This window comes from Sturnus vulgaris, unplaced genomic scaffold, assembly GCF_052056855.1.
Source record: "Sturnus vulgaris isolate bStuVul1 unplaced genomic scaffold, bStuVul1.hap1 Scaffold_141, whole genome shotgun sequence".
Taxonomy (NCBI): Eukaryota; Metazoa; Chordata; class Aves; order Passeriformes; family Sturnidae; genus Sturnus; species Sturnus vulgaris.
In genome coordinates, this window is record NW_028276063.1 from 1,784,362 (window position 1) to 1,926,090 (window position 141,729).

The 141,729-nt window shown below is 53.0% G+C and overlaps 3 protein-coding genes across 3 annotated transcripts; all 3 read left to right on the forward strand.

Moving 5' to 3' along the window:
- The first annotated feature begins 5,455 nt into the window (after positions 1 to 5,455).
- LOC148219423 (olfactory receptor 14J1-like) lies at positions 5,456 to 6,388 on the forward strand. The gene has a single exon (XM_088157641.1). The coding sequence runs from the start codon at positions 5,456 to 5,458 to the stop codon at positions 6,386 to 6,388; it is 933 nt and encodes a 310-aa protein (XP_088013767.1).
- A 5,956-nt stretch (positions 6,389 to 12,344) lies between these two features.
- LOC148219424 (uncharacterized) lies at positions 12,345 to 85,941 on the forward strand. Its single transcript, XM_088157602.1, is given in 7 exon segments — positions 12,345 to 13,551; positions 14,417 to 14,495; positions 14,682 to 15,795; positions 34,374 to 34,397; positions 50,079 to 50,574; positions 82,949 to 82,981; positions 85,064 to 85,941. Coding segments are annotated over 7 exon segments (2,694 nt in total). The 5' UTR covers positions 12,345 to 13,374; the 3' UTR covers positions 85,835 to 85,941.
- Positions 85,942 to 93,565: 7,624 nt separating this feature from the next.
- Positions 93,566 to 94,498, forward strand: LOC148219425 (olfactory receptor 14J1-like). The gene has a single exon (XM_088157643.1). The coding sequence runs from the start codon at positions 93,566 to 93,568 to the stop codon at positions 94,496 to 94,498; it is 933 nt and encodes a 310-aa protein (XP_088013769.1).
- Positions 94,499 to 141,729: the final 47,231 nt, after the last annotated feature.

The window sequence follows — 141,729 nt, forward strand, 5'->3', positions numbered from 1 at the left end:
CGCATGCTCAGAACACTCGGAGGTGCCTTCCGGGCGCCGCCATCTTTGCTCCCTGTCTGCCTGCCCGGCTTCAGCATGTCCGAGAGCTACGGTGGGGCTGGGGGGGATCTATAGGGGATCTATTGGGGACTGAGGGGGGGTCTGAGGATTTCTATAGAGGATTTGGGCTTGGTAATAGAGGATTTGGGGTCTCTGGGGGGTCCCTTATGGGTGATTGATAGGTCTATCCGGCATCTATAGACTGCTGGTGGAGGTTTTACAGCCCTGGGGGATTCTGGGGGACTTGATAGGGGATTTGGGATGCTCTGGGGCTCCCTAAATGGGGTCTGGGAGGTCTATAGGGGATCTGTAGGGGACTGGGGTGTGCCCTCGGGTCCCAAACCCCAGTTTTTTATCTAGGTAGGAAAGGCTTGGCTCCTGCCTCTGGTTGGGGCATCTCCCAATGGGATGATGTAATCTTATCAGTCACACAATAGGACTTAATGGCCCATTAACAGAAGATATCTTCTGGAGCAAGGATGGGTTGTGAAAAGATAACGATGATCATCCCTCGATCTTATCAGATGTCACATCAGCAGAGGATATCTCCCACAGAGATAAGGATCACCACCCCTCCCACATTTTAACAGATGGTGATAGAATACACATTTTTGTACTGTACCCCAGGACATCCTCACACAACATCTTCTTACCTTATCTGTCTCTTGTACGACTGCATGTCCCTTACCTCCTCACAGCACAGCCAGCAGACTCTGGGTCAGCCAGCTAACCCACTCATTTAGAACACCCCAACTCCTTGGGCAGGCACAGATGTTTCCACTCCTCAGACATCAGTACAGCTGTAATTCATTGGGAGAGATTGCCTTCTGTACTAGCCTTTCAATCTGTCTTCCCACACTGGGGCTCTGTGCTTTCCTTCCTATGGAAAAGAACTGTCATTCTGCTCCAGGTGCCCATGGCCAAAATTGGGATTCCTGCTCCAAATTTCCTTAGATGCAAGGATTACTCCCAGGTGAAATCTGCCAGGATAGACAGATCTGGCTGCCTTGGCCACCCAGGGGCCACCTCTCATCTGCCTTTGAAACACTGGGACTGTGTGGTTTTCTTTCCTGTGGGAAAAAAAGCACCTTTCATGTCCAGGCGCCCATAGCCAAAATTGGGAATCCACATCCAGAATTCTCTATATCCAAGGACAGCTTGCAGACAAAAGCTGCCATCGTTGTCAAGTCTGGCTGGCCTTGGCTTCCTAAAGGCTGCCTTTCATTTGCCTTTGAAACACTGGGGCTCTGTGCTTTCCTTCCTAATGAGAACAACTCTTCTTCCAATCCTGGCATCCAAAACCAAAATTGAGATTCCACCTTTAAAAATCCCTATGTCCAAGGATAGATCCCAGATGAAAGGTACCAGGAGAGACAAGTCAGGCTGGCTTGGCCTAAGGGTGGCCACCTCTCATCTTCTTCCAAAACACTTGGGCTTCTCACTTTCCTTTGCAATGGTGAAACCATCCACCTCGACCATGCAGCCGTGGCTGAAATTGGGATTCCACCTCCAAAACTCTGTGCATCCAAGGATTTCTCCCAAGTGAAAGCTGCCAGGACAGACAGGTCTGGCTGCCCTTTGTCTCTTGGGGACTGCCTCATACCTGCTTTTGGAACACTGGAGCTCAGTGCTTTTTTTTCCAATGGCAAAAACCATCCCTCTAATCAATGCAGAAATAGCCAAAATTAGGATTCCATCTCTGAAATTCCCTATATCCAAGGATTGCTTTCAGACTAAAGCTGCCAGAACAGAGAGGTCTGCCTGGACTGGGTCTGTGCTGGTCGCCATTCATCTGTCCCTTAAACACTGGTGGTCCATGATTTCCTTCCTATGGAAAAGAGCCATCCTTTTCCTCCAGATGTCCATGTCAATACTGAAATTGGTATTGTACCTCTAAAATTCTGCATATCCAGGTATTACTCCCAGACAAATCTGCAAATACCATCAAGTCTGGCTGTCCTTGGCCTCTGGTGACTGCCCCACATCTGCCTCTGCAACACTGGGGCTCGGTTGTTTCCTTCCTGTGGAGACCATTGTGACACCTTGGGGACCCCGTGGATCCAAGGGGCCATGGTGACACTGTGGGGCCTCGTGGCACCAAGGACATCACTGTGGCCCTGCTGGGCTGCATGGTCCAAAGGGGCCGGTGTGAAGCAGCAGGGCTTTGTGGAACCAAGAGGCCATTGTTGCATTCCAGGGCCTGGTGCAGCCCAAGGGCACCGTGGATCCATGGAGATCATTGTGGCATTGCAAGGCCCCATGGAATCATGGAGACCATTGTGACACTGTGGGGCCCACGGAACCAAAGGGCCATTGTGACCCTGCAGGGCCTCATGGAAGCCAGGGGCCATTGTGACACCTCAGGAGCAAGGAGAACATTGTGACATTACAGGGCCTTGTGGAACCAAGGGGACATGGAATGGGTCTGGATGGTTTGGCTGCCTGGGGGCTACAAGGCAGATCTGGCTGACCCTGGCATGTTGAGGGCTGCCTCTCATCAGCCTCTGGAGCACTGGGGCTCTGTGCTTTCCTTGCTAGGGAAATAAACCATCCCTCTTTCCTGCTGCCCAAGGCTGAAATTGCTACTCCCCCTAAAAAGTTCTCCATCTGCAAGAGTTCTCCAAACAAAATCTGCCAGGAGAGACAGCTCTGGCTGGCCTTGACCTCCTGCAGGCAGTCTCTCATCTACCACCAAACATGGGGCTCTGCGTTTTCCTTCCTGTGGAAAAGAACTGCCCTTCTCACTGAGGTGTCAATGGCCAAAATTGGGATTTTACAGCTAAAATTCCATCTATCCGAGGACTGCACCCAGAAAAATGTAGCCAGGACAGACAGGTCCTGCCTTGTTGTCTGGTGATTTTCTTACACTATAAGCAGAATATTCTCATTTGCCAAGACCTTGGAGAGGGCCCAGAGATCTCCCCAGGTGGGGTTTGGAGGCTGCAAGCATATGAACACTGTGTAGGGGCAAAGGAACTCAGTGCTCAGTGGAGTGGAGACTGAGGAGAGCAAAGGAGAGCCCTGGGAGGGGCTGAAGGTCAGTTTCAGAGATGGTGGATCCTTTTGATATAGCAGAAAACAGCCTGAGAATGAATTAATTAATGCCAAGGGAAATTGATGAGGGCCAGACTGGACACAAGGACAAAGGAATTTCTCACCCAGGGAAGGGCTGTGTTGCAACCTGTCCCCCAGAAGGAGTCTGGGGCAGCCCAAGGCTTTGTGTGTCCAGGCAGAGGCAGGCAGGAGGCAGAGCTGTCAGCAAAGGAAGGGGCCAGCGAGGTGGGGCAGCTGGGGGATGACGACAGCCTGCAGGGACAGAGGCGCAGGGCATGGACACCGTAGGACAGCCTGGGCTGCAGAGGGCACAGGGATGGGCAGCAGCTGAAAGGCCCTGACACAGCCAACTCCTGCAGCACTTGGGCCATGCACGCTGGCCCTGGGCCTGAGGCCAGCAGGGGACAAGTGAGCCTTGCTGTGCTGGGGCCTCATTGCCTCCTTGTCCCTGCTCAGCAGCCTGGCAGGGGCCGCCCCATGGTGCTGCCCTTGGCATTGCACATGCCCAGAGCCCAGTGGGCCGGGAAGAGCCCTGAGCAATGAGGGAGGGACAGGATCTGCCTTGCCAGGGGCTGGGGCTCAGCCCTTGGCCCTTTGCATTCCTGAAACACATCCAGGTTTGCTCAGCATCACAGACACCTTTCCCTTGTTTGTCCCCCCTGTCATCACTGCCTCCAGTGTTCTGCTCTAACTGGAACCTGGGGACACAATCTCAGTCGTGTCCCTCAGTGGGACCTATTAAAATTTCAAGAAACTTCAGTGCTTCAATTTAAATTTGAGTTATTAAGAAGACTTTTTGAACACTCTCTCAGGGACTGAGTCTGATGTAAACTTCACCAAATACCTGAGAATTTCATTCAAGTCCTTGTGCTGCTGAGCTGGGCCAGGCTCCTGGCACAGAGGAAGCTCCCATGCTCAACCAAGAAAATCTTCGAAAAGACATTTGTGCTGAGGAGCAGCTCCTCTGCCAGCCCAGCAGGGCTGAGGGCACTGCCTGCAGGCACTGAGGGCACAGGAGCCAGGCACAGACAGGCTCAAGGCAATCAGGACTGGGAAGACATTGAGCTGAGACTGCACTTGGGGAAACATCTTCACAGCCCTGGACATGGTGAGTGTGTGGGTGCAGGGCAATGTCCCCTGTGCTCCTGGAGGGATCTCCTGGAGCCAGCACAGCCCACAGCCTGGGGGATGTGTCAGGAGGACTCTCCCCGTTTCTCTGAGATAGAGGCAGAGGAGGAAGAGGAGGATGTGCTGCAGAGCGGAGCTGCCCTGGGCACCGTCAGAGGGACAGGCCAGGACGGCTCCTGCTGCCAGGGACGGCTGCAGGGGCTGAAGCTGGGGCTGCAGCCAGGGCTGCCCAGGGCTGTCCTGCAGAGCAGCTCCTGCAGCTCTCAGGGCTCTTGGCCAGCCCAGGCCATGTGCCACCTGCCAGGGACAGCTCTCAGCCTGCCTGGGAGCTCTCCAAGGACTGTGGGGAGAAGTTGGAGGTGGAAGTAGCCATCCCCATCAGGGCAGAGTCCTCCTGCTGTGGAGATGGTGCTGCATGGCCAGGGCTGCTCTCAGCTTTCTCCTCAAGGGAAGGGAAAGGGGCTGTCAGCTGTGTATGTGTCACTGACACTCCTGCACTGTCCCACTGGGCATCAGCAGATCTACCTCAGATTTCCCTCACAAAGTGCCTCCTCACCCTCCTCTGCCTACAGACAGCAGCAGCAGCTCCTTGTCTTGCAGCATCTCTGTTTGTGTGAGCTGCCCTTAAGGCCCTGCTGCCAGGGAGATGCCCCTGGGCAGTGCCCTGTGCTGGGAGGGCTCTGCAGGGCAGAGCTGAGCCCCCAGGGCTGGGCTGGGCTCTGGGAGCAGTGACAGGGACAAGCCTTGGATACACAGAAACAGCTCTCAGTAGGTAGCAGAGAGCCAGACCAACTCTTGGTATCCCTTCCTGTTCAGCTACACAGGGCAAGAGAGAAGAGTTTACAGAGACTGACTTTGAAACTGGACCGTCCAAAAACGCCACTTTATTTTTCCAGCACATTTTAAGTCTGATCACCCTGAATTAGAGGGAGGTTTAATAAGCAAAGGGCAACTGTGTGGGACCAGTAGGTGGGACTGCACTGGGGCACAGAGAGCCCTGTTTTCCCTCTGGGTTCCCCAGTGTTCAGGCTGAGAGCAATGCTGAAGATGAGGCACAAACTCAGCAGCAAAAACATGAACTCAAAAATAGAACAGTTTAGCAAATGACTGCCCAAAGTAAGAGAATTAAGTTTGAAGGGATTCCAATGAACATTTTATAGGATTGGCTAAAACAAGTTGGTCCCAGTTTTATAAATACCTTCTTTCAACAGTCCCTGATGCCTAGAGTGAAGAAATGTCCAACAGCAGCTCCATCAGCCACTTCCTCCTGCTGGCATTGGCAGACACGTGGAAGCTGCAGCTCCTGCACTTCTGCCTCTTCCTGGCCATCTCCCTGGCTGCCCTCCTGGCCAACGGCCTCATCATCAGCGCCGTAGCCTGCGGCCACCACCTGCACACCCCCATGTTCTTCTTCCTGCTCAACCTGGCCCTCACTGACCTGGGCTCCATCTGCACCACTGTCCCCAAAGCCATGCACAATTCCCTCTGGGACACCAGACACATCTCCTATGCAGGATGTGCTTTACAAGTGTTTTTCTTTATGTTCTTCATGTCAGCAGAGTTTTCCTTTCTGACCATCATGTGCTACGACCGCTACGTGTCCATCTGCAAACCCCTGCACTACGGGACCCTCCTGGGCAGCAGAGCTTGTGCCCACATGGCAGCAGCTGCCTGGGCCAGTGCCTTTCTCCATTCACTGCTGCACACGGACAATACATTTTCCCTGCCCCTGTGCCAGGGCAATGCCCTGGGCCAGTTCTTCTGTGAAATCCCTGAGATCCTCAAACTCTGCTGCTCCAAATCCTATCTCAGGGAACTTGGGCTTCTTGCTGTTAGTGTCTGTTTAGCTTCTGGATGCTTTGTGTTCATTGTTTTCTCCTATGTGCAGATCTTCAGGGCTGTGCTGAGGATCCCCTCTGAGCAGGGACGCCTCAAAGCCTTTTCCACCTGCCTCCCTCACCTGGCCATGGTCTCTCTGTTTTTCAGCACTGCTTCATTTGCCTACGTGAAGCTCCCCTCAATCTCCTCTCCATCCCTGGACCTGGCACTGTCAGTTCTGTACTCAGTGGTGCCTCCAGCCCTGAACATCTTCATCTACAGCCTGAGGAATCAGGAGCTCAAGGCTGCAGTGTGGACACTGATGACTGGATGCTTTCAGAAGCACTGAACTGTTGGCAAATTTATGCAAATCACTTCTAATAAAAGTAATTTTTGATACTTCTTGTTGGTTTGCTTGTGTGTTTTGTTGCCTTTGTTTTACTGGTGAAATATTGTCCACAAAGAAACGTCATTGTGCCATTTCTCATTTTGGTTCTCTCCATATTCCCTGTAGCCACAGACTGTTAATGAGGAGCTGTGGCCTCGGTGGCTTTAATGAATTAAGGATCTCCCAGCAAAGTTTTCTCCAGAGATGCCCCTTCTGTTCCCTTCTCTGGAGCTGCAGCAGCAATGTCTGTGTGCAGAGCTGGGGGCAGATCAGTGCTGGCACAGCAGCTGTGCCCAGCAGCAGCAGCACTTGGTGCTGCCAGTGCTGCTCCCGTGCCACTGCCCCGCTGCCCTCCTGGCCCTCGTGTTGCTGCAGGGCCTGAGTGCTCTGGGGGCCGGGCACAGCCCTGGGGGTGGCAGTGCCGGGACTGCAGCAGGGACAGGCCATGGGCACTGCTGGGGCAGCACTGACGCCTCAGGCCAGGGCCTGGGGGCTCCAGGCTCCTTGGCCAGGCTCTCTCCACAGCACTTGGCCAGCCCAATGCTGAGCACAGAAAAGCCCCGGGAGCAGCCCCAGGCTGGCCGTGGGCAGGCTGGGGGCAAACAGCATGGCTGGTGCTCTGCAAGCTCCCTGCAAGGGGGACACCCTGGCAAGGAGCAGCAGAGCAGGGGCTGATCCATCCCCACTGTGCTGGACACCCCAGGGCAGCGTCCCAGAGCGTCCTCATGCACCTGCCAACAACATCCCCCCTCTGCAGCCCTGGCCTCTCCCACAGCTCACACAGGAGCCACATCCTTGCAGGCACACACACGGCAGCACTGGCTCAGGAGCCCCTGTTTGCATTGCACACAGCAGGGTCTGCACCCCCATGGGGCTGCTGTGGGGACATGGAGCTGAGTGAGCACAAATGCCATCAGCCCCTGGGGCCAACAAGGGCTGGGGGACGGGAGAGAAACCACTCAGATTTGTCATGGCCTCTGGAGTCAGCCAGAAAGTTTGTTCCCATGAGCTGTGAGTTTCCTGTCCCACTGCAGACGTTGTTGCTCAGAGCCAGGGCTGCCTGGCAGCCACCTCCAAACAGCCCTGAGCATTTACTTTGATTCACTTTTGCTTTCTTTATTCTTTCCTGCTCCAGATTTCTTCCTCTTGCCCACACCTGTTCACTCCCCTTCAAACAGTCACTCACTGTTTGCCCTTTCCTCTCTGACCCCACTCCCCATTTCAGTTCCTGAGCTGGCACCATGGGAACATCTCTTGGGGAGCAGGATCATCCTACAAGTGCTGCAGGAATTGTCTCCAGGGTCTTGCAGTGCCTCTTGCTGCTCCCTTGCCAGAGGCACCACAGGCCAGGGGGGCACATCTGGGCTGCTGTGTCTGGGTGTGGGGCTCCCTGTTGTGGGCAATGAGGAGGGGCTGGGGAGGCTCTGCAGGACTGACAGGATGGGCCTTGGGGTTGTGAGGAGAAGCTGAGGGACCTGAGCTGCTGGACCTTGTGAAGAGGAGGCCCAGGGCTCATCCTGCAAGTGCTCCAGGGTTGGTTTCAGAGAATCAGCAAGGTTGGAAAAGACCTTGGAGATCATCAAGCCCAACCTGTGCCCTGACACCACTTTGTCTCTCTGAGCCTCCTCCAGGATAAACAACCCCAGCTCCCTCAGCCACTCCTCACAGGACTTGTTTTCCAGACCCCTGGTTGCCCTTCTCATGTCCTTCCGAAACTGGGTCCCCAGAACTGGACACAGCACTCGAGGTGCTGCCCAACCAGGGCTGAGCACAGAGGAAGAATCACTGCCCTGGTTCTGCTGGACACACCATTCCTGATCCAGGCCAGGAGCCACTGGCCTTCTTGGCCACCTGGGCACACTGCTGGCTCATGTCCAGCCTGCTGTCCATCAGTGCCCCCAGGTCCCTTTCTGCCTGGCTGCTGTCCAGCCACTCTGTCCCCAGCCTAGAGCACTGCTGGGCTTGTTGTGGCCAAAGTGCAGGACCCAGCACTTGGTCTTGTTAAACCTCACCTTGCTGGATTTGGGCCCTGGATCCAGCCTGTCCAGGCCCCTCTGCAGAGCCCTCCTGCCCTCCAGCACATCCACACTCACACCCAGCTTGGTGCCATCTGCACATTTGCTGATGCTGCACTCAATGCCCTCATCCAGATCATCAATGCAGATATTGAAATCCACGCTGGCTGGCTCTGATCCCTCAGCCAGCCTGGAGGTGCCCTGTGATGGCACTCAAGGTGATCTGTTCCATCACCTCACCAGGCACCCAGGTCAGGCTGACAGGCCTGCAGTTCCCCACATCCTCCTTCCAGCCCTTCTTGGGGATGGGCTCACATTGGCACCTCCAGTCCTCTGGCACCTCCCTGCTGAGCCAGCACTGATGAGAAATGATGGAGAGCAGCTTGGGGAGCTCATCCAGCAGCTCCCTCATCCCCCTGGGATGGGTCCCATCTGCTCCCACAGACACCTGTGAGCATCTGAGTGGCTCAGCAGGTCCCCAGCTGCTTCCTCCAGGATTACAGGGGGTCTCTTCTGCTCCCTGTCCCCATCTGTCACCAAAGGATTACACTTGTAAGGACAAGCTGTCTTCTTGTTCAAAACTGAGGGAAAGAAGGGCTTGAGTATCTCAGCCTTTTCCTCATCTCTGGTAACCATATCCACCCAAGTAGAAATTGAGGTTTTCCTTGTATCTGCTTTTGCCATTCATGTATTTATAAAAGCATCTTTATTGTCCTTCACAGAAGTGGCCAGTTAGGTCCTAATTAATCTTTCACCTCTCTGATTTTCTTCCTGCATGACCTAGCGACATACTTGAACACTTCCTCAGTTTCCTGGCCCTCTGTCCAAAGTTGATGTAGCCCCATTTCCCCCCTGAGTTCCTGCAAAAGCTCCATGTGCAACCAGGCCAGTTATTGTCCTTGCTGGATTCTTTTTGGCACATAGAGTCAGCCTGCTCCTTTGTCTTCAAGAAATTTTCTTGAAGTATGTCCATCCTTTATGGATTATTTTCTTTTAAAGGGATTCTTCACTTAAAAATTCAGGACGTGGTTTAGAATTTCCCATATCTACACCCTGAATAGGCCCAAGTCTGCAATGGGTTCTCAGGGAACCAGGGCCCCATTGTGACAAAGCATGGCCTGATGGAAACCCGGTGCCTCTGGGACATCTCCAGCCTCGGAGGAAGCAAGTGTCCATTGTGACACAGCACAGCCTCGTGAATCACAGGAGAGCACAGTGACACCATGGGATCCTGGGGAGCCAAGTGTCCATTGTAAACACAGCGGGGCCTCATGGAAGCCAGGAGATCATTGTTACGACACACTGTCAAAATTGGACCTTGCTTCTGTGAGATTTCATTGCCCCACAATGTTCTCCTGGGTTCCAAGAGGCCTCGCTGTGTCTCAATGGCCCCTTGCTTCCACGAGCCATGGCAGGGTCCCCCTTGCCCCTGGGTTCCATCAGGCTGTGCTGTGTTGACAACTGACACTTGCTGCCATGAGATTCCATTGTGTCACAATGGTGCCCATGTTTCCATGAGGCTGTGCTGTGTCACAATGAGCACTGGATTCCACAAGAGCTGGCAATGTCCCAATGGCAAAAGGGTCCCATGAGGCCATGCCATGTCACAACTGCCTGTGGCTTCCATGAGATTCCTTTGTGACACAGAGATCTCCTAGACCCCATGAGGCCTTTGTCTGCCACAGTGGTGTCTTGTTTCTAGAATGCCTGGCAATATTTCTGTGGCCCTTGAGTTCCATGTGGCCTCTGTCTGTCAGAATTGACCGCCCTTTGCTTGGCCCCGCCCCTTTTCCCTCACAGTTCCCGCCCTTTCCTTGACCCCGCCCCTTTCCCCTCACAGTTCCCGCCCTTTCCTTGACCCCGCCCCTTTCCCCTCACAGTTCCCGCCCTTTCCTTGACCCCGCCCCTTTCCCTCACAGTTCCCGCCCTTTCCTTGACCCCGCCCCTTTCCCCTCACAGTTCCCGCCCTTTCCCTGACCCCGCCCCTTTCCCCTCACAGTTCCCGCCCTTTCCTTGCCCCATCCCCTCCTAGTTCGGGGCTCGGAACGGGAGAGGAGGAGGAGGGAGGGAAGAAGAGGTGGAGCGGCAGCAGGAAGCAGAAGCAGAGAAGGAGCGAATCAAGCGCGCGGCCCCGGAGCTCCCTGAACTCGCAGCTCCCCGGGACCATCGCCCCCCATCCCGCAGGTGCCCGGAAAGGGGGAGCTCGCCCCAAATACCCCGGGGTTATCCCTGGGTTTGGGGTTTTTTTTGGGGCGATGTTTGGATGTTGCAGGGCTGCAGAGGCGCAGATGGCCCTCGGGGGGACATCGGGGGGTCCCCGGGAGGTGTTTTTGGGGGTCCCGGTGGGTGCCGGCAGAGCCCCGGCAGGGCCCGGGGGGATGCGGGTCCCCCCGCGGTGGGGGTTGGGCTTCCCGGGCCGGGCCCTGCGAGCTGTGCCGGGGCCAGGTGGGGAGCGCGCGGGAGCGGCGGGATCGGCGGGGGGACACCGGTTTGGGGGAGCCCCGGGAGAGCCGCGGCTTCCCTGAGCGGGAGCCCAGAGACAGGAGAGCCCCAGAAGGGCAAAGCGGGGAGCCCGAGAGGGGGGGACCCCTGGGATTGCCGGGACCCCGGCGGGGGGTGCTGGGGCTGGAGGGGCGGCATGGCCGGGAAAGGGGTTCGGGGGTGCGGGAGCCGGGAGTGGCTGCTCCCAGTATGAGCCCAGTTGCTCCCCCCGTGTGGTTCCAGTTTCCTCGGAACTCCCAGTATGAGCCCAGTCACTCCCAGTCATTTCCTATTATGATGCAATTGCCCCCAGCTCGGTCCCAATTGCTCCCACTTTGCTCCAGTGTGTTCCCAATTCTCCCAGTTTCCCCTAGCACAGTCCCAGTCACTCCCAGTACAATCCCAGTATGAGTCCATTATGATGCCAGTCTCTGCCAGCAGGGCCCCAGTCACTCACACTTCCCCCAGTTGCCCCAGCGTGGTCCCAGTTTTCCCCCCAGCACATTCCCAGTCGCTCCCACTTAGGTTCCAGTCACCACCCCTATATTTCAGACTCTCCCAGTATATCCTAGTTGCCCTGAACAATCTTGTAGTCCTTCCCAGGCACTCCCAGTTCCCTCAGCATGGATCACTTGCCCCCAGTTTGATCCCAGTTGCTCCCAGTGTGTGTGCAATGTGCTCCCAGCATGGGCCCAGTAGCTCCCAGTAACTGCCAGTCAGGGTCCAGTCACACCCACTCTAATCCCAGTATGACTGTAGACACTCCCAGTATGATCCCAGTATGGTCTCCATCACTTGCAGTCTAATTCCAGTTACTCCCAGTCTGATGCCAGTGGTCCCCAGTGTGGTCCCAGTTGCTCCCTGTCAAAGCCACCATGACCCCAGTAGCCTCCAGTATAATCCCTGTGCCTGCCTGTCTCTCCCAGTATATCCCAGTCACCCCCAGCATGGTGCCAGTCACTCTCATTTCTTCCCAGCTGCTTTCAGCAGGATTCCAGTTGTTCACAGCCACTCCCAGTCCATCACAGTATGATTCCAGTCACCCTTGAAGTGATCCCAGTCTCAGCCAGCATGTACCCAGGTGCTCTCACTGTGATCCCAGTATGATCCCAGTTGCTGCCAGAACAGTTCCAGTTTCTCCCAGTTCTTACCAGGATGATCCCTAGAATAGCCCCAGTCTCTCTCAGCAATGTCCCACTATCTCCCCGTGTCAACTAGCATGGTTCCAGTCTCCCCAGTATGGCACCAGCTGTCCCCAGCTTTGTCCCAGCTGTTCCCAGTGTGATTCCAGTTCCCCCAGTACGGTTACAGACACTCTCATTATATCCCAGTTGCCCCAGTAAGGTTCCAGTTCGCTCAGAATGATTCCAGTCTTTCCCAGTTACTGACAATTGTATCCAGTCTGATCCCAGTTTCTCTCAGTTGTCCATGCTCCCTGTCACTCCCAGTCTGGGCCCAATTGCACTCAGTCACTCCCAGTATGGGTCCAGTCTCTCCCAGTACAATCTACTGTATCCAGTCCCCCCCCCAATATGGTTCCAGTTATCTCCAGTATGACCACAGTCACTCGCAGATCCTCCCAGTGTTATTCCAGTCATGCCCAGAGTGACTCTCTGTCACTCCCATTGTGGGCCCAGTTGCTCCCAGTTACTCCCAATATGGTTCCAGTTGTGGCCAGCACTTCTCCTGTCACTCCCAGTCTGCTTGCAGTATGATCCCAGTCATTCTGGGATATTCCCAGTACTATTCCAATCACTCCCAGTATGATTCCAGCTAGTTCCAGTTACTCTCATTTCCCCTTACTGTGGTTTCAGTCTCTCCCAGTGTATCCCAGTTGCTGTCAGCACCTTCCCAATCACTCTCAGTTGTCCTCAGCTGCTTCCAGACTGATCCCAGTTGCTCACAGCCTCTCCCAGTCACCCTCAGTGCAGTCCCAGTGTCTGCCAGTATGATCCAGTAAGATGCCAGTCTCCCGCAGCATGCTTCCAGTTGCTCCCAGTTCCAGTGCGATCCTAGGTGCCCCTAGCATAGTCCCAGTCACTCGATAGATGATCCCAGTCCCTCCCAGCATGATCCCAGTCATGCTCAGTTGCCCCCAGTATAGAGTAGTAGCTCCCACTGACTCCCCAGTATCCCTCAGTGTGTTACAAGTTCTCCCAGCATGGTCCTGGTTTTTCCCATTGTGGTTCCAGTCACTCCAGTAAGGTCACAGACACTCCCAGTATATCCCAGTTGCTCTCAGCATGCTCGTAGTCATTCCCAGTGGCTCCCAGTGTCCCCAGTAAGGTTCCCCCGGCCCCAGTGGGTGGGAGCAGCCGAGAGCCCCGCGCTGCCCATCCCGACCTGTCCCGGCTCCATCCCCGCTCCTCCCGCGGGCTGCGAGGGCTTCGGGAACGGCCCCGAGGGTGTCGCTGCTCCTGGGGGAGGAGGAGGAGGGATGGAAGAGGAGGGATGAAGGAGGAGAGCGAGAAGGGATGGAAGCAGGGGAAGGAGGGAGAGTCAGGGAGGAGGAGGAGGAGGGATGGAAGAGGAAAGACAAAGGAGGATCAAGAAAAGGAGGAGGAGGAAGGAGGTCGAGCGCTCCCTGAATTCATAGGTCCCCCATCCATGGGACCATCGCCCCCACAGGTGACCGGGGAGGGGGAGCTCGGCCCAGATATCCCAGGGGGTCCCTGGGTTGGGTTTATTTTGAAGGGATGTTTGGAGAATGCAGAACTCCAAAGCTGAGCAGAAAATGCCCCTTGAGGGGACACGGGGGGGGGTCCCCAGGAGGTGTTTTTGGGGTGTGCTGGTGGCTGTGGCAGCAGAGCCCTGGTAGAGAGCAGGGGGATGAGGGGTCTCCCCTGCAGTGGGGGTTGTGTCTGCCCTAGTTGGGCACCGTCACCTCCAGCCCAGAGCCAGGGGCTGCGGGACCCCGAGGGAGAGCCAGAGGGGGGAACCTGGGGACCCCCAGAGTGGGGAGAGTGGAGAGGGGCAATACCAGGACATCAGGGAACCCCGGGAGTCTGGAGGAGCAGAGCCCTGTGTCCCCCAGGACCCCAAAGTGGGGAGCCCAGAGAGGGGGTAGTGCTACAATTTTGGGACCCTCAACAGCCTGGAGAGGGGCAGGGGGGACTCCTTGGACCCCCTGCACCCAAAGCAGAGAATAAGGGGAGAAGGGACCCCAAAACCCCCAGCATCCCTAAATGGGGAGAGGGAAGAGGGGGGAGCTTTTTGGATTGCTGGGACTCCCAGCAGCCTGGGGAGGGCGGGGACCGAGTAGATGGGGGACCCCCAATACAAGCGTGACCCCCAGCAGCTGGGAGAGGGGGGAACTCCAAACACCAAAGGGGAGGGACCATTCCCAGGAACTCGTGGGAGGCATTTTCAGGGCTGAATGGTGGTGTTTGGGAGGTTTTCATGGACCCCAGATGCTCAGGGACTTCTAGAGACAGACTTGGGCAGGAGAAACCCACAACAGAACGCACTCATCCCTTGTTTTTCCCCAAACCAGGATTTCCCATTCGCAGCTGTTCGCCCGATGGAGGAGGAGGCTGTGAGGAAGAGTAAGATGTCCCAGGAGCCGCAGGCAGGTGAGGAGGAAGTCAGTGCCCCTTTTCCCCTCTGTCCTGCTCCATCTCCCAGCCCAGCACGGCCCCCGGCTGCAGGACAACCCCGCTGCTGACACCGTCCTGCCGGGGACGCGATGGGGGGATCTCCTTCCCCTTCCCTCTGGCACGGAGGCAAATCCCATCCTCTGCTTGTCCTTCCTGCCCCAGACAAGGAGCTGAGCACGGAGAGCAGGGAGGACAAATCCCCGCGGCAGAACCTCGTGGAAGAGGCCGTTTGGAGCGGCTCCACGGCGCAGGAATGCAACGGGGAGGAAAAGCCGCGGAGATCCCGCACGAGGAGGGGCTGCAAACGCAGATGGCGGGGATCTGAGGAGGAAAGCCCCAGCCTGGGCCGGGGGGACGACCAGAGATGGAGCCAGAGCTCGGAGCTGGTGGTCCATGAGCAGATTGGTGATGGGGAGAAGCCCCACAAGTGCTCGGAGTGTGGGATGAGCTTCAGGTGGAGATACAGACTGATCTGCCACCAGAGGATCCACACTGGGGAACGACCTTACACGTGTGGGCAGTGTGGGAAGGCGTTTCTGACCAGCTCCAATCTCCTCCTGCACCAGCGGATTCACACGGAGGAGAGGCCCTTCCGCTGCCCCGACTGCAGGAAGGGCTTTAGGCACAACTCCCATCTTGTTAGGCACCAGCTCATCCACACTGGGGAAAAGCCTCACGAATGTGAGGAGTGTGGGAAAAGCTTCAGACTGAGCTCCCAGCTGATCATCCACCAGAGGACCCACACTGGCTTGAGGCCCTACAAGTGTGAGCAGTGTGGGAAGAGCTTCAGTGAACGCTCCACATTGATCTGCCACCAGAACATCCACACTGGGAAAAGACCATACCAGTGTGAGGAGTGTGGGAAGGCCTTCAGGCAGCGTTCCCACCTGATCAGCCACCAAATTGTCCACACTGGGGAGAGGCCCTACGAGTGTTCCAAGTGTGGGAAGAGGCTTACCACCAGCTCCCATCTCCTCAGGCACTTCCAGACACACAGGGAGGAGAGGCCTTTCCAGTGCTCCGACTGTGGGAAGGGCTTCAGGCGAAACTCCCACCTCACCAGACACCGGCGCATCCACACTGGGGAAAAGCCTCACAAATGTGAGCAGTGTGGGAAGAGCTTCAGTGAACGCAGCACATTGATCCGCCACCAGAACATCCACACTGGGAAAAGGCCATACAAATGTGGGGATTGTGGGAAGGCCTTCAGGCAGCGTTCTAGCCTGATCTGCCACCAAAGTGTCCACACTGGGGGGAGGCCCTACGAGTGTCCTGAGTGTGGGACAAACTTCTCTCAGAGCTCAGCTTTGAACAGACACCAACAGAGGCAGCATTAATGCAATCCCTGTAAATCCCCCTAGTGCAAGAAAATCTTGTGTGCTGCTCCAACTCCATCCCCCACTGCAGAACTCATGTTGAGCAGAGCCCTGGTGACCCACATTCCCTGGGATCCATCTGGGGAAGACACCTGGCTGGTTATCCTTTTGTTTTGGCCTTAGTTTTTCTCTCTTCTCCATTTCTTTTCACACCAAAAGCCAAGAGGATTTAGGTCACCTAAAAACCTCTCAAATCCCTCTGAAAGCACCTCAATTTTAATCCAAAATGGCTCAATCCAACTGCAAAGTGGATCCTCAAAACAACTCAATCCCCCAGGAACCTTACTGGATTCCACAGCCACCAGGGTGAGAAGGGGTTGGAAGGAGATTGGGAGAAGTGGGATCCAAATTTGGAGCACTGGGATTGGGATTGTGTTGGGCTGGCTGCCAAGGGATGTATTTGATAGTAAATAAAAGTTTCACAATTCCTGATTTCTGTCCCAATCACTTCCAGTCAGTTGCAGTTCTGTTTTCAGTGGCACCTTCTCAGCTGATTGTGTTTGTGTCCTCCTTTCTCTCCTGTCTCTCTCTGCCTGCTCTGTTTCTGTCTCAGGGTCTCCCCTGACCCAGGGCAGCTCCCACCAAAGACCCTCTCCTGATTTAATTCCCAGTGCAGGAGCTCCAACAGCCATGGGTGAAGTTAGGAAGGCTGGCAGTGAAATGTCCCTGTAAGATCTTGCTGCACTTGGCTTTTGGCCCCTTCTGAAGAGCTTTGCCTTCAAGGGCAGGAACATCTTTTTGTGGCTGGGAACTGGAATTCCAGACCCTGGCAGTGTGAGCCGTGCAGGAGCATCCAGACTGGGATCATGGGGGCTGGGATTGTACAGACTGGGATCACATGGACTGGGACCATATGGACCGGGATGGCTGCACCAGAACGATGGAAACCGAGGCTGTCCCGCCCCACCCAGGGGTCCCTCCCAGTCCTGCCCAGTCCCGTGCGGGGGCGCAGCCAAAACTCCCCGGAGTGAACGCGGAGATCCCGGAGCGCTGCCGGTGTCGGTCTCTGTCCCGGTGCTGGTCTGGGTCTCAGTCTTGGAGCAGTCCTGGTGCGCTCCTGGTTCTGGTTCTGGTCCCGGTCTCAATCTTGATCCCACAGTTGTGCTGGTCTCGGTCTCATTCTCAGTCCTATAGCGGTGCCAGTGCTGGTTCTGTTTTCAGTCTTGGTCTTGGCCTAATTCTCAGAGTGGTCTTGGTCCCAGTGTTGGTACTGGTGCTGGTGTTGGCCCTAGAGTGATCCCAGTGCCAATCTCAGCCTCAGGCCCAGTTCCAGAGCGGTTCCAGTCTCGGTGTTGGTGCCGATGCCGCTCTGATTCTCAGTCCCAGAGTTCTCACAGTGCCAGTGCCGGTCCCAGAGCAGTCCTGGAGCCCTCCCGGTGCCGGTTCCTGTGTCAGTGTGGGCCTCAGTTTTGATCTCAGTGCCAGTTCTGGTGCTGGTCACACTCTCAGTCTCGGTCTTGGTCCTAGTCCTAGTTCCAGTTCTGGAGTGGTTCTGGTCTCAGTTCCGGTGTCAGATCTGTTCCCACTCTTGGTCTCAGTGTCCATTTTGATTTCAGTCTCTGTCCTGGTTTAGGGCAAATTTGGGGGAAATCCTTCGGAAGGAGCCCCCAGACAGCAAACCCCCACAACTCCTCCCCCCCCCCCCACCGGGTTCAGGAAGAATTTCCTCAGAGAAGAGTGGAATAAAACCCCGTGTTTATTTAACACGCGAAACACTCCCCAGTACAGAACAAACAACACCAGCTGACAAAAAAACTCTTTCACCGTTCTGAAGGGATGACAAACTCAGAGAGTCTCTCCAGCGAGTGGTCGCTCAGTTATCAGTCTCTGGTGCTGGGGAATGGCTGCTGCAGGTGACAGAATGCAGACTCCCGGTGTTTCTTGGTGTTTCCAAGGTCCCCGTACGGAACAGGTTCAGATGGTATCCAGGAGAGGGAGGGGACGGGGTGGAAAAAAAAAAACAGTCCAGGGAAAAAGTTGGACTGCCTAGCTGAACTAACTAATAAGCAAAAGCAAGGGCAAAGCGAAGGAAAAAGAGGCAGAAGCGAGCAAGCAGGCAAGCAAGAGCTAAACCTCTCCTAAACACAGACCATGGGGGTGGTGAGCCGGCTGATAACAAGACAAAACAAAGCTTCACTTTCAGAGTCAGTCCTGAAAGCACAGGGCATAGTACCAAACATAATCAGAACACATGATTGGAGATACAAACACCATAACATCACCCTAGGACAGTCTCATTCTTTTTTCTGATGCCATTTCTTGTGACAGTCTTGGTCCCAAAGATTTTAGGCCCAATTGGGTGATTTTATACCAAGCTGGGCAGTTTTAGGCTGGATTTTAGGCCACTTTTGGACTCTGTTAGGCTCATGTGTATGATTTTAGACTCCCTTTGGGTGGAGTTGAGGCCCCTTTGGGTGATTTCAGGCCAAACCTGGTGGATTTAAGCTGGACTTGTAGCACTTTTTTCTGTGATTTTAGGCTAAACCAGGCCCTTTTAGGATCCCGTGGCACTTTGGTCTGATCATTCTCCTCACAGTTCCCGCCCTTTCCCTGGCCCCGCCCCTTTCCCCCTCACAGTTCCCACCCTTTCCCTGGCCCCGCCCCTTTCCCCTCACAGTTCCCGCCCTTTCCTTGGCCTCGCCCTTTCTAGCCACAGCCCCTGTCTTTAGCCCCGCCCCTTTCTTTCCGACCGAGCCCCTCTGTTCACCACGCCCCTTTCCCCTCTAAGCCCCGCCCATCTCAGGGCGCGTTCCTCTCGCGCATGCTCAGAACACTCGGAGGTGCCTTCCGGGCGCCGCCATCTTTGCTCCCTGTCTGCCTGCCCGGCTTCAGCATGTCCGAGAGCTACGGTGGGGCTGGGGGGATCTATAGGGGATCTATTGGGGATCTATAGGGGGGTCTGAGGATTTCTATAGAGGATTTGGGCTTGCTAATAGAGGATTTGGGGTTACTGAGGGGTCCCTTATGGGTGATTGATAGGTCTATCCGGCATCTATAGACTGCTGGTGGAGGTTTTACAGTCCTGTGTGGTTCTGGGGGACTTGATAGGGGATTTAGGCTTGTCTATAGGGGATTTGGGATGCTCTGAGGGGTCCCTAAAGGGGGTCTGGGAGGTCTATAGGGGATCTGTAGGGGACTGGGGTGTCTGAGATTCTCTATAGCTGATTTGTGTTTGTCTATAGGGGATTTGTGGGGTCCCTAACGGGCACTGGGTGGTCTATAGGGGATCTATAGGGAACCGGGGTGGCTTTACAGTGCTGGGGGGTTCTGGGGGTCTGTATAAGGGATTTAGGCTTGTCTGTGGGGGATTTGAGGAGCTCTGGGGAGTCCCTAAATGGGGTCTGGGAGGTCTATAGGGGATCTGTAGGGAACTGGGGATCAGTATATGGGATTTGTGTTTGTCTCTAGGGGATTTGGCGGACTCTGGGAGGTTCCTAAAAGGGGTCTGGGAGGTCTATAGGGAATCTATAGGGTCCGGGGGGGTTTCAGGGTTTCTACAGGGGTATTTTGAGGTTCTTAAAGGGAATTCTTGGGAATTTTGTACTCTGTCCAGGGAATTCTTGGGGTTTCTGTAGGGAATTCTGTGGCTCCTATGGAGAATTTTGGGAATTTTGGGGTCCTTAAAGGAAACGTGGAGGTCTCTTGGGAACTTTGGGCTCCCATAAGGAAACGTTGGGGTAATTAAAGGGAATTTTGTAGTGTCTGTTGGGAATTTTTTGGCCTATTTTGAGAATTGTGGGGTCTTCACCGGGATGTTTTTAGAATTTTGGGTCCAAACATAGGACTTTTTAGGTCCATATTGGGATGTCTTGAAATTATGGGGTCCTCCAATGGAATTTTGGAGGTTTCCCTAGAATTTTTTTGGGTTCCCTATTGTTATGAATGATATTCTATTTTTCCAATTTATCAAGTAATAAGATTAAATGTAGCAGCAAATTTTTAATAGTATCAATTATAAATGTATACAATTAAAGTATTGGAGGTCAATACAATCAGAGTATTGAATCCATATATTTTAGGATAAGTAAAATTTGGCAGTAAGTAATTTAGTATAATTGAGGTTCATATAAAGCATGAGCAAAACCGACCAGGGAGGGCCCCCCCCAACCGGGGATACGGGGAGGGACTCGCCCCTCCTCACGTACCAAAGCATCAAGGCTAACAATCCCCCTTATATACTATATGCTACACAAGTGTCTGGAAAACTCCTCCTAGTTTCTATTCCTAAAGTCTACGTCACTGTGTGTACGGAGCATGCTCTACTGATGGGTTAGGGGGTCTCTCATCCTTTTGAGGGTTTTATTTCTGATGAAGGCTCGTCGTCTTCATCAATGACCGAGCCGTGACCTGCAGGTAGTGCATGCTCACTATGTGACTGAACAGATGTTTTCCATAAGACTCTAATTAAATCCCATGCCTGGAATCGTCTCATTTTGGCCCATTTCAAGGTTGAAACTCTATTTCTAGATGGTACTTATCAGACCTTTGTCCTTCTACTATTCCCTTCCAAAATCCTTGTTCAACTCCCAACATCTGGAAGATGTCCTTTGACCTGTCTCACCCATCTCACCACTCATTCTGTAAAAAATGTCTTCTCTTGATCTAAATAAAATTTTGTAAATATAGTTACAATTTATTTAGCACGAATCACATTTATCACACAGTTCGAGCAGAACACTGGAGGCAGTGATGACAGGGGGGACAAACAAAGGAAAGGTGTCTGTGATGCTGAGCAAACCTGGATGTGTTTCAGGAATGCAAAGGGCCAAGGGCTGAGCCCCAGCCCCTGGCAAGGCACATCCTGTCCCTCCCTCATTGCTCAGGGCTCTTCCCGGGCCACTGGGCTCTGGGCATGTGCAATGCCAAGGGCAGCACCATGGGGCGGCCCCTGCCAGGCTGCTGAGCAGGGACAAGGAGGCAATGAGGCCCCAGCACAGCAAGGCTCACTTGTCCCCTGCTGGCCTCAGGCCCAGGGCCAGCGTGCATGGCCCAAGTGCTGCAGGAGTTGGCTGTGTCAGGGCCTTTCAGCTGCTGCCCATCCCTGTGCCCTCTGCAGCCCAGGCTGTCCTACGGTGTCCATGCCCTGCGCCTCTGTCCCTGCAGGCTGTCGTCATCCCCCGGCTGCCCCACCTCGCTGGCCCCTTCCTTTGCTGACAGCTCTGCCTCCTGCCTGCCTCTGCCTGGACACACAAAGCTTTGGGCTGCCCCAGACTCCTTCTGGGGGACGTGTTGCACCACAGCCCTTCCCTGGGTGAGAAATTCCTTTGTCCTTGTGTCCAGTCTGGTCCACATCAATTTCCCTTGGCATTAATTAATTAATTCTCAGGCTGTTTTCTGCTATATCAAAAGGATCCACCATCTCTGAAACTGACCTTCAGCCCCTCCCAGGGCTCTCCTTTGCTCTCCTCAGTCTCCACTCCACTGAGCACTGAGCTCCTTTGCCCCTACACAGTGTTCATATGCTTGCAGCTTCCAAACCCCACCTGGGGAGATCTCTGGGCCCTCTTCAAGGTCTTGGCAAATGAGAATATTCTGCTTATAGTGTAAGAAAATCACCAGACAACAAGGCAGGACCTGTCTGTCCTGGCTACATTTTTCTGGGTGCAGTCCTCAGATAGATGGAATTTTAGCTGTAGAATCCCAGTTTTGGCCATTGACACCTCGGTGTGAAGGGCAGTTCTTTTCCACAGGAAGGAAAACGCAGAGCCCCATGTTTGGTGGTAGATGAGAGACTGCCTGCAGGAGGCCAAGGCCAGCCAGAGCTGTTTCTCCTGGCAGATTTTGGCTTGAAGAACCCTTGCAGATAGAGATTTTCTTAGGGGGAGTAGCAATTTCAGCCTTGGGCAGCAGGAAAGAGGGATGGTTTATTTCCCTAGGAATGAAAGCACAGAGCCCCAGTGCTCCAGAGGCTGATGAGAGGCAGCCCTCGACATGCCAGGGTCAGCCAGATCTGCCTTGTGGCCCCCAGGAGGCCAAACCATCCAGACCCATTCCATGTCCCCTTGGTTCCACAAGGCCCTGTAATGTCACAATGTTCTCCTTGCTCCTGAGGTGTCACAATGGCCCCTGGCTTCCATGAGGCCCTGCAGGGTCACAATGGCCCTTTGGTTCCGTGGGCCCCACAGTGTCACAATGGTCTCCATGCTTCCATGGGGCCTTGCAATGCCACAATGATCTCCATGGATCCACGGTGCCCTGCAGGATCACAAGGGCCCTTGGGCTGCACCAGGCCCTGGAATGCAACAATGGCCTCTTGGTTCCACAAAGCCCTGCTGCTTCACACTGGGCCCTTGGGACCATGCGGCCCAGCAGGGCCACAGTGATGTCCTTGGTGCCATGAGGCCCCACAGTGTCACAATGGCCCCTTGGATCCACGGGGTCCCCAAGGTGTCACAATGGTCTCCACAGGAAGGAAACAACTGAGCCCCAGTGTTGCAGAGGCAAATGTGGGGCAGTCACCAGAGGCCAAGGACAGCCAGACTTGATGGTATTTGCAGATTTGTCTGGGAGTAATACCTGGATATACAGAATTTTAGAGGTACAATACCAATTTCAGTATTGACATGGACATCTGGAGGAAAAGGACAGCTCTTTTCCATAGGAAGGAAATCATGGACCACCAGTGTTTAAGGGGCAGATGAATGGCGACCATCACAGACCCAGTCCAGGCAGACCTCTCTGTTCTGGCAGCTTTAGTCTGAAAGCAATCCTTGGATATAGGGAATTTCAGAGATGGAATCCTAATTTTGTCTATTTCTGCATTGATAAGAGGGATGTTTTTTGCCATTGGAAAAAAAGCACTGAGCCCCAGTGTTCCAAAAGCAGGTATGAGGCAGTCCCCAAGAGACAAAGGGCAGCCAGACCTGTCTGTCCTGGCAGCTTTCACTTGGGAGAACTCCTTGGATGTACAGAGTTTTGGAGGTGGAATCCCAATTTCAGCCATGGCTGCCTGGTCGAGGTGGATGGTTTCACCATAGCAAAGGAAAGTGAGAAGCCCAAGTGTTTTGCAAGAAGATGAGAGGTGGCCACCCTTAGGCCTAGCCAGCCTGAATTGTCTCTCCTGGTACATTTCATCTGGGAGCTATCCTTGGACATAGGGATTTTTAAAGGTGGAATCTCAATTTTGGTTGTGGATGCCAGGATTGGAAGAAGAGTTGTTCTCATTAGGGAGGAAAGCACAGAGCCCCAGTGTTTCAAAGGCAAATGAAAGGCAGCCTTTAGGAAGCCAAGGCCAGCCAGACTTGACAACGATGGCAGCTTTTGTCTGGGAGCTGTCCTTGGATATAGGGAATTCTGGATGTGGACACTCAATTTTGGCTATGGGCGCCTGGACATGAAAGGTGCTTTTTTTCCCATAGGAAAGGAAACCACACGGTCCCAGTGTTTCAAAGGCAGATGAGAGGTGGCCCCTGGGTGGCCAAGGCAGCCAGATCTCTCTGTCCTGGCAGATTTCACCTGGGAACAATCCTTGCATCTAAGGAAATTTGGAGCAGGAATCCCAATTTTGGCCATGGGCACCTGGAGGAGAATGACAGTTCTTTTCCATAGGAAGGAAAGCACAGAGCCCCAGAGTGGGAAGACAGATTGAAAGGATAGTACAGAAGGCAATCTCTCCCAATGAATTACAGCTGTACTGATGACTGAGGAGTGGAAACATCTGTGCCTGCCCAAGGAGTTGGGGTGTTCTAAAAGAGTGGGTTAGCTGGCTGACCCAGAGTCTGCTGCAGTTTGGGATGGAGTCTGCTGGCTGTGCTGTGAGGAGGTAAGGGACATGCAGTCGTGCAAGAGACAGATAAGGTAAGAAGATGTTGTGTGAGGATGTCCTGGGGTACAGTACAAAAATGTGTATTCTATCACCATCTCTTAAAATGTAGGAGCGGTGGTGATCCTTATCTCTGTGGGAGATATCCTCTGCTGATGTGACATGTGATAAGATCGGGGGATGATCATCGTTATCTTTTCACAACCCATCCTTCCTCCAGAAGATATATTCTGTAAATGGCCCATTAAGTCCTATTGTGTGACTGATAAGATTACATCATCCCATTGGGAGATGCCCCAACCAGGGGCAGGAGCCAAGCCTTTCCTACCTAGATAAAAAACTGGGGTTTGGGACGCAAAGGCAGCCCTTTCCATTGGATCCCAGAGGAAAGTCAGACCATTTCACATCATCGCTGGATCTTTGGAGGAAAACTGCACCTTCTACAGGAGCACTGCTTCAACTGAACCACATCTGTCATCCAGGAGGACTGCAGCCACCATTTATACGGACTGCTACCAACACCCTGATTGACAGGGTGTCAGGTTGTATTTCTGACTGTGTCGGTGGTTGTTTCTTTTATATTATTGCATGTATTTTATTTTTTCTTTTTTCTCCTATTAAATTGTATTACTGACTTGGAGTCTCGCACTGGTTTTACTTTCAAACCAACACATTTATTGGCGCCCAACTTGGGGCATGAAGGGTACTGAGAAAAGTCAGTATTACAATTTTGTTTTCACCATGATTCTCAACATGCTTACATGGGTTTTATATCTTGCTCTCTATATTTTTCCACACATGGGGAACTATCTGCCAGCTGTAATGCTGCTGTGTAGACCAGGATATGGTATAAAAATTGCTTTATTAGCCTATTATGTCTACTGCATGATAACCTCTGAGGCAATGAACATAATTTGGAATATATACTCGACTTTGTTTGCTTGTCCTAGTCTAGGTTGCTACATCCGGGGTTTTAACAATCACACCCAGCCCTTGGGGGGAGGGGTGAAGGATGTTTTTTTCCAATCTTTCCGGCCTGATACAGTAGTTTTTGGAAATGTTGAGTTCCCGCTGGATGCTAAGGACAGCATAATATTGTTGTTAGTTCTGCTTTGTCTCCTCTGCACAGCCTCCAACATTCTTAGAAACAAAACACTACATGGTGTACTGCAGCGTATCCTTGAGGAAGAGGAAAAAACAAACTAATCAACTTTGTCCACGTCTGCACAGAATGTCACAAAGAGGAGAAGAACCAAACACAAAGCAACAGTGTCCGTGTCTATGCAGACTGCCACAGAGGAGAAAAAAGCCAGATGCGCCATCAGCATCTCCACACAAACCATCACTGAGCCAGAACAGCCTAGACCAGTAGCAGTTGCCCCCGTTCAGAAGAAGAAATCAAAGAGCAAATCAGTTCGCATAGTGACTGACGGGGACGTGGCAGGACCTTCGCACCCAGCGGAAGAGACAGAGCCAGAAATCATCACTCGCTCTCTGTCCCTGGGTGAGCTGCGTGACCTGTGGAGGGAATTCACCCGCCAGACAAATGAGTCCATCTTGACCTGGCTGCTCCGCATCTGGGACGCTGCAGCCAATGACACCATTCTGGATGGAAGTGAGGCCAGGCAACTGGGATCTCTGTCCCGGGATGTGGTCATTGACCAGGGGATTGGGAGAACCCAAGAAACTCTCAGCCTCTGGCGGCGACTGCTGACAAGTGTGAAGGACAGGTACCTTTGTAAAGAAGATCTCCAGGTGCACCAAGGAAAATGGAGCACAATAGAACAAGGTATCCGATGCCTGAGGGAATTGGCCGTGCTGGAGATCATTTTCTCAGAAGATGAGAGATTTCCTAAGAGCCCAGACTGTGTCCGGTGCACGTCACAGATGTGGTTGAGATTCGCACAGCTTGGACCAGAGATGTATTCCCATTACCTGGCAATGCTGCAGTGGAGGGAAGGTGAGGACATGGTAGGCATCTTGGCCAATAAACTAAGAATTTATGAGGACAATGTCACTGCCCCATTTCATACCCATGTCTCATCCGTGGAAACAAGGCTGGTGGAGCAAGTCCGAAGCTTGATTGAAGAGGACCATCAGAAACTAAAAAAAAGAACTTAAGGAAAACAACTACCAGATCTCACCAGAACCAACAAGAGTTTCTGCCACTAGGAGCTGGTGTTCCTCAGGCAGGGAGAGAGGACACACTCCACGAGGTAACCTCTGGTTTTTCCTTCAGGAGCATGGAGAAGACATGAGGAAGTGGGATGGAAAACCCACCTCCTCCTTAGCAGCACAGGTACGTGAGCTGAAAAGAGGGACACCTAACACAAGAAGCTCATCTAGAGTCAATGCTGCTCCAGTCTCTCATGTACAGAACTCCAGACAGTATCAGAATGATGATATGACTGATCCTCTTGAAGGAACCTCAAGAATCTATTTACAGAGAGAGAGCAACGTGTACCAAATCAGGAATAGAGGAGCCCTGCCTCTAGCCAGGTAGAGGAGAGGGATAATTGGATCTATTGGACTGTGTGGATCCGATGGCTTGGCACATCCGACCCACAAAAACATAAGGCTTTGGTTGACACTGGTGCCCAATGTACTCTGATGCCATCAAAGTATGTAGGAGAAGAATCCAACTCTATTTCTGGGGTAACAGGAGGATCCCAGCAGCTGACTGTAGTGGAGGCCGAAGTGAGTTTAACTGGGAACAGGTGGCAGAAACACCCCATCGTGACTGGCCCAGAGGCCCCATGCATCCTTGGCATAGACTATCTTAGAAATGGATATTTCAAAGACCCAAAAGGATATCGCTGGGCTTTCGGGACAGCTGCTGTAGAGACAGACGACATTAGAAAACAGAACACCTTGCCTGGTCTTGCAGATGACCCCTCTGCTGTGGGACTACTGAGAGTTGAAGAGCAACAGGTACCAATCGCCAGAACAACAGTACACTGTCGGCAATACCGTACTGACAGAGACTCAGTGATTCCCATCCATGAGATGATTTGTAAACTGGAGAGCCAAGGGGTGGTCAGCAAAACCCACTCACCCTTCAACAGCCCCATCTGGCCTGTGCCTAAATCAGAAGGAGAATGGAGATTGACCGTAGACTATCGTGCATTGAATGAGGTGACTCCACTGCTGAGGCTGCTGTGCCAGACATGCTGGAACTGCAGTACGAGCTGGAGTCCAAGGCAGCAAAGTGGTACGCCACCATTGACATCGCCAATGCATTCTTCTCCATTCCTCTGGCAGCAGAATGCAGGCCTCAGTTTGCTTTCACCTGGAGGGGCGTGCAGTACACCTGGAATCGTCTGCCCCAGGGGTGGAAGCACAGTCCCACCATCTGTCATGGACTGATCCAGGCTGCACTGGAAAAGGGTGAGGCCCCCGAACATCTACAGTATATTGATGACATCATTGTATGGGGCAGCACAGCAGGGGAAGTCTTCGAGAAAGGAGAGAAGATTATCCAGATTCTGCTGAAAGCTTGTTTTGCCATTAAGCGAAGTAAAGTTAAGGGACCGGCTCAGGAAATTCAGTTTCTAGGAGTCAAGTGGCAAGATGGACGTCGTCAGATCCCAAGAGAGGTAATTAATAAGATCACCGCTATGTCTCCACCTACCAACAAGAAGGAAACACAAGCTTTCCTAGGTGCCATAGGGTTTTGGAGAATGCACATTCCTGAGTACAGTCAGATTGTGAGCCCTCTCTACCTGGTTACCCGCAAGAGGAACGATTTTCACTGGGGCCCTGAGCAGCAGCAAGCCTGCACCCAGACCAAGCAAGAGATTGCTCATGCAGTAGCCCTTGGCCCAGTCAGGACGGGACCAGCTGTGAAGAACGTGCTCTACTCTGCAGCCGGGAACCATGGTCTGTCCTGGAGCCTGTGGCAGAAGGTGCCTGGTGAGACTCGGGGTCGACCACTGGGATTCTGGAGCAGAAGCTACAAAGGATCTGAAACCAGCTACACTCCCACAGAGAAGGAGATCTTGGCTGCCTATGAAGGAGTTCAAGCTGCCTCAGAGGTGATTGGCACAGAAACACAACTCCTCCTGGCACCCCAACTACCAGTGCTGGGCTGGATGTTCAAGAGAAAGGTGCCTTCCACACATCACGCCACTGACACCACATGGAGCAAGTGGATTGCCCTCATCACTCAGCACGCCCGTATTGGGAATCCAAATCGTCCTGGGATTCTGGAAATAATTACAAACTGGCCTGAAGGTGAGACTTTTGGATTGTCTTCTGAAGAAGAAGAGGAGCAAGTGGCACGTGCTGAGGAAGCCCCACCATATAATGAGCTATCGGAGGCTGAAAGACGATATGCCCTCTTCACTGATGGCTCCTGCTGAATTGTAGGCACTAACCGGAAATGGAAAGCTGCAGTATGGAGCCCCACACGACAAGTTGCACAAGCTACCAAAGGACAAGGTGGATTGAGTCAGGTCGCAGAGCTAAAAGCCACCCAGTTGGCTTTGGATATTGCTGAACGAGAGAAGTGGCCAAGGCTCTATCTCTACACTGACTCATGGATGGTAGCTAATGCTCTGTGGGGATGGCTGGATCGCTGGAAAAAGGCCAACTGGCAGCGCAGAGGGAAACCCATCTGGGCAGCTGAGATTTGGCAGGACATTGCTGCCCGAGTAGAGAAATTGACCATAAAGGTTCGACACGTGGATGCACATGTACCCAAAAGCCGGGCTAATGAAGAACATCACAACAACGAGCAGGTGGACCGAGCTGCCAAAGTGAAAGTATCACAGGTGGATCTAGACTGGCAGCACAAGGGAGAATCATTCCTAGCTCGTTGGGCCCATGATGCCTCTGGGCATCAGGGGAAAGATGCAACGTACCGATGGGCCCGTGACCGACGGGTGGACCTTACCATGGACAGCATCTCACAGGTCATCCACGACTGCGAGACCTGTGCTGCAATCAAACAGGCCAAGCGGGTGAAGCCTCTGTGGTACGGTGGACGATGGTCGAAGTACAGGTATGGGGAAGCCTGTCAAATTGACTACATCACCCTTCCCCAAACCCGCCAGGGCAAACGCTACGTACTGACCATGGTGGAAGCAACTACAGGATGGTTAGAGACCTACCCTGTGCCTCATGCCACTGCCCGGAACACCATCCTGAGCCTAAAAAACAAGTCCTTTGGAGGCATGGTACCCCTGAGAGAATTGAGTCAGACAACGGAACCCATTTCAAGAACGGCCTTATCAACACCTGGGCCAGAGAACATGGCATTGAATGGATATATCATATCCCTTACCATGCGCCAGCTGCCGGGAAAGTTGAACGGTGTAATGGACTCCTTAAGACTACTTTGAAAGCATTTGGTGGTGGAACCTTCATAAATTGGGAAATGAACTTGACCAAAGCCACCTGGATGGTTAACATCCAAGGGTCCATCAATCGAACCGGTCCTGCCAACTCTGAACCCCTGCACACAGTGGATGGGTTCAAAGTCCCTGTGGTACACATGAAAGGTATTTTAGGAAAGACTGTTTGGATTAATCACACCACAGGCAAAGGTAAACCAATCCGTTGGATTGTTTTTCTTCAAGGACTTGGTTACACTTGGTGGGAAATGCAGAAAGATGGGGAAACCCGTCGTGTACTGCAAGGAGACCTAAATTTTAGTGTGAACTGTATGTAAGGATTCATTCTGTATTATATATATATCTGCAGGAGGATATTGGTTTGGGTATGATGTAGATGGTAATAGAATAAGGGGTGGATTATGTCCTGGGGTACAATGCAAAAATGTGTATTCTATCACCATCTGTTAAAATGTGGGAGGGGTGGTGATCCTTATCTCTGTGGGAGATATCCTCTGCTGATGTGACATCTGATAAGATCGGGGGATGATCATCGTTATCTTTCCACAACCCATCCTTCCTCCAGAAGATATATTCTGTTAATGGGCCATTATGTCCTATTGTGTGACTGATAAGATTACATCATCCCATTGGGAGATGCCCCAGCCAGGGGCAGGAGCCAAGCCTTTCCTACCTAGATAAAAAACTGGGGTTTGGGACCCGAGGGAAGACCTTTCTACTGGATCCCAGAGGAAAGTCGGAACTTTTCCACATCATCGCTGGATCTTCGGAGGAAAACTGCACCTTCTACAGGAGCACTGCTTCAACGGAACCACATCTGTCATCCAGGAGGACTGCAGCCACCATTTAATCGGACTGCTACCAACACCCTGACTGACAGGGTGTCAGGTTGTATTTCTGACTGTGTTGGTGGTTGTTTCTTTTATATTATTGCATGTATTTTATTTTTTCTCTTTTCTCCTATTAAATTGTATTACTGACTTGGAGTCTCGCACTGGTTTTACTTTCAAACCAACACATCTTGTTATGGAAAACATCTGCTCAGTCACATAGTGGGCATGCACTACCTGCAGGTCACACAGCGGACACTGATGAAGACGACGAGCCTTCATCGGAAATAAGACCCTCAAAAGGATGAGAGACCCCCTAATCCATTAGTAGAGCATGTGCCATACAACATAGTGATGTAGATTTTAGGAATAGAAACTAGGAGGAGTTCTCTAGAAACTTCTGTAGCATATAGGATATAAATAGGCCTTGATGCTTTGGTACGTGAGGAATGGGGAGCCACTCCCCATATCCCCGGTCGGTTTTGCTTATGCTTTATATGAACCTCAATTATACTAAATTATATTCTCAAATATATGCATTTTGATTGTATTCATCTCCAATACTTTAATTGTATCCATTTATAATTGTTACTATTAATTTAATTTAATCTCGTTGCTTGATAAACTGGAAAAATAGAACGTCATTTATAACATTATCAAACAAGTCAGAGCAAGAGAATGAGAAAATAATTCCTACGAAAACATCTTCCCCTCACCCTTCCCTCCTTCCCGGATTTCCTGTTGTTCTCCATTCCCTCCCCTGTCCCCACACAGGGGATGGGGGTCACAGTCAGATCGTGTCACTGTTCCCGGTTCCTGTCTGCAGTACAGAGGTGGCTGCCCTGTCCCCAGGACTGTACCTTGGAAGGTTCAGACTTCTCGATCTGTCCACTCCATCTCCCCCTCCAATATGCACACACACACGCTTTTTTGCTTTTTGGTTTTTTTTTTTTTCTTTTTTTAGTAAAACAAAACAATATTCATAATTCTCTTAAGTCTTTGTTTTTCCCTAGTTCAAGAATTTAACACAGCCTTGGCTGAACAACAGTCCATGTCAATTAGCACCGTTTTCTAGAAGTGACAATCTCTTTCGTTCCTTCTTACCTACAAGTCCCTGGCCCTGTTTCCAAGCAGATTCCCAGGGTTTGTTTAAGTCACATTCACCCTGTTCCTTTCACCCGTCACTGCCGGAGCCCCCTCACCTGCTCACCCTCGCAGGTTCCTCCAAACGCGTGTCCCTGCCCGCGGGCTGGGCTGGGCCGAGCTGGGCCGGGCTGGGCTGAGCTGAGCTGAGCTGGGCTGGGGGCAGCGAGCCCGGCAGAAACCAACACCCGCGGGACGCTTTGGTTCGCAGGGCCCGAAGGTCCGGGGTTCCTCCCTTTGCCCTGTTCCACTTGATTTAGGATTAAATTTTTGGAGGGGATAAAGGCGTGTTTTTTCTCCAGCACTGGGTGGGTTTTTCCCTTGCATGGAGCACTTGGGCCTTCCCCGGGCCCCTTCTGCCCTCTTGCAGAACCAGTGGCATTTTCCACCACGCACAGTTTGTAACCAAGAGGCGGCTGCAGCCGAGGAGGCTCCAAGCGCCTCCTTCCAGGCTGACTCTGCAGATGCCGAGGCTGCTCTGGGCTCTGCCAGGGCTCAGCTCTGGGCGAGGCTGGGCTCGCTCTCCCCTCGCATTGCTCGGGGCAGCTGAGTCACAGAGGGAGAAGGCAGGCACACAAGGGTGTTGAGGTTTTAAGAGAGTTTTTATTCAAAAAACTTCCATAACAAACAGTCCGAACGACCCTAACTAACTAGCAGTGCTAACTACCATAACTAACTAGTCCTAACTACTGTAACAAAAAGCTGTTCTCAAGTGCTTCATCTCCTCTGCTGCACCCGTGGTTGCTTTGCTGCAGCGATCAGAGGGGTCAGGCTGGAGAGAGGCTTGGCTGATGATAAAAATGGGTGCTGACCAAAGGATAAAAAAGAAAGAAATGAACCATTACTTTCCAGAGTCAAGTTCCTGGACGAAGGGGAATGGTTTGAAACTCCAGAGACGGAAGCAAGCTCAGATTAGGTCTAAGGAGGAATTTTTTTACCAGGGGAAACACTGACAGAGGGTGCCCGGAGATGTGGGAGGTGCCTCCTCCCTGGAAGCATCCAAGCTCAGGTCAGGCAGGGCTCTGAGCCACTTGAAGATGTCCCTGCTCGTTGTGGGTCAGCAGGTCCAGATGACCTCGAACGGACCCAGCCAACCCCAACCAGGCGAGGATTCTGCTTGCTTTGCGTGTGAAAAGCAGCGAGGCTGGAGATTATCGGAGGGGGGCCCCCCAAGAAAACCCCTCCCTGGCGCTGCTGTTTCCCCTGCAGCCGCTTCGCGCTCACCTGCAGCAGCTCCTGGGCAGAGAAGCGCCGCTCGTCGTCCGAGTCCAGGCTGCACTCGAGGAAGTCCCGCAGCAGAGCCGACAGGCGCCGCGGCTCCTGCAGCTGCGGGGTCCCGTTCTGCCGGATCAGAGCCCGAGCCTGCAGGAAAAGCAAAGGCAGCGCTGTGCCAGCTTCCTTCACACCCACAGCTGCTCACATCGACCCCGGTAACTCAGCCCCAGCTCCGGGGGCAGTTTCCTCCCTGGCAGAGATGCTGCTCACGGCTCATTTTTCTATGCCAACCAATAACCCCAAACCCTGATGCAGCCACAGCCATTGCAACACCCAAATGATCTTGCTTGAGAGGCCATTTAGTTGTCTGACTTTGTTAGTAGGAACCTCCATCAGAAACAGCACATTTTGCTTCTCCAAATACGGACACCAGATTTACAGGCCATTTTCAAGAGTCAGTGTGGTCTGCGTGTGTTATTTTAAATTGCATCAAACACATGTCTGCAGTGCCACTGACACTGAAGTAAATGAATTCCTGATGCCCCATCCCAGAAATTGCCAGGCAAGGAACAGGAGGTTGGGGTTGCTGAAAGCTCAGGCTTGATGACAGAAAAGTAGCTTGGACTAGGAAGGAAATAGGTTGGACTACAGGGATGTTAAGCAATCATCTTCATGTTTTAGACAAGCTTCCCAGTGAGAAAAATCAGGGGGGAGTTCAACTTAAACCTCTCTTAAAAACCTCTTTCAGAAACTCCTTCAGAGAACTTGTTGGGTTTGGGGATGGGTTTTGGGGTTGGTTTGTGTTTTTTTTCCAAGATAACATTAGAGCTGATACACTGGCTTCACATTTTCAGGTCATCCTCACTGACAGAAGAGCTGCAACAATTTGAAACCCAAAGCAAATTGTTGCTGGAGACTGCAGAATATTCATCTGCGTTCAGGCTCGAGTCTTCTGGGAATTCCCTTCCCAATATGCAGAAACCTCCAGCAGCTCCTCCCAGTGCAGGGTCAGCCTGTGCTCACAGGCCTCTGCAAACACTGGAGAATTTGCCTCTTACCATAGCCCCTGTTTCCTTGAAGTAAGGAGGTTCTCCTTCCACCATCTCGATGGCCACAATGCCGAAGGACCAAATGTCCACCTTGGGGCCATAAGGAGACCTGGTCACAACTTCTGGGGCCATCCAGTGAGCAGTGCCCACCATGGAGCTGCACTGGTCCTGCTCAGGGCTGAGCTGAGCACAGAGGCCAAAATCAGCTGAGGACAGAAACAAACACTGTCAAAGACAGCTGCAATGAGGAAACCAAGCACAAAGATTCCCCACTCTCAATGTGAGAATGCAGTAGTGAAGTCAGCTGGAAAAGTCCTCAGGGCTGTGGCCAAGGAATGATGGAACTGGACCCTTAAATAAACCCTCAGCGTTCATGCAGTGGATTTTACTGATTCCCTTGCAGTTTAGATTCCAACTCCCGTCCCTCTGGAAGGGCCATGCCCAGAGCAAAGCCACTCCTGACACTCTGCTCCTCTCCTGAGCTCTCTGCACGGGGCAGCCGCTCTCAGCTGGCAGCAGGGGCCGGGCAGTGCCAGCAGCAGCACTTGTGGGGCTCTGACCATCCCTGGAAACAGCCTCACACTCACACCCCGGGAGCACCGTGCCTGGCCACGAACACCCACCCAGCTTGACAGAGCCAGCCATTCCCAGAAGGATGTTGGAGCTCTTCACATCTCTGTGGATCACCCGGTTGGAATGGAGGAAATCCAGGCCCTGCAGACACTGAGAGACAACAAGAAACACAAGAATAAAAATCAATTGTCACAACACATCACACAAGAAAGGACAGTTTGGAATTCTCCCAGCAGCACCTTTGCTGTGACAGGCCAGGAGACAGTCCAGGCAAATGGTTCAAGGCAAAGCTGAGAACAGCAAATCAAATCAAATCAAAGAAAGACAGAGAGAGTACCACAGCAGCAGGAAAGAGGACAAGAACAGAGTAGAAGTGTAGTGATACTGGCAGGCCACTGACTTCAGAGGCTCTTTCTTCTCCAATTCATAAAAACAACACAGAAACAAAGCCCTGAGCATGGAGCCCCTCCTGCTCTCACAGCCTGTTTGGAAGGACCATCGTGTCCAAGCCATGGGAAGCACAAGCAGGATCCCTCACCTCCCGACTGACAGCTGCCATCTCTCCTTCAGCCATGCGTGTCTGTCTGACAACGTCCTGCAAAGTTGCTCCATCCACGTATTCCATCACCAGCCAGAGATCTTCGTCAACAAGGAAGCTGGAAGAGGAAAACAACAGCATGGAGATGAATGTGCACTGCTCAATTTCCCCATGGAAAAGCCTCGAGTGGAGTTTTGTTTCCAGGTCACTTGTCAATGAGAACACGATCAGATGGAGAGACATTCCTGCACAGACCTTGGAATCTGCACAGTCTGAAGGAGAAGGAGACACCTGTGAGAAAGGAGATGCCTTAGATGGCAAGCAAGTGAAAAACACAGTTTAGCAACAGCCCAGATCAGTGTGGAACCACAACACTTGCCCCCAGCTGGTTCAGCATCTGAACTCATCAGTTCCACCATTCCCTCCAGAACAAGGCAATGCAACTTTCAGAGTTATCCAGGCAAGGAGGCCGTACAGCACTTGGGACAAAAGTTATCAACTCTTTGGAAAACCTTACACAAAGTCCCTTAAGAAACAGGCAAGGCCATTGAAAAATGGGCAAATGAGGCATTTCTGGAAACCTGGACTTCCTGGCATCTGCAGCAATGGAAAAGAGTTGGGAAGAAGAAGCCAAGGGAAATAATTTCTGCCATGGTTTTTCAGCACTTGTCATAAGGCACAGCAAAGGGGTTCAGCTTGAAGAAAAAAACCAAACAAAAGCATGGAGGGAGTGAACTGCCAGGCTGTTGTTGAAGATATGGCCAGGTCAGGCTTTTTCAGAAGAGGCTACTGACTACGAATGAAAGATTAACACAGGGCCCTTGCACAGGATAAGACCTGAAGCACTCACCTGTCCAAAAAGATGACAATGTTGGGGTGGTTCTTGCCTTTCAGGAGCAGGATCTCATTCACAGCTCGTTCCCTGTTCTGCTCTCTGAGACTCATTTTCTTTATGGCCACCTGAAGTGACATTGCAGACCTTTAGCTGGAGGGGTCTGTGGCAGGAGACCACAGCAAGCATGGAGTGAATCTTTTTGGAGCGACAGAGCCAGGCTGTGCCAAACTGCCTTGGCATGGGACACCAGAGCTCAGCAAGTGCCATTCCCACAGCCCATTTCTCTGCTGGCTGGGGGCTGCTTACAGGACACGTGGCCAGAGACATTTGGCCTTGTAAGCTCTGCAGAAATGGTCCCTCAGCTGTCAGCCTCAAAGCTCTAACAACATTTTCTGCACCTACAGAATCTGCATCTTCTCAAATGGCCTTAGTTTATCACCACTCCGGTGATGATCATCATCATCATCATCGTTATTATTTAAACACATTTTGCAAGCAGGAGGTAATTCTGATGCTGTGAAACAGAGCAAAACAGCCCAGAACCCTTTAGCAATTCTATGGGACTTGGTCATGATTTCAAATGCCACTGCTCTGTTTGGGATTGCACAATAAAGCAGACACAGACATCCATTGTCACAGGGTGTCACTGACACCAGACCCAGTTGTGTTTCAACTGCAGCGTTTAGGAGAGAGCTTTGCTCTGGACATCCATCTTCTCATTTCTCTCCCTCTCTCTCTGTGAACAGCTGCAGTAGGACTAAAACCCCAAACTGAGCCCAAGCAGGATCTCTCCCTAATTAGGCCTAATTAGGCCTTTGAAGATGAAAAGCAGGATGGAAAAACTGCTAAATAGTGTTCCTGTCCAAGGCTGGGATGAAGATAAATTGGGCCTCAGTCTCCACCTGCTGATGCATTCATGGTTTTAGATATGAAGACCAAGCCATGGTGTCCGGCTCTGACAGACACCACTGCCCTCCTTGCATTCCTCTGGGCACTTCAGAAGCACCAAGTCTGTCCCAGCTGTGTTCTGAAGGCTGACACTGCTCTGCCTTCAGAGGAGCAGCCTGTGCAGGAAAGCTCTGCTGGGCCCCCAAAGCTGCAGCCACAGCTCCCAGCAGAGGGGAAAGCCCTCGAGAGCTGCCAGACGTGCTGGACGTGGTGGCACTGACCTCTCCTCCAGTGGCCCTGTCGAGTCCTTTATAAACAGTTCCAAAAGCCCTGGAGACAAAACAGCAGAGAAGAAAGAAGCAGAGCTTTAGGCTCTGGGAGTGAAAGGCAGCCCAGACAGGAGATCTCTGCTGCCTGCAGCATTCACAAAACACCTGCGTGCATCGACCCTTCAAACAGCAGTGCAGCAGCCACCAGCCGTCTGCCATGCAAGGTGTGCAAGAGAAAACTGAGCCCAACACGAAGGAAAAGGGCTGGAGCGAATGTCCACACTGAATTCTTTTAGTTCAAAACCTGAGGTGGGAGTTGGTGTCTAAAGAAGTGGAAAAGAATGTATTTCATCCTTTTGCATTTCCTGCCTAAGACTTGCAGGATCCACAAGGGCCCTGCCATCAGGCAGGTGATGCATTTTCCCCTCGAGTGCAGCAGCTCTGTGTCTGTTACTGAATGCATGGAGTTTATTACCTGTGCTGAAAAAAGCACTTATTAGTTCTTCTTGAGAACTGTTTTCTGAGAGTCACCAGATGGTGAGTTGCTCTTTAGGGCAATCAAATTCCAGGCACAGAAGACCTTCCAGGTCCTGCTCCTTGCTGCAGGCAGGACACTGCCAGCCTCAGAGGCCTTTGACTGTGCCTTCTGACCACAGTTATCAATTCTGATCAAAACTGAGAGACAGCAGGATCATACCCCAGTGTCGGAAGGTGTTTGGAGCTCTCCTGACTCCAGCAAAATACCTGGGCCCTGCTTGTGCAGAAGGAACTGCCATGCACTTACCCTTGGCCAATCTGCTCCAGTCCCAGGTATTTCTCAGCAGGCTCCCCCACGCTCACGATGTTCCCTGAAAGAAACCACGTGGAAGATGCTCCCTCCCAGATGGAGACCCCGCCTTGCAGCAGAGCCAGAATGCAGCCCCACTCCCTGGGGCCATGAGCCCCTTGGTGTCAGCTGGGGAAGGACAATGAATGACTCGGTGACATTCAGCTGCAGAGCAGCACTGGGTGCAGCTCATGCTGAGACACACACACAGCACCCTGCTCTGGCACACAGGAACAGAACAGACGTACTCAGCTGCATCAGGCACCGCTCCCCTGTCCCCTCTGGCTGCAGGGCTGTGCTGCTGTCAGAATGTTCAGCCCAGGATCCCACAGCGGAGGGAGGTTCAGTGTGCTCTTCCCAAGCAGAAGGAGGTTCCTCGTCCTCTTCCCAAAATGCTGCAGGTTCTCCATCCTCTTCCCAAGCAGAGGCAGGTTCTCCATCATCTTTCCAAGCCGCGAGACGTTCACCATCCACATCCCGTGCTGGGATATGTTCACCCTCCTCTTCCCGAGCCACAGGATGTCCTCTGTCCTCATCCCACACCGGGAGATGTCCGTCGCCCTCATCCCACGCCATGGGAGCTTTTCTATCCTTGTCCCATGCCAGGGGATATCCACCATCCTCCTCCCATGCCGGGAGATGTCCACTGTCCTTGTCCCACACTGCGGGAGCCTTGCTGTTGTATTCCCAAACCACGGGGTGTTCACCATCGTCCCCCAGAACAGCGGGAATCTCACTGCTGTCTTCTTCCTCTTTGGAAGCAGAGGGAGCCAGAGGAGGTGCTGATGCAGCTTTGGTGCCCTGAGGACAGACAGTAGCGTGAGGGACAGGAAGTTCGATCTCAGTTGTCACCTTATTTATCCTCAGCTACACATCCAGCTGCACGAAGCAGAAACAGAGTTCAGAGTTGTACAAACTAACAATGGGCTAAAAGTGACATTGCCACTTATTGTTGGGAATTCGGTATTTCACCATGGCTAAGGCAAATCCTCTGCCTGCAAAACCAGACCTGCAGCTCTTCTAAAACTCTTCAGCAGAAAAGGAGAAAACTGCCAGGGATCCCTTTGCTGCTGCTGCTGCTGCTGCAAAGACCCTGACAGGGACTTTCCTTCGGCCTCCCAGGATGGCACTCGGCTGCCACACACAGAGCTCACAATTTGCTGCACAATTCTGAACACCAGAGGTTTCTTCCCACTCACCGAAGGAGGAGCTGCTTGGGATCCACGCATGAGGTGCCCTGCAATGGGAGAGGGAACATGAACCAGATGCTGGTAGGAAAAAAATTGCCCGTGGTGGGAAATGCCACGGAGCAAGGTAACCCCAAGAGAACATTTTGCTTTCACAGCATCCCTCCAGGAGCCACAGTCCCTTCACAGAGCAAGCAAGAGAACAGCACAAAATCCTGGGCTGTGTCAGTTCTTGGCTGGACCAGCAAACAAAGGGAGTTCCAGGCTCCACTGCCACAGACGCCCTGCTCGAGGGAACAGAACCCCCCCAGGCCTCATTGCAAACGCCTCGCTGGCTGCAGACACCCCCTTTTTGAGCTGCAGCTGCTGGCAGGAGCTCTCCCAAACCAACGGTGTCTTCATGGCAATTTGGTTACAAAGTCAACTCAAAGGTCCAGGGAAGAACAGAAAGCACACAGCAAGCCCAAAGCCACAGATGCTGCACCGAGAGAAAACCTCAACTTACTTGCCAAGTGGGTTAAAAAATACCCCGAATAAGCCACAGAGTACAGAGTGCAAACTGCAGCAACCACTTGCTGGATCATTGTGGCTGCGCTGCACACGTCTGCAGGCTGCACCCCTGCAGGCACACACGGACACGGGTCAGGGCTGGGCTGGCTGCCGAGAATGCCTCGGGCAGGAGGATCCTCCGGCAGTCAGCAGGCACCCAGAGCCTCTGGGCACTGAGGCCTCTGTGTCCCACAGCAACGGGAGCACCGCTGGGATGTGGCAACGCTCCTGTGACATCACAGCAGCAGCTCACGAAAAGAACGCTTGGAAGGTTCTCGGTGTCACTGTGATAGGTTGACTTAGGAAGAAGAAACTCAGAAGAGGTTCTTCCTAAGGGAATTTTTTCTGTGGGGGTTGGGATACCTGCAACAGCCAATTAAAGAAAGTTAGTTCGCTCCGGGAACACACATTTTGAAGGAGGTAATCCAGAACTGAGTCTCTTTGTCTTTCCGGTGGCTGAGCAGGTAACACCAACCCGAGCTTCCCCCTTCCCCCATGCGGGGGGGAGGCTCGGGAGGCCGCTTGGGCCCCGTTTGCCAACGAGGGGGACCCGATGGCCGGGGGGAGAAAATGTTTTGTGATAAGACCTTCACGGCTTCCTCCTCCACGGGCCTGCAGCTCTGGCGTGGGGGGGAGGCCGACTCTTGCTGCTGCCGGACGGGCCGGGCCTGCCCGGGTGGCCATGAGCAGTGTGGGGCTGCAGCCCAGCCCCAGAAAGGCTGATTGACACCTCAGCTGCCCCCCCAGCTCGGCCTGAGCCTGGCCCAACTTTAGTAGTTGTGTTAAACTTTAACTCTTTAGTGTTCAGATAAGGTTTGCAAAGCCTTCAGCCTTTCCTTTGAATATGAAAGGGAATAAAAAGATTTCTGAAGTCAGTGATGTAAGAGCTAAGTTTTTGAGATGGAAGGAGAATGAGAAGATGCTGAAATGTCTGAAAATCTTTTTGTAAAATTGTAGGGATGAACTGATGTACTGAATATTCCTATAAACCATGGAAAGGGACATGGTGGGATAGAAATGTTCCATTTAATAGATGATTTGACCAAATAGCACCTGTGCTGAGAATTTCTGCCCTGAGAAAAGAAGGGGATTTCGGTTTTCTGAAGATGAAGCCTGAGCAGAGAGAAAGGAGACAGAGAGAATCTTTGGTGTTGAACATTTCATTCTTAAATGTAATACCCCATGAGACAAACATGGCCCACATCTACAGCTTTGGGACGGCTGTAGAGTTGGGAGGAGCGTCACGGTTGCAGGTTCCCGGGCGGATGCAAATCGTGAAAGATAAAACCACAAGAGAACTGTCTTTTTCCTTCTTGTGGGAAAAATCCCTACAACTTCAATAAAAAGAGGCTTCTCTCTCCAGAAGTGAACTGAGAGAGATTAAATTGGGGACTGACCAAAGTATTTGCTATATGTTTGTTTTGTTGTTATGAAGATCAGGAGAGGGCGGGAAGGAGTGATCTGAAAAAATCTTATTCTGAATTTTTTTTTCCTTTCTCTTTGTTTATGTAGTTAATAAATTTTCTTTTATACTCTCTCAAGTTTTAGGCCTGCCTTGCTCTTTTGCTCCTGGTTCTTTCTCACAACAGGAAAAATAAGTTTATTTAAATTGGCAACTCAAAACGAAGACAATGACAAAGAGAGAAAAATAGAAATGGAATAGAGGTGGGGGGAGAGAAAGAGAGTGACAGAGCCAGATTAAGTAGAAAACCTCTCCAGTCTGTGGATCCCAGTGGCTTCCTGTGGATGCTCTACATCTCTGTCTTCTTGGTGCTCAGGGTCCCCCACAAACACGGAGTTCAGGGGGTCCATACACACTGGGGGCAGGTGGGAAGGCCCAGGTTCCTCCCCTGGCAGGGACAAGTCTGACACAGGCTCTGGCAGCAGCCTCTGGCTCTGCTGCATCCCTTTGCATCAGGAGCAGTGCTCTGCTGCAAGGCCTCAGCAGTGAGTCTGGGCAGCGCTTTGGGGCTCTTGGATGGATTCTGGCCCCTCCTCAGCTGCCCCTCACGGCAATGTGCCGTGGATGTGGCCTTCCTGGGCTGGGCATTTTCCAGCGGAGCCAGTTTGTGTGAGGGAGGATGGGTGTTGAGTGCCTGTGAGCAGAGGTTCCCCCACAGCCCCAGAACTCTCGTCCTCCCTGGCTGGCTGTGGGCAGTGTGTGCAAACGTGGCCTCAGCAGATGAGCCTGTGGGCTACGGCCTCCCCCAGCCCCAGCCTGGCCCAAGCTGATTTTCAGGACAGCTGCTGGCTTTGCCTTTCTTTGGATACATTCTCCTGCCTCAGTCCCGTGTCCTTGTCCCTAGACCAGAGGCAATTGATCAATGGTGTCACCTTGATGGTACCTCAGGTGCTGTTAGGCCGCTCAAGTCCCAGGCCAAAGCTGCAGTCAGGTGAAGGAGGGCTGGGCTGGGCTGGTCTCAGCCTCTTTATTCAGTTTCGCCATAATGTGCAAATCTCCTTCCTGGCAGCGTTTAAGCCATTGCCCATAACATTTCAGTGTGTGACACCGCTGCTGTGCCCAGAGCCCTGTGAGGCCCAGTGGCCCAGGACAGACCCCCCGAGCCCCACAGTGCCAGGCCTGGCTTTGCAGGCTGGGCTGTGCGGGGCCAGAGGAATTGGCCGGATGGACGCAGGCAGGGAGTTGTGGTCAGCGGCTCCATGGGCGGCTGCAGGCCGGGGATGAGGGGTGTCCCTCAGGGAGGGCTCTGCCTCGGCCCCGGGGGGGCCCAATGCGAGGGCGAGGGGCTGGGGGGGCCATGGGGGCGTTCGATCAATGGGGAGGGCCCGGGGAGTGCTGAGAAGGGGGTGGTGAGTGGGGGGGAGGGAGGGGTCCCATGGATTTGGGGGGGGTCTTGATGAGTGTGTGGGGAGTCCCATGGATTTTGGGGTCCTGGTGACGGGGGGGGGAGCGGTGAGTGGGGGGGTCCCATGGATGGGGGAGGGTCTGTGAGTGAGGGGGGGTCCCAGCGCTTTGGGGGGGTCGGTGAACGGGGGCGCAGTGAATAGGGGGAGCCCCGGTAAATTGGGAGGGGCCCTGGTGATAACCGGAGGAAGGGGGGGGAAGGAGCGAGCCCCAAGGGACTCCCCCCGGTGCTGGGGACACCCCGGTGCCCCCCCAGCGCACGCCTCCCCCCCCCATTCCCGCTCCTGTTCCCGGGGGAAGTCAAAGGGGAGGGGAGGGGCGGAATCCCCGGGATGGGCAGGGGGGGCACAAAGGGGGGTCCGGGCCCTGTGCACCGGAGGGTGGTCGGTACACGAGGGGAGGGGTCCAGTCCCAGTGCCCGAGGGGGCGTCCCGGTGCCCGGTGATTCGTGAGGGGCTGTCCGGTGATTCCTGGGGAGGTCTCCGGTGGTCCTGGTGGATGACGGGGGGGTCCCGGTGACTCATGGAGGGGTCTCCGGTGATCTCGGTGCCCGAGGCTGGCGATGTTTGAGGGGCGGTCCGGCGGTCCCGGTGCACGATGAGGGGGTGTCACTGCTCGATGGGGGGGGGTGTCCCGGTGCACGGTGAAGGTGCTGATTGATGGGGGAGGTCCTCTGGTGGTCCCGGTGCCCGGTGATTGATGGAGGGGGTCTCCGGCGATTCCTCAGGAAAGGGGGGGCGGTCCGGTGATGCCGGTGAAGGAGGAGGGGAGAGAGGTAACTCGAGGGTCCTGAGGGGATCCCGGTGCACGAGGACGGTTAAATTCGGGGGTGCTGGTGCTCGGAGGGGGGATCGGTTCCTGGTGTGTGACACAGAGAGAGACCCCGGTGACACTGGGGACCCTGGCACGGGGCTGGTGACACTCAGGGGATCCGGGTGGCACAAGAAGCTGGGGGCACCCGGTGACACAGGGCTCTCGGTGTGACTCTCGCGGGGCTCTCAGTGACACGAAGAGCCCCAAATTCCTCTGGGTGACACAAAGAGCTCCCCAGACTGGTCTGGGTGACACGAGGAGACGGTGGCACGAGAGGAGCCCTTTGCACGAGGATCCGTCGCACGAGGACCCCCAAAATTCCTCGAGCGAACTCCCCGAAATCCTCGCGCGGGACCCCGCACTCAGCGCGAGCCAAACCCCCCCTCCCCTCCTGCTCCTCACCCCGGGGGTCTCCGGGTGATCCCGCCCCAGGTCCTCCCCTTTCCCCCTTTTCCCCTTAGGGATGGGAAGGTCGGAGGGACTGAAGGGGGGGTGCAGGTGCGGGTTTTTTCCGGGGGGGTCCCGGCGGCCCCCGGGACGGGGTCAGTGCTCAGCAGCGGGGCCGCGCCGCTCGCACCCGTTGGCCGAGATCGGGGGGGGCGGCCCGGGGACCCCCCTGGGCCCCCAAATCACACCCGGGTCTGCTGCTTTAGTCCTGTGCTCCCAGCGCCGATTTTTCTCTTTATTCAAGTCTTTTGGTGTATTTTTTTTTGCTAAGATTTAATAAACCTTTAAAATTTTACAAAGTGAGCGTCGTTTCTCCAACCCTGCACTGCCGGGGTAGGAGGTGAAGCTGGAAGGAGGGAGGCGAGGGGAAAGCTGGTTTGAAGGGTCTTCATTTACTTCTCATTATCCTGCTCTGAGTTTTTGGAGTTTTCTGCCAGAAATCTCTCCCCTCTCCCACTCATCCACAGGGGTTTGGGGCAGTTTTCCCTTTTTGGGGGAAATTAAAGCCAAGCACAGACGCTCCTAATTAGGGGTAGCGGCAGTGCGGCTCCAGGGCTGCGCGCTGAGCCGGAGGCAGCGAACACGCGGGGCTGGGAAAGGCGTGCCGGGAGCTGCGGAGAACTTTGTTTGTGTTTCCAGGCCAATGGCGGCTCGGGCCCGGGCCCGTTCCAGGGCTGTTCCTCATCTCCGCCTTTGCCCTCCCACAGCCCGGGGGGCCGTGAGATCGCGGGCCGAGGCTGGGCCGTGTGCAGAGCCCGCCCCTCGCTGCCATTGGCTGATTGTGCCAATGTCACTCCTGGTTCTCGCGCGCTGATTGGGCAGAGCAGCAAAGGCGCCATTGTGGCAGCGTCTGTGCGGGCCCGGCAGCGGCGGCAGCGGCCGGAGCCCGGGGAGGCGGCGGCGGAGCTGGGAGGCGGCCCCAGCGCAGGTGGGAGCCGCGCTGGGTTCTGCGGGGGCTCGGGGCTCGCTGCGGGCCGAGGGGGCGGCAGGGGGCTCTGGCGGGTTGGTTGTGCCGGTGCCGGCCCGTGTTGGCGCTGGGCTGAGGGCGCTGCGGGAGCGGCTGCCCGCGGTCTCCTTCCCGCTGGGGCCTCGGCAGGAGCCGGTGCCGGAGCAGCGCTGGCTCGTCCCGGTTGCTGTGGGTGGCACAGAGGTGTCTGCCCTGTGCCTGGGGCTGTGCGGGAAAATTCCCTTGGCCAGAGGTTTGTGTGCCCGCAGGAGACAGAGGAGTCCTGTAAAAGTGACTTTATTGATGAACAAAGAGAGAGGCCATGCGGCATTTGCCATGCGGTCTCTAAAGCGCCGCCTCCTTTTTGTCCTCATTTTCCCGCCCCCATCTCCGTCCCCTCTGGCTGAGGTACTTGGAAGGTTCAGGCTTCCCGATCCACCTACTGCATGTCCTCGTTAATATGCACCCCCACTACGATATTAATCTTACTGCTTGAAATCCCTCCTTTTCTCATTTTCTCAAGAATAGCGCTAAAACAAACTTTTAATTTCCATTGACTCAATCTCTTTTCCTGCGTCCTCTTTGGAGCAAGGTGTCGTGCATGGTAAAAAGCTGAGAGTTGCTGCAGCACGTCAGAGAAGGAGCAGCATTCGTTTAAGCAATGGTCTGCCAGGGAACCCCGAAAACGTGTCCCATTCCCATCCTTTCTCTGGAATACGAGCTATTTTCTTATTTCCTTTGTTATCTCTTTCACCACTTTTCAGTTATCATCTATTTGCGAACAGCAGTTTGAGTCATGTAATTTTCCACACACTCCTCCTTCTGTGAATAATCTGATCCTATCCCATGGGAAATGTCTCCTTCCTTATTTCAGTGGATTGGTCGTCAGGAAGGTCAGGAGCTGGAGCTGTGTGGTTGGTTATTATTTCGAGGATTCTTTTTATCCTAATTCTGCCAATCAAATTATGGATGGATTTTCTGTGTCCTGGTATGAATTCGTTAGGGTTCCCAGGGGCTGGTCCATGGTGTTGTAGGATTGGCTCTGGTGTCTGTTCATCTTTTTTGCGTTTTTGGGTGCTCCCTCCATCCAGGGCTGCATCAATTGACCACTTTTCTCGAATTAAATCACCACATACTTGGATTTCCAACTCATTTCCCTGAACTTGTGGCCCCAAAACCACCCCAGTGCCCCAATACACCCTATATAACCTGGACAGTGACAGCACAGGTTGGAGCAGGGAGAGGGATGATTCCCCCCCACTTTTTTTAGTAAAGCTTTCCCAACATTCTCCGTTTGCTGATTCCCTTTGCAGCTTAACCAATTTCTGTTGCAGTCAGATATCCTCACTATGGGCTCTGCCTTTAGTTGTGCAAATTCCATCTGTGCAAGCAGGCAGAGTTTGGGGTGAAGGACAGAGGAAATCAGCGAAATTCCCCCCCCAGGCAACAAGACCCTGCTGCATTGTGCACACATTGCCCTAGCAGTGTTAATTTGCATTTCTAAAGCTCCTGTCCTGGCTGTGCCTGGATCCAGTGCTTCTATTACAGAGCAGCCATTAGGTGATCCACATGTGCACCCCCACAATCTGTTTTTTTTTCTTTTCTCTTTTTTTTTAACGATATTTTACTAACTGTTTATGTGTTGAAGCCTCAGTATTAATACTCTTGTAGTTTTGCAAAATGCAACATAAAGGTGAGCATCGAAAAACTCTTTCTGAAATTGTGCCATCATTAAGAGCCACCCACAAATACACACAAAGAAATTCCAATGCAATCTAGATTTTTCTATTTCTTCTCCTAGGAGTACAAATTGATTCTCATACCCTTGGTCCAAACCCAACTCAGAATATAAAAGTAGGATTACTATGACAAATTTTCCTAATGGTGTAATCTTGTCACTGAAAGTGCAGGAAAAACAAAAACTCTCCAACAGTATGTTAATGTTAGAGAGTCAAGGCAGTACTTGATCCTGGTCAGGATGAGCAACAGAAATCATTTCATCCACACATAGCCCGGGTGTGCAGAGAAATTCATTCCATGAGATGTGAATTTTACGGGATTTTCCCTAAACTTTTTACTGTCTGAACCCATTGAAATCCATTGGTTTAGTGTTCATTGCTTCCAAGCTGTGTAGTTCTTAGTGTTTGGTTTCCTATTGCACACGGATTTCTCCTCTTCTGATGTTAATTAGATCCACATTCCTGGATTTCCTTCTCAGTCTTTTCCAGACCAGGTGTCTCCATCTGAGCCAGGGGCAGTGTCTGGGGTGGGTGTTCCTTGATGTTTGCTGGTGTTTCCTTGATGTTGTGTTGAATGTCGTTCTCTTTGTGGGTATCTTTTGGGCTATTCCCAGGTTGTTGCAGTGGTTATTTCTGTTGAGTGGTCTAAAATTCCTTTTAAAAAAAGCTTTTAAAATCTCTTTCCTGGGACAAATATAAAGCAAGCTTGACTAGTAAAATGAAATGTAAAAAAATTTAAATTTGGTATACTTTCCAGCAATGGAATCGCAGGCAGCGCAGTGTGTGAGTGTAATTGAGAGGCAGAGTCCTGGGTGGATGCTGTGAACAGCAAAGTGCCAAGGCAGGCTCTGTGCCAGCCCAGCTTCCTGTGGCAGAGATTTCACAAGAGACAGGATTCTGGCCACAGACTGCATGAAATATACATCCCTTATCTCCAGCCCGAACTAGGTGGAGAATTACCAGGGTCAGGAATTGCAAAGATCAATTCCAAGGGAGAGAATTGAATATCTGCCCTGGCTCTGGCCAAAGGTTATAATGGCCGGATGCTTGGCCTTCAGCCAAGGGCACACACTGACTCAGAAAACACTTCCTAAATGCAGCAACATGTTGCATATTCGTAGACCTTCATGCATTATTCAGAATCATTCTCCTTGACCTGTAAATAATTCTTTTTCCTTCTCTGGTGTTCCATAATCCAGGACTGTGAATAATTTTCTGATTATCTTTTTTAGGATTCTCTTGAGTTATTTACGTGAACAAAAGCTTTTTACATCAAAATATTATAGTCCAAAGAATTATATTTATCACTACTACTTATAAGTTCTGTTAATCACAGAACTAAAACTATATTCACGCAGCAAAGTTTTTCAACATAGAATATTCATTTTAATATTTACAAAAAGCCAGTAATGTAATATAATACGTACTTAAAACACACATACAATTCAAATTTCTTTTCTGAGACTTGAAGTGCCATAGCTAGGTCACCAGTTGTTTTGTTATTTTTCATTTTCTCAGCTTTTGTTTCTTTTCTCTTGTCCATACCACAACATTGAAGCTATTGGGGTTTAAAAAGTCATACAATATTCTGGCTAGAACCGGGAATCCTCAATCCAGGTCCTGCAATTTCCTATTAATCCTCAGAATTCTTGCACGTCCTTTTCAGTCCTGGATTACTTCTGAGATTCCTCAGATCCTCTCTGGGTCAATACACCACAAACCTTCATTCAAAATACATCCTGAATATTTAACACTATTCTCCATCATTTCCTCTTTTATTTCAAATACTCAAAAATTATTTTTAGCCTGAACATTCAGCCATTTCACAGAGGCTTCTTCTGCCACTTCTTGTCCTCCTGATTGCAGCAAGTCATCCACATCCTGCATTAACCCAATCCCTGGGTAAATTCTTGTGATATTTTCTGCAAGGCTTGCCCCAATAAGGCTGGTGCTTCCGTGCATCCCTGCAGAAGGACCGTCCATGTCTTTCCCATTTTCCCTTCTACCTCTTGTTCCCACTCAAAGGCAAAATCCAGTTTACCATCCTGTGTAAGTGGGCATCCCCAGAAAGCATCTTTGCCATGAAGGACTGAATGGTGGCAGTGTGAGGAGGGCACCTGGTTCAAGATGGTGAAGAAGGATGTGAGAGCCCCTGGGTGCTGGGGCCCCCTTGGGCCCTGGGGTTCATCCCTCAGGGGCTGTAGAAACTCTGCCATGGCCTTTGCCTTCGCCTTGGCCTTTTCCTCATCCCTTCTTGCATTCCCCTGCTGTGCCTTTGTGACCAACTGCTCCAGGGGCTTCTTCTGCCCCTCCTGCAGCCCCCTCAGTGCCTGGGGGTGCTCATCCTCTGACAGCTGCTGAGCTTTCTGCTAAATCATTCCTTTCTGCAGTGACCCAGAGAAAGTCCTTAAAAGCTAATCTGGATGCTTGCCCGTCCAATGCCCATTTCGCAGCTGTTCCTTCCTGCTGCTCCTTGTGCTGTGGCTGCCGTGGCCAGCCCGTATCCCAGAGCCGGTGCCTGTCCTGCCGCAGTGTCCAAACGCGGCCCCCCCGGCGGGCAGGGCCGGCAGCTCCACGGGGCCGGGCAGCGGCCGGGGCGTCCCGCAGCCTCCTGGGGGCCGGGGGCCACTGCCGGGCCTGCAATTGCCGGGGGGTGCTGGGCTCAGGCAGCGCCCGGCGCTGAGCCCCGGCTGCCCCACAGCCCCGGCCCGGCCCCGCAGCTCCCCACAGGCCCCCAGCCCGTGCTCCCGGTGCCGCCCCTCTGCGCCCGCTCCTGCCGCTGCCCAGCACAGAGAAACCCCCTGCAATCCTCACCTCCTTGTGTGCCTGTCCTGGCAACCGGGGATACAAAGGATCTGCAGCAGCTGGAAACTTTTGAGGATAAGAGCCTACTGAAAAACATCCTCAGAATTTTTCTCTTCCTCCTCTTTTCCATCACCCTTTTTCTTCCCACAGAGATTCCTCCTGCTGCTTCTTTCCTGAACCATATTCCTGCACACTCCCCTTCACCCAATCCCTTCCCAGCACACCAACACCATCCATCCCTTGCTGTCTAACTCTCTTCTGGACTTCCCTTATTGCCCCTCTGGGTGTCCATATCCTTGATTACCTCTGGAATAATGTACAAACTACCTCAACATGCTCCCAAGGGACCCTTCAGAGATATTTTGGGATCATCATCTCTTTTGCTGGGATCCCTTCGTGGCTTTCCCTTTTTACCCTCCATGGGTGCCCTGCCATGTTTAGTCCCCGAAGATGCCACTGTAGTCCCTGCTGAGATTTTCAGTGCTGTCTGGCTGCCGACTCTTCCCAAACCCCCTGATCTGTCACTCGTCGGTCTCCTGGCCCCAGCGCCCCCCGGCAGGGGAATTTGGGGAGGTGGGAGCGGGGAGCGCCAAGGCCGGGCCCCTCCGCGCTGTGGTGGCGGCAGCGGCTGCAGTGGGGAGCGAGTGCGGGCGGGAGCGGCCGAGAGCCCAGCGCTGCCCCAGCCCGAGCTGCCCCAGCTCCATCGCTGCCCCTGCGCTGGGATGCTGTGGGTTTGGGGGGAAGAGGGAGCCGGCAGTGGGTGCTGGGCCTGGGGGCAGCAGGAGAAGGGAAGGAGAAGCAGGGTTGAAGAACAAAATGGTCAAAGGATGCACGTGGGAGGAGCAGGTGGGATTGTGCAGGAGAAAGAAGAGTAATGGAGGATGAGGAGTGTGAGGAAGAGTAGGGACACCGCAAGAGGGTCAGAAATGGGAAGCAGCACAATGTTCCACTCCTCCCTGTATCTGCAGCCTCTGCCCCAGCCCCAGGAGCGTTGCTCCCCCCACATGCAGCAGGTGACTGAAGAGGACCATCCATGATTTTCACAGGGGTGAATCTTGGTGTTTGTGAGCTTTATTGGGCTAAATGTTGGTGCTTTGGTTTTTTGCAGCGGCTGAATCTTTATATTTTGGAAGGGATTTGGGCTGAAACTTGCTTTTTGGGGAGTTTTTGATCTATGTCTTGATGTTTGGATAATTTTTGTGCTGAATCGTTGTGTTTTGGAGGTTCTTAGAGACGCAAGATGCCCAATGACTTCCTGAATTGCACTTTGGAAGGAGAAACCCCCAGCCCAAGGTGCTCTCTTGTGTTTTCCCCCAAACCAGGATTTGTCATTCCAAAGGCGTCAGTGGATGGAGGAGGAGGAAATACCCCAGAGATCCCACAGGAAGAGGGGCTGCAAACCCAGCCCAGGGATCTGCGAGGAGGAAAGACCCTCCCTGAGCCGGGAAGGCGGCCGGAGATCCAGGCAGAGCTCAGAGCTGGTGGAGAAGCCTCATGGAGGGGAGAAGCCCCACAAGTGCTTGGAATGTGGGAAGGGTTTCAGCTGCAGCTCCAAGCTGATCCAACACCAGATGATCCACACTGGGGAGAAGCCCTATGAGTGTGGGAAATGCAGGAAGAGCTTCAGGACTATTTCTTATCTGATGCAGCACCAGGTGATCCACACAGGGGAACGGCCCTACACCTGCTTGGAATGTGGGAAGAGTTTTGCGTGGAGCACTGCCCTGAGAAGCCACCAGCGCATCCACACTGGGGAGAGGCCCTACAAGTGTCCTGAGTGTGGGAAGAGGTTTCAGACCAGCTCCAGTCTCCTCCTACATGAGCGGATTCACACAGAGGAGAGGCCCTTCCGCTGCCCCGACTGCGGGAAGAGATTCAACCGCAACGACACCCTCACTGTCCACCGGCGCATCCACACTGGGGAGAGGCCCTACGAGTGTCCTGAGTGTGGGAAGAGCTTCTCACAGAGCTCTCACTTGACCCGACACCAACGGAGGCACCACTAAGGGAAGCCCTGTGAGTGCCCCGAGTGTGGGAAGAGCTTCGTGCTCTGCTCCAGCTCCATCCCCCGTGGGAGGATCGGTGTTGGATGATCCCCAGTGACCCCCGTTGGGCAGAGCCCTGGTGATCTTTGGTCCTGGTTATCCCCGTTGGGTGGGGGGAAGGGGTTGGAGAGATTTCTTTCCCTTCTCCTTGTGCTGCTGTGATTTGGTTGGTAATAAATTCCCTCGCTGTGCCCAGGCTGGCTCTGTTGTTCCCGTGCCGGTGCTCGGGGCGGGATCTCTCCTGTTCCTTCTGTCAACTGCCGGGCCTCTCCTCAGCCAATCAGAGAATGCGATGAAGAAGATTCAGCCAATCAGAGAGAGCAGCTGTGATGACTCACCGGTTGCCGGGCAGACCCGCAGCACCCAGTGTTCCCCACCTGGACCCGCCCTCCCCGCCCAGTCACGATCCCCCCGCGGGGTCCCCCCAGTTCCTCCCCAGTCCCGCCCCACAATAAACGGGACCGGGGCGAACTGGGCAGCTTTATTGGGAGCACTGGGAGCAGCTGTGCTGGGGGGTCACACGGTGCCTCCAAAATCAGCGGGTGGATGGATCTGGGGGTCCCAGCTGGTGGAAGGCCACTGCTGCTGGCTCAGGAGCTCTGTGGGCAGAGAAGAGTGGGTGACCCTGGGTGGGGGCCCCAGGGGGAGCACACACGCTCCAGGATAGGGGGCATATGACTCCCTAGGACCCCCCTCACCTTCTTTCGCAGGTAGAGCCGAGCCCCTGGGCCAGGAAGCTGAAGCCAAACACGGAACCCTCGATCCCCATTGGCACCTTGCTGCTGGCGGAGTCCGGCGGCATCTCTGGGTGTCCAAAGGGGTCAGGACCCCCAAAACCTCTCAGACACCCCAAGCCCCTACAAGCACCTTCCCAATCGTCCCCAGCCCACACAGGGCCCCCTGAAACCTCCTCCTAAACTCTTCCCAGCCACCCCAGGACCCACCAAAGCACCTCCTGTCCCTTTCAGGATCCCACAGCCCCCTCCCAATTGCCCCCCACTGCCCAAGAACCCCCAAACCCTCTCCCAGTCCCTTCCCAGTCCCACCAGGATTCACCTACACCATCCCAGTCTCTTCCCATCACAACCAGCCTCATTCCAACTGCTTTCCAATTCCTGATCATTTTCCATCCCCTCCAGACTCCCTCAAATTCCTCCCAGTAACACCCAGTACCCCCAAACTCCCTCCCAGTGCCCACCAGGACCCCTACAACCCCATCCCGCCCTCCCCAGCATTCTTCAAACTCCTTCTCAGACCTTCTAAACCCCTGAGCCGTACTCCCAATTTCAAGTAGACTCTCTGAAACTCTCCCCCAGTTACTCCCAGCACACCCTAATCCGTCTTCCAGCTCTCCCGGTTCCTCTCCCACTCCCCCCACACTGTGGGGTCTGGGCCGTGCCCCAGTGCCGGCTCAGGGGGTGCTCCAGGCTGACGTCTCCACCTGGAGCTGGAGCTGAGCCCGTGCCAGGAGGGGTTTCCAGCAGCACCAGGAGCTGGTAGAAATCCAGTCCCCATTGGGGACCAGGTCAGTGGCCACCACGTGTCCCGAGAGCTCCTGCTGGCCCTGGAACCAGCTCAGCTGGATGTTGGCAGGGTAGAAATCCATCAGGGAGCAGGGCAGGCAGCCGGGGCCGGGCTGGGAGCTCGAGGGCCGCAGCGAGATGGGGACACTGGGGGGCACTGGGAGAGAGTGGGGACACACTGGGATCAGCTTGGGGGAACTGGGATATGTGAAGGAGGGCTGGTGTGGTACTTTGAAAGACTGGGAATAAAATTGGAGAGAGTGGAGTGGATTGGAATAATGGGAGAGAGGGTAGCGGTCTGGAATTGGACTGAAAAGGACTTGGAACAGACTGGAAGTGCCTGGGAAGGCACTGGGAGAGACGGTGGAGGTCCCGGATTGGAATTAGAAACACTGGGAGTGGACAGGGAATGGAATGGCTGTGGACTGAGAGGAATTTGGAGGGACTCTGGTGACACTCGGAAGGACCATGAGGACGCCGGGACAGACTGGGATGGACTGGGAGAGCCACTGTAGTCACTTGGGGTGAGGGGCAGGAGGCCCCGGGGATGGGCACAAGAAGGGCTGACGTGTCTCGGGTGATTCCCAGGGAGGTTTTGGGGGGCTCCAGGGTCATTCCCAGGGCAGGGCCCGAGGGGACACGCTCTGCCCCACGCTCACCTCTGCGCTCCACGAGGAACGGGCTGGACAACTCGTAGTTGTGCCGGCAGTGCCTGTCCACCGCAGCCCGTCTGTACTCCATCCATTGCGGGTCGCTGTTCCAGTGCCTGGCAGCCTTGTCCCCAAAGGAGGTGTCCCCACGTGCAGCCCCACATCGCTGCCCAAGTGCAGGAACTGCTCCCGCTTGGAGATGTTCCTCTCCACGAACCTCAGCCGGTCGGTGCCGTGAATGAAGTGACACTCGGACTAAACCATCTCCTGGAACAGCGCTGTGTGTGCAGGACACAGGTCCGGGGGTGTCCCCCCAGCAGCCCCCCAGCAGCCCACAGTAGCCGAGAGCTCCGGGGCAACCCCGGCTCCGCAGCCCCAGTGCCCCGCGGCCGCCATGGGACCCTTCTTCCCGCTGTCCCAGTTCCTCTTTTCCACCCTTCTTTGTCTTTTCCTCCCCCTTTCCCAACACTCCCCAGTCGCCTGCCCCCCGCAACATCTGTTTGGGGGTCCCACCTCCCCATTTCCCTTTCTCTCACCACTGTTCCCACCGTTCCCACCACTTCCCGCCCCTCCCGCTCACCCGAGAGCTCCGCACCCCCAGCCCGGGGGGCTCCCAGTGGCACCAGTAGGGCCCCAGCTGCCCCACACGCCCCATGGCCAGCGCCGGGCAGGGTCTGACACCTCTCCCCTGTTGGAACCCTGGAAACTGAGGGGTTTGGGCTTTCTGTGCTGACAGGCACTGACCCCCAGGAAAACACTGCTTTTGACCTGAGGCTCTGAAGAAGGTTTCCAGAATTGAGTGATAGATCTGGGATCACTGGTGTGTTGTTGGAATAGAAATGTGCAGTGTCACATAGTGGAAAATTTAGAATTTGTGATTTTAGAATATAGTAATATATATTAAACAAGATGGAGATTTTAGGGCGGAGGTTTCTTTCTTCTTCACTTTCTTCATGGGTCAAGGTGGTACTTCTGTAATTAGAAAATTCCGCATTTCAGGTCACGGGTGATTGGTTCTTGGGCTATTATGGTGTCTTTTTTTAATTGGACTCATTGGCCCTTAAAAGGCCTTGTAGAGAGAGATACGTGTCCATTTTTAGCCTGTTACCTAGAAGTGTTGTAGAACTCACTGTAATATAGATAAGAATTAATAAATATCTGAGTCTGAACACGAAATTCCGTGTCTAGAGCATTTAATCTCGACTCTAGAAAAAGAAAAAAGAAGATAAAACGCGATACCCCCTCCCCAAATTCTCCTGGCGGGGGGCGCTGGGGGCAGGGCACGGGTGGAGTCCAGGTGAGGAGCTCTGGGCGCTCTGGGACTGCCTGAGGAGTCATCAGCGCCGCGCGCTCTGATTGGCTCAATTATTTTGGTGCCTTCTCTGATTGGCTGAGGAGAGGCCCGGGAGTTGAGAGGAGGACCGGGAGAGATCCTGCCCCAGGCTAGCGGTGGAAGAACATCCAATTAACAAGGCATGCAGATCATTTCCCAGCGGTGCCCACACTCCTGTAGGAACTAAATGCACCGAGGATCTCACGAGGGTCACCAACTCTGTGGCGGCCAAATCCAGCCCTGCGCTCCCTGCGGGTGCGGGCACTCTGGGAAGGGCTCAGCTGCGGCTCAGATGGCCGGAGAGTGGCTTGGTGGTCACCTCGTGTGTGAGGCAGTGATGGGCTGGGGAGATGCGTGGACACCACATGATCAGAGAGCTGACTGGGTAAAGGGACACGCCAACAGCGACACCGCAGTGACAGGCAGCCAATGCGGGCTTGTTTCAGTAAAGTTTGGGCTAAGTTTGGGTTAAGTTTCGAGTATAAAAAGGCTCAGTTGGTTACAATAAACGATCTTCTTCGGAGCAAGCAATCAAATCTGTGTGTCTTTGTTCCTCATTGCTACACATGACCATGAGATGACCATGACGATGACTCAGCTGTGATCCTGACATGACCATCTGTCTTCGGTTTGAGTTGCCAATTTAAATAGACTTATTTTTTCTGTTGTGAGACAGAACCAGGAGCAAAAGAGCAAGGCAGGCCTAAAACTTGAGAGAGTATAAAAGAAAATTTATTAACTACATAAGCAAAAAGAGAGAGAAAAAAAAATTCAGAATAAGATTTTTCAGATCACTCCTTCCCGCCCTCTCCCAATCTTCATGTCTCTTTCCATGGTTTATAGGAATATTCAGTACATCAGTTCATCCCTACAATTTCACAAAAAGATTTTCAGCCATTTCAGCATCTTCTCATTCTCCTTCCATCTTAAAAACTTAGCTCTTACATCATTGACTTCAGAAATCTTCTTATTCCTTCATATTTAAATGAAAGGCTGGAGGCTATGCAAATCTTATCTGAGCACTAAAGAGTTAAAGTTTAACACAACTACTAAAGTTGGGCCAGGCTCAGGCCGTGCTGGGGGGGCAGCTGAGGTGTCAATCAGCCTTTCTGGGGCTGGGCTGCAGCCCCACACTGCTCATGGCCACCCGGGCAGGCCCGGCCCGTCCGGCAGCAGCAAGAGTCGGCCTCCCCCCCACGCCAGAGCCGCAGGCCCGTGGAGGAGGAAGCTGTGAAGGTCTTATCACAAAACATTTTCTCCCCCCGGCCATCGGGTCCCCCTCGTTGGCAAACGGGGCCCAAGCGGCCTCCCGAGCCTCCCCCCCGCATGGGGGAGGGGGAAGCTCAGGTTGATGTTACCTGCTCAGCCACTGGAAAGACAAAGAGACTCAGTTCTGGATTACCTCCTTCAAAATGTGTGTTCCCGGAGCGAACTAACTTTTCTTTAATTGGCTGTTGCAGGTATCCCAACCCCCAGAGAAAAAATTCCCTTAGGAAGAACCTCTTCTGAGTTTCTTCTTCCTAAGTCAACCTATCACAGTGACCCAGAGAACCTTCCAAGCGTTCTTTTCGTGAGCTGCTGCTGTGATGTCACAGGAGCGTTGCCACATCCCAGCGGTGCTCCCGTTGCTGTGGGACACAGAGGCCTCAGTGCCCAGAGGCTCTGGGTGCCTGCTGACTGCCGGAGGATCCTCCTGCCCGAGGCATTCTCGGCAGCCAGCCCAGCCCTGACCCGTGTCCGTGTGTGCCTGCAGGGGTGCAGCCTGCAGACGTGTGCAGCGCAGCCACAATGATCCAGCAAGTGGTTGCTGCAGTTTGCACTCTGTACTCTGTGGCTTATTCGGGGTATTTTTTAACCCACTTGGCAAGTAAGTTGAGGTTTTCTCTCGGTGCAGCATCTGTGGCTTTGGGCTTGCTGTGTGCTTTCTGTTCTTCCCTGGACCTTTGAGTTGACTTTGTAACCAAATTGCCATGAAGACACCGTTGGTTTGGGAGAGCTCCTGCCAGCAGCTGCAGCTCAAAAAGGGGGTGTCTGCAGCCAGCGAGGCGTTTGCAATGAGGCCTGGGGGGGTTCTGTTCCCTCGAGCAGGGCGTCTGTGGCAGTGGAGCCTGGAACTCCCTTTGTTTGCTGGTCCAGCCAAGAACTGACACAGCCCAGGATTTTGTGCTGTTCTCTTGCTTGCTCTGTGAAGGGACTGTGGCTCCTGGAGGGATGCTGTGAAAGCAAAATGTTCTCTTGGGGTTACCTTGCTCCGTGGCATTTCCCACCACGGGCAATTTTTTTCCTACCAGCATCTGGTTCATGTTCCCTCTCCCATTGCAGGGCACCTCATGCGTGGATCCCAAGCAGCTCCTCCTTCGGTGAGTGGGAAGAAACCTCTGGTGTTCAGAATTGTGCAGCAAATTGTGAGCTCTGTGTGTGGCAGCCGAGTGCCATCCTGGGAGGCCGAAGGAAAGTCCCTGTCAGGGTCTTTGCAGCAGCAGCAGCAGCAGCAAAGGGATCCCTGGCAGTTTTCTCCTTTTCTGCTGAAGAGTTTTAGAAGAGCTGCAGGTCTGGTTTTGCAGGCAGAGGATTTGCCTTAGCCATGGTGAAATACCGAATTCCCAACAATAAGTGGCAATGTCACTTTTAGCCCATTGTTAGTTTGTACAACTCTGAACTCTGTTTGTGCTTCGTGCAGCTGGATGTGTAGCTGAGGATAAATAAGGTGACAACTGAGATCGAACTTCCTGTCCCTCACGCTACTGTCTGTCCTCAGGGCACCAAAGCTGCATCAGCACCTCCTCTGGCTCCCTCTGCTTCCAAAGAGGAAGAAGACAGCAGTGAGATTCCCGCTGTTCTGGAGGACGATGGTGAACACCCCGTGGTTTGGGAATACAACAGCAAGGCTCCCGCAGTGTGGGACAAGGACAGTGGACATCTCCCGGCATGGGAGGAGGATGGTGGATATCCCCTGGCATGGGACAAGGATAGAAAAGCTCCCATGGCGTGGGATGAGGGCGACGGACATCTCCCGGTGTGGGATGAGGACAGAGGACATCCTGTGGCTCGGGAAGAGGAGGGTGAACATATCCCAGCACGGGATGTGGATGGTGAACGTCTCGCGGCTTGGAAAGATGATGGAGAACCTGCCTCTGCTTGGGAAGAGGATGGAGAACCTGCAGCATTTTGGGAAGAGGACGAGGAACCTCCTTCTGCTTGGGAAGAGCACACTGAACCTCCCTCCGCTGTGGGATCCTGGGCTGAACATTCTGACAGCAGCACAGCCCTGCAGCCAGAGGGGACAGGGGAGCGGTGCCTGATGCAGCTGAGTACGTCTGTTCTGTTCCTGTGTGCCAGAGCAGGGTGCTGTGTGTGTGTCTCAGCATGAGCTGCACCCAGTGCTGCTCTGCAGCTGAATGTCACCGAGTCATTCATTGTCCTTCCCCAGCTGACACCAAGGGGCTCATGGCCCCAGGGAGTGGGGCTGCATTCTGGCTCTGCTGCAAGGCGGGGTCTCCATCTGGGAGGGAGCATCTTCCACGTGGTTTCTTTCAGGGAACATCGTGAGCGTGGGGGAGCCTGCTGAGAAATACCTGGGACTGGAGCAGATTGGCCAAGGGTAAGTGCATGGCAGTTCCTTCTGCACAAGCAGGGCCCAGGTATTTTGCTGGAGTCAGGAGAGCTCCAAACACCCTCCGACACTGGGGTATGATCCTGCTGTCTCTCAGTTTTGATCAGAATTGATAACTGTGGTCAGAAGGCACAGTCAAAGGCCTCTGAGGCTGGCAGTGTCCTGCCTGCAGCAAGGAGCAGGACCTGGAAGGTCTTCTGTGCCTGGAATTTGATTGCCCTAAAGAGCAACTCACCATCTGGTGACTCTCAGAAAACAGTTCTCAAGAAGAACTAATAAGTGCTTTTTTCAGCACAGGTAATAAACTCCATGCATTCAGTAACAGACACAGAGCTGCTGCACTCGAGGGGAAAATGCATCACCTGCCTGATGGCAGGGCCCTTGTGGATCCTGCAAGTCTTAGGCAGGAAATGCAAAAGGATGAAATACATTCTTTTCCACTTCTTTAGACACCAACTCCCACCTCAGGTTTTGAACTAAAGGAATTCAGTGTGGACATTCGCTCCAGCCCTTTTCCTTCGTGTTGGGCTCAGTTTTCTCTTGCACACCTTGCATGGCAGACGGCTGGTGGCTGCTGCACTGCTGTTTGAAGGGTCGATGCACGCAGGTGTTTTGTGAATGCTGCAGGCAGCAGAGATCTCCTGTCTGGGCTGCCTTTCACTCCCAGAGCCTAAAGCTCTGCTTCTTTCTTCTCTGCTGTTTTGTCTCCAGGGCTTTTGGAACTGTTTATAAAGGACTCGACAGGGCCACTGGAGGAGAGGTCAGTGCCACCACGTCCAGCACGTCTGGCAGCTCTCGAGGGCTTTCCCCTCTGCTGGGAGCTGTGGCTGCAGCTTTGGGGGCCCAGCAGAGCTTTCCTGCACAGGCTGCTCCTCTGAAGGCAGAGCAGTGTCAGCCTTCAGAACACAGCTGGGACAGACTTGGTGCTTCTGAAGTGCCCAGAGGAATGCAAGGAGGGCAGTGGTGTCTGTCAGAGCTGGACACCATGGCTTGGTCTTCATATCTAAAACCATGAATGCATCAGCAGGTGGAGACTGAGGCCCAATTTATCTTCATCCCAGCCTTGGGCAGGAACACTATTTAGCAGTTTTTCCATCCTGCTTTTCATCTTCAAAGGCCTAATTAGGCCTAATTAGGGAGAGATCCTGCTTGGGCTCAGTTTGGGGTTTTAGTCCTACTGCAGCTGTTCACAGAGAGAGAGGGAGAGAAATGAGAAGATGGATGTCCAGAGCAAAGCTCTCTGCTAAACGCTGCAGTTGAAACACAACTGGGTCTGGTGTCAGTGACACCCTGTGACAATGGATGTCTGTGTCTGCTTTATTGTGCAATCCCAAACAGAGCAGTGGCATTTGAAATCATGACCAAGTCCCATAGAATTGCTAAAGGGTTCTGGGCTGTTTTGCTCTGTTTCACAGCATCAGAATTACCTCCTGCTTGCAAAATGTGTTTAAATAATAACGATGATGATGATCATCATCATCACCGGAGTGGTGATAAACTAAGGCCATTTGAGAAGATGCAGATTCTGTAGGTGCAGAAAATGTTGTTAGAGCTTTGAGGCTGACAGCTGAGGGACCATTTCTGCAGAGCTTACAAGGCCAAATGTCTCTGGCCACGTGTCCTGTAAGCAGCCCCCAGCCAGCAGAGAAATGGGCTGTGGGCATGGCACTTGCTGAGCTCTGGTGTCCCATGCCAAGGCAGTTTGGCACAGCCTGGCTCTGTCGCTCCAAAAAGATTCACTCCATGCTTGCTGTGGTCTCCTGCCACAGACCCCTCCAGCTAAAGGTCTGCAATGTCACTTCAGGTGGCCATAAAGAAAATGAGTCTCAGAGAGCAGAACAGGGAACGAGCTGTGAATGAGATCCTGCTCCTGAAAGGCAAGAACCACCCCAACATTGTCATCTTTTTGGACAGGTGAGTGCTTCAGGTCTTATCCTGTGCAAGGGCCCTGTGTTAATCTTTCATTCGTAGTCAGTAGCCTCTTCTGAAAAAGCCTGACCTGGCCATATCTTCAACAACGGCCTGGCAGTTCACTCCCTCCATGCTTTTGTTTGGTTTTTTTCTTCAAGCTGAAACCCTTTGCTGTGCCTTATGACAAGTGCTGAAAAACCATGGCAGAAATTATTTCCCTTGGCTTCTTCTTCCCAACTCTTTTCCATTGCTGCAGATGCCAGGAAGTCCAGGTTTCCAGAAATGCCTCATTTGCCCATTTTTCAATGGCCTTGCCTGTTTCTGAAGGGACTTTGTGTAAGGTTTTCCAAAGAGTTGATAACTTTTGTCCCAAGTGCTGTACGGCCTCCTTGCCTGGATAACTCTGAAAGTTGCATTGCCTTGTTCTGGAGGGAATGGTGGAACTGATGAGTTCAGATGCTGAACCAGCTGGGGGCAAGTGTTGTGGTTTCACACTGATCTGGGCTGTTGCTAAACTGCGTTTTTCACTTGCTTGCCATCTAAGGCATCTCCTTTCTCACAGGTGTCTCCTTCTCCTTCAGACTGTGCAGATTCCAAGGTCTGTGCAGGAATGTCTCTCCATCTGATCGTGTTCTCATTGACAAGTGACCTGGAAACAAAACTCCACTCGAGGCTTTTCCATGGGGAAATTGAGCAGTGCACATTCATCTCCATGCTGTTGTTTTCCTCTTCCAGCTTCCTTGTTGACGAAGATCTCTGGCTGGTGATGGAATACGTGGATGGAGCAACTTTGCAGGACGTTGTCAGACAGACACGCATGGCTGAAGGAGAGATGGCAGCTGTCAGTCGGGAGGTGAGGGATCCTGCTTGTGCTTCCCATGGCTTGGACACGATGGTCCTTCCAAACAGGCTGTGAGAGCAGGAGGGGCTCCATGCTCAGGGCTTTGTTTCTGTGTTGTTTTTATGAATTGGAGAAGAAAGAGCCTCTGAAGTCAGTGGCCTGCCAGTATCACTACACTTCTACTCTGTTCTTGTCCTCTTTCCTGCTGCTGTGGTACTCTCTCTGTCTTTCTTTGATTTGATTTGATTTGCTGTTCTCAGCTTTGCCTTGAACCATTTGCCTGGACTGTCTCCTGGCCTGTCACAGCAAAGTTGCTGCTGGGAGAATTCCAAACTGTCCTTTCTTGTGTGATGTGTTGTGACAATTGATTTTTATTCTTGTGTTTCTTCTTGTCTCTCAGTGTCTGCAGGGCCTGGATTTCCTCCATTCCAACCGGGTGATCCACAGAGATCTGAAGAGCTCCAACATCCTTCTGGGAATGGCTGGCTCTGTCAAGCTGGGTGGGTGTTCGTGGCCAGGCACGGTGCTCCCGGGGTGTGAGTGTGAGGCTGTTTCCAGTGATGGTCAGAGCCCCACAAGTGCTGCTGCTGGCACTGCCCGGCCCCTGCTGCCAGCTGAGAGCGGCTGCCCCGTGCAGAGAGCTCAGGAGAGGAGCAGAGTGTCAGGAGTGGCTTTGCTCTGGGCATGGCCCTTCCAGAGGGACGGGAGTTGGAATCTAAACTGCAAGGGAATCAGTAAAAGCCACTGCATGAACGCTGAGGGTTTATTTAAGGGTCCAGTTCCATCATTCTTTGGCCACAGCCCTGAGGACTTTTCCAGCTGACTTCACTACTGCATTCTCACCTTGAGAGTGGGGAATCTTTGTGCTTGGTTTCCTCATTGCAGCTGTCTTTGACAGTGTTTGTTTCTGTCCTCAGCTGATTTTGGCCTCTGTGCTCAGCTCAGCCCTGAGCAGGACCAGTGCAGCTCCATGGTGGGCACTGCTCACTGGATGGCCCCAGAAGTTGTGACCAGGTCTCCTTATGGCCCCAAGGTGGACATTTGGTCCTTCGGCATTGTGGCCATCGAGATGGTGGAAGGAGAACCTCCTTACTTCAAGGAAACAGGGGCTATGGTAAGAGGCAAATTCTCCAGTGTTTGCAGAGGCCTGTGAGCACAGGCTGACCCTGCACTGGGAGGAGCTGCTGGAGGTTTCTGCATATTGGGAAGGGAATTCCCAGAAGACTCGAGCCTGAACGCAGATGAATATTCTGCAGTCTCCAGCAACAATTTGCTTTGGGTTTCAAATTGTTGCAGCTCTTCTGTCAGTGAGGATGACCTGAAAATGTGAAGCCAGTGTATCAGCTCTAATGTTATCTTGGAAAAAAACCACAAACCAACCCCAAAACCCATCCCCAAACCCAACAAGTTCTCTGAAGGAGTTTCTAAAAGAGGTTTTTAAGAGAGGTTTAAGTTGAACTCCCCCCTGATTTTTCTCACTGGGAAGCTTGTCTAAAACATGAAGATGATTGCTTAACATCCCTGTAGTCCAACATATTTCCTTCCTAGTCCAAGCTACTTTTCTGTCATCAAGCCTGAGCTTTCAGCAACCCCAACCTCCTGTTCCTTGCCTGGCAATTTCTGGGATGGGGTATCAGGAATTCATTTACTTCAGTGTCAGTGGCACTGTAGACATGTGTTTGATGCAATTTAAAATAACACACGCAGACCACACTGACTCTTGAAAATGTTCTGTAAAGCTGGTGTCCGTATTTGGAGAAGCAAAATGTGCTGTTTCTGATGGAGGTTCCTACTAACAAAGTCAGACAACTAAATGGCCTCTCAAGCAAGATCATTTGGGTGTTGCAATGGCTGTGGCTGCATCAGGGTTTGGGGTTATTGGTTGGCATAGAAAAATGAGCCGTGAGCAGCATCTCTGCCAGGGAGGAAACTGCCCCCGGAGCTGGGGCTGAGTTACCGGGGTCGATGTGAGCAGCTGTGGGTGTGAAGGAAGCTGGCACAGCGCTGCCTTTGCTTTTCCTGCAGGCTCGGGCTCTGATCCGGCAGAACGGGACCCCGCAGCTGCAGGAGCCGCGGCGCCTGTCGGCTCTGCTGCGGGACTTCCTCGAGTGCAGCCTGGACTCGGACGACGAGCGGCGCTTCTCTGCCCAGGAGCTGCTGCAGGTGAGCGCGAAGCGGCTGCAGGGGAAACAGCAGCGCCAGGGAGGGGTTTTCTTGGGGGGCCCCCCTCCGATAATCTCCAGCCTCGCTGCTTTTCACACGCAAAGCAAGCAGAATCCTCGCCTGGTTGGGGTTGGCTGGGTCCGTTCGAGGTCATCTGGACCTGCTGACCCACAACGAGCAGGGACATCTTCAAGTGGCTCAGAGCCCTGCCTGACCTGAGCTTGGATGCTTCCAGGGAGGAGGCACCTCCCACATCTCCGGGCACCCTCTGTCAGTGTTTCCCCTGGTAAAAAAATTCCTCCTTAGACCTAATCTGAGCTTGCTTCCGTCTCTGGAGTTTCAAACCATTCCCCTTCGTCCAGGAACTTGGCTCTGGAAAGTAATGGTTCATTTCTTTCTTTTTTATCCTTTGGTCAGCACCCATTTTTATCATCAGCCAAGCCTCTCTCCAGCCTGACCCCTCTGATCGCTGCAGCAAAGCAACCACGGGTGCAGCAGAGGAGATGAAGCACTTGAGAACAGCTTTTTGTTACAGTAGTTAGGACTAGTTAGTTATGGTAGTTAGCACTGCTAGTTAGTTAGGGTCGTTAGGACTGTTTGTTATGGACGTTTTTTGAATAAAAACTCTCTTAAAACCTCAACACCCTTGTGTGCCTGCCTTCTCCCCCTGTGACTCAGCTGCCCCGAGCAATGCGAGGGGAGAGTGAGCCCAGCCTCGCCCAGAGCTGAGCCCTGGCAGAGCCCAGAGCAGCCTCGGCATCTGCAGAGTCAGCCTGGAAGGAGGCGCTTGGAGCCTCCTCGGCTGCAGCCGCCTCTTGGTTACAAACTGTGCGTGGTGGAAAATGCCACTGGTTCTGCAAGAGGGCAGAAGGGGCCCGGGGAAGGCCCAAGTGCTCCATGCAAGGGAAAAACCCACCCAGTGCTGGAGAAAAAACACGCCTTTATCCCCTCCAAAAATTTAATCCTAAATCAAGTGGAACAGGGGAAAGGGAGGAACCCCGGACCTTCGGGCCCTGCGAACCAAAGCGTCCCGCGGGTGTTGGTTTCTGCCGGGCTCGCTGCCCCCAGCCCAGCTCAGCTCAGCCCAGCCCAGCCCAGCTCGGCCCAGCTCGGCCCAGCTCAGCCCAGCCCAGCCCAGCCCGGCCCGGCCCAGCTCGGCCCAGCTCGGCCCAGCCCAGCCCGGCCCAGCCCAGCCCGGCCCGGCCCGGCCCAGCCCGCGGGCAGGGATACGCGTTTGGAGGAACCTGCGAGGGTGAGCAGGTGAGGGGGCTCCGGCAGTGACGGGTGAAAGGAACAGGGTGAATGTGACTTAAACAAACCCTGGGAATCTGCTTGGAAACAGGGCCAGGGACTTGTAGGTAAGAAGGAACGAAAGAGATTGTCACTTCTAGAAAACGGTGCTAATTGACATGGACTGTTGTTCAGCCAAGGCTGTGTTAAATTCTTGAACTAGGGAAAAACAAAGCCTTAAGAGAATTATGAATATTGTTTTGTTTTACTGAAAAAAAAAAAAAAAAAGCAAAAAAGCGTGTGTGTGTGCATATTGGAGGGGGAGATGGAGTGGACAGATCGAGAAGTCTGAACCTTCCAAGGTACAGTCCCGGGGACAGGGCAGCCACCTCTGTACTGCAGACAGGAACCGGGAACAGTGACACGATCTGACTGTGACCCCCATCCCCTGTGTGGGGACAGGGGAGGGAATGGAGAACAACAGGAAATCCGGGAAGGAGGGAAGGGTGAGGGGAAGATGTTTTCGTAGGAATTATTTTCTCATTCTCTTGCTCTGACTTGTTTGATAATGTTATAAATGACGTTCTATTTTTCCAGTTTATCAAGCAACGAGATTAAATTAAATTAATTGTAACAATTATAAATGGATACAATTAAAGTATTGGAGATGAATACAATCAAAATGCATATATTTGAGAATATAATTTAGTATAATTGAGGTTCATATAAAGCATAAGCAAAACCGACCGGGGATATGGGGAGTGGCTCGCCATTCCTCACGTACCAAAGCATCAAGGCCAAAAATCCTATTTATATCCTATATGCTACAGAAGTTTCTAGAGAACTCCTCCTAGTTTCTATTCCTAAAATCTACATCACTATGTTGTATGGCGCATGCTCTACTAATGGATTAGGGGGTCTCTCATCCTTTTGAGGGTCTTATTTCCGATGAAGGCTCGTCGTCTTCATCAGTGTCCGCTGTGTGACCTGCAGGTAGTGCATGCCCACTATGTGACTGAGCAGATGTTTTCCATAACAAGATGTGTTGGTTTGAAAGTAAAACCAGTGCGAGACTCCAAGTCAGTAATACAATTTAATAGGAGAAAAGAGAAAAAATAAAATACATGCAATAATATAAAAGAAACAACCACCAACACAGTCAGAAATACAACCTGACACCCTGTCAGTCAGGGTGTTGGTAGCAGTCCGATTAAATGGTGGCTGCAGTCCTCCTGGATGACAGATGTGGTTCCATTGAAGCAGTGCTCCTGTAGAAGGTGCAGTTTTCCTCCGAAGATCCAGCCATGATGTGGAAAAGTTCCGACTTTCCTCTGGGATCCAGTAGAAAGGTCTTCCCTCGGGTCCCAAACCCCAGTTTTTTATCTAGGTAGGAAAGGCTTGGCTCCTGCCCCTGGCTGGGGCATCTCCCAATGGGATGATGTAATCAAATCAGTCACACAATAGGACTTAATGGCCCATTAACAGAATATATCTTCTGGAGGAAGGATGGGTTGTGAATAGATAACGATGATCATCCCCCGATCTTATCAGATGGCACATCAGCAGAGGATATCTCCCACAGAGATAAGGATCACCACCCCTCCCACATTTTAACAGATGGTGATAGAATACACATTTTTGCATTGTACCCCAGGACATAATCCACCCCTTATTCTATTACCATCTACATCATACCCAAACCAATACCCTCTTACAGATATATAATACAAAATGAAACCTTACATACAGTTCTCACTAAAAATCAGGTTTCCTTGCGGTACACAACGGGTTTCCCCATCTTTCTGCATTACCCACCAAGTGCAACCAGGTCCTTGAGCAAAAACAATCCCACGGATTGGTTTGCCTTTGCCTGTGGTGGGATTAATCCAAACAGTCTTTCCTAAAATACCTTTCATGTGTACCACAGGGACTTTGACCCCATCCACTGTGTGCAGGGGTTCAGAGTGGGCAGGACCGGCTCGATTGATGGACCCTCGGGTGTTAACCATCCAGGTGGCTTTGGCCAAGTTCATTTCCCAATTTCTGAAGGTTCCACCACCAAGTGCTTTCAAAGTAGTCTTAAGGAGTCCATTACACCGTTCAACTTTCCTGGCAGCTGGCGCATGGTAAGGGATATGATATATCCATTCAATACCATGTTCTTTGGCCCAGGTGTTGATAAGGCCGTTCTTGTAATGGGTTCCGTTGTCTGATTCAATTCTCTCAGGGGTACCATGCCTCCAAAGGACTTGTTTTTCTAGGCCCAAGATGGTGTTCCGGGCAGTGGCATGAGGCACAGGGTAGGTCTCTAACCATCCTGTAGTTGCTTCCACCATGGTCAGTACGTAGCGTTTGCCCTGGCGGGTTTGGGGAAGGGTGATGTAGTCAATATCCCAGGCTTCCCCATACCTGTACTTCGACCATCGTCCACCGTACCACAAAGGCTTCACCCGCTTGGCCTGTTTGATTGCGGCACAGGTCTCACAGTCGTGGATGCCCTGTGAGATGCTGTCCATGGTAAGGTCCACCCCTCGGTCACGGGCCCATCGGTACGTTGCATCTCTCCCCTGATGACTAGAGGCATCATGGGCCCAACGAGCTAGGAATGATTCTCCCTTGTGCTGCCAGTCTAGATCCACCTGTGATACTTTCACTTTGGCAGCTCGGTCCACCTGCTCGTTGCTGTGATGTTCTTCATTAGCCCGGCTTTTGGGTACATGTGCATCCACGTGTCGAACCTTTATGGTCAATTTTTCTACTCGGGCAGCAATGTCCTGCCAAATCTCAGCTGCCCAGATGGGTTTCCCTCTGCGCTGCCAGTTGGCCTTTTTCCAGTGATCCAGCCATCCCCACAGAGCATTAGCTACCATCCATGAGTCAGTGTAGAGATAGAGCCTTGGCCACTTCTCTCGTTCAGCAATATCCAAAGCCAACTGGGCGGCTTTCAGCTCTGCGACCTATCTCGGTCCAACTTGTCCCTCAGTAGCTTTTGCAACTTGTCGTGTGGGGCTCCATACTGCAGCTTTCCATTTCCAGTTAGTGCCTACAATTCGGCAGGAGCCATCAGTGAAGAGGGCATATCGTCTTTCAGCCTCCGATAGCTCATTATATGGTGGGGCTTCCTCAGCACATGCCACTTGCTCCTCTTCTTCTTCAGAAGACAATCCAAAAGTCTCACCTTCAGGCCAGTTTGTAATTATTTCCAGAATCCCAGGACGATTTGGATTTCCAATACGGGCACGCTGAGTGATGAGAGCAATCCACTTGCTCCATGTGGTGTCAGTGGCGTGATGGGTGGAAGGCACCTTTCCCGTGAACATCCAGCCCAGCACTGGTATTTGGGGTGCCAGGAGGAGTTGTGTTTCTGTGCCAGTCACCTCTGAGGCAGCTTGAACTCCTTCATAGGCAGCCAAGATCTCCTTCTCTGTGGGAGTGTAGTTGTCTTCAGATCCTTTGTAGCTTCTGCTCTAGAATCCCAGTGGTCGATCCCGAGTCTCACCAGGCACCTTCTGCCACAGGCTCCAGGACAGACCATGGTTCCCGGCTGCAGAGTAGAGGACGTTCTTCACATCTGGTCCCGTCCTGACTGGGCCAAGGGCTACTGCATGAGCAATCTCTTGCTTGATCTGGGCAAAGGCTTGCTGCTGCTCAGGGCCCCAGTGGAAATCGTTCTTCTTGTGGGTAACCAGGTAGAGAGGGCTCACAATCTGACTGTACTCAGGAATGTGCATTCTCCAAAAGCCTATGGCACCTAGGAAGGCTTGTGTTTCCTTCTTGTTGGTAGGTGGAGACATAGCGGTGATCTTATTAATTCCCCCTGTTGGGATCTGACGACGTCCATCTTGCCACTTGACTCCTAGAAACTGAATTTCTTGAGCCGGTCCCTTAACTTTACTTCGCTTAATGGCAAAACCAGCTTTCAGCAGAATCTGGATAATCTTCTCTCCTTTCTCAAAGACTTCCCCTGCTGTGCTGCCCCATACAATGATGTCATCGATATACTGTAGATGTTCGGGGGCCTCACCCTTCTCCAGTGCAGCCTGGATCAGCCCATGACAGATGGTGGGACTGTGCTTCCACCCCTGGGGCAGACGATTCCAGGTGTACTGCACGCCCCTCCAGGTGAAAGCAAACTGAAGCGTGCACTCTGCTGCCAGAGGAATGGAGAAAAATGCATTGGCGATATCGATAGAGGCGTACCACTTTGCTGCCTTGGACTCCAGCTCATACTGCAGTTCCAGCATGTCTGGCACTGCAGCACTCAGCGGTGGAGTCACCTCATTCAATGCACGATAGTCTACGGTCAATCTCCATTCTCCTTCAGATTTATGCACAGGCCAGATGGGGCTGTTGAAGGGTGAGTGGGTTTTGCTGACCACCCCTTGGCTCTCCATTTTACGGATCATTTCATGGATGGGAATCACTGAGTCTCTGTCAGTACGGTATTGCCGGCGGTGTACTGTTGTTCTGGCGATTGGTACCTGTTGCTCTTCAACTCTCAGTAGTCCCACAGCAGAGGGGTCATCTGCAAGACCAGGCAAGGTGCTCAGTTTTCTAATGTCATCTGTCTCTACAGCAGCTGTCCCGAAAGCCCAGCGATATCCTTTTGGGTCTTTGAAGTATCCATTTCTAAGATAGTCTATGCCAAGGATGCATGGGGCCTCTGGGCCAGTCACGATGGGGTGTTTCTGCCACCTGTTCCCAGTTAAACTCACTTCGGCCTCCACTACAGTCAGCTGCTGGGATCCTCCTGTTACCCCAGAAATAGAGTTGGATTCTTCTCCTACATACTTTGATGGCATCAGAGTACACTGGACACCGGTGTCAACCAAAGCCTTATGTTTTTGTGGGTCAGATGTGCCAGGCCATCGGATTCACACAGTCCAATAGATCCGATTATCCCTCTCCTCTACCTGGCTAGAGGCAGGGCTCCTCTATTCCTGATCTTGGTACATGTTGCTCTCTCCCTGTAAATAGATTCTTGAGGTTCCTTCAAGAGGATCAGTCATATCATCATTATGATACTGTCTGGAGTTCTGTACACGAGAGACTGGAGCAGCATTGACTCTAGATGAGCTTCTTGTGTTAGGTGTCCCTCTTTTCAGCTCACGTACCCGGGCTGCTAAGGAGGAGGTGGGTTTTCCATCCCACTTCCTCATGTCTTCTCCATGCTCCTGAAGGAAAAACCAGAGGTTACCTCGTGGAGTGTGTCCTCTCTCCCTGCCTGAGGAACACCGGCTCCTAATGGCAGAAACTCTTGTTGGTTCTGGAGAGATCTGGTAGTTGTTTTCCTTAAGTTCTTTTTTTTTGGTTTCTGATGGTCCTCTTCAATCAAGCTTCGGACTTGCTCCACCAGCCTTGTTTCCACGGATGAGACATGGGTACGAAATGGGGCAGTGACAGTGTCCTCATAAATTCTTAGTTTATTGGCCAAGACGCCTGCCATGTCCCCACCTTCCCTCCACTGCAGCATTGCCAGGTAACGGGAATACATCTCTGGTCCAAGCCGTGCGAATCTCAACCACATTTGTGACGTGCACCGGACACTATCTGGGCTCTTAGGAAATCTCTCATCTTCTGAGAAAATGATCTCCAGTACGGCCAATTCCCTCAGGCATCGGATACCTTGTTCTATTGTGCTCCATTTTCCTTGGTGCACCTGGAGATCTTCTTTACAAAGGCACCTGTCCACATTTGTCAGCAGTCGCCGCGAGAGGCTGAGAGTTTCTTGGGTTCTCCCAATCCCCTGGTCAATGACCACATCCCGGGACAGAGATCCCAGTTGCCTGGCCTCACTTCCATCCAGAATGGTGTCATTGGCTGCAGCATCCCAGATGCGGAGCAGCCAGGTCAAGATGGACTCATTTGTCTGGCGGGTGAATTCCCTCCACAGGTCACGCAGCTCACCCAGGGATAGAGAGCGAGTGATGATTTCTGGCTCTGTCTCTTCTGCTGGGTGCGAAGGTCCTGCCACGTCCTCGTCAGTCACTATGTGAACTGATTTGCTCTTTGATTTCTTCTTCTGAACGGGGGCAACTGCTACTGGTCTAGGCTGTTCTGGCTCAGTGATGGTTTGTGTGGAGATGCTGATGGTGCTTCTGGCTTTTCTCTCCTCTGTGGCAGACTGCATAGACACGGACACTGTTGCTTTTTGTTTGGTTCTTCTCGTCTTTGTGACATTCTGTGCAGACGTGGACAAAGTTGATTTGTTTCTTTTTTGCTCTTCCACAAGAATACACATCAATACGCCATGTACTATTTTGTTTCTAAGCATGTTGGAGGCTGTGCAGAGGAGACAAAGCAGAACTAACAACAATATTATGCTGTCCTTAGCATCCAGCTGGAACTCAACATTTCCAAAAACTACTGTATCAGGCCGGAAAGATTGGAAAAAATCATCCTTTACCCCTCCCCCCAAGGGCTGGGTGTGATTGTTAAAACCCCGGATGTAGCAACCTAGACTAGGACAAGCAAACAAAGTCGAGTATATATTCCGAATTATGTTCATTGCCTCAGAGGTTATCATGCAGTAGACATAATAGGCTAATAAAGCAATTTTTATACCATATCCTGGTCTACACAGCAGCATTACAGCTGGCAGATAGTTCCCCATGTGTGGAAAAATATAGAGAGCAAGATATAAAACCCATGTAAGCATGTTGAGAATCATGGAGAAAAAAAAATTGTAACACTGACTTTTCTCAGTACCCTTCATGCCCCACGTTGGGCGCCAATAAATGTGTTGGTTTGAAAGTAAAACCAGTGTGAGACTCCAAGTCAGTAATACAATTTAATAGGAAAAAAAGAGAAAAAATAAAATATATGCAATAATATAAAAGAAACAACCACCAACACAGTCAGAAATACAACCTGACACCTTGTCAGTCAGGGTGTTGGTAGCAGTCTGTATAAATGGTGGCTGCAGTCCTCCTGGATGACAGATGTGGTTCAGTTGAAGCAGTGCTCCTGTAGAAGGTGCAGTTTTCCTTTGAAGATCCAGCGATGATGTGGAAAAGTTCCGACTTTCCTCTGGGATCCAGTGGAAAGGTCTGCCCTCGGGTCCCAAACCCCAGTATTTTATCTAGGTAGGAAAGGCATGGCTCCTGCTCCTGGCTGGGGCATCTCCCAATGGGATGATGTAATTGTATCAGTCAAACAATAGGACTTAATGGCCCATTAGCAGAAGATATCTTCTGGAGGAAGGATGGGTTGTGAAAAGATAATGATGATCATCCCCCTGATCTTATCAGATGTCACATCAGCAGAGGATATCTCCCACAGAGATAAGGATCACCACCCCTCCTACATCTCAACAGATGGTGATAGAATACACATTTTTGCATTGTACCCCAGGACACCCTCACACAGCATCTTCTTACCTTATCTGTCTCTTGCACGACTGCATGTCCGTTACCTCCTCACAGCACAGCCAGCAGACTCCATCCCAAACTGCAGCAGACTCTGGGTCAGCCAGCTAACCCACTCTTTTAGAACACTCCAACTCCTTGGGCAGGCACAGATGTTTCCACTCCTCAGTCATCAGTACAGCTGTAATTCATTGGGAGAGATTGCCTTCTGTACTATCCTTTCAATCTGTCTTCCCACTCTGGGGCTCTGTGCTTTCCTTCCTATGGAAAAGAACTGTCATTCTCCTCCAGGTGCCCATGGCCAAAATTTGGATTCCTGCTCCAAATCTCCTTAGATGCAAGGATTGTTCCCAGGTGAAATCTGCCAGGACAGACAGATCTGGCTGCCTTGGCCACCCTGAGGCCACCTCTCATCTGACTTTGAAACACTGGGACTGTGTGGTTTTCTTTCCTGTGGGAAAAAAAGCACCTTTCATGTCCAGGCGCCCATAGCCAAAATTGGGAATCCACATCCAGAATTCCCTATATCCAAGGACAGCTCCCAGACAAAAGCTGCCATCGTTGTCAAGTCTGGCTGGCCTTGGCTTCCTAAAGGCTGCCTTTCATTTGCCTTTGAAACACTGGGGCTCTGTGCTTTCCTTCCTAATGAGAACAACTCTTCTTCCAATCCTGGCATCCACAACCAAAATTGAGATTCCACCTTTAAAAATCCCTATGTCCAAGGATAGCTCCCAGATGAAAGGTACCAGGAGAGACAAGTCAGGCTGGCTAGGCCTAAGGGTGGCCACCTCTCATCTTCTTCCAAAACACGTGGGCTTCTCACTTTCCTTTGCTATGGTGAAACCATCCACCTCGACCACGCAGCCGTGGCTGAAATTGGATTCCACCTCCAAAACTCTGTACATCCAAGGATTTCTCCCAAGTGAAATCTGCCAGGACAGACAGGTCTGGCTGCCCTTTGTCTCTGGGGGACTGCCTCATACCTGCTTTTGGAACACTGGGGCTCAGTGCTTTTTTTCCAATGGCAAAAACCATCCCTCTAATCAATGCAGAAATAGCCAAAATTAGGATTCCATCTCTGAAATTCCCTATATTCAAGGACTGCTTTCAGACAAAAGCTGCCAGAACAGAGAGGTCTGCCTGGACTGGGTCTGTGATGGCTGGCTTTCATCTGCCCCTTAAACACTGGTGGTCCATGATTTCCTTCCTATGGAAAAGAGCCATCCTTTTCCTCCAGATGTCCATGTCAATACTGAAATTGGTATTGTACCTCTAAAATTCTGCATATCCAGGGATTACTCCCAGACAAAATCTGCAAATACCATCAAGTCTGGCTGTCCTTGGCCTCTGGTGACTGCCTCACATCTGCCTCTGCAACACTGGGGCTTGGTTGTTTCCTTCCTGTGGAGACCATTGTGACACCTTGGGGACCCCGTGGATCCAAGGGGCCATGGTGACACTGTGGGGCCTCATGGCACCAAGGACATCATTGTGGCCCTGCTGGGCCGCATGGTCCCAAGGGGCCAGTGTGAAGCAGCAGAGCTTTGTGGAACCAAGAGGCCATTGTTGCATTTCAGGGCCTGGTGCAGCCCAAGGGCCCTTGTGATCCTGCAGGGCACCGTGGATCCATGGAGATCATTGTGGCATTGCAAGGCCCCATGGAAGCATGGAGACCATTGTGACACTGTGGGGCCCACGGAACCAAAGGGCCATTGTGACCCTGCAGGGCCTCATGGAAGCAAGGGGCCATTGTGACACCTCAGGAGCAAGGAGAACATTGTGACATTACAGGGCCTTGTGGAACCAAGGGGACATGGAATGGGTCTGGATGGTTTGGCCTCCTGGGGGCTACAAGGCAGGTCTGGCTGACCCTGGCATGTCGAGGGCTGCCTCTCATCAACCTCTGGAGCACTGGGGCTCTGTGCTTTCCTTCCTAGGGAAATAAACCATCCCTCTTTCCTGCTGCCCAAGGCTGAAATTGCTACTCCCCCTAAAATGTTCTCTATCTGCAAGGGTTCTTCAAGCCAAAATCTGCCAGGAGAGACAGCTCTGGCTGGCCTTGGCCTCCTGCAGGCAGTCTCTCATCTAACACCAAACATGGGGCTCTGCATTTTCCTTCCTGTGGAAAAGAACTGCCCTTCTCACTGAGGTGTCAATGGCCAAAATTGGGATTCTACAGCTAAAATTCCATCTATCCGAGGACTGCACCCAGAAAAATGTAGCCAGGACAGACAGGTCCTGCCTTGTTGTCTGGTGATTTTCTTACACTATAAGCAGAATATTCTCATTTGCCAAGACCTTGGAGAGGGCCCAGAGATCTCCCCAGGTGGGGTTTGGAAGCTGCAAGCATAGGAGCACTGTGTAGGGGCAAAGGAACTCAGTGCTCAGTGGAGTGGAGACTGAGGAGAGCAAAGGAGAGCCCTGGGAGGGGCTGAAGGTCAGTTTCAGAGATGGTGGATCCTTTTGATATAGCAGAAAACAGCCTGAGAATGAATTAATTAATGCCAAGGGAAATTGATGTGGACCAGACTGGACACAAGGAGAAAGGAATTTCTCTCCCAGGGAAGGGCTGTGGTGAAACACATCCCCCAGAAGGAGTCTGGGCCAGCCCAAGGCTTTGTGTTTCCAGGCAGAGGCAGGCAGGAGGCAGAGCTGTCAGCAAAGAAAGGGGCCAGCGAGGTGGGGCAGCTGGGGGATGACGACAGCCTGCAGGGACAGAGGCGCAGGGCATGGACACCGTAGGACAGCCTGGGCTGCAGAGGGCACAGGGATGGGCAGCAGCTGAAAGGCCCTGACACAGCCAACTCCTGCAGCACTTGGGCCATGCACGCTGGCCCTGGGCCTGAGGCCAGCAGGGGACAAGTGAGCCTTGCTGTGCTGGGGCCTCATTGCCTCCTTGTCCCTGCTCAGCAGCCTGGCAGGGGCCGCCCCATGGTGCTGCCCTTGGCATTGCACATGCCCAGAGCCCAGTGGCCCGGGAAGAGCCCTGAGCAATGAGGGAGGGACAGGATCTGCCTTGCCAGGGGCTGGGGCTCAGCCCTTGGCCCTTTGCATTCCTGAAACACATCCAGGTTTGCTCAGCATCAGAGACACCTTTCCCTTGTTTGTCCCCCCTGTCATCACTGCCTCCAGTGTTCTGCTCTAATAGGAACCTGGGGACACAATCTCAGTCGTGTCCCTCAGTGGGACCTATTAAAATTTCAAGAAACTTTAATGTTTCAATTTTAATTTGAGTTATTAAGAAGACTTTTTGAACACTCTCTCAGGGACTGAGTCTGATGTAAACAGCACCAAATACCTGAGAATTTCATTCAAGTCCTTGTGCTGCTGAGCTGGGCCAGGCTCCTGGCACAGAGGAAGCTCCCATGCTCAACCAAGAAAATCTTCAAAAATACATTTGTGCTGAGGAGCAGCTCCTCTGCCAGCCCAGCAGGGCTGAGGGCACTGCCTGCAGGCACTGAGGGCACAGGAGCCAGGCACAGACAGGCTCAAGGCAATCAGGACTGGGAAGACATTGAGCTGAGACTGCACTTGGGGAAACATCTTCACAGCCCTGGACATGGTGAGTGTGTGGGTGCAGGGCAATGTCCCCTGTGCTCCTGGAGGCATCTCCTGGAGCCAGCACAGCCCACAGCCTGGGGGATGTGTCAGGAGGACTCTCCCCGTTTCTCTGAGATAGAGGCAGAAGAGGAGGAGGAGGAGGAAGAGGAGGATGTGCTGCAGAGCGGGGCTGCCCTGGGCACCGTCAGAGGGACAGGCCAGGACGGCTCCTGCTGCCAGGGACGGCTGCAGGGGCTGAAGCTGGGGCTGCAGCCAGGGCTGCCCAGGGCTGTCCTGCAGAGCAGCTCCTGCAGCCCTCAGGGCTCTTGGCCAGCCCAGGCCATGTGCCACCTGCCAGGGACAGCTCTCAGCCTGCCTGGGAGCTCTCCAAGGACTGTGGGGAGAAGTTGGAGGTGGAAGGAGCCACCCCCATCAGGGCAGATTCCTCCTGCTGTGGAGATGGTGCTGCATGGCCAGGGCTGCTCTCAGCTTTCTCCTCAAGGGAAGGGAAAGGGGCTGTCAGCTGTGTCTGTGTCACTGAGCCTCCTGTCCTGTCCCACTGGGCATCAGCTGATCTACCTCAGATTTCCCTCACAAAGTGCCTCCTCACCCTCCTCTGCCTACAGACAGCAGCAGCAGCTCCTTGTCTTGCAGCATCTCCGTTTGTGTGAGCTGCCCTTAAGGCCCTGCTGCCAGGGAGATGCCCCTGGGCAGTGCCCTGTGCTGGGAGGGCTCTGCAGGGCAGAGCTGAGCCCCCAGGGCTGGGCTGGGCTCTGGGAGCAGTGACAGGGACAAGCCTTGGATACACAGAAACAGCTCTCAGTAGGTAGCAGAGAGCCAGACCAACTCTTGGTATCCCTTCCTGTTCAGCTACACAGGGCAAGAGAGAAGAGTTTACAGAGACTGACTTTGAAACTGGACCGTCCAAAAACGCCACTTTATTTTTCCAGCACATTTTAAGTCTGATTACCCTGAACTAGAGGGAGGTGTAATAAGCAAAGGGCAACTGTGTGGGACCAGTAGGTGGGACTGCACTGGGGCACAGGGAGCCCTGTTTTCCTGTTTTCCCTCTGGGTTCCCCAGTGTTCAGGCTGAGAGCAATGCTGAAGATGAGGCACAAACTCAGCAACAAAAACATGAGCTCAAAAATAGAACAGTTTAGCAAATGACTGCCCAAAGTAAGAGAAGTAAGTTTGAAGGGATTCCAAAGAACATTTTATAGGATTGGCTAAAACAAGTTGGTCCCAGTTTTATCAATACCCTCTTTCAACAGTCCCCGATGCCTAGAGTGAAGAAATGTCCAACAGCAGCTCCATCAGCCACTTCCTCCTGCTGGCATTGGCAGACACGTGGAAGCTGCAGCTCCTGCACTTCTGCCTCTTCCTGGCCATCTCCCTGGCTGCCCTCCTGGCCAACGGCCTCATCATCAGCGCCGTAGCCTGCGGCCACCACCTGCACACCCCCATGTTCTTCTTCCTGCTCAACCTGGCCCTCCTCGACCTGGGCTCCATCTGCACCACTGTCCCCAAAGCCATGCACAATTCCCTCTGGGACACCAGACACATCTCCTGTGCAGGATGTGCTTTACAAGTGTTTTTCTTTACGTTTTTCATCTCAACAGAGTTTTCCCTCCTGACCATCATGTGCTACGACCGCTACGTGTCCATCTGCAAACCCCTGCACTACGGGACCCTCCTGGGCAGCAGAGCTTGTGCCCACATGGCAGCAGCTGCCTGGGCCAGTGCCTTTCTCTATTCACTGCTGCACACGGACAATACATTTTCCCTGCCCCTGTGCCAGGGCAATGCCCTGGGCCAGTTCTTCTGTCAAATCCCTGAGATCCTCAAACTCTGCTGCTCCAAATCCTATCTCAGGGAACTTGGGCTTCTTGCTGTTAGTGTCTGTTTAGCTTCTGGATGCTCTGTGTTCATTGTTTTCTCCTATGTGCAGATCTTCAGGGCTGTGCTGAGGATCCCCTCTGAGCAGGGACAGCACAAAGCCTTTTCCACCTGCCTCCCTCACCTGGCCATGGTCTCTCTGTTTTTCAGCACTGCTTCATTTGCCTACCTGAAGCTCCCCTCAAACTCCTCCCCATCCCTGGACCTGGCACTGTCAGTTCTGTACTCAGTGGTGCCTCCAGCCCTGAACATCTTCATCTACAGCCTGAGGAATCAGGAGCTCAAGGCTGCAGTGTGGACACTGATGACTGGATGCTTTCAGGAGCATTAAACTGTTGGCAAATTTATGCAAATCACTTCTAATAAAAGTAATTTTTGATACTTCTTGTTGGTTTGCTTGTGTGTTTTGTTCCCTTTGTTTTACTGGTGAAATATTGTCCACAAAGAAATATCATTGTGCCATTTCTCATTTTGGTTCTCTCCATATTCCCTGTAGCCACAGACTGTTAATGAGGAGCTGTGGCCTCGGTGGCTTTAATGAATTAAGGATCTCCCAGCAAAGTTTTCTCCAGAGATGCCCCTTCTGTTCCCTTCTCTGGAGCTGCAGCAGCAATGTCTGTGTGCAGAGCTGGGGGCAGATCAGTGCTGGCACAGCAGCTGTGCCCAGCAGCAGCAGCACTTGGTGCTGCCAGTGCTGCTCCCGTGCCACTGCCTCTCTGCCCTCCTGGCCCTCGTGTTGCTGCAGGGCCTGAGTGCTCTGGGGGCCGGGCACAGCCCTGGGGGTGGCAGTGCCGGGGCTGCAGCAGGGACAGGCCATGGGCACTGCTGGGGCAGAGCTGACGCCTCAGGGCAGGGCCTGGGGGCTCCAGGCTCCTTGGCCAGGCTCTCTCCACAGCACTTGGCCAGCCCAATGCTGAGCAGAGAAAAGCCCTGGGAGCAGCCCCAGGCTGGCCGTGGGCAGGCTGGGGGCAAACAGCATGGCTGGTGCTCTGCAAGCTCCCTGCAAGGGGGACACCCTGGCAAGGAGCAGCAGAGCAGGGACTGATCCATCCCCACTGTGCTGGACACCCCAGGGCAGCGTCCCAGAGCGTCCTCATGCACCTGCCAACAACATCCCCCCTCTGCAGCCCTGGCCTCTCCCCCAGCTCTCACAGGAGCCGCATCCTTGCAGGCACACACACGGCAGCACTGGCTCAGGAGTGCATTGCACACAGCAGGGTCAGCACCCCCATGGGGCTGCTGTGGGGACATGGAGCCGAGTGAGCACAAATGCCATCAGCCCCTGGGGCCAGCAAGGGCTGGGGGATGGCAGGGACACCACTCAGATTTGTCATGGCCTCTGGAGTCAGCCAGAAAGTTTGTTCCCATGAGCTGTGAGTTTCCTGTCCCACTGCAGACGTTGTTGCTCAGAGCCAGGGCTGCCTGGCAGCCACCCCCAAACTGCCCTGAGTGTGGACACTCACATTTAGAGAGCTAAAGAATTACAGCTTGGCAATTCTTTTCAGGCCTGGATTTCTCCTGTCTCTCAGGTCCATTCCCAGGCTGACAAGCTGACTACAGCTTCAGTTAGGGACGCAGTCTCCCAGAGTGATAACTTGGTGAAAAACAGAAGGGAATACATAATAAAGATTAACACCTGGTGTCTTTCCCATGGGACATCCGGACATGCTGTCCCAGGGATATTTTTCCCAATTGTCCAATGAACTACTGTCCTGTCCTAACTGCACGTAACACACTTTAAATACGGGATGTCCGTACAATAAAGTTGACCTTTTTTCCCCAAAAGAGGTCCGTGTGTGTTGCTGTCTTTTCTCTCTCTTTGCAGTGCAGTAACCACACCTGAGCATTTCCTTTGATTCACTTTTGCTTTCTTTATTCTTTCCTGCTCCAGATTTCTTCCTCTCCCACCCCTATCCCCTTCCCCTGCATACAGCCCATCTCTGTTTGCCCTTTCCTCTCTGACCCCACTCCCCATTTCAGTTCCTGAGCTGGCACCATGGGAACATCTCTTGGGGAGCAGGATCATCCTACAAGTGCTGCAGGAATTGTCTGCAGGGTCTTGCAGTGTCAGGTGCTGCTCCCTTGCCAGAGGCACCACAGGCCAGGGGGCACATCTGGGCTGCTGTGTCTGGGTGTGGGGCTCCCTGTTGTGGGCAATGAGGAGGGGCTGGGGAGGCTCTGCAGGACTGACAGGATGGGCTTTGGGGCTGGGGTGGAGGAGCTGAGGGACCTGAGCTGCTGGACCTTGTGAAGAGGAGGCCCAGGGCTCATCCTGCATCTGCTCCAAGGGTGGTTTCAGAGAATCACAGAATCAGCAAGGTTGGAAAAGACCTTGGAGATCATCAAGCCCAGCCTGTGCCCTGACACCACTTTGTCTCTCTGAGCCTCCTCTTCTCCAGGATAAACAACCCCAGCTCCCTCAACCACTCCTCACAGGACCTGTTTTCCAGACCCCTTGTTGCCCTTCTCTGGACACGCTCCAGCCCCTCCATGTCCTTCCTAAATTGGGTCCCCAGAACTGGACACAGCACTCGAGGTGCTGCCCAACCAGGGCTGAGCACAGAGGAAGAATCACTGCCCTGGTTCTGCTGGACACACCATTCCTGATCCAGGCCAGGAGCCACTGGCCTTCTTGGCCACCTGGGCACACTGCTGGCTCATGTCCAGCCTGCTGTCCATCAGTGCCCCCAGGTCCCTTTCTGCCTGGCTGCTGTCCAGCCACTCTGTCCCCAGCCTGCAGCACTGCTGGGCTTGTTGTGGCCAAAGTGCAGGACCCAGCACTTGGTCTTGTTAAACCTCACCTTGCTGGATTTGGGCCCTGGATCCAGCCTGTCCAGGCCCCTCTGCAGAGCCCTCCTGCCCTCCAGCAGATCCACACTCACACCCAGCTTGGTGCCATCTGCACATTTGCTGATGCTGCACTCAATGCCCTCATCCAGATCATCAATGCAGATATTGAAATCCACGCTGGCTGGCTCTGATCCCTCAGCCAGCCTGGAGGTGCCCTGTGATGGCACTCAAGGTGATCTGTTCCATCACCTCACCAGGCACCCAGGTCAGGCTGACAGGCCTGCAGTTCCCCACATCCTCCTTCCAGCCCTTCTTGGGCATGGGCTCACATTGGCACCTCCAGTCCTCTGGCACCTCCCTGCTGAGCCAGCACTGATGAGAAATGATGGAGAGCAGCTTGGGGAGCTCATCCAGCAGCTCCCTCATCCCCCTGGGATGGGTCCCATCTGCTCCCACAGACACCTGTGAGCATCTGAGTGGCTCAGCAGGTCCCCAGCTGCTTCCTCCAGGATTACAGGGGGTCTCTTCTGCTCCCTGTCCCCATCTGTCACCAAAGGATTACACTTGTAAGGACAAGCTGTCTTCTTGTTGAAGACTGAGGGAAAGAAGGGCTTGAGTATCTCAGCCTTTTCCTCATCTCTGGTAACCATATCCACCCAAGTAGAAATTGAGGTTTTCCTTGTATCTGCTTTTGCCATTCATGTATTTATAAAAGCATCTTTATTGTCCTTCACAGAAGTAGCCAGGTTAGGTCCTAATTAATCTTTCACCTCTCTGATTTTCTTCCTGCATGACCTAGCGACATACTTGAACACTTCCTGAGTTTCCTGCCCCTCTGTCCAAAGTGGATGTAGCCCCTTTTTCCCCTGAGTTCCTGCAAAAGCTCCATGTGCAACCAGGCCAGTTATTGTCCTTGCTGGCTTATGTTTTGGCACATAGAGTCAATCTGCTCCTTTGTCTTCAAGAAATTTTCCTGAAGTATGTCCATCCTTTCTGGATTATTTTGTTTTAAAGGGATTCTTCACTTAAAAATTCAGGACCTGGTTTAGAATTTCCCATATCTACATCCTGAATAGGCCCAAGTCTGCAATGGGTTCTCAGGGAACCAGGGCCCCATTGTGACAAAGCATGGCCTGATGGAAACCCGGTGCCTCTGGGACATCTCCATTCTCGGAGGAAGCAAGTGTCCATTGTGACACAGCACAGCCTCGTGAATCACAGGAGAGCACAGTGACACCATGGGATCCTGGGGAGCCAAGTGTCCATTGTAAACACAGCGGGGCCTCATGGAAGCCAGGAGATCATTGTTAGGACACACTGTCAAAATTGGACCTTGCTTCTGTGAGATTTCATTGCCCCACAATGTTCTCCTGGGTTCCAAGAGGCCTCGCTGTGTCTCAATGGCCCCTTGCTTCCACGAGCCATGGCAGGGTCCCCCTTGCCCCTGGGTTCCATCAGGCTGTGCTGTGTTGACAACTGACACTTGCTGCCATGAGATTCCATTGTGTCACAATGGTGCCCATGTTTCCATGAGGCTGTGCTGTGTCACAATGGGCACTGGATTCCACAAGAGCTGGCAATGTCCCAATGGCAAAAGGGTTCCATGAGGCCATGCCATGTCACAACTGCCTGTGGCTTCCATGAGATTCCTTTGTGACACAGAGATCTCCTAGACCCCATGAGGCCTTTGTCTGCCACAGTGGTGTCTTGTTTCTAGAATGCCTGGCAATATTTCTGTGGCCCTTGAGTTCCATGTGGCCTCTGTCTGTCAGAATTGACCGCCCTTTGCTTGGCCCCGCCCCTTTTCCCTCACAGTTCCCGCCCTTTCCTTGACCCCGCCCCTTTCCCCTCACAGTTCCCGCCCTTTCCTTGACCCCGCCCCTTTCCCCTCACAGTTCCCGCCCTTTCCTTAACCCCGCCCCTTTTCCTCACAGTTCCCGCCCTTTGCTTGACCCCGCCCCTTTCCCCTCACAGTTCCCGCCCTTTCCTTGCCCCATCCCCTCCCAGTTCGAGGCTCGGAACGGGGGAGGAGGAGGAGGGAGGGAGGAAGAGGCGGAGCGGCAGCAGGAAGCAGGAGCAGAGAAGAAGCGAATCAAGCGCGCGACCCCGGAGCTCCCTGAACTCGCAGCCCCCCGGGACCATCGCCCCCCATCCCGCAGGTGCCCGCGGAGGGGGAACTCGCCCCAAATATCCCGGGGGTATCCCTGGGTTTGGTGTTTTTTGAGGGGAAGTTTGGATGTTGACCCTTAAACGCTCTCAGAGAGGGACAGGATCCCTTCCTCTGCTGCGGCCTCTCCGAGCCGGGAACTCTCCCGTTCGCTGCCCTCGGGGGAGCCCCGAACCACGACGGGTCCTGGGCTGAGCCCCCCCAGCCGGGGGTATGGAGGGAACTGGAGGAGCTGGGATGGGGCTTGGGGTGCTCGGGTGAGCTGGGGGACCCCCATTGGGAGCCCCTTTCCCGCTGTCCCACCTCCCCTCATGCCCCTCTCCCACCCCTTTCGCCATTGTCCTCCCCAAACCTCCGCTCCCCCCAGCTCGGTTTGGGGGTGACCCCACCCCTCTCCCATCGTGTCCCGGCCCGGCCCCGCTCACCCGAGAGTTCCCGGAGGGTCAGAGGAGGGGGAGGAGGGACAGGGGAGGAGGAGCTGGAGCAGGCAGAGGAGGCACCGCGAGCTTTCACCGCTCTCTGTACCCGCAGCTCCTTCGCCCCCAGAGCATCGTTCCCCGCATCCCGCAGGTGCTCGGAGAGGGGGAGCTCGCCCTGAATGTCCCGGACGGTTGTTTTGAAGGGGGGAGGGATATTTGGAGCTCACCCGAAATATATTTGGGGCTCCCCCTTCCTTTCTTTCTTTCTTTCTTTCTGGGGCGGGCGGGGCGATGTTTGGATGTTGCAGGGCTGCAGAGGCGCAGATGGCCCTCGGGGGGACATCGGGGGGTCCCCGGGAGGTGTTTTTGGGGGTCCCGGTGGGTGCCGGCAGAGCCCCGGCGGGGCCCGGGGGGATGCGGGTCCCCCCGCCGTGGGGGTTGGGCTTCCCGGGCCGGGCCCTGCGAGCTGTGCCGGGGCCAGGTGGGGAGCGCGCGGGAGCGGCGGGATCGGCGGGGGGACACCGGTTTGGGGGAGCCCCGGGAGAGCCGCGGCTTCCCTGAGCGGGAGCCCAGAGACAGGAGAGCCCCAGAAGGGCAAAGCGGGGAGCCCGAGAGGGGGGGACCCCTGGGATTGCCGGGACCCCGGCGGAGGGTGCTGGGGCTGGAGGGGCGGCATGGCCGGGAAAGGGGTTCGGGGGTGCGGGAGCCGGGAGTGCCTGCTCCCAGTACGAGCCCAGTCGCTCCCAGTATGAGCCCAGTCACTCCCAGTATGATTCTGTTGCTCCCGGCAAGAGCCCAGACAGTCCCAGTCATTCCCTATTATGATGCAATTTGCCCCAGCACGGTCCCAGTTTCGCCCACGTCCTCCCATGATAACGGAAACTAAAAGACAAACAAAAATACTTTTAACAAGAATTTTAAATGTAGAGAGTCAAGGCATTTCTGTATTTTCTGGCCACGATGTTTTGGCCAGGATGTACCACAGAAATCTCATCCACACATTACCGGGCTGTGCAGAGAGAATCATTTCGTGACACTCCCTTTTTAGCAGATTTTTCAGATCTTTTATACAGTCAATGCTCATAGAAATGAATTGGGTCAGTGTTCATTGGTCTCAAGCTGCAAATATTCAGTTCCTAATATTTGGCCTCCTTTTGGATCGGAATTTCTTCCCTTCTGCTGTTAATTCCGTCTTGATTCCCTGATTTTCTTATCAGTCTTTTCAGAGGAGATGTCTGCAATTCTGCCCGAGGCAGAGTCTGGGGTAGATGTTCCTGGGTGGCCGCTGATGTTCTGTTAATGGCCGCTGATGGCCCTTGATCTTTAAGCTGCTCCCAGTCTGTTGATGTGTTGTGTTCATCAGACCCCACCTGGTGCAGCAATGCCCTGGAAAGAAACAAAGAAGTCTTTTTGTAGGGCAAATTAATCCCCTCGACTAAAGTTATGCAAAGATTTTTGCAAGGATACGATTTCCAACACCACTTGTGTCCAATGCGTTCCCAGTTCTCCCAGTTGCCCCTAGCATAGCCCCTGCAACTGCCAGTAAGATCCCAGTATGAGTCCAGTATGATGCCAGTCTCTTCCAGCAGGGCCCCAGTCACTCACATTTGCCCCCAGTTGCCCCAGCATGATCCCAGTTTTTCCACCAGCACATTCCCATTCGCTCCCAGTTAGGTCCCAGTCACCAGCCCTGTGGTCTCAGACATTCCCAGTATATCCCAGTTGCCCTGAACAACCTCGTAGTCCTTGCCAAGCACTCCCACTTACCTCAGCATGGTTTACCTGATCCTAATTTGATCCCAGTTCCACCCAGTAGCTCCTAGAATACTCTGAGCTTCTCTCAGCATGCTTTGTGTATTTTTTGGCGCGGGGGGGATGTTTGGAGACTACACAGCTGCAAATCTGATCAGAAAATGCCCCTTGAGGGGAAATTAGGGGGTCCGGGTGGTGTCTGCTGGTAGAGGCACCCTGGAGGAGCAGAGTCCTGTGTCCCCCAGGACCCCAAAGTGGGGAGCCCAGAGAGGGGGGAGTGCCGGGATTTTGGGACCCTCAACAGCCTGGAGAGGGGCAGGGGGGACTCCTTGGAACCCCTGCACCCCAAAATAGAGAATAAGGGGAGAAGACACCCCAAAATACCCCAGCATCCCTCAATGGGGAGGTGAAAGACGGGGGACCTTTTGGATTCCTGGGACTCCCAGCAGCCTGGGGAGGGCGGGGACCGAGTAGATGGGGGACCCCCAATACAAGCGTGACCCCCAGCAGCTGGGACAGGGGGGAACCCCCAAACACCAACGGAGAGGGACCATTTCCAGGGACTCCTGGGAGGCATTTTCAGGGCTGAATGTTGGTGTTTGGGAGGTTTTCATGGACCCGAGATGCTCGGGGACTTGTAGAGATGGAGTTGGGCAGGAGGAACCCGCAACACAACGCGCTCATCCCTTGTTTTCCCCAAACCAGGATTTCCCATTCCCAACCCTTGGCCCCATGGACAAGGAGGAGGCTGCGAGGAAGAGGAAAATGGCCCAGGAGCCGCAGGCAGGTGAGGAGGAACTCAGTACCCCTTTCCCCCTCTGTCCTGCTCCATCTCCCAGCCCAGCACGGCCCCGGCTGCAGGACAACCCCGCTGCTGACACCGTCCTGCCGGGGACGCGATGGGGGGATCTCCTTCCCCTTCCCTCTGGCACGGAGGCAAATCCCATCCTCTGCTTGTCCTTCCTGCCCCAGACAAGGAGCTGAGCACGGAGAGCAGGGAGGACAAATCCCCGCGGCAGAACCTCGTGGAAGAGGCCGTTTGGAGCGGCTCCACGGCACAGGAATGCAACAGGGAGGAAAAGCCACGGAGATCCCGCACGAGGAGGGGCTGCAAACGCAGATGGCGGGGATCTGAGGAGGAAAGCCCCAGCCTGGGCCGGGGGGGCGGCCAGAGATGGAGCCAGAGCTTGGAGCTGGTGGTCCATGAGCAGCTTTGTAATGGGGAGAAGCCCCACAAGTGCTCAGGGTGTGGGATGAGCTTCAGATGGAGGAACAAACTGATTCAACACCAGAGGATCCACACTGGGAAGAGGCCCTACAAGTGTGGGCAGTGTGGTAAGAGGTTTCCCACCAGCTCCAATCTTCTCCAGCACCAGCGGATTCACACGGATGAGAGGCCCTTCCGCTGCCCTGACTGTGGGAAAGGCTTCAAGGAAAACGGCCATCTTGTCAGGCACAAGCGCATCCACACCGGGGAAAAGCCTCACGAGTGTGAGGAGTGTGGGAAGAGCTTCAGGGACAGCTCCACCCTGATCCGCCACCAGAGGACCCACACTGGGGAGAGGCCCTACAAGTGTGAGGAGTGTGGGAAGAGCTTCAGTGAACGCACCACATTGATTTACCACCAGAACATCCACACTGGGGAAAGGCCATACAAGTGTGAGGAGTGTGGGAAGGCCTTCAGGCAGCGTTCCAGCGTTACCTGCCACCAAAAGATGCACACTGGGGAGAGGCCCTACGAGTGTTCCAAGTGTGGGAAGAGGTTTCTCTCCAGCTCACTACTCCACCAGCACTACCAAACACACACGGAGGAGAGGCCTTTCCAGTGCTTTGACTGCGGGAAGGGCTTCAGGCGAAACTCCCAGCTCATCATCCACCAGCGCATCCACACTGGGGAGAGGCCCCACGAGTGTCCTGACTGCGGGAAGGGCTTTAGGCAAAAATCCACCCTCATCAACCATCGGCGCATCCACACTGGGGAGAGGCCCTACAAGTGTGAGGAGTGTGGGAAGAATTTCACCCAGAGCTCAGCCTTGACCAAACACCAACGGAGGCACCGCTAAGGGAAGCCCTGTGAGTGCCCCGAGTGCGGGAAGAGCTTCGTGTGCTGCTCCAGCTCCATCCCCCACTGGAGGAGCCACATTGGGCAGAGGCCTGGTGACCCACATTCCCTGGGATCCATGTTAGGAAATACCTGCTGGTTATCGTTTTGTTTTGGCCTGCATTTTTATGTGTTCTCTATCTCTTTTCACTCCAAAAGCCAAGAGGGATCAATCTGTCACCTGAAAAACACTCAAATCTCACTGAAAGCCCCTTAATTTTAACCCAAAAGGGATCAATCCCACCTCCAAGTGCCTTGTTCCCTTCTAAAAACAACTCAGTCCCACGGGAACCTTACTGGATTCCACAGCCACCAGGGTGAGAAGGGGTTGGAAGGAGATTGGGAGAAGTGGGATCCAAATTTGGAGCACTGGGATTGGGATTGTGTGGGGCTGGCTGTCAACGGATTGATTTGATAGTAAATAAAAGTTTCACAATTCCTGATTTCTGTCCCATTCACTTCCAGTCAGTTGCAGTTCTGTTTTCAGTGGCACCTTCTCACCTGATTGTGTTTGTGTCCTCCTTTCTCTCCTGTCTCTCTCTGCCTGCTCTGTTTCTGTCTCAGGGTCTCCCCTGACCCAGGGCAGCTCCCACCAAAGACCCTCCCCTGATTTAATTCCCCAGGCAGGAGCTGCAACAGCCATGGGTGAAGTTAGGAAGGCTGGCAGTGAAATGTCCCTGTAAGATCTTGCTGCACTTGGCTTTTGGCCCCTTCTGAAGAGCTTTGCCTTTAAGGGCAGGAACATCTTTTTGTGGCTGGGAACTGGAATTCCAGACCCTGGCAGTGTGAGCCATGCAGGAGCATCCAGACTGGGATCATGGGGGCTGGGATGACATGGACTGGGATCCCCCAGACTGGGACTGCACAGACTGGGACCAGATGGATCAGGTCCAAACAGACTGGGATTGTACAGACTGGGATCACATGGACTGGGATTGTACAGACTGGGATCACATGGACTGGGATTGTACAGACTGGGATCACATGGACTGGGATTGTACAAACTGGGATCACATGGACTGGGATTGTACAAACTGGGATCTCATGGACTGGGACCATATGGACTGGGATGGCTGCACCAGAACGATGGGAACCGAGGCTGTCCCGCCCCACCCAGGGGTCCCTCCCAGTCCTGCCCAGTCCCGTGCGGGGGCGCAGCCAAAACTCCCCGGAGTGAACGCGGAGATCCCGGAGCGCTGCCGGTGTCGGTCTCTGTCCCGGTGCTGGTCTGGGTCTCAGTCTTGGAGCAGTCCTGGAGCGCTCCTGGTGCTGATTCCGGTCCTGGTCTCAATCTTGATCCCACAGTTGTGCTGGTCTCGGTCTCATTCTCAGTCCTATAGCGGTGCCAGTGCTGGTTCTGTTTTCAGTCTTGGTCTTGGCCTAATTCGTGGAGTGGTCTTGGTCCCAGTGTTGGTGCTGGTGCTGGTGTTGGCCCTAGAGTGATCCCAGTGCCAATCTCAGCCTCAGGCCCAGTTCCAGAGCGGTTCTAGTCTCGGTGTTGGTGCCGATGCCGCTCTGATTCTCAGACCCAGAGTTCTCACTGTGCCAGTGCCGGTCCCAGAGCAGTCCTGGAGCCCTCCCAGTGCCGGTTCCTGTGTCAGTGTGGGCCTCAGTTTTGGTCCCAGTGCCAGTTCTGGTGCTGGTCACACTCTCAGTCTTGGTCCTAGTCCTAGTTCCAGTTCTGGAGTGGTTCTGGTCTCAGTTCCGGTGTCGGATCTGTTCCCACTCTTGGTCTCGGTGTCCATTCTGATTTTGGTCTCATTCTTGGTGCTGATGCCATTTCCTGTGCCAGTCTTGGTCCCAACGATTTTAGGCCCTTTCAGGTGATTTTATACCAAACTGGGCAGTTTTAGGCTGGATTTTAGTTGTATTTTGAACTCTGTTAGGCCCATGTGTATGGTTTTAGATTCTCTTTGTATGAAGTTGAGGCCTCTCTGGGTGATTTTAGGCGAGATCTGGCGAATTTAAGCTGCCTTTGAGGCCCTTGTCTGGGTGATTTTAGGTCTAACGAGGCCTTTTAGGACCATGGGGGCCTTTAGCTCTGATCATTCATCTCACATTTCCTGCCCTTTCCTTGCCCCGCCCCTATCCCCTCACAGTTCCCGCCCTTTCCTTGGCCCCGCCCTTTCTAGTCACAGCACTTTCTATCTTTAGCCCCGCCCCTTTCCGACCGAGCCCATGTGTTCACCACGCCCCTTTCCCCTCCAAGCCCCGCCCATCTCAGGGCGCGTTCCTCTCGCGCATGCTCAGAACACTCGGAGGTGCCTTCCGGGCGCCGCCATCTTTGCTCCCTGTCTGCCTGCCCGGCTTCAGCATGTCCGAGAGCTACGGTGGGGCTGGGGGGGATCTATAGGGGATCTATTGGGGACTGAGGGGGGGTCTGAGGATTTCTATAGAGGATTTGGGCTTGCTAATAGAGGATTTGGGGTCTCTGGGGGGTCCCTTATGGGTGATTGATAGGTCTATACGGCATCTATAGACTGCTGGTGGAGGTTTTACAGCCCTGGGGGATTCTGGGGGACTTGATAGGGGATTTGGGATGCTCTGGGGCTCCCTAAATGGGGTCTGGGAGGTCTATAGGGGATCTGTAGGGGACTGGGGTGTGCCCTCGGGTCCCAAACCCCAGTTTTTTATCTAGGTAGGAAAGGCTTGGCTCCTGCCTCTGGTTGGGGCATCTCCCAATGGGATGATGTAATCTTATCAGTCACACAATAGGACTTAATGGCCCATTAACAGAAGATATCTTCTGGAGCAAGGATGGGTTGTGAAAAGATAACGATGATCATCCCTCGATCTTATCACATGTCACATCAGCAGAGGATATCTCCCACAGAGATAAGGATCACCACCCCTCCCACATTTTAACAGATGGTGATAGAATACACATTTTTGTACTGTACCCCAGGACATCCTCCCACAACATCTTCTTACCTTATCTGTCTCTTGTACGACTGCATGTCCCTTACCTCCTCACAGCACAGCCAGCAGACTCTGGGTCAGCCAGCTAACCCACTCTTTTAGAACACCCCAACTCCTTGGGCAGGCACAGATGTTTCCACTCCTCAGTCATCAGTACAGCTGTAATTCATTGGGAGAGATTGCCTTCTGTACTATCCTTTCAATCTGTCTTCCCACTCTGGAGCTCTGTGCTTTCCTTCCTATGGAAAAGAACTGTCATTCTCCTCCAGGTGCCCATGGCCAAAATTGGGATTCCTGCTCCAAATTTCCTTAGATGCAAGGATTACTCCCAGGTGAAATCTGCCAGGATAGACACATCTGGCTGCCTTGGCCACCCAGGGGCCACCTCTCATCTGCCTTTGAAACACTGGGACCGTGTGGTTTTCTTTCCTGTGGGAAAAAAAGCACCTTTCATGTCCAGGCGCCCATAGCCAAAATTGGGAATCCACATCCAGAATTCTCTATATCCAAGGACAGCTCCCAGACAAAAGCTGCCATCGTTGTCAAGTCTGGCTGGCCTTGGCTTCCTAAAGGCTGCCTTTCATTTGCCTTTGAAACACTGGGGCTCTGTGCTTTCCTTCCTAATGAGAACAACTCTTCTTCCAATCCTGGCATCCAAAACCAAAATTGAGATTCCACCTTTAAAAATCCCTATGTCCAAGGATAGATCCCAGATGAAAGGTACCAGGAGAGACAAGTCAGGCTGGCTTGGCCTAAGGGTGGCCACCTCTCATCTTCTTGCAAAACACTTGGGCTTCTCACTTTCCTTTGCAATGGTGAAACCATCCACCTCGACCATGCAGCCGTGGCTGAAATTGGGATTCCACCTCCAAAACTCTGTGCATCCAAGGATTTCTCCCAAGTGAAAGCTGCCAGGACAGACAGGTCTGGCTGCCCTTTGTCTCTTGGGGACTGCCTCATACCTGCTTTTGGAACACTGGAGCTCAGTGCTTTTTTTTCCAATGGCAAAAACCATCCCTCTAATCAATGCAGAAATAGCCAAAATTAGGATTCCATCTCTGAAATTCCCTATATCCAAGGATTGCTTTCAGACTAAAGCTGCCAGAACAGAGAGGTCTGCCTGGACTGGGTCTGTGCTGGTCGCCATTCATCTGTCCCTTAAACACTGGTGGTCCATGATTTCCTTCCTATGGAAAAGAGCCATCCTTTTCCTCCAGATGTCCATGTCAATACTGAAATTGGTATTGTACCTCTAAAATTCTGCATATCCAGGTATTACTCCCAGACAAATCTGCAAATACCATCAAGTCTGGCTGTCCTTGGCCTCTGGTGACTGCCCCACATCTGCCTCTGCAACACTGGGGCTCGGTTGTTTCCTTCCTGTGGAGACCATTGTGACACCTTGGGGACCCCGTGGATCCAAGGGGCAATGGTGACACTGTGGGGCCTCGTGACACCAAGGACATCACTGTGGCCCTGCTGGGCCGCATGGTCCCAAGGGGCCAGTGTGAAGCAGCAGGGCTTTGTGGAACCAAGAGGCCATTGTTGCATTCCAGGGCCTGGTGCAGCCCAAGGGCACCGTGGATCCATGGAGATCATTGTGGCATTGCAAGGCCCCATGGAATCATGGAGACCATTGTGACACTGTGGGGCCCACGGATCCAAAGGGCCATTGTGACCCTGCAGGGCCTCATGGAAGCCAGGGGCCATTGTGACACCTCAGGAGCAAGGAGAACATTGTGACATTACAGGGCCTTGTGGAACCAAGGGGACATGGAATGGGTCTGGATGGTTTGGCCGCCTGGGGGCTACAAGGCAGATCTGGCTGACCCTGGCATGTTGAGGGCTGCCTCTCATCAGCCTCTGGAGCACTGGGGCTCTGTGCTTTCCTTGCTAGGGAAATAAACCATCCCTCTTTCCTGCTGCCCAAGGCTGAAATTGCTACTCCCCCTAAAAAGTTCTCCATCTGCAAGAGTTCTCCAAACAAAATCTGCCAGGAGAGACAGCTCTGGCTGGCCTTGGCCTCCTGCAGGCAGTCTCTCATCTACCACCAAACATGGGGCTCTGCGTTTTCCTTCCTGTGGAAAAGAACTGCCCTTCTCACTGAGGTGTCAATGGCCAAAATTGGGATTCTACAGCTAAAATTCCATCTATCCGAGGACTGCACCCAGAAAAATGTAGCCAGGACAGACAGGTCCTGCCTTGTTGTCTGGTGATTTTCTTACACTATAAGCAGAATATTCTCATTTGCCAAGACCTTGGAGAGGGCCCAGAGATCTCCCCAGGTGGGGTTTGGAGGCTGCAAGCATATGAACACTGTGTAGGGGCAAAGGAACTCAGTGCTCAGTGGAGTGGAGACTGAGGAGAGCAAAGGAGAGCCCTGGGAGGGGCTGAAGGTCAGTTTCAGAGATGGTGGATCCTTTTGATATAGCAGAAAACAGCCTGAGAATGAATTAATTAATGCCAAGGGAAATTGATGAGGGCCAGACTGGACACAAGGACAAAGGAATTTCTCACCCAGGGAAGGGCTGTGTTGCAACCTGTCCCCCAGAAGGAGTCTGGGGCAGCCCAAGGCTTTGTGTGTCCAGGCAGAGGCAGGCAGGAGGCAGAGCTGTCAGCAAAGGAAGGGGCCAGCGAGGTGGGGCAGCCGGGGGATGACGACAGCCTGCAGGGACAGAGGCGCAGGGCATGGACACCGTAGGACAGCCTGGGCTGCAGAGGGCACAGGGATGGGCAGCAGCTGAAAGGCCCTGACACAGCCAACTCCTGCAGCACTTGGGCCATGCACGCTGGCCCTGGGCCTGAGGCCAGCAGGGGACAAGTGAGCCTTGCTGTGCTGGGGCCTCATTGCCTCCTTGTCCCTGCTCAGCAGCCTGGCAGGGGCCGCCCCATGGTGCTGCCCTTGGCATTGCACATGCCCAGAGCCCAGTGGCCCGGGAAGAGCCCTGAGCAATGAGGGAGGGACAGGATGTGCCTTGCCAGGGGCTGGGGCTCAGCCCTTGGCCCTTTGCATTCCTGAAACACATCCAGGTTTGCTCAGCTTCACAGACACCTTTCCCTTGTTTGTCCCCCTGTCATCACTGCCTCCAGTGTTCTGCTCTAATAGGAACCTGGGGACACAATCTCAGTCGTGTCCCTCAGTGGGACCTATTAAAATTTCAAGAAACTTCAGTGCTTCAATTTAAATTTGAGTTATTAAGAAGACTTTTTGAACACTCTCTCAGGGACTGAGTCTGATGTAAACTTCACCAAATACCTGAGAATTTCATTCAAGTCCTTGTGCTGCTGAGCTGGGCCAGGCTCCTGGCACAGAGGAAGCTCCCATGCTCAACCAAGAAGATCTTCAAAAATACATTTGTGCTGAGGAGCAGCTCCTCTGCCAGCCCAGCAGGGCTGAGGGCACTGCCTGCAGGCACTGAGGGCACAGGAGCCAGGCACAGACAGGCTCAAGGCAATCAGGACTGGGAAGACATTGAGCTGAGACTGCACTTGGGGAAACATCTTCACAGCCCTGGACATGGTGAGTGTGTGGGTGCAGGGCAATGTCCCCTGTGCTCCTGGAGGCATCTCCTGGAGCCAGCACAGCCCACAGCCTGGGGGATGTGTCAGGAGGACTCTCCCCGTTTCTCTGAGATAGAGGCAGAGGAGGAAGAGGAGGATGTGCTGCAGAGCGGAGCTGCCCTGGGCACCGTCAGAGGGACAGGCCAGGACGGCTCCTGCTGCCAGGGACGGCTGCAGGGGCTGAAGCTGGGGCTGCAGCCAGGGCTGCCCAGGGCTGTCCTGCAGAGCAGCTCCTGCAGCTCTCAGGGCTCTTGGCCAGCCCAGGCCATGTGCCACCTGCCAGGGACAGCTCTCAGCCTGCTTGGGAGCTCTCCAAGGACTGTGGGGAGAAGTTGGAGGTGGAAGTAGCCATCCCCATCAGGGCAGAGTCCTCCTGCTGTGGAGATGGTGCTGCTTGGCCAGGGCTGCTCTCAGCTTTCTCCTCAAGGGAAGGGAAAGGGGCTGTCAGCTGTGTCTGTGCCACTGAGCCTCCTGTCCTGTCCCACTGGGCATCAGCTGATCTACCTCAGATTTCCCTCACAAAGTGCCTCCTCACCCTCCTCTGCCTACAGACAGCAGCAGCAGCTCCTTGTCTTGCAGCATCTCCGTTTGTGTGAGCTGCCCTTAAGGCCCTGCTGCCAGGGAGATGCCCCTGGGCAGTGCCCTGTGCTGGGAGGGCTCTGCAGGGCAGAGCTGAGCCCCCAGGGCTGGGCTGGGCTCTGGGAGCAGTGACAGGGACAAGCCTTGGATACACAGAAACAGCTCTCAGTAGGTAGCAGAGAGCCAGACCAACTCTTGGTATCCCTTCCTGTTCAGCTACACAGGGCAAGAGAGAAGAGTTTACAGAGACTGACTTTGAAACTGGACCGTCCAAAAACGCCACTTTATTTTTCCAGCACATTTTAAGTCTGATCACCCTGAATTAGAGGGAGGTTTAATAAGCAAAGGGCAACTGTGTGGGACCAGTAGGTGGGACTGCACTGGGGCACAGAGAGCCCTGTTTTCCCTCTGGGTTCCCCAGTGTTCAGGCTGAGAGCAATGCTGAAGATGAGGCACAAACTCAGCAGCAAAAACATGAACTCAAAAATAGAACAGTTTAGCAAATGACTGCCCAAAGTAAGAGAATTAAGTTTGAAGGGATTCCAATGAACATTTTATAGGATTGGCTAAAACAAGTTGGTCCCAGTTTTATAAATACCTTCTTTCAACAGTCCCCGATGCCTAGAGTGCAGAAATGTCCAACAGCAGCTCCATCAGCCACTTCCTCCTGCTGGCATTGGCAGACACGTGGAAGCTGCAGCTCCTGCACTTCTGCCTCTTCCTGGCCATCTCCCTGGCTGCCCTCCTGGCCAACGGCCTCATCATCAGCGCCGTAGCCTGCGGCCACCACCTGCACACCCCCATGTTCTTCTTCCTGCTCAACCTGGCCCTCACTGACCTGGGCTCCATCTGCACCACTGTCCCCAAAGCCATGCACAATTCCCTCTGGGACACCAGACACATCTCCTATGCAGGATGTGCTTTACAAGTGTTTTTCTTTATGTTCTTCATGTCAGCAGAGTTTTCCCTCCTGACCATCTTGTGCTACGACCGCTACGTGTCCATCTGCAAACCCCTGCACTACGGGACCCACCTGGGCAGCAGAGCTTGTGCCCACATGGCAGCAGCTGCCTGGGCCAGTGCCTTTCTCCATTCACTGCTGCACACGGACAATACATTTTCCCTGCCCCTGTGCCAGGGCAATGCCCTGGGCCAGTTCTTCTGTCAAATCCCTGAGATCCTCAAACTCTGCTGCTCCAAATCCTATCTCAGGGAACTTGGGCTTCTTGCTGTTAGTGTCTGTTTAGCTTCTGGATGCTTTGTGTTCATTGTTTTCTCCTATGTGCAGATCTTCAGGGCTGTGCTGAGGATCCCCTCTGAGCAGGGACGCCTCAAAGCCTTTTCCACCTGCCTCCCTCACCTGGCCATGGTCTCTCTGTTTTTCAGCACTGCTTCATTTGCCTACGTGAAGCTCCCCTCAATCTCCTCTCCATCCCTGGACCTGGCACTGTCAGTTTTGTACTCAGTGGTGCCTCCAGCCCTGAACCTCTTCATCTACAGCCTGAGGAATCAGGAGCTCAAGGCTGCAGTGTGGACACTGATGACTGGATGCTTTCAGAAGCACTGAACTGTTGGCAAATTTATGCAAATCACTTCTAATAAAAGTAATTTTTGATAGTTCTTGTTGGTTTGCTGGTGTGTTTTGTTGCCTTTGTTTTACTGGTGAAATATTGTCCACAAAGAAACGTCATTGTGCCATTTCTCATTTTGGTTCTCTCCATATTCCCTGTAGCCACAGACTGTTAATGAGGAGCTGTGGCCTCGGTGGCTTTAATGAATTAAGGATCTCCCAGCAAAGTTTTCTCCAGAGATGCCCCTTCTGTTCCCTTCTCTGGAGCTGCAGCAGCAATGTCTGTGTGCAGAGCTGGGGGCAGATCAGTGCTGGCACAGCAGCTGTGCCCAGCAGCAGCAGCACTTGGTGCTGCCAGTGCTGCTCCCGTGCCACTGCCCCGCTGCCCTCCTGTCCCTCGTGTTGCTGCAGGGCCTGAGTGCTCTGGGGGCCGGGCACAGCCCTGGGGGTGGCAGTGCCAGGGCTGCAGCAGGGACAGGCCATGGGCACTGCTGGGGCAGAGCTGGCGTCTCAGGGCAGGGCCTGGGGGCTCCAGGCTCCTTGGCCAGGCTCTCTCCACAACACTTGGCCAGCCCAATGCTGAGCAGAGAAAAGCCCCGGGAGCAGCCCCAGGCTGGCCGTGGGCAGGCTGGGGGCAAACAGCATGGCTGGTGCTCTGCAAGCTCCCTGCAAGGGGGACACCCTGGCAAGGAGCAGCAGAGCAGGGGCTGATCCATCCCCACTGTGCTGGACACCCCAGTCCCAGAGTGTCCTCATGCACCTGCCAACAACATCCCCCCTCTGCAGCCCTGGCCTCTCCCCCAGCTCTCACAGGAGCCGCATCCTTGCAGGCACACACACGGCAGCACTGGCTCAGGAGCCACTGATTGCATTGCACACAGCAGGGTCTGCACCCCCATGGGGCTGCTGTGGGGACATGGAGCCGAGTGAGCACAAATGCCATCAGCCCCTGGGGCCAGCAAGGGCTGGGGGACGGCAGGGAAACCACTCAGCTTTGTCGTGGCCTCTGGAGTCAGCCAGAAAGTTTGTTCCCATGAGCTGTGAGTTTCCTGTCCTACTGCAGATGTTGTTGCTCAGAGCCAGGGCTGCCTGGCAGCCACCCCCAAACTGCCCTGAGTGTGGACACGCACATTTAGAGAGCTAAAGAATTACAGCTTGGCAATTCTTTTCAGGCCTGGATTTCTCTTGTCTCTCAGGTCCTTTCCCTGGCTGACAAGCTGACTACAGCTTCAGTTAGGGACGCAGTCTCCCAGAGCGATAACTTGGTGAAAAACAGAAGGGAATACATAATAAAGATTAACACCTGGTGTCTTTCCCATGGGACATCTGGACATGCTGTCCCAGGGATATTTTTCCCAATTGTCCAATGAACTACTGTCCTGTCCTAACTGCACGTAACACACTTTAAATACGGGATGTCCGTACAATAAAGTTGACCTTTTTTCCCCAAAAGAGGTCCGTGTGTGTTGCTGTCTTTTCTCTCTCTTTGCAGCGCAGTAACCACACCTGAGCTTTTCCTTTGATTCACTTTTGCTTTCTTTATTCTTTCCTGCTCCAGATATCTTCCTCTCCCACCCCTATCTCCTTCCCCTACATACAGCCCATCTCTGTTTGCCCTTTCCTCTCTGACCCCACTCCCCATTTCAGTTCCTGAGCTGGCACCATGGGAACATCTCTTGGGGAGCAGGATCATCCTACAAGTGCTGCAGGAATTGTCTGCAGGGTCCTGCAGTGTCAGGTGCTGCTCTCATGCCAGAGGCACCACAGGCCAGGGGGGCACATCTGGGCTGCTGTGTCTGGGTGTGGGGCTCCCTGTTGTGGGCAATGAGGAGGGGCTGGAGAGGCTCTGCAAGACTGACAGGATGGTCTTTGGGGCTGGGGTGGAGAAGCTGAGGGACCTGAGCTGCTGGACCTTGTGAAGAGGAGGCCCAGGGCTCATCCTGTATCTGCTCCAAGGGTGGTTTCAGAGAATCAGAGAATCAGCAAGGTTGGAAAAGACCTTGGAGATCATCAAGCCCAGCCTGTGCCCTGACACCACTTTGTCTCTCCTCCAGGATAAACAACCCCAGATCCCTCAGCCACTCCTCACAGGACTTGTTTTCCAGACCCCTTGTTGCCCTTCTCTGGACACGTTCCAGCCCCTCCATGTCCTTCCTAAATTGGGTCCCCAGAACTGGACACAGCACTCGAGGTGCTGCCCAACCAGGGCTGAGCACAGAGGAAGAATCACTGCCCTGGTTCTGCTGGACACACCATTCCTGATCCAGGCCAGGAGCCACTGGCCTTCTTGGCCACCTGGGCACACTGCTGGCTCATGTCCAGCCTGCTGTCCATCAGTGCCCCCAGGTCCCTTTCTGCCTGGCTGCTGTCCAGCCACTCTGTCCCCAGCCTGCAGCACTGCTGGGCTTGTTGTGGCCAAAGTGCAGGACCCAGCACTTGGTCTTGTTAAACCTCACCTTGCTGGATTTGGGCCCTGGATCCAGCCTGTCCAGGCCCCTCTGCAGAGCCCTCCTACCCTCCAGCACATCCACACTCACACCCAGCTTGGTGCCATCTGCACATTTGCTGATGCTGCACTCAATGCCCCCATCCAGATCATCAATGCAGATATTGAAATCCACGCTGGCTGGCTCTGATCCCTCAGCCAGCCTGGAGGTGCCCTGTGATGGCACTCAAGGTGATCTGTTCCATCACCTCACCAGGCACCCAGGTCAGGCTGACAGGCCTGCAGTTCCCCACATCCTCCTTCCAGCCCTTCTTGGGCATGGGCTCACATTGGCACCTCCAGTCCTCTGGCACCTCCCTGCTGAGTCAGCACTGATGAGAAATGATGGAGAGCAGCTTGGGGAGCTCATCCAGCAGCTCCCTCATCCCCCTGGGATGGGTCCCATCTGCTCCCACAGACACCTGTGAGCATCTGAGTGGCTCAGCAGGTCCCCAGCTGCTTCCTCCAGGATTACAGGGGGTCTCTTCTGCTCCCTGTCCCCATCTGTCACCAAAGGATTACACTTGTAAGGACAAGCTGTCTTCTTGTTGAAGACTGAGGGAAAGAAGGGCTTGAGTATCTCAGCCTTTTCCTCATCTCTGGTAACCATATGCTCCCAAGTAGAAGTTGACGTTTTCCTTGTATCTGCTTTTGCCATTCATGTATTTATAAAAGCATTTTTATTGTCCTTCACAGAAGTGGCCAGTTAGGTCCTAATTAATCTTTCACCTCTCTGATTTTCTTCCTGCATGACCTAGCGACATACTTGAACACTTCCTGAGTTTCCTGCCCCTCTGTCCAAAGTTGATGTAGCCCCTTTTTCCCCCTGAGTTCCTGCAAAAGCTCCATGTGCAACCAGGCCAGTTATTGTCCTTGCTGGCTTATGTTTTGGCACATAGGGTCAGTCAAGGAGCTCATTTGCCTTCAAGAAATTTTCTTGAAGTATGTCCATCCTTTCTGGATTATTTTGTTTTAAAGGGATTCTTCACTTAGAAATTCAGGACCTGGTTTAGAATTTCCCATATCTACATCCTGAATAGGCCCAAGTCTGCAATGGGTTCTCAGGGAACCAGGGCCCCATTGTGACAAAGCATGGCCTGATGGAAACCCGGTGCCTCTGGGACATCTCCATCCTCGGAGGAAGCAAGTGTCCATTGTGACACAGCACAGCCTCGTGAATCACAGGAGAGCACAGTGACACCATGGGATCCTGGGGAGCCAAGTGTCCATTGTAAACACAGCGGGGCCTCATGGAAGCCAGGAGATCATTGTTACGACACACGGTCAAAATTGGACCTTGCTTCTGTGAGATTTCATTGCCCCACAATGTTCTCCTGGGTTCCAAGAGGCCTCGCTGTGTCTCAATGGCCCCTTGCTTCCACGAGCCATGGCAGGGTCCCCCTTGCCCCTGGGTTCCATCAGGCTGTGCTGTGTTGACAACTGACACTTGCTGCCATGAGATTCCATTGTGTCACAATGGTGCCCATGTTTCCATGAGGCTGTGCTGTGTCACAATGGGCACTGGATTCCACAAGAGCTGGCAATGTCCCAATGGCAAAAGGGTTCCATGAGGCCATGCCATGTCACAACTGCCTGTGGCTTCCATGAGATTCCTTTGTGACACAGAGATCTCCTAGACCCCATGAGGCCTTTGTCTGCCACAGAGGTGTCTTGTTTCTAGAATGCCTGGCAATATTTCTGTGGCCCTTGAGTTCCATGTGGCCTCTGTCTGTCAGAATTGACCGCCCTTTGCTTGGCCCCGCCCCTTTTCCCTCACAGTTCCCGCCCTTTCCTTGACCCCGCCCCTTTTCCCTCACAGTTCCCGCCCTTTCCTTGACCCCGCCCCTTTCCCCTCACAGTGCCCGCCCTTTCCTTGACCCCGCCCCTTTCCTCTCACAGTTCCCGCCCTTTCCTTGACCCCGCCCCCTTCCCCTCACAGTTCCCGCCCTTTGCTTGACCCCGCCCCTTTCCCCTCACAGTTCCCGCCCTTTGCTTGACCCCGCCCCTTTCCCCTCACAGTTCCCGCCCTTTCCTTGCCCCATCCCCTCCCAGTTCGGGGCTCGGAACGGGAGAGGAGGAGGAGGGAGGGAGGAAGAGGCGGAGCGGCAGCAGGAAGCAGGAGCAGAGAAGAAGCGAATCAAGCGTGCGACCCTGGAGCTCCCTGAACTCGCAGCCCCCCCCGAGACCATCGCCCCCCATCCCGCAGGTGCCCGGGGAGGGGGAGCTCGCCCCGAATATCCCGGGGATGTCCCTGGGTTTGGTGTTATTTTTGGGGGGGATGTTTGGATGTTGCAGGGCTGCAGAGGCGCAGATGGCCCTCGGGGGGACATCGGGGGGTCCCCGGGAGGTGTTTTTGGGGGTCCCAGTGGGTGCCGGCAGAGCCCCGGCGGGGCCCGGGGGGATGCGGGTCCCCCCGCGGTGGGGGTTGGGCTTCCCGGGCCGGGCCCTGCGAGCACGGGGTCCCCAAGGTGTCACAATGGTCTCCACAGGAAGGAAACAACCGAGCCCCAGTGTTGCAGAGGCAGATGTGGGGCAGTCACCGGAGGCCAAGGACAGCCAGACTTGATGGTATTTGCAGATTTTGTCCTGGAGTAATCCCTGGATATACAGAATTTTAGAGGTAGAATACCAATTTCAGTATTGACATGGACATCTGGAGGAAAAGGATGGCTCTATTCCATAGGAAGGAAAATATGGACCACCAGTGTTTCAGGGACAGATGAATGGCGACCATCACAGACCCAGTCCAGACAGACCTCTCTGTTCTGGCAGCTTTAGTCTGAAAGCAATCCTTGGATATAGGGAATTTCAGAGATGGAATCCTAATTTTGGCTATTTCTGCATCGATAAGAGGGATGGTTTTTGCCATTGGAAAAAAAGCACTGAGCCCCAGTGTTCCAAAAGCAGGTATGAGGCAGTCCCCAAGAGACAAAGGGCAGCCAGACCTGTCTGTCCTGGCAGCTTTCACTTGGGAGAAATCCTTGGACGTACAGAGTTTTGGAGGTGGAATCCCAATTTCAGCCACGGCTGCGTGGTCGAGGTGGATGGTTTCACCATAGCAAAGGAAAGTGAGAAGCCCAAGTGTTTTGGAAGAAGATGAGAGGTGGCCACCCTTAGGCCAAGCCAGCCTGACTTATCTTTCCTGGTACCTTAAATCTGGGAGCTATCCTTGGACATAGGGATTTTTAAAGGTGGAATCTCAATTTTGGTTGTGGATGACAGGATTGGAAGAAGAGTTGTTCTCATTAGGAAGGAAAGCACAGAGCCCCAGTGTTTCAAAGGCAAATGAAAGGCAGCCTTTAGGAAGCCAAGGCCAGCCAGACTTGACAACGATGGCAGCTTTTGTCTGGGAGCTGTCCTTGGATATGGAGAATTCTGGATGTGGATTCCCAATTTTGGCTATGGGCACCAGGCCATGAAAGGTGCTTTTTTTCCCATAGGAAAGAAAAGCACACGGTCCCAGTGTTTCAAAGGCAGATGAGAGGTGGCCTCTGGGTGGCCAAGGCAGCCAGATCTGTCTGTCCTGGCAGATTTCACCTGGGAACAATCCTTGCATCTAAGGAAATTTGGAGCAGGAATCCCAATTTTGGCCATGGGCACCTGGAGGAGAATGGCAGTTCTTTTCCATAGGAAGGAAAGCAGAGAGCTCCAGAGTGGGAAGACAGATTGAAAGGATAGTACAGAAGGCAATCTCTCCCAATGAATTACAGCTGTACTGATGACTGAGGAGTGGAAACATCTGTGCCTGCCCAAGGAGTTGGGTTGTTCTAAAAGAGTGGGTTAGCTGGCTGACCCAGAGTCTGCTGCAGTTTGGGATGGAGTCTGCTGGCTGTGCTGTGAGGAGGTAAGGGACATGCAGTCGTGCAAGAGACAGATAAGGTAAGACGATGATGTGTGAGGATGTCCTGGGGTACAGTACAAAAATGTGTATTCTATCATAATCTGTTAAAATGTGGGAGGGGTGGTGATCCTTATCTCTGTGGGAGATATCCTCTGCTGATGTGCCATCTGATAAGATCGGGGATGATCATCGTTATCTATTCACAACCCATCCTTCCTCCAGAAGGTATATTCTGTTAATGGGCCATTAAGTCCTATTGTGTGACTGATAAGATTACATCACCCCATTGGGAGATGTCCCAGCCCGGAGCTGGAGCCAAGCCTTTCCTACCTAGATAAAAATCTGGGGTTTGAGACGCGAAGGCAGCCCTTTCCACTGGATCCCAGAGGAAAGTCGGACCTTTTCCACATCATCGCTGGATCTTCGGAGGAAAACTGCACCTTCTACAGGAGCACTGCTTCAACTGAACCACATCTGTCATCCAGGAAGACTGCAGCCACCATTTAACGGGACTGCTACCAACACCCTGACTGACAGGGTGTCAGGTTGTATTTCTGACTGTGTCGGTGGTTGTTTCTTTTATATTATTGCATGTATTTTATTTTTTCTCTTTTCTCCTATTAAATTGTATTACTGACTTGGAGTCTCGCACTGGTTTTACTTTCAAACCAACACATTAATTGGCGCCCAACATGGTGCACTAAGGGTACTGAGGAAAGTCAGTATTACAATTTTGTTTTCACCATGATTCTCAACATGCTTACATGGGTTTTATATCTTGCTCTCTATATTTTCCCACACATGGGGAACTATCTGCCAGCTGTAATGCTCCTGTGTAGACCAGGATATAGTATAAAAATTGCTTTACTGGCCTATTATGTCTACTGCATGATAACCTCTGAGGCAATGAACATAATCCGGAATATATATTCGACTTTGTTTGCTTGTCCTAGTCTAGGTTGCTACATCCGGGGTTTTAACAATCACACCCAGCCCTTGGGGGGAGGGGTAAAGGATGATTTTTTCCAATCTTTCCAGCCTGATACAGTAGTTTTTGGACATGTTGAGTTCTCGCTGGATGGTAAGGACAGCATAATATTGTTGCTAGTTCTGCTTTGTCTCCTCTGCACAGCCTTTACAGCCTCCAACATGCTTAGAAACAAAACACTACATGGTGTACTGCAACGTATTCTTGAGGAAGAGGAAAAAACAAACAAATCAACTTCGTCCACGTCTGCACAGAATGTCACAAAGAGCAGAAGAACCAAACACAAAGCAACAGTGTTCGTGTCTATGCAGACTGTCACAGAGGAGGAAAAAGCCAAAAGCAAAGCAACAGTGTCCGTGTCTATGCAGACTGTCACAGAGGAGAAAAAAGCCAGAAGCGCCATCAGCATCTCCACACAAACCATCACTGAGCCAGAACAGCCTAGACCAGTAGCAGTTGCCCCCGTTCAGAAGAAATCAAAGAGCAAATCAGTTCACATAGTGACTGACGAGGACGTGGCAGGACCTTCGCACCCAGCAGAAGAGACAGAGCCAGAAATCATCACTCGCTCTCTATCCCTGGGTGAGCTGCGTGACCTGCGGAGGGAATTCACCCGCCAGACAAATGAGTCCATCTTGACCTGGCTGCTCTGCATCTGGGACGCTGCAGCCAATGACACCATTCTGGATGGAAGTGAGGCCAGGCAACTGGGATCTCTGTCCCGGGATGTGGTCATTGACCAGGGGATTGGGAGAACCCAAGAAACTCTCAGCCTCTGGCGGCGACTGCTGACAAGTGTGAAGGACAGGTACCTTTGTAAAGAAGATCTCCAGGTGCACCAAGGAAAATGGAGCACAATAGAACAAGGTATCCGATGCCTGAGGGAATTGGCCGTGCTGGAGATCATTTTCTCAGAAGATGAGAGATTTCCTAAGAGCCCAGACTGTGTCCGGTGCACGTCACAAATGTGGTTTGAGATTCACATGGCTTGGACCAGAGATGTATTCCTGTTACCTGGCAATGCTGCAGTGGAGGGAAGGTGAGGACATTGTAGGCATCTTGGCCAATAAACTAAGAATTTATGAGGACACTGTCACAGCCCCATTTCGTACCCATGTCTCATCCGTGGAAACACGGCTGGTGGAGCAAGTCCGAAGCTTGATTGAAGAGGACCATCAGAAACCAAAAAAAAGAACTTAAGGAAAACAACTACCAGATCTCACCAGAACCAACAAGAGTTTCTGCCATTAGGAGCCGGTGTTCCTCAGGCAGGGAGAGAGGACACAGTCCACGAGGTAACCTCTGGTTTTTCCTTCAGGAGCATGGAGAAGACATGAGGAAGTGGGATGGAAAACCCACCTCCTCTGTAGCTGCTCGGGTATGTGAGCTGAAAAGAGGGACACCTACCCCAAAAAGCTCATCTAGAGTCAATGCTGCTCCAGTCACTCATGTACAGAACTCCAAACAGTATCAGAATGATGATATGACTGATCCTCTTGAAGGAACCTCAAGAATCTATTTACAGGGAGAGAGCAACGTGTACCAAGATCAGGAATAGAGGAGCCCTGCCTCTAGCCAGGTAGAGGAGAGGGATAATCCGATCTATTGGACTGTGTGGATCCGATGGCCTGGCACATCTGACCCACAAAAACATAAGGCTTTGGTTGACACCGGCGCCCAATGTACTCTGATGCCATCAAAGTATGTAGGAGAAGAATCCAACTCTATTTCTGGGGTAACAGGAGGATCCCAGCAGCTGACTGTAGTGGAGGCCGAAGTGAGTTTAACTGGGAACAGGTGGCAGAAACACCCCATTGTGACTGGCCCAGAGGCCCCATGCATCCTTGGCATAGACTATCTTAGAAATGGATACTTCAAAGACCCAAAAGGATATCGCTGGGCTTTCGGGATAGCTGCTGTAGAGACAGACGACATTAGAAAACTGAACACCTTGCCTGGTCTTGCAGATGACCCCTCTGCTGTGGGACTACTGAGAGTTGAAGAGCAACAGGTACCAATCGCCAGAACAACAGTACACCGTCGGCAATACCGTACTGACAGAAACTCAGTGATTCCCATGCATGAGATGATCCGTAAACTGGAGAGCCAAGGGGTGGTCAGCAAAACCCACTCACCCTTCAACAGCCCCATCTGGCCTCTGCGAAAATCTGAAGGAGAATGGAGATTGACTGTGGACTATCGTGCATTGAATGAGGTGACTCCACTGCTGAGCGCTGCTGTGCCGGACATGCTGGAACTGCAGTATGAGCTGGAGTCCAAGGCAGCAAAGTGGTACGCCACTATTGATATTGCCAATGCATTTTTCTCCATTCCTCTGGCAGCAGAATGCAGGCCTCAGTTTGCTTTCACCTGGAGGGGCGTGCAGTACACCTGGAATCGTCTGCCCCAGGGGTGGAAGCACAGTCTCACCATCTGTCATGGACTGATCCAGGCTGCACTGGAGAAGGGTGAGGCCCCCGAACATCTACAGTATATCGATGACATCATTGTATGGGGCAGCACAGCAGGGGAAGTCTTTGAGAAAGGAGAGAAGATTATCCAGATTCTGCTGAAAGCTGGTTTTGCCATTAAGCGAAGTAAAGTTAAGGGACCTGCTCGAGAGATCCAGTTCCTGGGAGTGAAGTGGCAAGATGGACGGCATCAGATTCCTACTGATGTCATCAACAAAATCACAGCTATGTCCCCACCAACCAACAAGAAGGAGACACAAGCTTTCTTAGGCGCCATAGGCTTTTGGAGAATGCACATTCCTGAGTACAGTCAGATTGTGAGCCCTCTCTACCTGGTTACCCGCAAGAGGAACGATTTCCACCGGGGCCCTGAGCAGCAGCAAGCCTTTGCCCAGATCAAGCAGGAGATGGCTCATGCAGTAGCCCTTGTCCCAGTCAGGACGGGACCAGATGTGAAGAACCTGCTCTACTCTGCAGCCGGGAACCATGGTCTGTCCTGGAGCCTGTGGCAGAAGGTGCCTGGTGAGACTCGGGGTCGACCACTGGGATTCTGGAGCAGAAGCTACAAAGGATCTGAAGCCAACTACACTCCCACAGAGAAGGAGATCTTGGCCGCCTATGAAGGAGTTCAAGCAGCCTCAGAGGTGATTGGCACAGAAACACAACTCCTCCTGGCACCCCGACTACCAGTGCTGGGCTGGATGTTCAAGGGAAAGGTGCCTTCCACACATCACGCCACTGACACCACATGGAGCAAGTGGATTGCTCTCATCACTCAGCACGCCCGTATTGGGAATCCAAATCGCCCTGGGATTCTGGAAATAATTACAAACTGGCCTGAAGGTGAGACTTTTGGATTGTCTTCTGAAGAAAAAGAGGAGCAAGTGGCATGTGCTGAGGAAGCCCCACCATATAATGAGCTACCGGGGCTGAAAGACGATATGCCCTCTTCACTGATGGCTCCTGCCGAATTGTAGGCACTAACCGGAAATGGAAAGCTGCAGTATGGAGCCCAACACGACAAGTTGCACAAGCTACCAAAGGACAAGGTGGATCGAGTCAGGTCGCAGAGCTAAAAGCCGCCCAGTTGGCTTGGATATTGCTGAACGAGAGAAGTGTCCAAGGCTTTATCTCTACACTGACTCATGGATGGTAGCTAATGCTCTGTGGGGATGGCTGGATCGCTGGAAAAAGGCCAACTGGCAGTGCAGAGGGAAACCCATCTGGGCAGCTGAGATTTGGCAGGACATTGCTGCCCGAGTAGAGAAATTGACCATAAAGGTTCGACACGTGGATGCACATGTACCCAAAAGTCGGGCTAATGAAGAACATCACAGCAACAAGCAGGTGGACCGAGCTGGCAAAGTGAAAGTATCACAGGTGGATCTAGACTGGCAGCACAAGGGAGAATCATTGCTAGCTCGTTGGGCCCATGATGCCTCTGGTCATCAGGGGAGAGATGCAACGTACCGATGGGCCTGTGACCGAGGGGTGGACCTTTCCCTGGACAGCATCTCACAGGTCATCCACGACTGCGAGACCTGTGCCGCGATCAAACAGGCCAAGCGGGTGAAGCCTTTGTGGTACGGTGGACGATGGTCGAAGTACAGGTATGGGGAAGCCTGGGATATTGACTACATCACCCTTCCCCAAACCCGCCAGGGCAAACGGTACGTACTGACCATGGTGGAAGGAACTACAGGATGGTTAGAGACCTACCCTGTGCCTCATGCCACTGCCCGGAACACCATCTTGGGCCTAGAAAAACAAGTCCTTTGGAGGCATGGTACCCCTGACAGTATTGAGTCAGACAACGGAACCCATTACAGGAACGGCCTTATCAACACCTGGGCCAAAGAACATGGCATTGAATGGATATATCATATCCCTTACCATGCGCCAGCTGCCTGGAAAGTTGAACGGTGTAATGGACTCCTTAAGACTACTTTGAAAGCACTTGGTGGGGGAACCTTCAGAAATTGGGAAATGAACTTGGCCAAAGCCACCTGGATGGTTAACATCCGAGGGTCCATCATTCGAACCGGTCCTGCCCACTCTGAACCCCTGCACACAGTGGATGGGGTCAAAGTACCTGTGGTACACATGAAAGGTATTTTAGGAAAGACTGTTTGGATTAATCACACCACAGGCAAAGGTAAACCAATCCGTTGGATTGTTTTTCTTCAAGGACTTGGTTGCACTTGGTGGGAAATGCAGAAAGATGGGGAAACCCGTCGTGTACTGCAAGGAGACCTAAATTTTAGTGCGAACTGTATGTAAGGATTCATTCTGTATTATATATATATCTGCAGGAGGGTATTGGTTTGGGTATGATGTAGATGGTAATAGAATAAGGGGTGGATTATGTCCTGGGGTACAATGCAAAAATGTGTATTCTATCACCATCTGTTAAAATGTGGGAGGGGTGGTGATCCTTATCTCTGTGGGAGATATCCTCTGCTGATGTGACATCTGATAAGATCTGGGGGGATGATCATCGTTATCTTTTCACAACCCATCCTTCCTCCAGAAGATATATTCTGTTAATGGGCCATTAAGTCCTATTGTGTGACTGATAAGATTACATCATCCCATTGGGAGATGCCCCAGCCAGGGGCAGGAGCCAAGCCTTTCCTACCTAGATAAAAAACTGGGGTTTGGGACCCGAGGGCAGACCTTTCTACTGGATCCCAGAGGAAAGTCGGAACTTTTCCACATCATCGCTGGATCTTCGGAGGAAAACTGCACCTTCTACAGGAGCACTGCTTCAACTGAACCACATCTGTCATCCAGGAGGACTGCAGCCACCATTTATACGGACTGCTACCAACACCCTGACTGACAGGGTGTCAGGTTGTATTTTTGACTTTGTTGGTGGTTGTTTCTTTTATATTATTGCATGTATTTTATTTTTTCTCTTTTCTCCTATTAAATTGTATTACTGACTTGGAGTCTCGCACTGGTTTTACTTTCAAACCAACACATCTTGTTATGGAAAACATCTGCTCAGTCACATAGCGGGCATGCACTACCTGCAGGTCACACAGCGGACACTGATGAAGACGACGAGCCTTCATCGGAAATAAGACCCTCAAAAGGATGAGAGATCCCCTAACCCATTAGTAGAGCATGTGCCATACAACATAGTGATGTAGATTTTAGGAATAGAAACTAGGAGGAGTTCTCTAGAAACTTCTGTAGCATATAGGATATAAATAGGATTTTTGGCCTTGATGCTTTGGTACGTGAGGAATGGCGAGCCACTCCCCATATCCCCGGTCGGTTTTGCTTATCCTTTATACGAACCTCAATTATACTAAATTATATTCTCAAATATATGCATTTTGATTGTATTCATCTCCAATACTTTAATGGTATCCATTTATAATTGTTACTATTAATTTAATTTAATCTCGTTGCTTGATAAACTGGAAAAATAGAACGTCATTCATAACATTATCAAACAAGTCAGAGCAAGAGAATGAGAAAATAATTCCTACGAAAACATCTTCCCCTCACCCTTCCCTCCTTCCCGGATTTCCTGTTATTCTCCATTCCCTCCCCTGTCCCCACACAGGGGATGGGGGTCACAGTCAGATCGTGTCACTGTTCCCGGTTCCTGTCTGCAGTACAGAGGTGGCTGCCCTGTCCCCAGGACTGTACCTTGGAAGGTTCAGACTTCTCAATCTGTCCACTCCATCTCCCCCTCCAATATGCACACACACACGCTTTTTTGCTTTTTTTTTTTTTTTTCTTTTTTTAGTAAAACAAAACAATATTCAAAATTCTCTTAAGTCTTTGTTTTTCCCTAGTTCAAGAATTTAACACAGCCTTGGCTGAACAACAGTCCATGTCAATTAGCACCGTTTTCTAGAAGTGACAATCTCTTTCGTTCCTTCTTACCTACAAGTCCCTGGCCCTGTTTCCAAGCAGATTCCCAGGGTTTGTTTAAGTCACATTCACCCTGTTCCTTTCACCCGTCACTGCCGGAGCCCCCTCACCTGCTCACCCTCGCAGGTTCCTCCAAACGCGTGTCCCTGCCCGCGGGCTGGGCTGGGCTGGGCTGAGCTGGGCCGGGCTGGGCTGGGCTGGGCTGGGCTGAGCTGGGCCGAGCTGAGCTGGGCTGGGGGCAGCGAGCCCGGCAGAAACTAACACCCGCGGGACGCTTTGGTTCGCAGGGCCCGAAGGTCCGGGGTTCCTCCCTTTCCCCTGTTCCACTTGATTTAGGATTAAATTTTTGGAGGGGATAAAGGCGTGTTTTTTCTCCAGCACTGGGTGGGTTTTTCCCTTGCATGGAGCACTTGGGCCTTCCCCGGGCCCCTTCTGCCCTCTTGCAGAACCAGTGGCATTTTCCACCACGCACAGTTTGTAACCAAGAGGCGGCTGCAGCCGAGGAGGCTCCAAGCGCCTCCTTCCAGGCTGACTCTGCAGATGCCGAGGCTGCTCTGGGCTCTGCCAGGGCTCAGCTCTGGGCGAGGCTGGGCTCGCTCTCCCCTCGCATTGCTCGGGGCAGCTCAGTCACAGGGGGAGAAGGCAGGGACACAAGGGTGTTGAGGTTTTAAGAGAGTTTTTATTCAAAAAACTTCCATAACAAACAGTCCGAACGACCCTAACTAACTAGCAGTGCTAACTACCATAACTAACTAGTCCTAACTACTGTAACAAAAAGCTGTTCTCAAGTGCTTCATCTCCTCTGCTGCACCCGTGGTTGCTTTGCTGCAGCGATCAGAGGGCTCAGGCTGGAGAGAGGCTTGGCTGATGATAAAAATGGGTGCTGACCAAAGGATAAAAAAGAAAGAAATGGACCATTACCTTCCAGAGTCAAGTTCCTGGACGAAGGGGAATGGTTTGAAACTCCAGAGACGGAAGCAAGCTCAGATTAGGTCTAAGGAGGAATTTTTTTACCAGGGGAAACACTGACAGAGGGTGCCCGGAGATGTGGGAGGTGCCTCCTCCCTGGAAGCATCCAAGCTCAGGTCAGGCAGGGCTCTGAGCCACTTGAAGATGTCCCTGCTCGTTGTGGGTCACCAGGTCCAGATGACCTCGAACGGACCCAGACAACCCCAACCAGGCGAGGATTCTGCTTGCTTTGCGTGTGAAAAGCAGCGAGGCTGGAGATTATCGGAGGGGGGTCCCCCAAGAAAACCCCTCCCTGGCGCTGCTGTTTCCCCTGCAGCCGCTTCGCGCTCACCTGCAGCAGCTCCTGGGCAGAGAAGCGCCGCTCGTCGTCCGAGTCCAGGCTGCACTCGAGGAAGTCCCGCAGCAGAGCCGACAGGCGCCGCGGCTCCTGCAGCTGCGGGGTCCCGTTCTGCCGGATCAGAGCCCGAGCCTGCAGGAAAAGCAAAGGCAGCGCTGTGCCAGCTTCCTTCACACCCACAGCTGCTCACATCGACCCCGGTAACTCAGCCCCAGCTCCGGGGGCAGTTTCCTCCCTGGCAGACATGCTGCTCACGGCTCATTTTTCTGTGCCAACCAATAACCCCAAACCCTGATGCAGCCACAGCCATTGCAACACCCAAATGATCTTGCTTGAGAGGCCATTTAGTTGTCTGACTTTGTTAGTAGGAACCTCCATCAGAAACAGCACATTTTGCTTCTCCAAATACGGACACCAGCTTTACAGGCCATTTTCAAGAGTCAGTGTGGTCTGCGTGTGTTATTTTAAATTGCATCAAACACATGTCTGCAGTGCCACTGACACTGAAGTAAATGAATTCCTGATGCCCCATCCCAGAAATTGCCAGGCAAGGAACAGGAGGTTGGGGTTGCTGAAAGCTCAGGCTTGACGACAGAAAAGTAGCTTGGACTAGGAAGGAAATATGTTGGACTACAGGGATGTTAAGCAATCATCTTCATGATTTAGACAAGCTTCTCAGTGAGAAAAATCAGGGGGGAGTTCAACTTAAACCTCTCTTAAAAACCTCTTTTAGAAACTCCTTCAGAAAACTTGTTGGGTTTGGGGATGGGTTTTGGGGTTGGTTTGTGGTTTTTTTTCCAAGATAACATTAGAGCTGATACACTGGCTTCACATTTTCAGGTCATCCTCACTGACAGAAGAGCTGCAACAATTTGAAACCCAAAGCAAATTGTTGCTGGAGACTGCAGAATATTCATCTGCGTTCAGGCTCGAGTCTCCTGGGAATTCCCTTCCCAATATGCAGAAACCTCCAGCAGCTCTTCCCAGTGCAGGGTCAGCCTGTGCTCACAGGCCTCTGCAAACACTGGAGAATTTGCCTCTTACCATAGCCCCTGTTTCCTTGAAGTAAGGAGGTTCTCCTTCCACCATCTCGATGGCCACAATGCCGAAGGACCAAATGTCCACCTTGGGGCCATAAGGAGACCTGGTCACAACTTCTGGGGCCATCCAGTGAGCAGTGCCCACCATGGAGCTGCACTGGTCCTGCTCAGGGCTGAGCTGAGCACAGAGGCCAAAATCAGCTGAGGACAGAAACAAACACTGTCAAAGACAGCTGCAATGAGGAAACCAAGCACAAAGATTCCCCACTCTCAAGGTGAGAATGCAGTAGTGAAGTCAGCTGGAAAAGTCCTCAGGGCTGTGGCCAAGGAATGATGGAACTGGACCCTTAAATAAACCCTCAGCGTTCATGCAGTGGCTTTTACTGATTCCCTTGCAGTTTAGATTCCAACTCCCGTCCCTCTGGAAGGGCCATGCCCAGAGCAAAGCCACTCCTGACACTCTGCTCCTCTCCTGAGCTCTCTGCACGGGGCAGCCGCTCTCAGCTGGCAGCAGGGGCCGGGCAGTGCCAGCAGCAGCACTTGTGGGGCTCTGACCATCACTGGAAACAGCCTCACACTCACACCCCGGGAGCACCGTGCCTGGCCACGAACACCCACCCAGCTTGACAGAGCCAGCCATTCCCAGAAGGATGTTGGAGCTCTTCACATCTCTGTGGATCACCCGGTTGGAATGGAGGAAATCCAGGCCCTGCAGACACTGAGAGACAACAAGAAACACAAGAATAAAAATCAATTGTCACAACACATCACACAAGAAAGGACAGTTTGGAATTCTCCCAGCAGCAACTTTGCTGTGACAGGCCAGGAGACAGTCCAGGCAAATGGTTCAAGGCAAAGCTGAGAACAGCAAATCAAATCAAATCAAAGAAAGACAGAGAGAGTACCACAGCAGCAGGAAAGAGGACAAGAACAGAGTAGAAGTGTAGTGATACTGGCAGGCCACTGACTTCAGAGGCTCTTTCTTCTCCAATTCATAAAAACAACACAGAAACAAAGCCCTGAGCATGGAGCCCCTCCTGCTCTCCCAGCCTGTTTGGAAGGACCATCGTGTCCAAGCCATGGGAAGCACAAGCAGGATCCCTCACCTCCCGACTGACAGCTGCCATCTCTCCTTCAGCCATGCGTGTCTGTCTGACAACGTCCTGCAAAGTTGCTCCATCCACGTATTCCATCACCAGCCAGAGATCTTCGTCAACAAGGAAGCTGGAAGAGGAAAACAACAGCATGGAGATGAATGTGCACTGCTCAATTTCCCCATGGAAAAGCCTCGAGTGGAGTTTTGTTTCCAGGTCAATTGTCAATGGGAACACGATCAGATGGAGAGACATTCCTGCACAGGCCTTGGAATCTGCACAGTCTGAAGGAGAAGGAGACACCTGTGAGAAAGGAGATGCCTTAGATGGCAAGCAAGTGAAAAACACAGTTTAGCAACAGCCCAGATCAGTGTGGAACCACAACACTTGCCCCCAGCTGGTTCAGCATCTGAACTCATCAGTTCCACCATTCCCTCCAGAACAAGGCAATGCAACTTCCAGAGTTATCCAGGCAAGGAGGCCGTAGAGCACTTGGGACAAAAGTTATCAACTCTTTGGAAAACCTTACACAAAGTCCCTTCAGAAACAGGCAAGGCCATTGAAAAATGGGCAAATGAGGCATTTCTGGAAACCTGGACTTCCTGGCATCTGCAGCAATGGAAAAGAGTTGGGAAGAAGAAGCCAAGGGAAATAATTTCTGCCATGGTTTTTCAGCACTTGTCATAAGGCACAGCAAAGGGGTTCAGCTTGAAGAAAAAAACCAAACAAAAGCATGGAGGGAGTGAACTGCCAGGCTGTTGTTGAAGATATGGCCAGGTCAGGCTTTTTCAGAAGAGGCTACTGACTACGAATGAAAGATTAACACAGGGCCCTTGCACAGGATAAGACCTGAAGCACTCACCTGTCCAAAAAGATGACAATGTTGGGGTGGTTCTTGCCTTTCAGGAGCAGGATCTCATTCACAGCTCGTTCCCTGTTCTGCTCTCTGAGACTCATTTTCTTTATGGCCACCTGAAGTGACATTGCAGACCTTTAGCTGGAGGGGTCTGTGGCAGGAGACCACAGCAAGCATGGAGTGAATCTTTTTGGAGCGACAGAGCCAGGCTGTGCCAAACTGCCTTGGCATGGGACACCAGAGCTCAGCAAGTGCCATTCCCACAGCCCATTTCTCTGCTGGCTGGGGGCTGCTTACAGGACACGTGGCCAGAGACATTTGGCCTTGTAAGCTCTGCAGAAATGGTCCCTCAGCTGTCAGCCTCAAAGCTCTAACAACATTTTCTGCACCTACAGAATCTGCATCTTCTCAAATGGCCTTAGTTTATCACCACTCCGGTGATGATGATCATCATCATCATCGTTATTATTTAAACACATTTTGCAAGCAGGAGGTAATTCTGATGCTGTGAAACAGAGCAAAACAGCCCAGAACCCTTTAGCAATTCTATGGGACTTGGTCATGATTTCAAATGCCACTGCTCTGTTTGGGATTGCACAATAAAGCAGACACAGACATCCATTGTCACAGGGTGTCACTGACACCAGACCCAGTTGTGTTTCAACTGCAGCGTTTAGGAGAGAGCTTTGCTCTGGACATCCATCTTCTCATTTCTCTCCCTCTCTCTCTGTGAACAGCTGCAGTAGGACTAAAACCCCAAACTGAGCCCAAGCAGGATCTCTCCCTAATTAGGCCTTTGAAGATGAAAAGCAGGATGGAAAAACTGCTAAATAGTGTTCCTGTCCAAGGCTGGGATGAAGATAAATTGGGCCTCAGTCTCCACCTGCTGATGCATTCATGGTTTTAGATATGAAGACCAAGCCATGGTGTCCAGCTCTGACAGACACCACTGCCCTCCTTGCATTCCTCTGGGCACTTCAGAAGCACCAAGTCTGTCCCAGCTGTGTTCTGAAGGCTGACACTGCTCTGCCTTCAGAGGAGCAGCCTGTGCAGGAAAGCTCTGCTGGGCCCCCAAAGCTGCAGCCACAGCTCCCAGCAGAGGGGAAAGCCCTCGGGAGCTGCCAGACGTGCTGGACGTGGTGGCACTGACCTCTCCTCCAGTGGCCCTGTCGAGTCCTTTATAAACAGTTCCAAAAGCCCTGGAGACAAAACAGCAGAGAAGAAAGAAGCAGAGCTTTAGGCTCTGGGAGTGAAAGGCAGCCCAGACAGGAGATCTCTGCTGCCTGCAGCATTCACAAAACACCTGCGTGCATCGACCCTTCAAACAGCAGTGCAGCAGCCACCAGCCGTCTGCCATGCAAGGTGTGCAAGAGAAAACTGAGCCCAACACGAAGGAAAAGGGCTGGAGCGAATGTCCACACTGAATTCCTTTAGTTCAAAACCTGAGGTGGGAGTTGATGTCTAAAGAAGTGGAAAAGAATGTATTTCATCCTTTTGCATTTCCTGCCTAAGACTTGCAGGATCCACAAGGGCCCTGCCATCAGGCAGGTGATGCATTTTCCCCTCGAGTGCAGCAGCTCTGTGGCTGTTGCTGAATGCATGGAGTTTATTACCTGTGCTGAAAAAAGCACTTATTAGTTCTTCTTGAGAACTGTTTTCTGAGAGTCACCAGATGGTGAGTTGCTCTTTAGGGCAATCAAATTCCAGGCACAGAAGACCTTCCAGGTCCTGCTCCTTGCTGCAGGCAGGACACTGCCAGCCTCAGAGGCCTTTGACTGTGCCTTCTGACCACAGTTATCAATTCTGATCAAAACTGAGAGACAGCAGGATCATACCCCAGTGTCGGAGGGTGTTTGGAGCTCTCCTGACTCCAGCAAAATACCTGGGCCCTGCTTGTGCAGAAGGAACTGCCATGCACTTACCCTTGGCCAATCTGCTCCAGTCCCAGGTATTTCTCAGCAGGCTCCCCCACGCTCACGATGTTCCCTGAAAGAAACCACGTGGAAGATGCTCCCTCCCAGATGGAGACCCCGCCTTGCAGCAGAGCCAGAATGCAGCCCCACTCCCTGGGGCCATGAGCCCCTTGGTGTCAGCTGGGGAAGGACAATGAATGACTCGGTGACATTCAGCTGCAGAGCAGCACTGGGTGCAGCTCATGCTGAGACACACACACAGCACCCTGCTCTGGCACACAGGAACAGAACAGACGTACTCAGCTGCATCAGGCACCGCTCCCCTGTCCCCTCTGGCTGCAGGGCTGTGCTGCTGTCAGAATGTTCAGCCCAGGATCCCACAGCGGAGGGAGGTTCAGTGTGCTCTTCCCAAGCAGAAGGAGGTTCCTCGTCCTCTTCCCAAAATGCTGCAGGTTCTCCATCCTCTTCCCAAGCAGAGGCAGGTTCTCCATCATCTTTCCAAGCCGCGAGACGTTCACCATCCACATCCCGTGCTGGGATATGTTCACCCTCCTCTTCCCGAGCCACAGGATGTCCTCTGTCCTCATCCCACACCGGGAGATGTCCGTCGCCCTCATCCCACGCCATGGGAGCTTTTCTATCCTTGTCCCATGCCAGGGGATATCCACCATCCTCCTCCCATGCCGGGAGATGTCCACTGTCCTTGTCCCACACTGCGGGAGCCTTGCTGTTGTATTCCCAAACCACGGGGTGTTCACCATCGTCCCCCAGAACAGCGGGAATCTCACTGCTGTCTTCTTCCTCTTTGGAAGCAGAGGCACCCAGAGGAGGTGCTGATGCAGCTTTGGTGCCCTGAGGACAGACAGTAGCGTGAGGGACAGGAAGTTCGATCTCAGTTGTCACCTTATTTATCCTCAGCTACACATCCAGCTGCACGAAGCACAAACAGAGTTCAGAGTTGTACAAACTAACAATGGGCTAAAAGTGACATTGCCACTTATTGTTGGGAATTCGGTATTTCACCATGGCTAAGGCAAATCCTCTGCCTGCAAAACCAGACCTGCAGCTCTTCTAAAACTCTTCAGCAGAAAAGGAGAAAACTGCCAGGGATCCCTTTGCTGCTGCTGCTGCTGCTGCAAAGACCCTGACAGGGACTTTCCTTCGGCCTCCCAGGATGGCACTCGGCTGCCACACACAGAGCTCACAATTTGCTGCACAATTCTGAACACCAGAGGTTTCTTCCCACTCACCGAAGGAGGAGCTGCTTGGGATCCACGCATGAGGTGCCCTGCAATGGGAGAGGGAACATGAACCAGATGCTGGTAGGAAAAAAATTGCCCGTGGTGGGAAATGCCACGGAGCAAGGTAACCCCAAGAGAACATTTTGCTTTCACAGCATCCCTCCAGGAGCCACAGTCCCTTCACAGAGCAAGCAAGAGAACAGCACAAAATCCTGGGCTGTGTCAGTTCTTGGCTGGACCAGCAAACAAAGGGAGTTCCAGGCTCCACTGCCACAGACGCCCTGCTCGAGGGAACAGAACCCCCCCAGGCCTCATTGCAAACGCCTCGCTGGCTGCAGACACCCCCTTTTTGAGCTGCAGCTGCTGGCAGGAGCTCTGCCAAACCAACGGTGTCTTCATGGCAATTTGGTTACAAAGTCAACTCAAAGGTCCAGAGGAAGAACAGAAAGCACACAGCAAGCCCAAAGCCACAGATGCTGCACCGAGAGAAAACCTCAACTTACTTGCCAAGTGGGTTAAAAAATACCCCGAATAAGCCACAGAGTACAGAGTGCAAACTGCAGCAACCACTTGCTGGATCATTGTGGCTGCGCTGCACACGTCTGCAGGCTGCACCCCTGCAGGCACACACGGACACGGGTCAGGGCTGGGCTGGCTGCCGAGAATGCCTCGGGCAGGAGGATCCTCCGGCAGTCAGCAGGCACCCAGAGCCTCTGGGCACTGAGGCCTCTGTGTCCCACAGCAACGGGAGCACCGCTGGGATGTGGCAACGCTCCTGTGACATCACAGCAGCAGCTCACGAAAAGAACGCTTGGAAGGTTCTCTGTGTCACTGTGATAGGTTGACTTAGGAAGAAGAAACTCAGAAGAGGTTCTTCCTAAGGGAATTTTTTCTCTGGGGGTTGGGATACCTGCAACAGCCAATTAGAGAAAGTTAGTTCGCTCCGGGAACACACATTTTGAAGGAGGTAATCCAGAACTGAGTCTCTTTGTCTTTCCGGTGGCTGAGCAGGTAACACCAACCCGAGCTTCCCCCTCCCCCATGCGGGGGGGAGGCTCGGGAGGCCACTTGGGCCCCGTTTGCCAACGAGGGGGACCCGATGGCCGGGGGGAGAAAATGTTTTGTGATAAGACCTTCACGGCTTCCTCCTCCACGGGCCTGCGGCTCTGGCGTGGGGGGGAGGCCGACTCTTGCTGCTGCCGGACGGGCCGGGCCTGCCCGGGTGGCCATGAGCAGTGTGGGGCTGCAGCCCAGCCCCAGAAAGGCTGATTGACACCTCAGCTGCCCCCCCAGCACGGCCTGAGCCTGGCCCAACTTTAGTAGTTGTGTTAAACTTTAACTCTTTAGTGCTCAGATAAGATTTGCAAAGCCTCCAGCCTTTCCTTTGAATATGAAAGGGAATAAAAAGATTTCCGAAGTCAGTTATGTAAGAGCTAAGTTTTTAAGATGGAAAGAGAATGAGAAGATGCTGAAATGGCTGAAAATCTTTTTGTGAAATTGTAGGAATGAACTGATGTACTGAATATTCCTATAAACCATGGAAAGAGACATGGGGGGATGAAAATGTTCCATTTAATAGATGATTTGACTAAAGAGCACCTGTGTTTAGAATTTCTGTCCTGAGAAAAGAAGGGGCTTTTGGTTTTCTGAAGATAAAGCCTGAGCAGAGAGAAAGGAGACAGAGAGAATCTTTGCTGTAGAACATTTCATTCTTAAAAGTAATACCCCATGAGACAAACATGGCCCACATCTACAGCTTTGGGACGGCTGTAGAGTTGGGAGGAGCGTCACGGTTGCAGGTTCCCGGGCGGATGCAAATCGTGAAAGATAAAACCACAAGAGAACTGTCTTTTTCCTTCCTCTGGGAAAAATCCCTACAACTTCGATAAAAAGAGGCTTCTCTCTCCAGAAATGAACTGAGAAAGACTAAACTGGGGACTGACCGAAGTATTTGCTATATGTTTGTTTTGTTGTTATGAAGATTAGGAGAGGGCGGGAAGGAGTGATCTGAAAAAATCTTATTCTGAATTTTTTTTCCTTTCTCTTTGTTTATGTAGTTAATAAATTTTCTTTTATACTCTCTCAAGTTTTAGGCCTGCCTTGCTCTTTTGCTGCTGGTTCTGTCTCACAACAGGAAAAATAAGTTTATTTAAATTGGCAACTCAAAACGAAGACAATGACAAAGAGAGAAAAATAGAAATGGAATAGAGGTGGGGGGAGAGAAAGAGAGTGACAGAGCCAGATTAAGTAGAACACCTCTCAAGTCTGTGGATCCCAGTGGCTTCCTGTGGATGCTCTACATCTCCATTTCCTTCGTGCTCAGGGTCCCCCACAAACACGGAGTTCAGGGGGTCCATACACACTGGGGGCAGGTGGGAAGGCCCAGGTACCTCCCCTGGCAGGGACAAGTCTGACACAGGCTCTGGCAGCAGCCTCTGGCTCTGCTGCATCCCTTTGCATCAGGAGCAGTGCTCTGCTGCAAGGCCTCAGCAGTGAGTCTGGGCAGCGCTTTGGGGCTCTTGGATGGATTCTGGCCCCTCCTCAGCTGCCCCTCACGGCAATGTGCCGTGGATGTGGCCTTCCCGGGGTGGGCATTTTCCAGCGGAGCCAGTTTGTGTGAGGGAGAATGGGTGTTGAGTGCCTGTGAGCAGAGGTTCCCCCACAGCCCCAGAACTCTCGTCCTCCCTGGCTGGCTGTGGGCAGTGTGTGCAAACGTGGCCTCAGCAGATGAGCCTGTGGGCTACGGCCTCCCCCAGCCCCAGCCTGGCCCAAGCTGATTTTCAGGACAGCTGCTGGCTTTGCCTTTCTTTGGATACATTCTCCTGCCTCAGTCTCGTGTCCTTGTCCCTAGACCAGAGGCAATTGATCAATGGTGTCACCTTGATGGTACCTCAGGTGCTGTTAGGCCGCTCAAGTCCCAGGCCAAAGCTGCAGTCAGGTGAAGGAGGGCTGGGCTGGGCTGGTCTCAGCCTCTTTATTCAGTTTCGCCATAATGTGCAAATCTCCTTCCTGGCAGCGTTTAAGCCATTGCCCATAACATTTCAGTGTGTGACACCGCTGCTGTGCCCAGAGGCCTGTGAGGCCCAGTGGCCCAGGACAGACCCCCCGAGCCCCACAGTGCCAGGCCTGGCTTTGCAGGCTGGGCTGTGCGGGGCCAGAGGAATTGGCCGGATGGACGCAGGCAGGGAGTTGTGGTCAGCGGCTCCATGGGCGGCTGCAGGCCGGGGATGAGGGGTGTCCCTCAGGGAGGGCTCTGCCTCGGCCTCGGGGGGCCCAATGCGAGGGCGAGGGGCTGGGGGGGCCATGGGGGCGTTCGATCAATGGGGAGGGCCCGGGGAGTGCTGAGAAGGGGGTGGTGAGTGGGGGGGAGGGAGGGGTCCCATGGATTTGGGGGGGGGTCTTGATGAGTGTGGGGGGAGTCCCAATGGATTTTGGGGTCCTGGTGACGGAGGGGGAGCGGTGAGTGGGGGGGGGGGTCCGATGGATGGGGGAGGGGCTGTGAGTGAGGGGGGGCCCCAGCGCTTTGGGGGGTCGGTGAATGGGGGGGCAGTGAATAGGGGGAGCCCCGGTAAATTAGGGGGGTCCCTGGTGATAACCGGAGGAGGGGGGGGAAGGAGCGAGCCCCAAGGGACGCCCCCCGGTGCTGGGGACACCCCGGTGCCCCCCCAGCGCACGCCCCCCCCCCATTCCCGCTCCTGTTCCCGGGGGAAGTCAAAGGGGAGGGGCGGAATCCCCGGGATGGGCAGGGGGGGCACAAAGGGGGGTCCGGGCCCTGTGCACCGGAGGGTGGTCGGTACACGAGGGTGGGGGGGTCCAGTCCCGGTGCCCGAGGGGGCGTCCCGGTGCCCGGTGATTCGTGAGGGGCTGTCCGGTGATTCCTGGGGAGGTCTCCGGTGGTCCTGGTGCATGACGGGGGGGTCCCGGTGACTCATGGAGGGGTCTCCGGTGATCTCGGTGCCCGAGGCTGGCGATGTTTGAGGGGGGGTCCGGCGGTCCCGGTGCACGATGAGGGGGTGTCAGTGCTCGATGGTGGGGGGAGTCCCGGTGCACGGTGATGGTGCTGATTGATGGGGGAGGTCCTCTGGTGGTCCCGGTGCCCGGTGATTGATGGAGGGGGTCTCCGGCGATTCCTCGGGAAAGGGGGGGCGGTCCGGTGATGCCGGTGCACGAGGAGGGGAGAGAGGAAACTCGAGGGTCCTGAGGGGATCCCGGTCCACGAGGACGGTTAAATTCGGGGGTGCTGGTGCTCGGAGGGGGGGTTGGTTCCTGGTGTGTGACACAGAGAGAGACCCCGGTGACACTGGGGACCCTGGCACGGGGCTGGTGACACTCAGGGGCTCCCGGTGGCACAGATACTCTGCCCAAATTCTCTGCCACGAGGTCCTGGTGGCACGAGGGGCTCTCAGTGATACGAGGAGCTGGTGGCACTCTAGGGGATCCTTGTAGCACAAAGAGCTGGGGGCACTTGAAGAGCTCTTGGTGACACTCGCGGGGCTCTCGGTAGCACCAGGAGCGCCAAAATTCCTCTCAGTGACACGAGGGCCCCCCTAAATTCCTCTGGGTGACACAAAGAGCTCCCCAGATTGGTCTGGGTGACACGAGGATCCGTCGCACGAGGACCCCAAAAATTCCTCGAGCGAAATCCCCCGAAATCCTCGCGCGGGACCCCCCACTCAGCGCGAGCCAAACCCCAGCCCCCCCTGCTCCTCACCCCGGGGGTCTCCGGGTGATCCCGCCCCAGGTCCTCCCCTTTCCCCCTTTTCCCCTTAGGGATGGTAAGGTCGGAGGGACTGAAGGGGGGGTGCAGGTGCGGGTTTTTTCCGGGGGCGTCCCGGCAGCCCCTGGGGCAGGGTCAGTGCTCAGCAGCGGGGCCGCGCCGCTCGCACCCGTTGGCCGAGATCGAGGGGGCCGGGGACGGCCCGGGGACCCTGCTGGGCCCCCAAATCACACCCGGTTCTGCTGCTTTAGTCCTGTGCTCCCAGCGCTGATTTTTCTCTTTATTCAGTCTTTTGGTGTATTTTTTTTGCTAAGATTTAATAAACCTTTAAAATTTTACAAAGTGAGCGTCGTTTCTCCAACCCTGCACTGCCGGGGTAGGAGGTGAAGCTGGAAGAAGGGAGGCGAGTTGAAAGCTAGTTTGAAGGGTCTTCATTTACTTCTCATTATCCTGCTCTGAGTTTTTGGAGTTTTCTGCCAGAAATCTCTCCCCTCTCCCACTCATCCACAGGGGTTTGGGGCAGTTTTCCCTTTTTGGGGGAAATTAAAGCCAAGCACAGACGCTCCTAATTAGGGGTAGCGGCAGTGCGGCTCCAGGGCTGCGCGCTGAGCCGGAGGCAGCGAACACGCGGGGCTGGGAAAGGCGTGCCGGGAGCTGCGGAGAACTTTGTTTGTGTTTCCAGGCCAATGGCGGCTCGGGCCCGGGCCCGTTCCAGGGCTGTTCCTCATCTCCGCCTTTGCCCTCCCACAGCCCGGGGGGCAGTGAGAGCGCGGGCCGAGGCTGGGCCGTGTGCAGAGCCCGCCCCTCGCTGCCATTGGCTGATTGTGCCAATGTCACTCCTGGTTGTCGCGCGCTGATTGGGCAGAGCAGCAAAGGCGCCATTGTGGCAGTGTCTGTGCGGGCCCGGCAGCGGCGGCAGCGGCCGGAGCCCGGGGAGGCGGCGGCAGAGCTTGGAGGCGGCCCCAGCGCAGGTGGGAGCCGCGCTGGGTTCTGCGGGGGCTCGAGGCTCGCTGCGGGCCTCGGGGGCGGCAGGGGGCTCTGGCGGGTTGGTTGTGCCGGTGCCGGCCCGTGTTGGCGCTGGGCTGAGGGCGCTGCGGGAGCGGCTGCCCGCGGTCTCCTTCCCGCTGGGGCCTCGGCAGGAGCCGGTGCTGGAGCAGCGCTGGCTCGTCCCGGTTCGTGTGGGTGGGACAGAGGTGTCTGCCCTGTGCCCGGGGCTGTGCGGGAAAATTCCCGTGGGCAGAGGTTTTTGTGCCCGCAGGAGACAGAGGAGTCCTGCAGAAGTGACTTTATTGATGAACAAAGAGAGAGGCCATGCGGCATTTGCCATGCGGTCTCTAAAGCGTCGCCTCCTTTTTGTCCTCATTTTCCCGCCCCCATCTCCGTCCCCTCTGGCTGAGGTACTTGGAAGGTTCAGACTTCCCGATCCACCTACTGCATGTCCTCGTTAATATGCACCCCCACTACGATATTAATCTTACTGCTTTTGAGAGGAATGTTAAATTTGTCTTTACAAATGAGTTGTGGATCAGCCTATAGATAAGGCTAGCACTGAGAGATAAAAGAAACAATGGGATGGATTCCACTGATTGATGAATGGAAAGAGATATTTGCCTTTACAAACAAACTGTAGGGCTGCTGATAAATGAAATTGGATATCGAAAGATGAAAGAAGCAACGGGGGGAAAACTATGAATTCTATAAGAATTAAAAATTAAAAGGGAGGGTTATACATTAGAGGGGAATTTCAGGTATCAGGCGTTCCGGGAAGTCTGTGCCTCTCAAGTACCTCAGCCAATGGGGAAAGAGAGAGGGAAATGCGGCCGGGAAAATAGGATAAAAAGGAGGCTGCGTCCTCCGAAAATTTGAGAGATCCCAGGGGAATGTCCCATGGCCTCTCCCTTTATTCGAATAAAGCAAAAAGGACTCCTCTGTCTCCTTTTTGGACATAAACCTCTGGTGTTTGTGGATTAATTTTCCTGACAATTTGGGGGCTCGTCCGGGATCTTTCCACCGTCCGGGGCGGCGGGCAGCGAGCGGAGCTGAAGGCGCGCCTCACCCAGTTTCGGTGATCAGCTCCCCTTGGTGCCGGCTGGCACCGGGCGATTGATTGGGTTCCCGAGACTGTCCAGGAGACAGACGAGTGGCGGACCAGGGGGGTCCGTGAAGAGTCCGCAGGGAAGGACCACTGAAAATCTCACCGGTGAGTAAAATGGGATCTTCGGGGAGCAAACCTGGGAGGGCACCCATGGAGGGTAGCACAGGTAAACCTGGGAGGGCACCCATGGAGGGTAGCACAGGTAAAACGGGGCATCCAGAGAGGGTTGGACAGGTGAAGCCGCGAAGGGGCCCCGGCAAATGGGATGACGATCCCATAATACCCCCGGAGAGTCCCTTGGGGTGAATGCTGAGGTCTTGGGAGAGATTGTATATTCACCCAGAAGTAACTATGGAAATTATGGTAAAATATTGTTATTTTGTGTGGCCAGAGTATAAGCTGGCAAGGGGACTTATATGGCTACTTATGGAACAGATAAAATTCATTTGTGTCGAATTTTGTGAAGGTATTTAGAGGAAAGTGGTGAGGATTGGAATGTTTTTCAGCACCTTCCCCCGTCTTGTCCTCCAGTGTTGCTAGCTGACCCAGAGCCAGATGCAGGTCGTCTGTATCCTCAACTTTCAGAGCAAGGGGATCAGGGAAATGTTATTCCTACAGCCTCACCTGAGAAGGATGATGGTGTAGGGGGAGGGGAGCAGCATGTTGTATCACCCCCCAGAACTAGAAGAGGAACTCAGTTTAGGGCATCAGAAGCCCCCCAAGAGACAGGGGTACACCAGATGCCACTCTGTCAAGTTCCTTTGGGGGGTCAAGGGAGAGGATTTGGGTTTGTAATTGTACCACTCACTACCCAGGATATAAGAGGGTTGAAAAAAGAATTACCCCCATATTTGGATGATCCCATAGGGGTGGGGGAAAAGATAGAGGAATATTTGGGAAATGCGGATTATACATGGAAGGATTGGGATTTTCTTTTGGGAATTTTGTTTGAGTCATCAGAGAAACGAATGATTTTGCAGAAAGCTCGGCAGCTGTGGGAGGATGAACACCCACAAGCAGCAGGGGGGGCTGGACCCAATGCACCTACGGTGGGTGATGCCATCCCCCAGGCAGACCCCCAGTGGGACCCAAATAACCAGGCCAGTCTGGCTCGCCTTCGCGATTACTGTGCTTATTTGATTAGGGCAATCAAGTCAGCGGCTCCCAGAACTAACAACATAGCTAAGGCTATGTCGTTAGAACAGGAGAAACAGGAAAGCTCTCATTGGTTGGAGAGGATTAGGGATGCCTTGAGGAAGCACGGGGGGATGGATCCTGAAGGGCCAGCCTTCAACACATTGCTTAAAGTACAATTTGTTACTAAAGCCTGGCCTGATATACGGAAAGGAATACAGAAGGATGAAGAGTGGCAGAATAAGCCTCTAGAGGAATTGGTTAGAAAAGCACAGCAGATATATGTAAGAAGGGATGAGGAAAAGGCAAAAGCTAAAGCAAGGATGATGGCAGAGTTTTTGCAGCCCCAGAGGAATAAACCGCAGGGTCCAAGGGGTCCCCAGGGACAGAGGGGACGGGGTCGGCCACAAGGAAGTGGCAGAGGGATTCCCTCCTCGGCAGGGGACAGCTGACCCAAACAGCAGCTGGGGAAGAACCAGTGTGCTGTCTGCAGGGCAGAAGGGCATTGGAAAAACGAGTGTCCGCAAAAACAACTGGACCCTCAGGAGGAGGAAGTCCAGAGAATAATAGAAATGGATTGTTAGGGGTGTCAGGGGCTCCTATTATACCAAAGACCCACCACTCAAGAGCCCTTGATAACTTTTAAGGTGGGTCCGGATCGAGAGGAGGTGTGTTTTCTGGTAGACACGGGGCCTCTCGGTCCAACTTAAATTTTATACCTAAGGGGGGGAAATTGTCAAAAAGATCCTTGGTTATTCAAGGAGTAAGCGGGAAGAATGAGCGAGTGCATTTTATTCAACCGCTGTTAATAGATGTGGGGGACAGATTTGAACTGCATGAATTCTTGTTTGTTCCTAATTGTGATTGTAATTTACTGGGAAGAGATTTGATGGCTAAAATGGGAATGCAAATTAGCATTGTACGAAGTGACACGGAGTCCGAAACTGTGATATCTTTGTGTAAAATGTCTGAAAAGGCTTATGCTGAAATAAATCCGGAAGTATGGGCAGCTCCAGGGAAATATGGGAAACTGGACATAGAGCCTCTCCAAATTACTTTGAAGCAACCAGGACAAGTGGTGTCTAAAAAGCAATGCCCTCTTTCAAGGGAGGGAAAGAAGGGGTTACAGCCTGTTATTGAGTCCCTGCTAAAAGCAGGTCTTTTAGAGCCGTGTCTGTCTCCCTATAACACTCCTATCCTGCCGGTTAAGAAACCAGATGGAACCTACAGAATGGTGCAGGATTTAAAAATAATAAATAATATTGTCAAACCAAGGCATCCCACAGTTCCAGATCCATACACAATCCTGAATCAAATCCCTTCTTCACATCAGTATTATTCTGTACTGGATTTGAAGGATGCTTTCTGGGGGTGTCCAATCACAGAAGATAGTAAACAGTATTTTGTTTTTGAGTGGGAACAAGAGAAAGGAGCGAAAATGATAAAACAACAATTGCCATGGACAGTACTCCCTCAAGGATATACAGAGTCACCAATTCTGTTTGGGCAAGCTTTGCAGAAAATATTAAGAGAGTTTACTCCACCCTTAGGAGTCAAGTTGTTGCAGTATGTAGATGATTTGCTCTTATCAGGGGAAGAGGAAAAGGTGGTTGAAGAGGCTACTGTAAAGCTGCTTAATTTTCTTGCAAAAAAGGGATTTTACAGGTACCATTACCCCAGACTAAAAAGGAGTTACAGCGGTTTTTAGGGTTGGTGGGGTACTGTAGAGCATGGATCGAGGATTTTTCTGTGGTGGCCAGACCTTTATATAACTTTTTAACTCAAAACAGTCCTAATGTCGTGGTATGGACACCAGAAGGCAAAAAAAGCTTTAAGAAATTAAAAGACAAATTGGTTAAGGCCCCAGTCTTAGCTCTTCCAGATGCAGAAAAAGAATTTCAGCTATATGTGGATGTCAAACAGGGTCATGCTAAAGGAATTTTGGTGCAAGAGCATGGGGGAACACGGAGGCCTGTTGCCTGTTTTTCTAAGTTGTTAGACCCGGTGGCCAGAGGCGGCCCCATTGTCTGCAGAACTGTGCAGCCACAGCTCTGATGGTGGCTGAAGCCCAAAAGCTGACAAGGGGAGGGTATCTCATTGTTAAAGTCCCACATCAGATTAAAGCTTTGTTAACTGAGAGAGCCTCTAAGTGGATGACGAGTGCTCGACTATTACAATATGAATCTTGTTTAATGGAACAGGAGGATTTAGAATTTAAAGGTGGGGAAATTTTTAATCCAGCCTCTTATTTAAATGGCCCTGGAAAAAAAAGGGGGGCCAGGAAGAAATCCATGATTGTATCCAGGTTATAGACCTCCAGACACGGGTTAGGGAAGATCTACGGGATATTCCCTGACCTGAGGGAGAGAATGTGTTCATTGATGGGTCCTCCAAGGTGGTAGAAGGGAAACGATTTACAGGATACTCTATCGTGAATGGGAAGCAATTAAAGGAAGGGGGGAGGTTACCACACACCTGATCAGCTCAGACAGCAGAGCTGTACGCGCTTGTGAGAGCCTGTGAATTATACCAGGACAAGACAGTAAATATCTTTACTGATTCTAAATATGCATATGGGGTAATACATGCATTTGGAAAACTATGGGAAGAAAGAGGTTTATTAAGCTGCAAAGGAACGACATTAGCTCACGAGAACTTAATCTCTCGCCTATTAGAGGCAGTGAATTTACCAAAAAAAGGTGGCGATAATCCACATTAAGGGGCATCAGGCAGGATGGTCAGAGAAGGCAATAGGAAACCGACTGGCTGATGAAGAAGCTCTCAAAGCTGCATTGTTGCCAGAAGTCTCTAAGATCCTGCCTTTGCTCCCAGTAACTGCACCGCTGCCAGAGAAACTCTCTTTTCCACCAGAGGAACTTGAGATAATTAAAAAAAAGTGGGACAGAGAAAAGAGAAAATAATTGGTTTACAAGGGATGGTAAGCAGTGGATACCAAAAGCTCTAGCCTTACAATTGTTAAAAGAACTTCATGAAGGGAGTCATTGGGGCTCCCGAGGACTGGCAGAAGCCTTCCTCAAAATGAACGCTGCTGTTGGTCTCTTTAGCCTGGCAAAGCGAGCCACTGAAGGCTGTTTGACTTGTGCTAAAACCAACAACAAAGTTACAAAGAAACTGGCCAGGGGAGGGAGGCGTTGGGCAGTATGTCCCTTCCAGAGATGCCAGGTGGATTTTACTGAAATGCCTCGAGTGGCAAGATTTAAATATCTTCTGGTAATAGTATGTCAATTAACCGGGTGGCCAGAAGCATTTCCAACTGTGTCAGCAACTACAGGATCAGTTGTTAAAATATTTTTGGAACAAAAAAAATTCCAAGATAAGGGATGGTGGAAGCAATAGATTCAGATAGGGAAACTCATTTTACAGGAAAAATTCTTCAAGGAGTTATGACTGCTTTAGGAATACGGTGGAACCTCCATACCCCCTGGCACCCACAAAGTTCGGGCCAGGTTGAGAGGATGAATGGAGAAATAAAGAAACATCTCCTGAAGCTGGTAATAGAAACTAAGATGCCATGGGTACGGCTCCTGCCCCTGGCTTTAGCAAGGATAAGAGCCAGACCCAGGGGAGATATTCAATTATCTCCCTTTGAATTGATCTTTGGAATTCCTTACCCTTGTAATTCTCAGCCGAGTGGGGGGATAAAGATAAGTGATGTGTATTTAAAACAATATATGGCTCGGATACTGTCTCTTGTGAAATCTCTTTGACAGGAAGCTCAGCTGGCACAAACCTTGCCTTTGGACTTTTGCTGTTCACAACATCCAACCAGGACACTGGGTCCTGGTTAAGGAGTGGGAAGAAGCACCACTGGTGGCCAAGTGGCGTGGACCTTTCCAGGTGTTGCTGAGCACAGACACAGCCGTCAAGACAGCTGAACACGGCTGGACCCATCACACTCGGGTCAAGGTCTCTGCAGCCCCAGAGATTTGGACATCTCAGCTGGAGGAGAAGGACGGGAAGCCGCGACTGACACTCGGCAGGAGGGGACTGGAGCAGCAGCCAGGGCGTCGACATCGGGGGAAGCCTCGTGTGCCCACCCACAGAGTGCCTGCTGAAATAGTCTGTGTGGGCATCCCTCCTCTCAGATCTCCAGGCACTGGGGGCCAACCCTTGCTGTCATTGTTTTCTTTATGTTAAGCTCTTTCTGTGCCTTCACTCGCCACAAGTGGTGTGAAAGACAACGTGAAAGTAAAAATTAAGTTAAGAAATTAGATTACACAATCAGAATGTTTCTCTTAATAATGTTACCTTTATATTATCAGTTAGGTTGGAGCCAAGAATGGGAAAATAATTGTTTTGACCTTAGGAGAAAAAGTAGCAAAAACCTTTATGGGAATGGGACATGTTTTCTTGGCTACCTGGTGGACTATAGGTTAAACAATTACTTTTTTTCCTCTTATGTGCTGTAGCAACTCTAATCTTTTTACCATGCACGATCCCTTGCTTAGTACAACTTATTCAACATGTGATCAAAGGGATGCAGGTAATAGCCATGCCTACTGATCCAGAGATGGTTACAAAAGGATAGAAATTGATGTCACTCCAAATAATTACAAAACAAACAAAAAAAAAAAAGACTCAGGAACAAAAAATTAAGTAAATGATAGCTAAAGTTTGTAAAGACAATTATTAAAAATAAAAGAGGAGGGATTGAGAGGAATGTTGAATTTGTCTTTACAAATGAGTTGTGGATCAGCCTGTAGATAAGGCTAGCACTGAGAGATAAAAGAAACAATGGGATGGATTCCACTGATTGATGAATGGAAAGAGATATTTGCCTTTACAAACAAACTGTAGGGCTGCTGATAAATGAAATTGGATATCGAAAGATGAAAGAAGCAACGGGGGGAAACTATGAATTCTATAAGAATTAAAAATTAAAAGGGAGGGTTATACATTAGAGGGGAATTTCAGGTATCAGGCGCTCCAGGAAGTCTGTGCCTCTCAAGTACCTCAGCCAATGGGGAAAGAGAGAGGGAAATGCGGCCGGGAAAATAGGATAAAAAGGAGGCTGCGTCCTCCGAAAATTGGAGAGATCCCAGGGGAATGTCCCATGGCCTCTCCCTTTATTCGAATAAAGCAAAAAGGACTCCTCTGTCTCCTTTTTGGACATAAACCTCTGGTGTTTGTGGATTAATTTTCCTGACACCATGGATGGGGGAGGGGCTGTGAGTGAGGGGGGGTCCCAGCGCTTTGGGGGGGGTCGGTGAACGGGGGCGCAGTGAATAGGGGGAGCCCCGGTAAATTGGGAGGGTCCCTGGTGATAACCCGAGGAAGGGGGGGGAAGGAGCGAGCCCCAAGGGACTCCCCCCGGTGCTGGGGACACCCCGGTGCCCCCCCAGAGCACGCCTCCCCCCCCCCATTCCCGCTCCTGTTCCCGGGGGAAGTCAAAGGGGAGGGGAGGTGTGGAATCCCCGGGATGGGCAGGGGGGGCACAAAGGGGGGTCCGGGCCCTGTGCACCGGAGGGTGGTCGGTACACGAGGGGAGGGGTCCAGTCCCGGTGCCCGAGGGGGCATCCCGGTGCCCGGTGATTCGTGAGGGGCTGTCCGGTGATTCCTGGGGAGGTCTCCGGTGGTCCTGGTGCATGACGGGGGGGTCCCGGTGACTCATGGAGGGGTCTCCGGTGATCTCGGTGCCCGAGGCTGGCGATGTTTGAGGGGGGTCCGGCGGTCCCGGTGCACGATGAGGGGGTGTCACTGCTCGATGGGGGGGGAGTCCCGGTGCACGGTGACGGTGCTGATTGATGGGGGAGGTCCTCTGGTGGTCCCGGTGCCCGGTGATTGATGGAGGGGGTCTCCGGCGATTCCTCGGGAAAGGGGGGGCGGTCCGGTGATGCCGGTGCACGAGGAGGGGAGAGAGGAAACTCGAAGGTCCTGAGGGGGTCCCGGTGCACGAGGACGGTTAAATTCGGGGGTGCTGGTGCTCGGAGGGGGGGTTGGTTCCTAGTGTGTGACACAGAGAGAGACCCCGGTGACACTGGGGACCCTGGCATGGGGCTGGTGACACTCAGGGGCTCCCGGTGGCACAGAGACTCTGCCCAAATTCTCTGCCACGAAGTCCGGGTGGCACGAGGGGCTCTCGGTGATATGAGGAGCTGGTGGCACTCTAGGGGATCCTTGTGGCACAAAGAGCTGGGGGCACTTGAAGAGTTCTTGGTGACACTCGCGGGGCTCTCGGTAGCACCAGGAGCGCCAAAATTCCTCTCAGTGACACGAGGGCCCCCCTAAATTCCTCTGGGTGACACAAAGAGCTCCCCAGATTGGTCTGGGTGACACGAGGATCCGTCGCACGAGGACCCCAAAAATTCCTCGAGCGAACCCCCCCGAAATCCTCGCGCGGGACCCCCCACTCAGCGCGAGCCAAACCCCCCCCTCCCCTCCTGCTCCTCACCCCGGGGGTCTCCGGGTGATCCCGCCCCAGGTCCTCCCCTTTCCCCCTTTTCCCCTTAGGGATGGGAAGGGCGGAGGGACTGAAGGGGGGGTGCAGGTGCGGGTTTTTTCCGGGGGCGTCCCGGCAGCCCCTGGGGCAGGGTCAGTGCTCAGCAGCGGGGCCGCGCTGCTCGCACCCGTTGGCCGAGATCGAGGGGGCCGGGGGCGGCCCGGGGACCCCCCTGGGCCCCCAAATCACACCCGGGTCTGCTGCTTTAGTCCTGTGCTCCCAGCGCTGATTTTTCTCTTTATTCAGTCTTTTGGTGTATTTTTTTTGCTAAGATTTAATAAACCTTTAAAATTTTACAAAGTGAGCGTCGTTTCTCCAACCCTGCACTGCCGGGGTAGGAGGTGAAGCTGGAAGGAGGGAGGCGAGTGGAAAGCTGGTTTGAAGGGTCTTCATTTACTTCTCATTATCCTGCTCTGAGTTTTTGGAGTTTTCTGCCAGAAATCTCTCCCCTCTCCCACTCATCCACAGGGGTTTGGGGCAGTTTTCCCTTTTTGGGGGAAATTAAAGCCAAGCACAGACGCTCCTAATTAGGGTAGCGGCAGTGCGGCTCCAGGGATTCCCGCAGAGCCGGAGGCAGCGAACACGCGGGGCTGGGAAAGGCGTGCCGGGAGCTGCGGAGAACTTTGTTTGTGTTTCCAGGCCAATGGCGGCTCGGGCCCGGGCCCGTTCCAGGGCTGTTCCTCATCTCCGCCTTTGCCCTCCCACAGCCCGGGGGGCCCTGAGAGCGCGGGCCGAGGCTGGGCCGTGTGCAGAGCCCGGCCCTCGCTGCCATTGGCTGATTGTGCCAATGTCACTCCTGGTTGTCGCGCGCTGATTGGGCAGAGCAGCAAAGGCGCCATTGTGGCAGCGTCTGTGCGGGCCCGGCAGCGGCGGCAGCGGCCGGAGCCCGGGGAGGCGGCGGCGGAGCTCGGAGGCGGCCCCAGCGCAGGTGGGAGCCGCGCTCGGTTCTGCGGGGGCTCGGGGCTCGCTGCGGGCCGAGGGGGCGGCAGGGGGCTCTGGCGGGTTGGTTGTGCCGGTGCCGGCCCGTGTTGGCGCTGGGCTGAGGGCGCTGCGGGAGCGGCTGCCCGCGGTCTCCTTCCCGCTGGGGCCTCGGCAGGAGCCGGTGCCGGAGCAGCGCTGGCTCGTCCCGGTTCGTGTGGGTGGGACAGAGGTGTCTGCCCTGTGCCCGGGGCTGTGCGGGAAAATTCCCGTGGGCAGAGGTTTGTGTGCCCGCAGGAGACAGAGGAGTCCTGTAAAAGTGACTTTATTGATGAACAAAGAGAGAGGCCATGCGGCATTTGCCATGCGGTCTCTAAAGCGCCGCCTCCTTTTAATCCTCATTTTCCCGTCTGCATCTCCCTCTCCCATTCCCCTCTGGCTGACGCTTTTGGAAGGTTCAGACTTCCTGATCCACCTACTGCATGTCCCTCTTAACATGCACTCCTACTACGATATTAATCTTACTGCTTTCAATCCCTCATTTTCTCAAGAATAGCGCTTACAAACTTTTAATTTCCATTGACTCAATCTCTTTTCCTGCATCTTCTTTGGCGCAAGGTGTCTTCCATGGTAAAAAGCTGAGAGTTGCTGCAGCACGTCAGAGGAGGAGCAGCATTCGTTTAAGCCATGGTATTCCAGGGAACCACGGAAACGTGTCCCATTCCAATCCTTTCCCTGTTTGGACTGGTACATGAGCTAATTTCTTATTTCCTTTGTTATCTGTTTCACCACTTTTCGGTTATCATCTAGTCGCTAACAGCAATTTGAGTAATTAATTTTCCACAAAGTCCGGCTCCCTCTTTTAATAGATAATCTGATCCCATCCCATGGTGAAATGTCTTGTTCCTAATGTCAGTGGATTGGTCGTCAGGAAGGTCAGGAGCTGGAGTTGTCTGGTTGGTTATTATTTCAAGGACAGTTTTTAACCTAATTATGCCACTCAAATTATGGATGGATTCTCTATATCGTGATATGAATTCGTTAGGGTTTCCAAGATCTACTCCATGGTGTTGTAGGATTTGTTCTGGTGTCTCTTCATCTTTTTCCTATTTTTGGGTGCTCCCTCCAGCCGGGGAAGACTCAATTGACCACTTTTTTCTAATTAAATCATCAAATACTTGGATTCCAAACTGATTTCTCTGGGCAAGCAAACACTGTTCTGATATATCCTATATAACCTAGACAGTGACAGCACATGTTGGAATGAGGAGAGGGATGATTTCCCCCCTGCTTTTTTTCATGAAGTTTTCCCAACATTCTGCGTTTGCTGTTTCCCTTTGCAGCTTAACCAATTTCTGTTGCAGTCAGATATCCTCACTATGGGCTCTGCCTTTAGTTGTGCAAATTCCATCTGTGCAAGCAGGCAGAGCTTGGGGTGAAGGACAGAGGAAATCAGCGAAATTCCTCCCCCAGGCATGAAGATCCTGGTTCATTGTGCACACATTGCCCTAGCAGTGTTAATTTGCATTTCTAAAGCTCCGGTCCTGGCTCTGCCTGGAACCCATGCTTCTGTTACAGAGCAGCCCTTAGGTGATGCACAGGTGCACCCCCACAATCTGCTATTTTTTTCTCTCTTTTTTTTACGATTTTGTATTCGCTGTTCATGCGTTAAAGCCTCACCATTAATACTCTCCTAGTTTTTCAAAATGCAACATAAAGGTGAGCATCGAAAAACCCTTTCTGAAATTCTGCCATCATTAAGAGCCACCCAGAGATATGTACAAAATATTCCAATGCAATCAAGTTTTTTCTAGCTCTTCTCCTAAGAGTAAAAATTGATTGTCACACCTCTAGTCCAAACCTAACTAACAATATAAAAGTAGGATTGTTATGCAGAATTTTTCTAATGGTGTAATCTTGTTACTGACAATGCAGGGAAAATCAAAAACTCTCCAACAATACCTTTAGTGTTAGAGAGTCAAGGCATTACTTGATTGTGGTCAGGGTGTGCAGCAGAAATAATTTCATCCACACATAGCCCAGGTGTGCAGAGAAATTCATTCCATGAGATGTGAATTTTGCTCGATTTTCCCTAAACTTTTTACAGTTTAAACCCATAGAAATCTATTGGTTTAGTGTTCATTGCTTCAAAGTTGTGTAGTTCCTAGTGTTTGGTTTCCTATTGCACACGGATTTCTCCTCTTCTGATGTTAAATAGGTCCGCATTCCTGGATTTCCTTCTCAGCCGGTTCCAGACCAGGTGTCTCCATCTGAGCCAGGGGCAGTGTCTGGGGTGGGTGTTCCTTGATGTTTGCTGACGTTTCCTTGATGTTTTGTTGAATGTCGTTCTCTTTGTGGGAATCTTTTGGGCTATTCCCAGGTTGTTGCAGTGGTTATTTCTGTTGAGTGGTCTAAAATTCCTTTTAAAAAAAGCTTTTAAAATCTCTTTCCTGGGACAAATATAAAGCAAGCTTGACTAGTAAAATGAAATGTAAAAAATTTTAAATTTGGTATACTTTCCAACAATGGAATCGCAGGCAGCCCAGTGTGTGAGTGTAATTGAGAGTCCTGGGTGGATGCTGTGAACAGCAAAGTGCCAAGGCAGGCTCTGTGCCAGCCCAGCTTCCTGTGGCAGAGATTTCACAAGAGACAGGATTCTGGCCACAGACTGCATGAAATATACATCCCTTATCTCCAGCCCGAACTAGGTGGAGAATTCCCAGGGTAAGGAATTGCAAAGATCAATTCCAAGGGAGAGAATTGAATATCTGCCCTGGCTCTGGCCAAAGGTTATAATGGCCGGATGCTTGGCCTTCAGCCAAGGGCACACACTGACTCAGAAAACACTTCCTAAATGCAGCAACATGTTGCATATTCGTAGACCTTCATGCATTATTCAGAATCATTCTCCTCTGGGCTGTAAATAATTCTTTTTCCTTCTCTGGTGTTCCATAATCCAGGACTGTGAATAATTTTCTGATTATCTTTTTTAGGATTCTCTGAGTTATTTACATGAACAAAAGCTTTTTACATCAAAATATTATAGTCCAAAGAATTATATTTATCACTACTACTTATAAGTTCTGTTAATCACAGAACTAAAACTATATTCACGCAGCAAAGTTTTTCAACATAGAATATTCATTTTAATATTTACAAAAAGCCAGTAATGTAATATAATACGTACTTAAAACACACATACAATTCAAATTTCTCTTCTGAGACTTGAAGTGCCATAGCTAGGTCACCAGTTGTTTTGTTATTTTTCATTTTCTCAGCTTTTGTTTCTTTTCTCTTGTCCATCCCACAACATTGAAGCTATTGGGGTTTAAAAAGTCATACAATATTCTGGCTAGAACCGGGAATCCTCAATCCAGGTCCTGCAATTTCCTATTAATCCTCAGAATTCTTGCACCTCCTTTTCAGTCCTGGATTACTTCTGAGATTCCCCAGATCCTCTCTGGGTCAATACACCACAAACCTTCATTCAAAATACATCCTGAATATTTAACACTATTCTCCATCATTTCCTCTTTTATTTCAAATACTCAAAAATTATTTTTAGCCTGAACATTCAGCCATTTCACAGAGGCTTCTTCTGCCACTTCTTGTCCTCCTGATTGCAGCAAGTCATCCACATCCTGCATTGACCCAATCCCTGGGGTTGGGGTAAATTCTTGTGATATTTTCTGCAAGGCTTGCCCCAATAAGGCTGGTGCTTCCGTGCATCCCTGCAGAAGGACTGTCCATGTCTTTCCCATTTTCCCTTCTACCTCTTGTTCCCACTCAAAGGCAAAATCCAGTTTACCATCCTGTGTGAGTGGGCATCCCCAGAAAGCATCTTTGCCATCAAGGACTGAATGGTGGCAGTGTGAGGAGGGCACCTGGTTCAGGATGGTGTAAGGATGTGAGAGCCCCTGGGTGCTGGGGCCCCCTTGGGCCCTGGGGTTCATCCCTCAGGGGCTGTAGAAACTCTGCCATGGCCTTTGCCTTCGCCTTGGCCTTTTCCTCATCCCTTCTTGCATTCCCCTGCTGTGCCTTTGTGACCAACTGCTCCAGGGGCTTCTTCTGCCCCTCCTGCAGCCCCCTCAGTGCCTGGGGGTGCTCATCCTCTGACAGCTGCTGAGCTTTCTGCAAAATCATTCCTTTCTGCAGTGACCCAGAGAAAGTCCTTAAAAGCTAATCTGGATGCTTGCCCGTCCAATGCCCATTTCGCAGCTGTTCCTTCGTGCTGCTCCTTGTGCTGTGGCTGCCGTGGCCAGCCCGTATCCCAGAGCCGGTGCCTGTCCTGCCGCAGTGTCCAAACGCGGCCCCCCCGGCGGGCAGGGCCGGCAGCTCCACGGGGCCGGGCAGCGGCCGGGGCGTCCCGCAGCCTCCTGGGGGCCGGGGGCCACTGCCGGGCCTGCAATTGCCGGGGGGTGCTGGGCTCAGGCAGCGCCCGGCGCTGAGCCCCGGCTGCCCCACAGCCCCGGCCCGGCCCCGCAGCTCCCCACAGGCCCCCAGCCCGTGCTCCCGGTGCCGCCCCTCTGCGCCCGCTCCTGCCGCTGCCCAGCACAGAGAAACCCCCTGCAATCCTCACCTCCTTGTGTGCCTGTCCTGGGAACCGCGGATACAAAGGATCTGCAGCAGCTGGCAACTTCTGAGGATAAGAGCCTACTGAAAAACATCCCCATCCTCAGAATTTTTCTCTTCCTCCTCTTTTCCATCACCCTTTTTCTTCCCACAGAGATTCCTCCTGCTGCTTCTTTCCTGAACCATATTCCTGCACACTCCCCTTCACCCAATCCCTTCCCAGCACACCAACACCATCCATCCCTTGCTGTCTAAATCTCTTCTGGACTTCCCTTATTGCCCCTCTGGGTGTCCATATCCTTGATTACCTCTGGAATAATGTACAAACTACCTCAACATGCTCCCAAGGGACCCTTCAGAGATATTTTGGGATCATCATCTCTTTTGCTGGGATCCCTTCGTGGCTTTCCCTTTTTACCCTCCATGGGTGCCCTGCCATGTTTAGTCCCCGAAGATGCCACTGTAGTCCCTGCTGAGATTTTCAGTGCTCTCTGGCTGCCGACTCTTCCCAGCCCCCCTGATCTGTCACTCGTCGGTCTCCTGGCCCCAGCGCCCCCCGGCAGGGGAATTTGGGGAGGTGGGAGCGGGGAGCGCCAAGGCCGGGCCCCCCCGCGCTGTGGTGGCGGCAGCGGCTGCAGTGGGGAGCGAGTGCGGGCGGGAGCGGCCGAGAGCCCAGCGCTGCCCCAGCCCGAGCTGCCCCAGCTCCATCGCTGCCCCTGCGCTGGGATGCTGTGGGTTTGGGGGGAAGAGGGAGCCGGCAGTGGGTGCTGGGCCTGGGGGCAGCAGGAGAAGGGAAGGAGAAGCAGGGTTGAAGAACAAAATGGTCAAAGGATGCACGTGGGAGGAGCAGGTGGGATTGTGCAGGAGAAAGAAGAGTAATGGAGGATGAGGAGTGTGAGGAAGAGTAGGGACACCGCAAGAGGGTCAGAAATGGGAAGCAGCACAATGTTCCACTCCTCCCTGTATCTGCAGCCTCTGCCCCAGCCCCAGGAGCGTTGCTCCCCCCACATGCAGCAGGTGACTGAAGAGGACCATCCATGATTTTCACAGGGGTGAATCTTGGTGTTTGTGAGCTTTATTGGGCTAAATGTTGGTGCTTTGGTTTTTTGCAGCGGCTGAATCTTTATATTTTGGAAGGGATTTGGGCTGAAACTTGCTTTTTGGGGAGTTTTTGATCTATGTCTTGATGTTTGGATAATTTTTGTGCTGAATCGTTGTGTTTTGGAGGTTCTTAGAGACGCAAGATGCCCAATGACTTCCTGAATTGCACTTTGGAAGGAGAAACCCCCAGCCCAAGGTGCTCTCTTGTGTTTTCCCCCAAACCAGGATTTGTCATTCCAAAGGTGTCGGTGGATGGAGGAGGAGGAAATACCCCAGAGATCCCACAGGAAGAGGGGCTGCAAACCCAGCCCAGGGATCTGCGAGGAGGAAAGACCCTCCCTGAGCCGGGAAGGCGGCCGGAGATCCAGGCAGAGCTCAGAGCTGGTGGAGAAGCCTCATGGAGGGGAGAAGCCCCACAAGTGCTTGGAATGTGGGAAGGGTTTCAGCTACAGCTCCAAGCTGATCCAACACCAGATGATCCACACTGGGGAGAAGCCCTACGAGTGTGGGAAATGCAGGAAGAGCTTCAGGACTATTTCTTATCTGATGCAGCACCAGGTGATCCACACAGGGGAACGGCCCTACACCTGCTTGGAATGTGGGAAGAGTTTTGCGTGGAGCACTGCCCTGAGAAGCCACCAGCGCATCCACACTGGGGAGAGGCCCTACAAGTGTCCCGAGTGTGGGAAGAGGTTTCAGACCAGCTCCAGTCTCCTCCTACATGAGCGGATTCACACAGAGGAGAGGCCCTTCCGCTGCCCCGACTGCGGGAAGAGATTCAACCGCAACGACACCCTCACTGTCCACCGGCGCATCCACACTGGAGAGAGGCCCTACGAGTGTCCTGAGTGTGGGAAGAGCTTCTCACAGAGCTCTCACTTGACCCGACACCAACGGAGGCACCACTAAGGGAAGCCCTGTGAGTGCCCCGAGTGTGGGAAGAGCTTCGTGCTCTGCTCCAGCTCCATCCCCCGTGGGAGGATCGGTGTTGGATGATCCCCAGTGACCCCCGTTGGGCAGAGCCCTGGTGATCCGTGGGACTGGTTATCCCCGCTGGGTGGGGGGAAGGGGCTGGAGAGATTTCTTTCCCTTCTCCTTGTGCTGCTGTGATTTGGTTGGTAATAAATTCCCTCGCTGTGCCCAGGCTGGCTCTGTTGTTCCCGTGCCGGTGCTCGGGGCGGGATCTCTCCTGTTCCTTCTGTCAACTGCCGGGCCTGTCCTCAGCCAATCAGAGAATGCGATGAAGAAGATTCAGCCAATCAGAGAGAGCAGCTGTGATGACTCACCGGTTGCCGGGCAGACCCGCAGCACCCAGTGTTCCCCACCTGGACCCGCCCTCCCCGCCCAGTCACGATCCCCCCGCGGGGTCCCCCCAGTTCCTCCCCAGTCCCGCCCCACAATAAACGGGACCGGGGCGAACTGGGCAGCTTTATTGGGAGCACTGGGAGCAGCTGTGCTGGGGGGTCACACGGTGCCTCCAAAATCAGCGGGTGGATGGATCTGGGGGTCCCAGCTGGTGGAAGGCCACTGCTGCTGGCTCAGGAGCTCTGTGGCTCTGTGGGCAGAGAAGAGTGGGTGACCCTGGGTGGGGGCCCCAGGGGGAGCACACACGCTCCAGGATAGGGGGCATATGACTCCCTAGGACCCCCCTCACCTTCTTTCGCAGGTAGAGCCGAGCCCCTGGGCCAGGAAGCCGAAGCCAAACATGGAACCCTCGATCCCCATTGGCACCTTGCTGCGGGCGGAGTCCGGCGGCATCTCTGGGTGTCCAAAGGGGTCAGGACCCCCAAAACCTCTCAGACACCCCAAGCCCCTACAAGCACCTTCCCAATCGTCCCCAGCCCACACAGGGCCCCCTGAAACCTCCTCCTAAACTCTTCCCAGCCACCCCAGGACCCACCAAAGCACCTCCTGTCCCTTTCAGGATCCCACAGCCCCCTCCCAATTGCCCCCCACTGCCCAAGAACCCCCAAACCCTCTCCCAGTCCCTTCCCAGTCCCACCAGGATTCACCTACACCATCCCAGTCTCTTCCCATCACAACCAGCCTCATTCCAACTGCTTTCCAATTCCTGATCATTTTCCATCCCCTCCAGACTCCCTCAAATTCCTCCCAGTAACACCCAGTACCCCCAAACTCCCTCCCAGTGCCCACCAGGACCCCTACAACCCCATCCCGCCCTCCCCAGCATTCTTCAAACTCCTTCTCAGACCTTCTAAACCCCTGAGCCGTACTCCCAATTTCAAGTAGACTGTCTGAAGCTCTCCCCCAGTTACTCCCAGCACACCCTAATCCGTCTTCCAGCTCTCCCGGTTCCTCTCCCACTCCCCCCACACTGTGGGGTCCGGGCCGTGCCCCAGTGCCGGCTCAGGGGGTGCTCCAGGCTGACGTCTCCACCTGGAGCTGGAGCTGAGCCCGTGCCGGGGGCGTTTCCAGCAGCACCAGGAGCTGGTAGAAATCCAGTCCCCATTGGGGACCAGGTCAGTGGCCACCACGTGTCCCGAGAGCTCCTGCTGGCCCTGGAACCAGCTCAGCTGGATGTCGGCAGGGTAGAAATCCCTGAGGGAGCAGAGCAGGCAGCCGGGGCCGGGCTGGGAGCCCGAGGGCCGCAGCGAGATGGGGACACTGGGGGGCGCTGGGAGAGAGTGGGGACACACTGGGATCAGCTTGGGGGAACTGGGATATGTGAAGGAGGGCTGGTGTGGTACTTTGAAAGACTGGGAATAAAATTGGAGAGAGTGGAGTGGATTGGAATAATGGGAGAGAGGGTAGCGGTCTGGAATTGGACTGAAAAGGACTTGGAACAGACTGGAAGTGCCTGGGAAGGCACTGGGAGAGACGGTGGAGGTCCCGGATTGGAATTAGAAACACTGGGAGTGGACAGGGAATTGAATGGCTGTGGACTGAGAGGAATTTGGAGGGACTCTGGTGACACTCGGAAGGACCATGAGGACGCCGGGACAGACTGGGATGGACTGGGAGAGACTGGGATGGATTGGGAGAGCCACTGTAGTCACTTGGGGTGAGGGGCAGGAGGCCCCGGGGATGGGCACAAGAAGGGCTGACGTGTCTCGGGTGATTCCCAGGGAGGTTTTGGGGGCTCCAGGGTCATTCCCAGGGCAGGGCCCGAGGGGACACGCTCTGCCCCACGCTCACCTCTGCGCTCCACGAGGAACGGGCTGGACAACTCGTAGTTGTGCCGGCAGTGCCTGTCCACCGCAGCCCGTCTGTACTCCATCCATTGCGGGTCGCTGTTCCAGTGCCTGGCAGCCTTGTCCCCAAAGGAGGTGTCCCCACGTGCAGCCCCACATCGCTGCCCAAGTGCAGGAACTGCTCCCGCTTGGAGATGTTCCTCTCCACGAACCTCAGCCGGTCGGTGCCGTGAATGAAGTGACACTCGGACTAAACCATCTCCTGGAACAGCGCTGTGTGTGCAGGACACAGGTCCGGGGATGTCCCCCCAGCAGCCCACAGTAGCCAAGAGCTCCGGGGCAACCCCGGCTCCGCAGCCCCAGTGCCCCGCGGCCGCCATGGGACCCTTCTTCCCGCTGTCCCAGTTCCTCTTTTCCACCCTTCTTTGTCTTTTCCTCCCCCTTTCCCAACACTCCCCAGTCGCCTGCCCTCCGCAACATCTGTTTGGGGGTCCCACCTCCCCATTTCCCTTTCTCTCACCACCGTTCCCACCACTTCCCGCCCCTCCCGCTCACCCGAGAGCTCCGCGCCCCCAGCCCGGGGGGCTCCCAGTGGCACCAGTAGGGCCCCAGCTGCCCCACACGCCCCATGGCCAGCGCCGGGCAGGGTCTGACACCTCTCCCCTGTTGGAACCCTGGAAACTGAGGGGTTTGGGCTTTCTGTGCTGACAGGCACTGACCCCCAGGAAAACACTGCTTTTGACCTGAGGCTCTGAAGAAGGTTTCCAGAATTGAGTGATAGATCTGGGATCACTGGTGTGTTGTTGGAATAGAAATGTGCAGTGTCACATAGTGGAAAATTTAGAATTTGTGATTTTAGAATATAGTAATATATATTAAACAAGATGGAGATTTTAGGGCGGAGGTTTCTTTCTTCTTCACTTTCTTCATGGGTCAAGGTGGTACTTCTGTAATTAGAAAATTCCGCATTTCAGGTCACGGGTGATTGGTTCTTGGGCTATTATGGTGTCTTTTTTTAATTGGACTCATTGGTCCTTAAAAGGCCTTGTAGAGAGAGATACGTGTCCATTTTTAGCCTGTTACCTAGAAGTGTTGTAGAACTCACTGTAATATAGATAAGAATTAATAAATATCTGAGTCTGAACACGAAATTCCGTGTCTAGAGCATTTAATCTCGACTCTAGAAAAAGAAAAAAGAAGATAAAACGCGATACCCCCTCCCCAAATTCTCCTAGCAAGAGGCACTGGGGGCGGGGCGCGGGTGGAGTCCAGGTGAGGAGCTCTGGGCGCTCTGGGACTGCCTGAGGAGTCATCAGCGCCGCGCGCTCTGATTGGCTCAATTATTTTGGTGCCTTCTCTGATTGGCTGAGGAGAGGCCCGGGAGTTGGGAGGAGGACCGGGAGAGATCCTGCCCCAGGCTAGCGGTGGAAGAACATCCAATTAACAAGGCATGCAGATCATTTCCCAGCGGTGCCCACACTCCTGTAGGAACTAAATGCACCGAGGATCTCACGAGGGTCACCAACTCTGTGGCGGCCAAATCCAGCCCTGCGCTCCCTGCGGGTGCGGGCACTCTGGGAAGGGCTCAGCTGCGGCTCAGATGGCCGGAGAGTGGCTTGGTGGTCACCTCGTGTGTGAGGCAGTGATGGGCTGGGGAGATGCGTGGACACCACATGATCAGAGAGCTGACTGGGTAAAGGGACACGCCAACAGCGACACCGCAGTGACAGGCAGCCAATGCAGGCTTGTTTCAGTAAAGTTTGGGCTAAGTTTGGGTTAAGTTTCGAGTATAAAAAGGCTCAGTTGGTTACAATAAACGATCTTCTTCGGAGCAAGCAATCAAATCTGTGTGTCTTTGTTCCTCATTGCTACACATGACCATGAGATGACCATGGCGATGACTCAGCTGTGATCCTGACATGACCATCTGTCTTCAGTTTGAGTTGCCAATTT

Bases quoted from the DNA above. Each gene is read 5' to 3' on its own strand.
- LOC148219423 (XM_088157641.1), top strand. From the start codon at position 5,456: ATGTCCAACAGCAGCTCCATCAGCCACTTCCTCCTGCTGGCATTGGCA.
- LOC148219425 (XM_088157643.1), top strand. From the start codon at position 93,566: ATGTCCAACAGCAGCTCCATCAGCCACTTCCTCCTGCTGGCATTGGCA.